This window comes from Schistocerca serialis, unplaced genomic scaffold, assembly GCF_023864345.2.
Source record: "Schistocerca serialis cubense isolate TAMUIC-IGC-003099 unplaced genomic scaffold, iqSchSeri2.2 HiC_scaffold_849, whole genome shotgun sequence".
Taxonomy (NCBI): domain Eukaryota; kingdom Metazoa; phylum Arthropoda; class Insecta; order Orthoptera; family Acrididae; genus Schistocerca; species Schistocerca serialis.
This window is the reverse complement of record NW_026048462.1, coordinates 3,338,369-3,482,547: the sequence shown is the minus strand read 5'-3', so window position 1 is coordinate 3,482,547 and position 144,179 is coordinate 3,338,369.

Below are 144,179 nucleotides of genomic sequence, written 5' to 3'. Positions count from 1 at the left end.
ACAATGCCGACTTATGTACAAGAGGACTGACACTCTCACTTTCTATGATTTGAACCTCTCCTGTGAATCCAGTTTTAGATTCCGATCCTTCACTTCTGGTTTACTGTATCCTTTGGACCTTCTCATTGACAATGAAACACAGAAATTGCATCTGTATTTAATACAAAAGGCACAATGCCGACGTAAGTTCAAGACGATTGACACTCTCACTTTCTGTGATTTGAACCTCTCCTGTGAGTCCAGTTTTCGATTCCGATGCTACACTTCAGGTTTATTGTATCCCTTGGACCTTCTTATTGACGATGAAACACAGAAATTGCATCCGAATTTAATACAAAAGGCGCAATGCCGACTTAAGTACAAGAGGACTGACTATCTAACTTTCTATGATTTGAACCTCTCTTGTGAGTCCAGTTTTAGATTCCGATGCTTCACTTCAGGTTTACTGTTTACCTCGGACCATCTTGTTGACGATGAAACACAGATATTGCATCCGACTCTAATGCAAATGGCACACTGCCGGCTTAAGTACAAGAGGGGCTGACACTCTAATTACCTATGATTTCAACCTCTCCTGTGAGTCCAGTTTTAGATTCCGATGCTTCACTTCAGGTTTACTGTATACCTTGGACCTTCTTATTGACGATGAAACACAGAGTTTGCATCCGAATATAATACAAATCGCGCAATGCCGACTTAAGTACAAGAGGACTGACACTCTAACTTTCTATGATTTCAACCTCTCCTGTAAGTCCAGTTCTAGATTCCGAAGCTTCACTTCAGGGTTACGGTATACCTTGGACCTTCTTATTGACGATGAAACACAGAGATTGCATCCGAATTTAATACAAAAGGCACAATGCCGACTTAAGTAAAACAGGACGGACACTCTCATTTTCTATGATTTGAACCTCTCCTGTGAGTCCATTTTTAGATTCCGATGCTTCACTTCAGGTTTACTGTATCCTTTGGACCATCTTATTGACGATGAAACACAGAAATTGCATCCGAATTTAATACAAAAGGCACAATGCCCACTTAAGTACATGAGGACTGACACTCTCATTTTTCTATGATTTGAACCTATCCTGTGAGTCCAGTTTAAAATTCCGATGCTTCACTTCAGGTGTACTGTATTCCTTGGACCTTCTTATTGACGTTGAAACACAGAAATTGCATCCGAATTTGATACAAAAGGCACAATGCCGACTTAAGTACAAGACGACTGACACTTTACCTTTCTATGATTTCAACCTCTCCTGTGAGTCAAGTTTTAGATTCCGATGCTTCACTTCAGGTTTACAGTATACCTTGGACCTTCTTATTGACGATGAAACACAGAGTTTGCATCCGAATATAATACAAATCGCGCAATGCCGACTTAAGTACAAGAGGACTGACACTCTAACTTTCTATGATTTCAACCTCTCCTGTAAGTCCAGTTCTAGATTCCGATGCTTCACTTCGGGTTTACTGTATACCTTGGACCTTCATATTGACGATGAAACACAGAGATTGCATCCGAATTTAATACAAAAGGCACAATGCCGACTTAAGTAAAAAAGGACGGACACTCTAATTTTCTATGATTTGAACCTCTCCTGTGAGTCCATTTTTAGATTCCGATGCTTCACTTCAGGTTTACTTTATCCTTTGGACCATCTTATTGACGATGAAACACAGAAATTGCATCCGAATTTAATACAAAAGGCACAATGCCCACTTAAGTACAAGAGGACTGACACTCTCACTTTCTATGATTTGAACCTATCCTGTGAGTCCAGTTTTAGATTCCGATGCTTCACCTCAGGTTTACTGTGTACCTTGGACTTCTTATTGACGATGAAACACAGAAATTGCATCCGAATTAAATTCAAAAGGCACAATGCCGAGTTTAGTACAAGAGGACTGACAGTCTAACTTTCTATGATGTGAACCTCTCCTGTGAGTCCAGTTTTAGATTCCGATGCTTCTCTTCAGGTTTACTGTATCCCTTGGACCCTCTAATTGGCGATGAAACACAATAATTACATCCAAAATTCATACAAAATTCACAATGCCGATTTATGTACAAAAAGACTGACACTCTAACTTTCTATGATTTGAACCTCTCCTGTGAGTCCAGTTTTAGATTCCGACACTTCACTTCAGGTTTACTGTATAATTCGGACCTTCTTATTGAGGTTGAAACACAGAGTTTGCATCCGAATTTAATACAAATCCCACAATGCCGACTTAAGTACATGAGGACAGACACTCTAACTTTCTATGATTTGAACCTCTCTTGTGAGTCCAATTTTAGATTCCGATGCTTCACTTCAGGTTTACTGTATCCTTTGGACCTTCTCATTGACAATGAAACACAGAAATTGCATCTGTATTTAATACAAAAGGCACAATGCCGACGTAAGTTCAAGACGATTGACACTCTCACTTTCTATGATTTGAACCTCTCCTGTGAGTCCATTTTTAGATTCCGATGCTTCACCTCAGGTTTACTGTATCCTTTGGACCATCTTATTGACGATGAAACACAGAAATTGCATCCGAATTTAATACAAAAGGCACAATGCCCACTTAAGTACATGAGGACTGACACTCTCATTTTTCTATGATTTGAACCTTTCCTGTGAGTCCAGTTTAAACTTCCGATGCTTCACTTCAGGTGTACTGTATTCCTTGGACCTTCTTATTGACGTTGAAACACAGAAATTGCATCCGAATTTGATACAAAAGGCACAATGCCGACTTAAGTACAAGACGACTGACACTTTACCTTTCTATGCTTTCAACCTCTCCTGTGAGTCTAGTTTTAGATTCCGATGCTTCACTTCAGGTTTACAGTATACCTTGGACCTTCTTATTGACGATGAAACACAGAGTTTGCATCCGAATATAATACAAATCGCGCAATGCCGACTTAAGTACAAGAGGACTGACACTCTAACTTTCTATGATTTGAACCTATCCTGTGAGTCCAGTTTTAGATTCCGATGCTTCACTTCAGGTTTACTGTGTACCTTGGACTTCTTATTGACGATGAAACACAGAAATTGCATCCGAATTAAATTCAAAAGGCACAATGCCGAGTTTAGTACAAGAGGACTGACAGTCTAACTTTCTATGATGTGAACCTCTCCTGTGAGTCCAGTTTTAGATTCCAATGCTTCTCTTCAGGCTTACTGTATCCCTTGGACCCTCTAATTGGCGATGAAACACAATAATTACATCCAAAATTCATACAAAATTCACAATGCCGATTTAAGTACAAAAAGACTGACACTCTAACTTTCTATGATTTGAACCTCTCCTGTGAGTCCAGTTTTAGATTCCGACACTTCACTTCAGGTTTACTGTATACCTCGGACCTTCTTATTGAGGTTGAAACACAGAAATTGCATCCGAATTTAATACAAAAGGCACAATGCCGACTTAAGTAAAAAAGGACGGACACTCTAATTTTCTATGATTTGAACCTCCCCTGTGAGTCCATTTTTAGATTCCGATGCTTCACTTCAGGTTTACTGTATCCTTTGGACCTTCTCATTGACAATGAAACACAGAAATTGCATCTGTATTTAATACAAAAGGCACAATGCCGACGTAAGTTCAAGACGATTGACACTCTCACTTTCTATGATTTGAACCTCTCCTGTGGGTCCAGTTTTCGATTCCGATGCTACACTTCAGGTTTATTGTATCCCTTGGACCTTCTTATTGACGATGAAACACAGAAATTGCATCCGAATTTAATACAAAAGGCGCAATGCCGACTTAAGTACAAGAGGACTGACTATCTAACTTTCTATGATTTGAACCACTCTTGTGAGTCTAGTTTTAGATTCCGATGCTTCACTTCAGGTTTACTGTTTACCTCGGACCATCTTATTGACGATGAAACACAGATATTGCATCCGACTCTAATACAAATGGCACAATGCCGGCTTAAGTACAAGAGGGGCTGATACTCTAATTACCTATGATTTCAACCTCTCCTGTGAGTCCAGTTTTAGATTCCGATGCTTCACTTCAGGTTTACTGTATACCTTGGACCTTCTTATTGACGATGAAACACAGAGTTTGCATCCGAATATAATACAAATCGCGCAATGCCGACTTAAGTACAAGAGGACTGACACTCTAACTTTCTATGATTTCAACCTCTCCTGTAAGTCCAGTTCTAGATTCCGATGCTTCACTTCAGGTTTACTGTATCCTTTGGACCATCTTTTTGACGATGAAACACAGAAATTGCATCCGAATTTAATACAAAAGGCACAATGCCCACTTAAGTACATGAGGACTGACACTCTCACTTTCTATGATTTGAACCTATCCTGTGAGTCCAGTTTAAAATTCCGATGCTTCACTTCAGGTGTACTGTATTCCTTGGACCTTCTTATTGACGTTGAAACACAGAAATTGCATCCGAATTTGATACAAAAGGCACAATGCCGACTTAAGTACAAGACGACTGACACTTTACCTTTCTATGATTTCAATCTCTCCTGTGAGTCAAGTTTTAGATTCCGATGCTTCACTTCAGGTTTACTGTATACCTTGGACCTTCTTATTGACGATGAAACACAGAGTTTGCATCCGAGTATAATACAAATCGCGCAATGCCGACTTAAGTACAAGAGGACTGACACTCTAACTTTCTATGATTTCAACCTCTCCTGTAAGTCCAGTTCTAGATTCCGATGCTTCACTTCGGGTTTACTGTATACCTTGGACCTTCATATTGACGATGAAACACAGAGATTGCATCCGAATTTAATACAAAAGGCACAATGCCGACTTAAGTAAAAAAGGACGGACACTCTAATTTTCTATGATTTGAACCTCTCCTGTGAGTCCATTTTTAGATTCCGATGCTTCACTTCAGGTTTACTGTATCCTTTGGACCATCTTATTGACGATGAAACACAGAAATTGCATCCGAATTTAATACAAAAGGCGCAATGCCGACTTAAGTACAAGAGGACTGACTATCTAACTTTCTATGATTTGAACCTCTCTTGTGAGTCCAGTTTTAGATTCCGATAATTCACTTCAGGTTTACTGTTTACCTCGGACCATCTTATTGACGATGAAACACAGATATTGCATCCGACTCTAATACAAATGGCACAATGCCGGCTTAAGTACAAGAGGGGCTGATACTCTAATTACCTATGATTTCAACCTCTCCTGTGAGTCCAGTTTTAGATTCCGATGCTTCACTTCAGGTTTACTGTATACCTTGGACCTTCTTATTGACGATGAAACACAGAGTTTGCATCCGAATATAATACAAATCGCGCAATGCCGACTTAAGTACAAGAGGACTGACACTCTAACTTTCTATGATTTCAACCTCTCCTGTAAGTCCAGTTCTAGATTCCGATGCTTCACCTCAGGGTTACTGTATACCTTGGACCTTCTTATAGACGATGAAACACAGAGATTGCATCCGAATTTAATACAAAAGGCACAATGCCGACTTAAGTAAAACAGGACGGACACTCTCATTTTCTATGATTTGAACCTCTCCTGTGAGTCCATTTTTAGATTCCGATGCTTCACTTCAGGTTTACTGTATCCTTTGGACCATCTTATTGACGATGAAACACAGAAATTGCATCCGAATTTAATACAAAAGGCACAATGCCCACTTAAGTACATGAGGACTGACACTCTCACTTTCTATGATTTGAACCTATCCTGTGAGTCCAGTTTAAAATTCCGATGCTTCCCTTCAGGTGTACTGTATTCCTTGGACCTTCTTATTGACGTTGAAACACAGAAATTGCATCCGAATTTGACACAAAAGGCACAATGCCGACTTAAGTACAAGACGACTGACACTTTACCTTTCTATGATTTCAACCTCTCCTGTGAGTCAAGTTTTAGATTCCGATGCTTCACTTCAGGTTTACTGTATACCTTGGAGCTTCTTATTGACGATGAAACACAGAGTTTGCATCCGAGTATAATACAAATCGCGCAATGCCGACTTAAGTACAAGAGGACTGAAACTCTAACTTTCTATGATTTCAACCTCTCCTGTAAGTCCAGTTCTAGATTCCGATGCTTCACTTCGGGTTTACTGTATACCTTGGACCTTCATATTGACGATGAAACACAGAGATTGCATCCGAATTTAATACAAAAGGCACAATGCCGACTTAAGTAAAAAAGGACGGACACTCTAATTTTCTATGATTTGAACCTCTCCTGTGAGTCCATTTTTAGATTCCGATGCTTCACTTCAGGTTTACTGTATCCTTTGGACCATCTTATTGACGATAAAACACAGAAATTGCATCCGAATTTAATACAAAAGGCGCAATGCCGACTTAAGTACAAGAGGACTGACTAACTAACTTTCTATGATTTGAACCTCTCTTGTGAGTCCAGTTTTAGATTCCGATGCTTCACTTCAGGTTTACTGTTTACCTCGGACCATCTTATTGACGATGAAACACAGATATTGCATCCGACTCTAATACAAATGGCACAGTGCCGGCTTAAGTACAAGAGGGGCTGATACTCTAATTACCTATGATTTCAACCTCTCCTGTGAGTCCAGTTTTAGTTTCCGATGCTTCACTTCAGGTTTACTGTATACCTTGGACCTTCTTATTGACGATGAAACACAGAGTTTGCATCCGAATATAATACAAATCGCGCAATGCCGACGTAAGTACAAGAGGACTGACACTCTAACTTTCTATGATTTCAACCTCTCCTGTAAGTCCAGTTCTAGATTCCGATGCTTCACTTCAGGGTTACTGTATACCTTGGACCTTCTTATTGACGATGAAACACAGAGATTGCATCCGAATTTAATACAAAAGGCACAATGCCGACTTAAGTAAAACAGGACGGACACTCTCATTTTCTATGATTTGAACCTCTCCTGTGAGTCCATTTTTAGATTCCGATGCTTCACTTCAGGTTTACTGTATCCTTTGGACCATCTTATTGACGATGAAACACAGAAATTGCATCCGAATTTAATACAAAAGGCACAATGCCCACTTAAGTACATGAGAACTGACACTCTCACTTTCTATGATTTGAACCTATCCTGTGAGTCCAGTTTAAAATTCCGATGCTTCCCTTCAGGTGTACTGTATTCCTTGGACCTTCTTATTGACGTTGAAACACAGAAATTGCATCCGAATTTGACACAAAAGGCACAATGCCGACTTAAGTACAAGACGACTGACACTTTACCTTTCTATGATTTCAACCTCTCCTGTGAGTCAAGTTTTAGATTCCGATGCTTCACTTCAGGTTTACTGTATACCTTGGACCTTCTTATTGACGATGAAACACAGAGTTTGCATCCGAGTATAATACAAATCGCGCAATGCCGACTTAAGTACAAGAGGACTGACACTCTAACTTTCTATGATTTCAACCTCTCCTGTAAGTCCAGTTCTAGATTCCGATGCTTCACTTTGGGTTTACTGTATACCTTGGACCTTCATATTGACGATGAAACACAGAGATTGCATCCGAATTTTATACAAAAGGCACAATGCCGACTTAAGTAAAAAAGGACGGACACTCTAATTTTCTATGATTTGAACCTCTCCTGTGAGTCCATTTTTAGATTCCGATGCTTCACTTCAGGTTTACTGTATCCTTTGGACCATCTTATTGACGATGAAACACAGAAATTGCATCCGAATTTAATACAAAAGGCGCAATGCCGACTTAAGTACAAGAGGACTGACTAACTAACTTTCTATGATTTGAACCTCTCTTGTGAGTCCAGTTTTAGATTCCGATGCTTCACTTCAGGTTTACTGTTTACCTCGGACCATCTTATTGACGATGAAACACAGATATTGCATCCGACTCTAATACAAATGGCACAGTGCCGGCTTAAGTACAAGAGGGGCTGATACTCTAATTACCTATGATTTCAACCTCTCCTGTGAGTCCAGTGTTAGATTCCGATGCTTCACTTCAGGTTTACTGTATACCTTGGACCTTCTTATTGACGATGAAACACAGAGTTTGCATCCGAATATAATACAAATCGCGCAATGCCGACTTAAGTACAAGAGGACTGACACTCTAACTTTCTATGATTTCAACCTCTCCTGTAAGTCCAGTTCTAGATTCCGATGCTTCTCTTCAGGGTTACTGTATACCTTGGACCTTCTTATTGACGATGAAACACAGAGATTGCATCCGAATTTAATACAAAAGGCACAATGCCGACTTAAGTAAAACAGGACGGACACTCTCATTTTCTATGATTTGAACCTCTCCTGTGAGTCCATTTTTAGATTCCGATGCTTCACTTCAGGTTTACTGTATCCTTTGGACCATCTTATTGACGATGAAACACAGAAATTGCATCCGAATTTAATACAAAAGGCACAATGCCCACTTAAGTACATGAGGACTGACACTCTCACTTTCTATGATTTGAACCTATCCTGTGAGTCCAGTTTAAAATTCCGATGCTTCCCTTCAGGTGTACTGTATTCCTTGGACCTTCTTATTGACGTTGAAACACAGAAATTGCATCCGAATTTGACACAAAAGGCACAATGCCGACTTAAGTACAAGACGACTGACACTTTACCTTTCTATGATTTCAACCTCTCCTGTGAGTCAAGTTTTAGATTCCGATGATTCACTTCAGGTTTACAGTATACCTTGGACCTTCTTATTGACGATGAAACACAGAGTTTGCATCCGAGTATAATACAAATCGCGCAATGCCGACTTAAGTACAAGAGGACTGACACTCTAACTTTCTATGATTTCAACCTCTCCTGTAAGTCCAGTTCTAGATTCCGATGCTTCACTTCGGGTTTACTGTATACCTTGGACCTTCATATTGACGATGAAACACAGAGATTGCATCCGAATTTAATAAAAAATGCACAATGCCGACTTAAGTAAAAAAGGACGGACACTCTAATTTTCTATGATTTGAACCTCTCCTGTGAGTCCATTTTTAGATTCCGATGCTTCACTTCAGGTTTACTGTATCCTTTGGACCATCTTATTGACGATGAAACACAGAAATTGCATCCGAATTTAATGCAAAAGGCACAATGCCCACTTAAGTACAAGAGGACTGACACTCTCACTTTCTATGATTTGAACCTATCCTGTGAGTCCAGTTTTAGATTCCGATGCTTCACTTCAGGTTTACTGTGTACCTTGGACTTCTTATTGACGATGAAACACAGAAATTGCATCCGAATTAAATTCAAAAGGCACAATGCCGAGTTTAGTACAAGAGGACTGACAGTCTAACTTTCTATGATGTGAACCTCTCCTGTGAGTCCAGTTTTAGATTCCGATGCTTCTCTTCAGGTTTACTGTATCCCTTGGACCCTCTAATTGGCGATGAAACACAATAATTACATCCAAAATTCATACAAAATTCACAATGCCGATTTAAGTACAAAAGGACTGACACTCTAACTTTCTATGATTTGAACCTCTCCTGTGAGTCCAGTTTTAGATTCCGATACTTCACTTCAGGTTTACTGTATACCTTGCACCTTCTTATTGACGATGAGGCACAGAAATTGCATCCGAATTTAATTCAAATGGCACAATGCCGACTTAAGTACAAGAGGGGCTGACACTCTAATTTCCTATGATTTGAACCTCTCCTGTGAGTCCAGTTTTAGATTCCGATGCTGCACTTCAGGTTTACTGTATACCATGGACCTTCTTATTGTCGATGAAACACAGAGATTGCATCCGAATTTAATACAAATCCCACAATGCCGACTTAAGTACATGAGGACAGACACTCTAACTTTCTATGATTTGAACCTCTCCTGTGAGACCAGTTTTAGATTCCGATGCTTCACTTCAGGTTTACTGTATACCTTGGACCTTCTTGTTGTCGATGAAACACAGAAATTGCATCCGAATTTAATACAAAAGGCATAATGCTGACTTAAGTAAAACATGACTGACACTCTCACTTTCTATGATTTGAACCTCTCCTGTGAGTCCAGTTTTAGATTCCGATGCTACACTTCAGGTTTACTGTATACCTTGCACCTTCTTATTGACGATGAAACATAGAAATTGCATCCGAATTTAATACACAAGGCACAATGCCGACGTAAGTACAAAGGGACTGACAATCTAACTTTCTATGATTTGAACCTCTCCTGTGAGTCCAGTTTTAGATTCCGATGCTTCACTTCACGCATACTGTATTCCTTGGAACTTCTTATTGACGATGATACACAGAAATTGCATCCGAATTTAATACAAAATGCACAAGGCCGACTTAAGTACAAGAGGACTGACACTATACCTTTCTATGATTTGAACCTCTCCTGTGAGTCCAGTTTTAGATTCTGATGCTTCACTTCAGATTTACTGTATACCTCGGACCTTCTAATTGACGATGAAACACAGAAATTGCATCCGAATGTAATACAAATGGCACAATGCCGACTTAAGTACAAGAGGGGCTGACACTCTAATTTCCTATGATTTGAACCTCTCCTGTGGGTCCAGTTTTAGATTCCGATGCTTCACTTCAGGTTTACTGTATACCTTGCACCTTCTTATTGACGATGAAACACAGAAATTGCATCTGAATTTAATACAAAAGGCACAATGCCGACTTAAGTAAAACAGGACGGACACTCTCATTTTCTATGATTTGAACCTCTCCTGTGAGTCCAGTTTTAGATTCCGATGCTTCACTTCAGATTTGCTGTATCCTTTGGACCATTTTATTGACGATGAAACACAGAAATTGCATCCGAATTTAATACAAAAGGCACAAAGCCCACTTAAGTACAAGAGGACTGACACTCTCACTTTCTATGATTTGAACCTATCCTGTGAGTCCAGTTTTAGATTCCGATGTTTCACTTCAGGTTTACTGTGTACCTTGGACTTCTTATTGACGATGAAACACAGAAATTGCATCCGAATTAAATTCAAAAGGCACAATGCCGAGTTTAGTACAAGAGGACTGACAGCCTAACTTTCTATGATGTGAACCTCTCCTGTGAGTCCAGTTTTAGATTCCGATGCTTCTCTTCAGGTTTACTGTACCCCTTGGACCCTCTAATTGGCGATGAAACACAATAATTGCATCCAAAATTCATACAAAATTCACAATGCCGATTTAAGTACAAAAGGACTGACACTCTCACTTTCTTTGATTTGTACCTCTCCTGTGAGTCCAGTTTTAGATTCCGATACTTCACTTCAGGTTTACTGTATACCTCGGACCTTCTTATTGACGATGAAGCACAGAAATTGCATCCGAATTTAATACAAATGGCACAATGCCGACTTAAGTACAAGAGGGGCTGACACTCTAATTTCCTATGATTTGAACCTCTCCTGTGAGTCCAGTTTTAGATTCCGATGCTTCACTTCAGGTTTACTGTATACCTTGGACCTTCTTATTGACGATGAAACACAGAGTTTGCATCCGAATTTAATACAAATCCCACAATGCCGACTTAAGTACATGAGGACAGACACTCTAACTTTCTATGACTTGAACCTCTCCTGTGAGTCCAGTTTTAGATTCCGATGCTTCACTTCAGGTTTACTGTATACCTTGGCCCTTCATGTTGTCGATGATACACAGAAATTGCATCCGAATTTAATACAAAATGCATAATGTCGACTTAAGTAAAACAGGACTGACACTCTCACTTTCTATGATTTGAACCTCTCCTGTGAGTCCAGTTTTAGATTCCGATGCTACACTTCAGGTTTACTGTATACCTTGCACCTTCTTATTGACGATGAAACACAGAAATTGCATCCGAATTTAATACACAAGGCACAATGCCGACGTAAGTACAAGGAGACTGACAATTTAACTTTCTATGATTTGAATCTCTCCTGTGAGTCCAGTCTTAGATTCCGATGCTTCACTTCAGGCTTACTGTATCCCTTGGAACTTCTTATTGACGATGATACACAGAAATTGCATCCGAATTTAATACAAAATGAACAATGCCGACTTAAGTACAAGAGGACTGACTCTATATCTTTCTATGATTTGAACCTCACCTGTGAGTCCAGTTTTAGTTTCTGATGCTTCACTTAAGGTTTACTGTATACCTCGGACCTTCTTCTTGACGATGAAACACAGAAATTGCATCCGAATGTAATACAAATGGCACAATGCCGACTTAAGTACAAGAGGGGCTGACACTCTAATTTCCTATGATTTGAACCTCTCCTGTGAGTCCAGTTTTAGATTCCGATGCTTCACTTGAGGTTTATTGTATACCTTGGACCTTCTTATTGACGATGAACACAGAGTTTGCATCCGAATTTAATACAAATCCCACAATGCCGACTTAAGTACATGAGGACAGACTCTCTAACTTTCTATGATTTGAACCTCTCCTGTGGGTCCAGTATTAGATTCCGATGCTTCACTTCAGGTTTACTCTATCCCTTGGACCTTCTTATTGACGATGAAACACAGAGTTTGCATTCGAGTTTAATTCAAAAGGCACAATGCCGACTTAAGTACAAGAAAACTGACACTCTAACTTTCTATGATTTGAACCTCTCCTGTGGGTCCAGTTTTAGATTCCGATGCTTCACTTCAGGTTTACAGTATTCCTTGGACCTTGTTATTGACGTTGAAACACAGAAATTGCATCCGAATTTAATACAAAAGGCACAATGCCGACTTAAGTACAAGAGGACTGACACTTTACCTTTCTATGATTTTAACCTCTCCTTTGAGTCCAGTTTTAGATTCCGATGCTACACTTCAGGTTTACTGTATCCCGTGGACCTTCTTATTGACGATGAAACACAGAAATTGCATCCGAATGTAATACAAAAGGCACAATGCCGACTTAAGTACAAGAGGACTGACTATCTAACTTTCTATGATTTGAACCTCTCCTGTGGGTCCAGTTTTAGATTCCGATGCTTCACTTCTGGCTTACTTTATCCCTTAGACCTTCTTATTGACGATGAGACACAGAAATTGCATCCGAATTTAATACAAATGGCACAATGCCGACTTAAGTACAAGAGGACTGACACTCTAACTTTCTATGATTTCAACCTCTCCTGTGAGTCCAGTTTTATATTCCGATGCTTCACTTCAGGTTTACTGTGTACCTTGGACTTCTTATTGACGATTAAACACAGAAATTGCATCCAAATTAAATTCAAAAGGCACAATGCCGAGTTAAGTACAAGAGGACTGACAGTCTAACTTTCTATGATGTGAACCTCTCCTGTGAGTCCAGTTTTAGATTCCGATGCTTCTCTTCAGGTTTACTGTACCCCTTGGACCCTCTAATTGGCGATGAAACACAATAATTGCATCCAAAATTCATACAAAATTCACAATGCCGATTTAAGTACAAAAGGACTGACACTCTCACTTTCTTTGATTTGTACCTCTCCTGTGAGTCCAGTTTTAGATTCCGATACTTCACTTCAGGTTTACTGTATACCTCGGACCTTCTTATTGACGATGATACACAGAAATTGCATCCGAATTTAATACAAAAGGCATAATGCCGACTTAAGTAAAACAGGACTGACACTCATACTTTCTATGATTTGAACCTCTCCTGTGAGTCCAGTTTTCGATTCCGATGCTACACTTCAGGTTTACTGTATACCTTGCTCCTTCTTTTTGACGATGAAACACAGAAATTGCATCCGAATTTAATACACAAGGCACAATGCCGACTTAAGTACAAAGGGACTGACAATCTAACTTTCTATGATTTGAACCTCTCCTGTGAGTCCAGTTTTAGATTCCGATGCTTCACTTCAGGCTTACTGTATCCCTAGGAACTTCTTATTGACGATGATACACAGAAATTGCATCCGAATTTAATACAAAAGGCACAATGCCGACTTAAGTACAAGAGGACTGACACTATATCTTTCTATGATTTGAACCTCTCCTGTGAGTCCAGTTTTAGATTCCGATGCTTCACTTCAGGTTTACTGTATACCTCGGACCTTCTTATTGACGATGAAACACAGAAATTGCATCCGAATGTAATACAAATGGCACAATGCCGACTTAAGTACAAGAGGGGCTGACACTCTAATTTCCTATGATTTGAACCTCTCCTGTGAGTCCAGTTTTAGATTCCGATGCTTCACTTCAGGTTTACTGTAACCCTAGGACCTTCTTATTGACGATGAAACACAGAAACTGCATCCGAATTTAATACAAAAGGCACAATGCCGACTTAAGTACAAGAGAACTGACACTCTCACGTTCTATGATTTGAACATCTCCTGTGAGTCCAGTTTTAGATTCCGATGCTTCACTTCAGGTTTACTGTATAGTTTGCACCTTCTTATTGACGATGAAACACCGAAATTGCATCGGAATTTAATACAAATGGCACAATGCCGACTTATGTACAAGAGGGGCTGACATTCTAACTTTCTATGATTTGAACCTCTCCTGTGAGTCCAATTTTAGATTCCGATGCTTCACTTCACGTTTACTGAATCCTTTGGACCTTCTTATTAACGATGAAACACAGAAATTGCATCCGAATTTAATACAAAGGGCACAATGCCGACTTAAGTACAGGAGGACTGAGACTTTACCTTTCTATGATTTGAACCTCTCCAGTAAGTCCAGTTTTGGATTCCGATGCATCACTTCAGGTTTACTGTATACCTTGGACCTTCTTATTGACGATGGAACGCAGAAATTGCCTCGGAATTAAATCCAAAAGGCATGATGCCGACTTAAGTACAAGAATACTGACACTCTCACTTTCTATGATTTGAAACTCTCCTGAGAATCCAGTTTTAGATCCCGATGCTTCACTTCAGGTTTACTGTATCCCTTGGACCATCTTATTAACGACGAAACACAGAAATTGCATCCGAATGTAATACAAAAGGCACAATGCCGACTTAAGTACAAGAGTACTGACCCTCTAACTTTCTATGATTTGAACCTCTCCTGTGAGTCCAGTTTTAGATTCCGATACTTCACTTCAGGTTTACTGTATCCCTTGGACCTTCTTATTGACGATGAAACGCAGAAATTGCATCCTAATTTAATACAAAAGGCACAATGTCGACTTAATTACAAGAGGACTGAGACTCTACCTTTCTATGTTTTGACCCTCTTCTGTGAGTCCAGTCTTAGATTCCGATGCTTCTCTTCAGGTTTACTGTGTACCTTGGACCTTCTTATTGACGATGAAACACAGAAATTGCATCCGAATTAAATTCAAAAGGCACAATGCCGAGTTAAGTACAAGAGGACTGACAGTCGAACTTTCTACGATTTGAACCACTCCTGAGAGTCCAGTTTTAGAATCCAATGCTTCTCTTCAGGTTTACTGTATCCCATGGACCTTCTTATTGGCGATGGAACACAGAAATTGCGTCCAAATATCATACAAAATTCACAATGCCGACTTAAGTTCAAAAGGACTGACACTCTAACTTTCTATGATTTGAACCTCTCCTGTGAGTCCAGTTTTAGATTCCGATGCTTTACTTCAGGTTTAGTGTATACCTCGGACCTTCTTATTGACGATGAAACGCAGAAACTGCATCCGAATTTAATACAAAAGGCACAATGCCGACTTAAGTACAAGAGGACTCACACTCTCACTTTCTATGATTTGAACCTCTCCTGTGAATCCAGTTTTAGATTCCGATGCTTCACTTCTGGTTTGCTGTATCCTTTGGACCTTCTCATTGACAATGAAACACAGAAATTGCATCTGTATTTAATACAAAAGGCACAATGCCGACGTAAATTCAAGACGATTGACACTCTCACTTTCTATGATTTGAACCTCTCCTGTGAGTCCAGTTTTAGATTCCGATGCTACACTTCAGATTTACTGTATACCTTGGACTTTCTTATAGACGATGAAACACAAAAAATTGCATCCGAATTTAATACAAAAGGCGCAATGCCGTCTTAAGTACAAGAGGACTGACTATCTAACTTTCTATGATTTGAACCTCTCCTGTGAGTCCAGTTTTAGATTCCGATGCTTCACTTCAGGTTTACTGTTTACCTCGGACCATCTTATTGACGATGAAACACAGATATTGCATCCGAATTTAATACAAAAGGCACAATGCCGACTTAAGTACAAGAGGACTGACACTCTCACTTTCTATGATTTGAACCTATCCTGTGAGTCCAGTTTAAAATTCCGATGCTTCACTTCAGGTTTACTGTATACCTTGGACCTTCTTATTCACGTTGAAACACAGAAATTGCATCCGAATTTAATACTAAAGGCACAATGCCGACTTAAGTACAAGAGGACTGACACTTTACCTTTCTATGATTTCAACCTCTCCTGTGAGTCAAGTTTTACATTCCGATGCTACACTTCAGGTTTACTGTATCCCTTAGACCTTCTTATTGACGATGAGACACAGAAATTGCATCCAAATTTAATACAAAAGGCACAATGCCGACTTAAGTACAAGAGGGGCTGCCACTCTAATTTCCTATGATTTGAACCTCTCTTGTGAGTCCAGTTTTAGATTCCAATGCTTCACTTCAGGTTTACTGTATACCTTGGACCTTCTTATTGACGATGAAACACAGAGTTTGCATCCGAATTTAATACAATTCGCACAATGCCGACTTAAGTACAAGAGGACTGACACTCTAACTTTCTATGATTTCAACCTCTCCTGTGAGTCCAGTTTTAGATTCCGATACTTCACTTGAGGTTTACTGTATCCCTTGGACCTTCTTATTGACGATGAAACACAGAAATTTCATCCAAATTTAATACAAAAGGCACAATGCCGACTTAAGTACAAGAGAACTGACACTCTCACGTTCTATGATTTGAACATCTCCTGTGAGCCCAGTTTTAGATTCCGATGCTTCACTTCAGGTTTACTGTATACTTTGCACCATCTTATTGACGATGAAACACCGAAATTGCATCGGAATTTAATACAAAAGGAACAATCCCGACTTTAGTACAGGAGAACTGACACTCTCACTTTCTATGATTTGAACCTCTCCTGTGACTCCAGTTTTAAATTCCGATGCTTCACTTTAGGTTTACAGTATACCTCGGACCTTCTTATTGGCGATGAAAGACAGAAATAGCATCCGAATTTAATACAAATGGCACAATGCCGACTTATGTACAAGAGGGGCTGACACTCTAACTTTCTATGATTTGAACCTCTCCTGTGAGTCCAATTTTAGATTCCGATGCTTCACTTCAGGTTTACTGTATCCTTTGGACCTTCTTATTAACGATGAAACACAGAAATTGCATCCGAATTTAATACAAAGGGCACAATGCCGACTTAAGTACAGGAGGACTGAGACTTTACCTTTCTATGATTTGAACCTCTCCAGTAAGTCCAGTTTTGGATTCCGATGCATCACTTCAGGTTTACTGTATACCTTGGACCTTCTTATTGACGATGGAACGCAGAAATTGCCTCGGAATTAAATCCAAAAGGCATGATGCCGACTTAAGTACAAGAATACTGACACTCTCACTTTCTATGATTTGAAACTCTCCTGAGAATCCAGTTTTAGATTCCGATGCTTCACTTCAGGTTTACGGTATCCCTTGGACCTTCTTATTAACGACGAAACACAGAAATTGCATCCGAATGTAATACAAAAGGCACAATGGCGACTTAAGTACAAGAGTACTGACACTCTAAGTTTCTATGATTTGAACCTCTCCTGTGAGTCCGGTTTTAGATTCCCATACTTCACTTAAGGTTTACTGTATCCCTTGGACCTTCTTATTGACGATGAAACGCAGAAATTGCATCCTAATTTAATACAAAAGGCACAATGTCGACTTAATTACAAGAGGACTGAGACTCTACCTTTCCATGTTTTGACCCTCTTCTGTGAGTCCAGTCTTAGATTCCGATGCTTCTCTTCAGGTTACTGTGTACCTTGGACCTTCTTATTGACGATGAAACACAGAAATTGCATCCGAATTAAATTCAAAAGGCACAATGCCGAGTTAAGTACAAGAGGACTGACAGTCGAACTTTCTACGATTTGAACCACTCCTGTGAGTCCAGTTTTAGAATCCAATGCTTCTCTTCAGGTTTACTGTATCCCATGGACCTTCTTATTGGCGATGGAACACAGAAATTGCGTCCAAATATCATACAAAATTCACAATGCCGACTTAAGTACAAAAGGACTGACACTCTAACTTTCTATGATTTGAACCTCTCCTGTGAGTCCAGTTTTAGATTCCGATGCTTTACTTCAGGTTTACTGTATACCTCGGACCTTCTTATTGACGATGAAACGCAGAAACTGCATCCGAATTTAATACAAAAGGCACAATGCCGACTTAAGTACAAGAGGACTCACACTCTCACTTTCTATGATTTGAACCTCTCCTGTGAATCCAGTTTTAGATTCCGATGCTTCACTTCTGGTTTGCTGTATCCTTTGGACCTTCTCATTGACAATGAAACACAGAAATTGCATCTGTATTTAATACAAAAGGCACAATGCCGACGTAAGTTCAAGACGATTGACACTCTCACTTTCTATGATTTGAACCTCTCCTGTGAGTCCAGTTTTAGATTCCGATGCTACACTTCAGATTTACTGTAAAACTTGGACTTTCTTATTGACGATGAAACACAGAAATTGCATCCGAATTTAATACAAAAGGCGCAATGCCGTCTTAAGTACAAGAGGACTGACTATCTAACTTTCTATGATTTGAACCTCTCCTGTGAGTCCAGTTTTAGATTCCGATGCTTCACTTCAGGTTTACTGTTTACCTCGGACCATCTTATTGACGATGAAACACAGATATTGCATCCGACTCTAATACAAATGGCACAATGCCGGCTTAAGTACAAGAGGGGCTGACACTCTAATTACCTATGATTTCAACCTCTCCTGTGAGTCCAGTTTTAGATTCCGATGCTTCACTTCAGGTTTACTGTATGCCTTGGACCTTCTTATTGACGATGAAACACAGAGTTTGCATCCGAATATAATACAAATCGCGCAATGCCGACTTTAGTACAAGAGGACTGACACTCTAACTTTCTATGATTTCAACCTCTCCTGTAAGTCCAGTTCTAGATTCCGATGCTTCACTTCAGGTTTACTGTATACCTTGGACCTTCTTATTGACGATGAAACACAGAGATTGCATCCGAATTTAATACAATTCGCACAATGCCGACTTAAGTACAAGAGGACTGACACTCTAACTTTCTATGATATCAACCTCTCCTGTGAGTCCAGTTTTAGATTCCGATACTTCACTTGAGGTTTACTGTATCCCTTGGACCTTCTTATTGACGATGAAACACAGAAATTGCATCCAAATGTAATACAAAAGGCACAATGCCGACTTAAGTACAAGAGAACTGACACTCTCACGTTCTATGATTTGAACATCTCCTGTGAGTCCAGTTTTAGATTCCGATGCTTCACTTCAGGTTTACTGTATACTTTGCACCTTCTTATTGACGATGAAACACCGAAATTGCATCGGAATTTAATACAAAAGGCACAATCCCGACTTTAGTACAGGAGAACTGACACTCTCACTTTCTATGATTTGAACCTCTCCTGTGCCTCCAGTTTTAGATTCCGATGCTTCACTTTAGGTTTACAGTATACCTCAGACCTTCTTATTGACGATGAAAGACAGATATAGCATCCGAATTTAATACAAATGGCACAATGCCGACTTAAGTACAAGAGGGGCTGACACTCTAACTTTCTATGATTTGAACCTCTCCTCTGAGTCCAATTTTAGATTCCGATGCTTCACTTCAGGTTTACTGTATCCTTTGGACCTTCTTATTAACGATGAAACACAGAAGTTGCATCCGAATTTAATACAAAAGGCACAATGCCGACTTAAGTACAGGAGGACTGAGACTTTACCTTTCTATGATTTGAACCTCTCCAGTAAGTCCAGTTTTGGATTCCGATGCATCACTTCAGGTTTACTGTATACCTTGGACCTTCTTATTGACGATGGAACGCAGAAATTGCCTCGGAATTAAATCCAAAAGGCATGATGCCGACTTAAGTACAAGAGTACTGACACTCTCACTTTCTATGATTTGAAACTCTCCTGAGAATCCAGTTTTCGATTCCGATGCTTCACTTCAGGTTTACTGTATCCCTTGGACCTTCTTATTAACGACGAAACACAGAAATTGCATCCGAATGTAATACAAAAGGCACAATGCCGACTTAAGTACAAGAGTACTGACACTCTAACTTTCTATGATTTGAACCTCTCCTGTGAGTCCAGTTTTAGATTCCGATACTTCACTTCAGGTTTACAGTATCCCTTGGACCTTCGTATTGACGATGAAACGCAGAAATTGCATCCTAATTTAATACAAAAGGCACAATGTCGACTTAATTACAAGAGGACTGAGACTCTACCTTTCTATGTTTTGACCCTCTTCTGTGAGTCCAGTCTTAGATTCCGATGCTTCTCTTCAGGTTTACTGTGTACCTTGGACCTTCTTATTGACGACGAAACACAGAATTTGCATCCGAATTAAATTCAAAAGGCACAATGCCGAGTTAAGTACAAGAGGACTGACAGTCGAACTTTCTACGATTTGAACCTCTCCTGTGAGTCCAGTTTTAGAATCCAATGCTTCTCTTCAGGTTTACTGTATCCCATGGACCTTCTTATTGGCGATGGAACACAGAAATTGCGTCCAAATTTCATACAAAATTCACAATGCCGACTTAAGTACAAAAGGACTGACACTCTAACTTTCTATGATTTGAACCTCTCCTGTGAGTCCAGTTTTAGATTCCGATGCTTTTCTTCAGGTTTACTGTATACCTCGGACCTTCTTATTGACGATGAAACGCAGAAACTGCATCCGAGTTTAATACAAAAGGCACAATGCCGACTTAAGTACAAGAGGACTCACACTCTCACTTTCTGTGATTTGAACCTCTCCTGTGAATCCAGTTTTGGATTCCGATGCTTCACTTCTGGTTTACTGTATCCTTTGGACTTTCTCATTGACAATGAAACACAGAAATTGCATCTGTATTTAATACAAAAGGCACAATGCCGACGTAAGTTCAAGACGATTGACACTCTCACTTTCTATGATTTGAACCACTCCTGTGAGTCCAGTTTTAGATTCCGATGCTTCACTTCAGGTTTACTGTTTACTTCGGACCATCTTATTGACGATGAAACACAGATATTGCATCCGACTCTAATACAAATGGCACAATGCCGGCTTAAGTACAAGAGGGGCTGACACTCTAATTACCTATGATTTCAACCTCTCCTGTGAGTCCAGTTTTAGATTCCGATGCTTCACTTCAGGTTTACCGTATACCTTGGACCTTCTTATTGACGATGAAACACAGAGTTTGCATCCGAATATAATACAAATCGCGCAATGCCGACTTTAGTACAAGAGGACTGACACTCTAACTTTCTATGATTTCAACCTCTCCTGTAAGTCCACTTCTAGATTCCGATGCTTCACTTCAGGTTTACTGTATACCTTGGACCTTCTTATTGACGATGAAACACAGAGATTGCATCCGAATATAATACAAAAGGCACAATGCCGACTTAAGTAAAACAGGACGGACACTCTCATTTTCTATGATTTGAACCTCTCCTGTGAGTCCATTTTTAGATTCCCATGCTTCACTTCAGGTTTACTGTATCCTTTGGACCATCTTATTGACGATGAAACACAGAAATTGCATCCGGATTTAATACAAAAGGCACTATGCCGACTTAAGTACAAGAGGACTGACACTCTCACTTTCTATGATATGAACCTATCCTGTGAGCCAGTTTAAAATTCCGATGCTTCACTTCAGGTTTACTGTATTCCTTGGACCTTCTTATTCACGTTGAAACACAGAAATTGCATCCGAATTTAATACAAAAGGCACAATGCCGACTTAAGTACAAGAGGACTGACACTTTACCTTTCTATTATTTCAACCTCTCCTGTGAGTCCAGTTTTAGATTCCGATGCCACACTTCAGGTTTACTGTATCCCGTGGACCTTCTTATTGACGATGAAACACAGAAATTGCATCCGAATGTAATACAAAAGGCACAATGCCGACTTAAGTACAAGAGGACTGACTATCTAACTTCCTATGATTTGAACCTCTCCTGTGGGTCCAGTTTTAGATTCCGATGCTTCACTTCAGGCTTACTGTATCCCTTAGACCTTCTTATTGACGATGAGACACAGAAATTGCATCCGAATTTAATACAAATGGCACAATGCCGACTTAAGTACAAGAGGGGCTGCCACTCTAATTTCCTATGATTTGAACCTCTCTTGTGAGTCCAGTTTTAGATTCCGATGCTTCACTTCAGGTTTACTGTATACCTTGGACCTTCTTATTGACGATGAAACACAGAGTTTGCATCCGAATTTAATACAATTCGCACAATGCCGACTTAAGTACAAGAGGACTGACACTCTAACTTTCTATGATATCAACCTCTCCTGTGAGACCAGTTTTTGATTCCGATACTTCACTTCAGGTTTACTGTGTAACTTGGACTTCTTATTGACGATGAAACACAGAAATTGCATCCGAATTAAATTCAAAAAGCACAAAGCCGAGTTTAGTACAAGAGGACTGACAGTCTAACTTTCTATGATGTGAACCTCTCCTGTGAGTCCAGTTTTAGATTCCGATGCTTCTCTTCAGGTTTACTGTATCCCTTGGACCCTCTAATTGGCGATCAAACACAATAATTGCATCCAAAATTCATACAAAATTCACAATGCCGATTTAAGTACAAAAGGACTGACACTCTAACTTTCTATGATTAGAACCTCTCCTGTGAGTCCAGTTTTAGATACCGATACTTCACTTCAGGTTTACTGTATACCTCGGACCTTCTTATTGACGATGAAGCACAGAAATTGCATCCGAATTTAATACAAATGGCACAATGCCGACTTAAGTACAAGAGGGGCTGACACTCTAATTTCCTATGATTTGAACCTCTCCTGTGAGTCCAGTTTTAGATTCCGAGGCTTCACTTCAGGTTTACTGTATACCTTGGACCTTCTTATTGACGATGAAACACAGAGTTTGCATCCGAATTTAATACAAATCCCACAATGCCGACTTAAGTACATGAGGACAGACACTCTAACTTTCTATGATTTGAACCTCTCCTGTGAGTCCAGTTTTAGATTCCGATGCTTCACTTCAGGTTTACTGTATACCATGGACCTTCTTGTTGTCGATGAAACACAGATATTGCATCCGAATTTAATACAAATCCCACAATAACGACTTAAGTACATGAGGACAGACACTCTAACTTTCTATGATTTGAACCTCTCCTGTGAGTCCAGTTTTAGATTCCGATGCTACACTTCAGGTTTACTGTATACCTTGCACATTCTTATTGACGATGAAACACAGAGTTTGCATCCGAGTTTAATACAAAAGGCACAATGCCGACTTAAGTACAAGAAAACTGACACTCTATCTTTCTATGATTTGAACCTCTCCTGTGGGTCCAGTTTTAGATTCCGATGCTTCACTTCAGGTTTACTGTATACCTTGGACCTTCTTATTGACGATGAAACACAGAGTTTGCATCCAAATTTAATACGATTCGCACAATGCCGACTTAAGTACAAGAGGACTGACACTCTCACATTCTATGATTTGAACCTATCCTGTGAGTCCAGTTTAAAATTCCGATGCTTCACTTCAGGTTTACAGTATTCCTTGGACCTTCTTATTGACGATGAAACACAGAAATTGCATCCGAATGTAATACAAAAGGCACAATGCCGACTTAAGTACAAGAGGACTGACTATCTAACTTTCTATGATTTGAACCTCTCCTGTGGGTCCAGTTTTAGATTCCGATGCTTCACTTCTGGCTTACTGTATGCCTTAGAACGTCTTATTGACGATGAGACACAGAAATTGCATCCGAATTTAATACAAATGGCACAATGCCGACTTAAGTACAAGAGGGGCTTACACTCTAATTTCCTATGATTTGAACCTCTCTTGTGAGTCCAGTTTTAGATTCCGATGCTTCACTTCAGGTTTGCTGTATACCTTGGACCTTCTTATTGACGATGAAACACAGAGTTTGCATCCAAATTTAATACGATTCGCACAATGCCGACTTAAGTACAAGAGGACTGACACTCTAACTTTCTATGATTTCAACCTCTCCTGTGAGTCCACTTTTAGATTCCGATGCTTCACTTCAGGTTTACTGTGTACCTTGGACTTCTTATTGACGATGAAACACAGAAATTGCATCCGAATTTAATACAAAAGGCACAATGCCGACTTAAGTACAGGAGGACTGAGACTTTACCTTTCTATGATTTGAACCTCTCCAGTAAGTCCAGTTTTGGATTCCGATGCATCACTTCAGGTTTACTGTATACCTTGGACCTTCTTATTGACGATGGAACGCAGAAATTGCCTCGGAATTAAATCCAAAAGGCATGATGCCGACTTAAGTACAAGAGTACTGACACTCTCACTTTCTATGATTTGAAACTCTCCTGAGAATCCAGTTTTCGATTCCGATGCTTCACTTCAGGTTTACTGTATCCCTTGGACCTTCTTATTAACGACGAAACACAGAAATTGCATCCGAATGTAATACAAAAGGCACAATGCCGACTTAAGTACAAGAGTACTGACACTCTAACTTTCTATGATTTGAACCTCTCCTGTGAGTCCAGTTTCAGATTCCGATACTTCACTTCAGGTTTACTGTATCCCTTGGACCTTCGTATTGACGATGAAACGCAGAAATTGCATCCTAATTTAATACAAAAGGCACAATGTCGACTTAATTACAAGAGGACTGAGACTCTACCTTTCTATGTTTTGACCCTCTTCTGTGAGTCCAGTCTTAGATTCCGATGCTTCTCTTCAGGTTTACTGTGTACCTTGGACCTTCTCATTGACGACGAAACACAGAAATTGCATCCGAATTAAATTCAAAAGGCACAATGCCGAGTTAAGTACAAGAGGACTGACAGTCGAACTTTCTACGATTTGAACCTCTCCTGTGAGTCCAGTTTTAGAATCCAATGCTTCTCTTCAGGTTTACTGTATCCCATGGACCTTCTTATTGGCGATGGAACACAGAAATTGCGTCCAAATTTCATACAAAATTCACAATGCCGACTTAAGTACAAAAGGACTGACACTCTAACTTTCTATGATTTGAACCTCTCCTGTGAGTTCAGTTTTAGATTCCGATGCTTTTCTTCAGGTTTACTGTATACCTCGGACCTTCTTATTGACGATGAAACGCAGATACTGCATCCGAATTTAATACAAAAGGCACAATGCCGACTTAAGTACAAGAGGACTCACACACTCACTTTCTGTGATTTGAACCTCTCCTGTGAATCCAGTTTTGGATTCCGATGCTTCACTTCTGGTTTACTGTATCCTTTGGACCTTCTCATTGACAATGAAACACAGAAATTGCATCTGTATTTAATACAAAAGGCACAATGCCGACGTAAGTTCAAGACGATTGACACTCTCACTTTCTATGATTTGAACCTCTCCTGTGAGTCCAGTTTTAGATTCCGATGCTTCACTTCAGGTTTACTGTTTACTTCGGACCATCTTATTGACGATGAAACACAGATATTGCATCCGACTCTAATACAAATGGCACAATGCCGGCTTAAGTACAAGAGGGGCTGACACTCTAATTACCTATGATTTCAACCTCTCCTGTGAGTCCAGTTTTAGATTCCGATGCTTCACTTCAGGTTTACTGTATACCTTGGACCTTCTTATTGACGATGAAACACAGAGTTTGCATCCGAATATAATACAAATCGCGCAATGCCGACTTTAGTACAAGAGGACTGACACTCTAACTTTCTATGATTTCAACCTCTCCTGTAAGTCCAGTTCTAGATTCCGATGCTTCACTTCAGGTTTACTGTATACCTTGGACCTTCTTATTGACGATGAAACACAGAGATTGCATCCGAATTTAATACAAAAGGCACAATGCCGACTTAAGTAAAACAGGACGGACACTCTCATTTTCTATGATTTGAACCTCTCCTGTGAGTCCATTTTTAGATTCCCATGCTTCACTTCAGGTTTACTGTATCCTTTGGACCATCTTATTACCGAAGAAACACAGAAATTGCATCCGAATTTAATACAAAAGGCACAATGCCGACTTAAGTACAAGAGGACTGACACTCTCACTTTCTAAGATATGAACCTATCCTGTGAGCCAGATTCAAATTCCGATGCTTCACTTCAGGTTTACTGTATTCCTTGGACCTTCTTATTCACGTTGAAACACAGATATTGCATCCGAATTTAATACAAATGGCACAATGCCGACTTAAGTACAAGAGGGGCTGCCACTCTAATTTCCTATGATTTGAACCTCTCTTGTGAGTCCAGTTTTAGATTCCGATGCTTCACTTCAGGTTTACTGTATACCTTGGACCTTCTTATTGACGATGAAACACAGAGTTTGCATCCGAATTTAATACAATTCGCACAATGCCGACTTAAGTACAAGAGGACTGACACTCTAACTTTCTATGATATCAACCTCTCCTGTGAGTCCAGTTTTTGATTCCGATACTTCACTTCAGGTTTACTGTGTAACTTGGACTTCTTATTGACGATGAAACACAGAAATTGCATCCGAATTAAATTCAAAAAGCACAAAGCCGAGTTTAGTACAAGAGGACTGACAGTCTAACTTTCTATGATGTGAACCTCTCCTGTTAGTCCAGTTTTAGATTCCGATGCTTCTCTTCAGGTTTACTGTATCCCTTGGACACTCTAATTGGCGATCAAACACAATAATTGCATCCAAAATTCATACAAAATTCACAATGCCGATTTAAGTACAAAAGGACTGACACTCTAATTTCCCATGATTTGAACCTCTCCTGTGAGTCCAGTTTTAGATTCCGATGCTTCACTTCAGGTTTACTGTATACCTTGGACCTTCTTATTGACGATGAAACACAGAGTTTGCATCCGAATTTAATACAAATCCCACAATGCCGACTTAAGTACATGAGGACAGACACTCTAACTTTCTATGATTTGAACCTCTCCTGTGAGTCCAGTTTTAGATTCCGATGCTTCACTTCAGGTTTACTGTATACCTTGCACCTTCTTATTGACGATGAAACACAGAGTTTGCATCCGAGTTTAATACAAAAGGCACAATGCCGACTTAAGTACAAGAAAACTGACACTCTATCTTTCTATGATTTGAACCTCTCCTGTGGGTCCAGTTTTAGATTCCGATGCTTCACTTCAGGGTTACTGTATACCTTGGACCTTCTTATTGACGATGAAACACAGAAATTGCATCCGAATTTAATACAAAAGGCACAATGCCGACTTAAGTAAAACAGGACGGACACTCTCATTTTCTATGATTTGAACCTCTCCTGTGAGTCCAGTTTTAGATTCCGATGCTTCACTTCAGGTTTGCTGTATCATTTGGACCATCTTATTGACGATGAAACACAGAAATTGCATCCGAATTTAATACAAAAGGCACAATGCCGACTTTAGTACAAGAGGACTGACACTCTCGCATTCTATGATTTGAACCTATCCTGTGAGTCCAGTTTAAAATTCCGATGCTTCACTTCAGGTTTACAGTATTCCTTGGACCTTCTTATTGACGATGAAACACAGAAATTGCATCCGAATGTAATACAAAAGGCACAATGCGGACTTAAGTACAAGAGGACTGACTATCTAACTTTCTATGATTTGAACCTCTCCTGTGGGTCCAGTTTTAGATTCCGATGCTTCACTTCTGGCTTTCTGTATCCCTTAGACCTTCTTATTGACGATGAGACACAGAAATTGCATCCGAATTTAATACAAATGGCACAATGCCGACTTAAGTACAAGAGGGGTTGACGCTCTAATTTCCTATGATTTGAACCTCTCTTGTGACTCCAGTTTTAGATTCCGATGCTTCACTTCAGGTTAGCTGTATACCTTGGACCTTCTTATTGACGATGAAACACAGAGTTTGCATCCAAATTCAATACGATTCGCACAATGCCGACTTAAGTACAAGAGGACTGACACTCTAACTTTCTATGATTTCAACCTCTCCTGTGAGTCCAGTTTTAGATTCCGATGCTTCACTTCAGGTTTACTGTGTACCTTGGACTTCTTATTGACGATGAAACACAGAAATTGCATCCGAATTTAATACAAAAGGCACAATGCCGACTTAAGTACAAGAGGACTGACACTCTCATTTTCTATGATTTGAACCTATCCTGTGAGTCCAGTTTAAAATTCCGATTCTTCACTTCAGGTTTATAGTATTCCTTGGACCTTCTTATTGACGATGAAACACAGAAATTGCATCCGAATGTAATACAAAAGGCACAATGCCGACTTAAGTACAAAAGGACTGACTATCTAACTTTCTATGATTTGAACCTCTCCTGTGAGTCCAGTTTTAGATTCCGATACTTCACTTCAGGTTTACTGTATACCTCGGACCTTCTTATTGACGATGAAGCACAGAAATTGCATCCGAATTTAATACAAATGGCACAATGCCGACTTAAGTACAAGAGGGGCTGACACTCTAATTTCCTATGATTTGAACCTCTCCTGTGAGTCCAGTTTTAGATTCCGATGCTTCACTTCAGGTTTACTGTATACCTTGGACCTTCATATTGACGATGAAACACAGAGTTTGCATCCGAATTTAATAGAAATCCCACAATGCCGACTTAAGTACATGAGGACAGACACTCTAACTTTCTATGATTTGAACCTCTCCTGTGAGACCAGTTTTAGATTCCGATGCTTCACTTCAGGTTTACTGTATACCTTGGACCTTCTTGTTGTCGATGAAACACAGAAATTGCATCTGAATTTAATACAAATCCCACAATGCCACCTTAAGTACATGAGGACAGATACTCTAACTTTCTATGATTTGAACCTCTCCTGTGGGTCCAGTTATAGATTCCGATGCTACACTTCAGGTTTACTGTATACCTTGCAACTTCTTATTGACGATGAAACACAGAGTTTGCATCCGAGTGTAATACAAAAGGCACATTGCCGACTTAAGTACAAGAAAACTGACACTCTAACTTTCTATGATTTGAACCTCTCCTGTGGTTCCAGTTTTAGATTCCGATGCTTCACTTCAGGTTTACTGTATACCTTGCACCTTCTTATTGACGATGAAACACAGAAATTGCATCCGAATTTAATACAAAAGGCACAATGCCGACTTAAGTAAAACAGGACGGACACTCTCATTTTCTATGATTTGAACCTCTCCTGTGAGTCCAGTTTTAGATTCCGATGCTTCACTTCAGGTTTGCTGTATCCTTTGGACCATCTTATAGACGATGAAACACAGAAATTGCATCCGAATTTAATTCAAAAGGCACAATGCCGACTTAAGTACAAGAGGAGTGACACTCTCACTTTCTATGATTTGAACCTATCCTGTGAGTCCAGTTTAAAATTCCGATGCTTCACTTCAGGTTTACAGTATTCCTTGGACCTTCTTATTGACGATGAAACACAGAAATTGCATCCGAATGTAATACAAAAGGCACAATGCCGACTTAAGTACAAGAGGACTGACTATCTAACTTTCTATGATTTGAACCTCTCCTGTGGGTCCAGTTTTAGATTCCGATGCTTCACTTCTGGCTTACTGTATCCCTTAGACCTTCTTATTGACGATGAGACACAGAAATTGCATCCGAATTTAATACAAATGGCACAATGCCGATTTAAGTACAAGAGGGGCTGTCACTCTAATTTCCTATGATTTGAACCTCTCTTGTGACTCCAGTTTTAGATTCCGATGCTTCACTTTAGGTTTGCTGTATACCTTGGACCTTATTATTGACGATGGAACACAGAGTTTGCATCCGAATTTAATACAATTCGCACAATGCCGACTTAAGTACAAGAGGACTGACACTCTAACTTTCTATAATTTGAACCTATCCTGTGAGTTCAGTTTAAAATTCCGATGCTTCACTTCAGGTTTACAGTATTCCTTGGACCTTCGTATTGACGATGAAACACAGAAATTGCATCCGAATGTAATACAAAAGGCACAATGCTGTCTTAAGTACAAGAGGACTGACTATCTAACTTTCTATGATTTCAACCACTCCTGTGAGTCCAGTTTTAGATTCCGATGCTTCACTTCAGGTTTACTGTGTACCTTGGACTTCTTATTGACGATTAAACACAGAAATTGCATCCAAATTAAATTCAAAAGGCACAATGCCGAGTTAAGTACAACAGGACTGACAGTCTAACTTTCTATGATTTGAACCTCTCCTGTGAGTCCAGTTTTAGATTCCGATGCTTCACTTCAGGTTTACTGTATACCTTGGACCTTCTTATTGACGATGAAACACAGAGTTTGCATCCGAATTTAATACAAATCCCACAATGCCGACTTAAGTACATGAGGACAGACACTCTAACTATCTATGATTTGAACCTCTCCTGTGAGTCCAGTTTTAGATTCCGATGCTTCACTTCAGGTTTACTGTATACCTTGGACCTTCTTGTTGTTGATGAAACACAGAAATTGCATCCGAATTTAATACAAAAGGCATAATGCCGACCTAAGTAAAACAGGACTGACACTCTCACTTTCTATGATTTGAACCTCTCCTGTGAGTCCAGTTTTAGATTCCAATGCTACACTTCAGGTTTACTGTATACCTTGCACCTTCTTATTGACGATGAAACACAAAATTGCATCCGAATTTAATACAAAAGGCACAATGCCGACTTAAGTACAAGGGGACTGACAATCTAACTTTCTATGATTTGAACCTCTCCTGTGAGTCCAGTTTTAGATTCCGATGCTTCACTTCAGGTTTACTGTATACCTTGGACCTTCTTGTTTTCGATGAAACACAGAAATTACATCCGAAAGTAATACAAATGGCACAATGCCGACTTAAGTACAAGAGGGGCTGACACTATATCTTTCTACGATTTGAACCTCTCCTGTGAGTCCAGTTTTAGATTCCGATGCTTCACTTCAGGTTTACTGTATACCTTGCACCTTCCTATTGACGATTAAATACAGATATTGCATCCGAATTTAATACAAAAGGCACAATGCCGAGTTAAGTACAAGAGGACTGACACTCTCACTTTCTATGATTTCAACCGCTCCTGTGAGTCCAGTTTTGGATTCCGATGCTTCACTTCAGGTTTACTGTATCCCTTGGACCTTTTTATTGACGATGAAACACAGAGATTGCATCCGAATTTAATACAAAAGGCACAATGACGACTTAAGTACAAGAGGATTGACACTCTAACTTACTATGATTTGAACCTCTCCTGTGAGTCCAGTTTTAGATTCCGATGCTTCACTTCAGGTTTACTGTATCCCTTGGACCTTCCTATTGACGATGAAACACAGATATTGCATCCGAATTTAATACAAAAGGCGCAATGCCGACTTAAGTACAAGAGGACTGACAGTCTAACTTCCTATGATTTGAACCTCTCCTGTGAGTCCACTTTTAGATTCCGATGCTTCCATTCAGGTTTACTGTTTCCCTTGGACCTTCTCATTGACCATGAAACACAGAAATTGCATCCGAATTTAATACATAAGCCACAATGCCGACTTCAGTACAAGAGGACTGACACTTTAACCTTCAATGATTTGAACCTCTCCTGTGAGTCCAGTTTTAGATTCCGATGCTTTACTTCAGGTTTACTGTATCCCTTGGACCTTCTTATTGACGATGAAACACAGAAATTGCATCCGAATTTAATACAAAATGCACAATGCTGACTTAAGAACAAGAGGACGGACACTCTCACTTTCTATGTTTCAAAACCTCTCCAGTGAGTCCAGATTTAGATTCCGATGCTTCACTTCAGGTTTACTGTATCCCTTGGACCTTCTTATTGACGATGAAAGACAGATATTGCATCCGAATTTAAAACAAAAGGCACATGGCTGACTTAAGTACAAGAGGACTGACACTCTAACTATTATATGATTTGAACCTGTCCTGTGAGTCCAGTTTTAGAATCCCATGCTTTACTTCAGGTTTACTGTATCCCTTGGAACCTCTCATTGACGAGGAAACACAGAGTTTGCGTCCGAATTTAATACAAAAGGCACAATGCCGACTTAAGTACAAGAGGACTGACACTCTCACTTTCTATGATTTGAACCTCTCCTGTCAGTCCAGTTTTAGATTCCGATGCTTCATTTCAGGATTACCGTATCCCTTGGACCTTCTTATTGACGATGAAACACAGAAATTGCATCCGAATTTCATACAAAAGGCACAATGCCGACTTAAGAACAAGAGGACGGACACTCTCACATTCTATGTTTAAAAACCTGTCCTGTCAGTCCAGTTTTAGATTCCGATGCTTCACTTCAGGTTTACGGTATCCCTTGGAACTTCTCATTGACGATGAAACACAGAAATTGCATCCGAATTTAATACAAAAGGCACAATGTTGACTTAAGTACAAGAGGACTGACACTTAAACTTTCTAGGATTTGAACCTCTCCTGTGAGTCCAGTTTTAGATTCTGATGCTTCATTTCAGGTTTACTTTATCCCTTGAACGTTCTTATTGACGATAAAACACAGAAATTGCATCCAAATTTAATACAAAAGGCACCATGCCGTCTTAAGTACAAGAGGACTGACACTCTCACTTTCTATGATTCGAACCTCTCCTGTGAGTCCAGTTTTAGATTCCGATGCTTCACTTCAGGTTTACTGTATACCTTGGACCTTCTTATTGACGATGAAACACAGAAATAGCATCCGAATTTAATACAAAAGGCACAATGCCGACTTAAGTACAAGAGGACTGACACTCTAACTTTCTATGATTTGAACCTCTCCTGTGAGTCCAGATTTAGATTCCGATGCTTCACTTCAGGTATACTGTATCAATTGGACCTTCTTATTGACGATGAAACACAGAAATTGCATCCAAATTTAATACAAAAGGCACAATGCCGTCTTAGGTATAAGAGGACTGACACTCTCACTTTCTATGATTTGAACCTCTCCTGTGAGTCGAGTTTTAGATTCCGATGCTTCACTTCAGGTTTACTGCATACCTTGCACCTTCTTATTGACGATGAAACACAGAAATTACATCGGAATTTAATACAAAAGGCACAATGCCGACTTAACTTCAAGAGAACTGACACTCTCACTTTCTATGATTTGAACCTCTATTGTGAGTCCAGTTTTAGAATCCGATGCTTCACTTCAGGGTTACTGTATACCTTGCACCTTCTTATTGACGACGAGACACAGAAATTGCATCGAAACTAAATACAAATGGCACAATGCCGACTTAAGTAAAAGACGACTGACACTCTAACTTTCCATGATTTGAACCTCTCCTGTAAGTCCAGTATTAGATTCCGATGCTTCACATCAGGTTTAATGTATCCCTTGGACCTTCTTATTAACGATGAAACACAGAAATTGCTTCCGAATTTAATACAAAAGGCACAATACCGACTTAAGTACAAGAGGAGTGAGTCTCTGATTTTCTATGATTTGAACTTATCCTGTGAGTCCAGTTTTATATTCCGATGCTTCACTTCAGGTTTACTGTAACCCTTGGACCTTCTTATTGACGATGAAACACAGAGATTGCATCCGAATTTAATACAAACGCCACAATGCCGACATAAGTACAAGAGAACTGACACTCTAACTTTCTATGATTTGAACCTCTCCTGTGAGTCCAGTATTAGATTCCGATCCTTCACTTCAGGTTTACTGTATCCCTTGGACCTCCATATAGACGATGAAACACAGATATTGCATCCGAATTCAATACTAAAGGCACAATGGCGACTTAAGTACAAGAGGACAGACACTCTCAATTTCTACAATTTTGACCTTCTCCTGTGAGTCCAGTTTTAGATTCTGATGCTTCACTTCAGGTTTACAGTATCCCTTGGACCTTCTTATTGACGATGAAACACAGAAATTGCATCCGAATTTAATACAAATGGCATAATACCGACTTAATTACAAGAGGACTGACACTCACACTTTCTATGATTTGAACTTCTCCTGTGAGTCCAGTTTTAGATTCCGATGCTTCACTTCAGGTTTACTGTATACCTTGCACCTTCTTATTGACGACGAGACACATTAATTGCATCGAAACTTAATACAAATGGCACAATGCCGACTTAAGTAAAAGACGACTGACACTCTAACTTTCTATGATTTGAACCTCTCCCGTGAGTCCAGTATTAGATTCCGATGCTTCACTTCACGTTGACTGTATCCCTTGGACTTTCTTATTGTCGATGAAACACAGAAATTGCTTCCGAATTTAATACAAATGGCACAATACCGACTTAAGTACAAGAGGAGTGAGTCTCTGACTTTCTATGATTTGAACTTCTCCTGTGAGTCCAGTTTTAGATTCCGATGCTTCACTTCAGGTTTACTGTAACCCTTGGACCTCTATATTGACGATGAAACACAGAAATTGCATCCGAATTTAATACGAATGCCACAATGCCGACTTAAGTACAAGAGGACTGCCACTCTCACTTTCTATGATTTGAACCTCTCCTGTGAGTCCACTTTTAGATTTCGATGCGTCACTTCAGGTTTACTGTATACCTTGCACCTTCTTATTGACGATGAATCACAGAAATTGCATACGAATTTAATACAAAAGGCACAATGCCGACTTAACTACAAGAGAACTGACACTCTCACTTTCTATGATTTGAACCTCTATTGTGAGTCCAGTTTTAGATTCCGATGCTTCACTTCAGGTTTACTGTATCCCATGGAACGTCTTATTGACGATGAAACACAGACTTGCCATCCGAATTTAATACAAATGCACAATGCCGACTTCAGTACAAGAGGACTGACACTCTCACTTTCTATGATTTGAACCTCTCCTGTCAGTCCAGTGTTAGATTCCGATGCTTCACTTCAGGTTTACTGTATCCCTTGGAACTTCTCATTGACGATGAAACACAGAAATTGCATCCGAATTTAATACAAAAGGCACAATGCCGACTTAAGTACAAGAGGACTGACACTTTAACTTTCTATGATTTGAACCTCTCCTGTGAGTCCAGTTTTGGAATCCGATGCTTCACTTCAGCTTTACTGTATCCCTTGGACCTTCTTATTGACGATGAAACACAGAAATAGCATCCGAATTTAATACAAAAGCCACAATGCAGACTTATGTACAAGAGGACTCACTTTCTAACTTTCTATGATTTGAACCTCTCCTGTGAGTCCAGTTTTAGATTGCGATGTTTCACTTCAGGTTTACTGTATACCTTGCACCTTCTTATTGACGATGAGACATAGAAATTGCATCGGAATTTAATACAAATGGCACAATGCCGACTTAAGTTAAAGAGGACTGACACTCTACCTTTCTATGATTTGAACCTCTCCTGTGAGTCCAGTATTAGATTCCGATCCTTCACTTCAGGTTTACTGTATCCCTTGGACCTCCTTAATGACGATGAAACACAGAAATTGCATCCGAATTCAATACAAAAGGCACAATGGCGACTTAGGTACAAGAGGACAGACACTCTCAATTTCTACAATTTTAACCTCCCCTGTGAGTCCAGTTTTGGATTACGATGCTTCACTTCAGGTTTAATGTATACCTAGCCCCGTCATATTGACGATGAAACACAGAAATTGCATCCGAATTTAATACAAAAGGCACAATGCCGACTTAAGTAAAATAGGACTGACACTCTCACTCTCTATGATTTGAACCTCTCCGGTGAGTCCAGTTTTAGATTCCGATGCTTCACATCAGCTTTACTGTATCCCTTGGACCTTCTTATTGACGATGAAACACAGAAATTGCATCCAAATTTAATACAAAAGCTACAATGCCGATTTTAGTAATAGAGAACTGACACACTCATTTTCTATGATTTGAACCTCTCCTGTGAGTCGAGTTTTAGATTCCGTTGCTTCATTTCAGGTTTACTGTATACCTTGCACCTTCTTATTGACGATGAATCACAGAAATTGCATCCGAATTTAATACAAAAGGCACAAAGCGACTTAAGTACAAGAGGACTGACACTCTCACTTTCTATGATTTGAACCTCTCCTGTGAGTCCAGTTTTAGATTCCGATGCTCCACTTCAGGTTTACTGTATACCTTGCACCTTCTTATTGACAATTAAACACAGAATTTGCATTCGAATTTAATACAAAATTCACATTGCCGACTTAAGTACAAGAGGACTGACATTCTAACTTTCTCTGATTTGAACTGCTCCTGTGAGTCCAGTTTTAGATTACGATGCTTCACTTCAGGTTTACTGTATCTCTTGGACCTTCTTATTGACGATGAAACACAGAGATTGCATCCGAATTTAATACAAATGGCATAATGCCGACTTAATTACAAGAGGACTGACACTCACACTTTCAATGATTTGAACCTCTCCTGTGAGTCAAGTTTTAGATTCCGAAGCTTCACTTCAGGGTTACTGTATACCTTGCACCTTCTTATTGACGACGAGACACAGAAATTGCATCGAAACTTAATACAAATGGCACAATGCCGACTTAAGTAAAAGACGACTGACACTCTAAATTTCTAGGATTTGTACCTCTCCCGTGAGTCCAGTATTAGACTCCGATGCTTCACTTCAGCTTTACTGTATACCTGGCACCTTCTTATTGACAATTAAACACAGAATTTGCATCCGAATTTAATACAAAAGGCACAATGTCGACTTAAGTACAAGAGGACTGACATTCTAACTTTCTCTGATTTGAACTGCTCCTGTGAGTCCAGTTTTAGATTCCGATGCTTCACTTCAGGTTTACTGTATCCCTTGGACCTTCTTATTGACGATGAAACACAGAAATTGCATCCGAATTTAATACAAATGGCATAATGCCGTCTTAATTACAAGAGGACTGACACTCTCACTTTCTATGATTTGAACCTCTCCTGTGAGTCCAGTTTTAGATTCCGATGCTTCACTTCAGGTTTACTGTATACCTTACACCTTCTTATTGACGACGAGACACAGAAATTGCATCGAAACTTAATACAAATGGCACAATGACGACTTAAGTAAAAGACGACTGACACTCTAAATTTCTATGATTTGAACCTCTCCCGTGAGTCCAGTATTAGACTCCGATGCTTCACTTCAGGTTTACTGTATACCTTGCACCTTCTTATTGACGATGAATAACAGATATTGCATCTGAAATGAATACAAAAGGCACAATGCCGACTTAAGTACTAGAGGACAGACACTCTCACATTCTACGATTTGAACCTCTCCTGTGAGTCCAGTTTTGGAATCCGATGCTTCACTTCAGCTTTACTGTATCCCTTGGACATTCTTATTGTCGCTGAAACACAGAAATTGCATCCGAATTCAATACAAAAGCCCCAATGCCGACTTATGTAAAAGAGGACTGAGTTTCTAACTTTCTATGATTTGTACCTCTCCTGTGAGTCCAGTTTTAGATTCCGATGCTTCACTTCAGGTTTACTGTATACCTTGCACCTTCTTATTGACGATGAGACATAGAAATTGCATCGGAATTTAATACAAATGGCACAATGCCGACTTAAGTAAAAGAGGACTGACACTCTACCTTTCTATGATTTGAACCTCTCCGGTGAGTCCAGTATTAGATTCCGATCCTTCACTTCAGGTTTACTGTATCCCTTGGACCTCCTTAATGACGATGAAACACAGAAATTGCATCCGAATTCAATACAAAAGGCACAATGGCGACTTAAGTACAAGAGGACAGACACTCTCAATTTCTACAATTTTAACCTCCCCTGTGAGTCCAGTTTTGGATTCCGATGCTTCACTTCAGGTTTAATGTATACCTAGCCCCTTCTTATTGACGATGAAATACAGAAATTGCATCTGAATTTAATGCAAAAGGCACAATGACGACTTAAGTACAAGAGGACAGACACTTCCACTCTCTACGATTTGAACCTCTCCGGTGAGTCCAGTTTTAGATTCCGATGCTTCACTTCAGGTTTACTGTATCCCTTGGACCTTCTTATTGACTATGAAACACAGAAATTGCATCCGAATTTAATACAAATGGCATAATGCCGACTTAAGTAAAATAGGACTGACACTCTCACTCTCTATGATTTGAACCTGTTCTGTGAGTCCAGTTTTAAATTCCGATGCTTCACTTCAGGTTTACTGTATACCTTGCACCCTCTTATTGACGATGAAATACAGAAATTGCATCTGAATTTAATGCAAAAGGCACAATGACGACTTAAGTACAAGAGGACAGACACTTTCACTCTCTACGATTTGAACCTCTCCGGTGTGTCCAGTATTAGATTCCGATGCTTCACATCAGCTTTACTGTATCCCTTGGACCTTCTTATTGACGATGAAACACAGAAATTGCATCCGAATATAATACAAAAGCCACAATGCCGATTTAAGTACTAGATATCTGACACTCTCATTTTCTATGATTTGAACCTCTCCTGTGAGTCGAGTTTTAGATTCCGATGCTTCATTTCAGGTTTACTGTATACCTTGCACCTTCTTATTAACGATGAATCACAGAAATTGCATCCGAATTTAATACCAAAGGCACAATGCGACTTAAGTACAAGAGGACTGACACTCTCACTTTCTATGATTCGAACCTCTCCTGTGAGTCCAGTTTTAGATTCCGATGCTTCACTTCAGGTTTACTGTATACCTTGCACCTTCTTATTGACAATTAAACACAGAATTTGCATCCGAATTTAATACAAAAGGCACAATGCCGACTTAAGTACAAGAGGACTGACATTCTAACTATCTCTGATTTAAACTGCTCCTGTTAGTCCAGTATTAGATTCCGATGCTTCACTTCAGGTTTACTGTATCACTTGGACCTTCTTATTGACGATGAAACACAGAAATTGCTTCCGAATTTAATACAAAAGGCACAATACCGACTTAAGTACAAGAGGAGTGAGTCTCTGACTTTCTATGATTTGAACTTCTCCTGTGAGTCCAGTTTTAGATTCCGATGCTTCACTTCAGGTTTACTGTAATCCTTGGACCTCTAAATTGACGATGAAACACAGAAATTGCATCCGAATTTAATACAAATGCCACAATGCCGACTTAAGTACAAGAGGACTGACACTCTCACTTTCTATGATTTGAACCTCTCCTGTGAGTCCAGTTTTAGATTCTGATGCTTCACTTCAGGTTTACAATATACCTTGCCCCTTCATGTTGACGATGAAACACAGAAATTGGATCCGAATTTAATACAAAAGGCACAATGCCGACCTAAGGAAAATAGGACTGACACTCTCACTCTCTATGATTTGAACCTCTCCTGTGAGTCCAGTTTTAGATTCCGATGCTTCACTTCAGGTTTACTGTATACCTGGCACCATCTTATTGACGATGAATAACAGATATTGCATCTGAAATGAATACTAAAGGCACTATGCCGACTTAAGTACAAGAGGACAGACACCCTCACATTCTACGATTTGAACCTCTCCTGTGAGTCCAGTTTTGGAATCCGATGCTTCACTTCAGCTTTACTGTATCCCTTGGACCTTCTTATTGACGCTGAAACACAGAAATTGCATCCGAATTTAATACAAAAGCCACAATGCCGACTTATGTACAAGAGGACTCACTTTCTAACTTTCTATTATTTGAACCTCTCCTGTGAGTCCAGTTTTGGATTCCGATGCTTCACTTCAGGTTTAATGTATACCTAGCCCCTTCTTATTGACGATGAAACGCAGACATTGCATCCGAATTTAATACAAAAGGCACAATGCCGACTTAAGTAAAATAGGACTGACACTCTCACTCTCTATGATTTGAACCTGTCCTGTGAGTCCAGTTTTAAATTCCGATGCTTCACTTCAGGTTTACTGTATACCTTGCACCTTCTTATTGACAATGAAATACAGGAATTGCATCTGAATTTAATGCAAAAGGCACAATGACGACTTAAGTACAAGAGGACAGGCACTTTCACTCTCTACGATTTGAACCTCTCCGGTGAGTCCAGTTTTAGATTCCGATGCTTCACATCAGCTTTACTGTATCCCTTGGACCTTCTTATTGACGATGAAACACAGAAATTGCATCCGAATTTAATACAAAAGCCACAATGCCGATTTAAGTAATAGAGAACTGACACTCTCATTTTCTATGATTTGAACCTCTCCTGTGAGTCGAGTTTTAGATTCCGATGCTTCATTTCAGGTTTACTGTATACCTTGCACCTTCTTATTGACGATGAATCACAGAAATTGCATCGAAACTTAATACAAATGGCACAAGGACGACTTAAGTAAAAGACGACTGACACTCTAAATTTCTATGATTTGAACCTCTCCCGTGAGTCCAGTATTAGACTCCGATGCTTCACTTAAGCTTTACTGTATACCTTGCACCTTGTTATTGACAATTAAACACAGAATTTGCATCCGAATATAATACAAAAGCCACAATGCCGATTTAAGTAATAGATATCTGACACTCTCATTTTCTATGATTTGAACCTCTCCTGTGAGTCGAGTTTCAGATTCCGATGCTTCATTTCAGGTTTACTGTATCCCTAGGACCTTCTTATTGACGATGAAACACAGAAATTGCATCCGAATTTAATACAAATGGCATAATGCCGTCTTAATTACAAGAGGACTGACACACTTTCTATGATTTGACCCTCTCCTGTGAGTCCAGTTTTAGATTCCGATGCTTCACTTCAGGTTTACTATATACCTTGCACCTTCTTATTGACGACGAGACACAGAAATTGCATCGAAACTTAATACAAATGGCACAATGACGACTTAAGTAAAAGACGACTGACACTCTAAATTTCTATGATTTGAACCTCTCCCGTGAGTCCAGTATTACACTCCGATGCTTCACTTCAGGTTTACTGTATACCTTGCACCTTCTTATTGACGATGAATAACAGATATTGCATCTGAAATGAATACAAAAGGCACAATGCCGACTTAAGTACAAGAGGACAGACACCCTCACATTCTACGATTTGAACCTCTCCTGAGAGTCCAGTTTTGGAATCCGATGCTTCACTTCAGCTTTACTGTAACCCTTGGACCTCTATATTGACGATGAAACACAGAAATTGCATCCGAATTTAATACAAATGCCACAATGCCGAATTAAGTACAAGAGGACTGACACTCTCACTTTCTATGATTTGAACCTCTCCTGTGAGTCCAGCTTTAGATTCTGATGCTTCACTTCAGGTTTACAATATACCTTGCCCCTTCTTATTGACGATGTAACACAGAAATTGGATCCGAATTTAATACAAAAGGCACAATGCCGACCTAAGGAAAATAGGACTGACACTCTCACTCTCTATGATTTGAACCTCTCCTGTGAGTCCAGTCTTAGATTCCGATGCTTCACTTCAGGTTTACAGTATACCTTGCACCATCTTATTGACGATGAATAACAGAAATTGCATCTGAAATTAATACAAAAGGCAAGATTCCGACTTAAGTACAAGAGGACAGACACTCTCACTTTCTACGATTTGAACCTCTCCTGTGAGTCCAGTTTTAGATTCCGATGCTTCACTTCAGTTTTACTGTATCCTTTGGATCTTCTTATTGACGATGAAACACAGAAATTGCATCCGAATTTAATACAAATTCCACAATGCCGAATTAAGTACAAGAGGACTGACACTCTCACTATCTATGATTTGAACCTCTCCTGTGAGTCGAGTTTTAGATTCCGATGCTTTACTTCAGGTTTACTGCATACCTTGCACCTTCTTATTGACGATGAATCACAGAAATTGTATCCGAAATTAATACAAAAGGCACAATGCCGACTTAAGTACAAGAGGACTGACATTCTAACTTTCTATGATTTCAACCGCTCCTGTAAGTCCAGTTTTAGATTCCGATGCATCACTTGAGGTTTACTGTATCCCTTGGACGTTCTTATTGGGGATGAAATACAGAAATTGCATCCGAATTTAATACAAATGGCATAATGCCGACTTAATTACAAGAGGACTGACACTCACACTTTCTATGATTTGAACATCTCCTGTGAGTCCAGTTTTAGATTCCGATGCTTCACTTCAGGTTTACTGTATACCTTGCACCTTCTTATTGACGACGAGACACAGAAATTGCATCGAAACTTAATACAAATGGCACAATGCCGACTTAAGTAAATGACGACTGACACTCTAAATTTCTATGATTTGAACCTCTCCCGTGAGTCCAGTATTAGACTCCAATGCTTCACTTCAGGTTTACTGTATACCTTGCACCTTTTTATTGACGATGAATAACAGATATTGCATCTGAAATGAATACAAAAGGCACAATGCCGACTTAAGTACAAGAGGACAGACACCCTCACATTCTACGATTTGAACCTCTCCTGTGAGTCCAGTTTTGGAATCCGATGCTTCACTTCAGCTTTACTGTATCCCTTGGACCTTCTTATTGACGCTGAAACACAGAAATTGCATCCAAATTTAATACAAAAGCCCCAATGCCGACTTATGTACAAGAGGACTGACTATCTAACTTTCTATGATTTGAACCTCTCCTGTGATTCCAGTTTTAGATTCCGATGCTTCACTTCATGTTTACTGTATACCTTGCACCTTCTTATTGACGATGAGACATAGAAATTGAATCGGAATTTAATACAAATGGCACAATGCCGACTTAAGTAAAAGAGGACTGACACTCTACCTTTCTATGATTTGAACCTCTCTGGTGAGTCCAGTATTAGATTGCGATCCTTCACTTCAGGTTTACTGTATCCCTTGGACCTCCTTAATGACGATGAAACACAGAAATTGCATCCGAATTCAATACAAAAGGCACAATGGCGACTTAAGTACAAGAGGACAGACACTCTCAATTTCTACAATTTTAACCTCCCCTGTGAGTCCAGTTTTGGATTCCGATGCTTTACTTCAGGTTTAATGTATACCTAGCCCCTTCTTATTGACGATGAAACACAGAAATTGCATCCGAATTTAATACAAATGGCACAATGCCGACTTAAGTAAAATAGGACTGACACTCTCACTCTCTATGATTTGAACCTGTCTTGTGAGTCCAGTTTTAAATTCCGATGCTTCACTTCAGGTTTACTGTATACCTTGCACCTTCTTATTGACAGTGAAATACAGGAATAGCATCTGAATTTAATGCAAAAGGCACAATGACGACTTAAGTACAAGAGGACAGACACTTTCACTCTCTACGATTTGAACCTCTCCGGTGAGTCCAGTTTTAGATTCCGATGCTTCACATCAGCTTTACTGTATCCCTTGCACCTTCTTATTGACGACGAGACACAGAAATCGCATCGAAACTTAATACAAATGGCACAATGACGACTTAAGTAAAAGACGACTGACACACTAAATTTCTATGATTTGAACCTCTCCCGTGATTCCAGTATTAGACTCCGATGCTTCACTTCAGGTTTACTGTATACCTTGCACCTTCTTATTGACGATGAATAACAGATATTGCATCTGAAATGAATACAAAAGGCACAATGCCGACTTAAGTACAAGAGGACAGACACCCTCACATTCTACGATTTGAACCTCTCCTGAGAGTCCAGTTTTGGAATCCGATGCTTCACTTCAGCTTTACTGTAACCCTTGGACCTCTATATTGACGATGAAACACAGAAATTGCATCCGAATTTAATACAAATGCCACAATGCCGAATTAAGTACAAGAGGACTGACACTCTCACTTTCTATGATTTGAACCTCTCCTGTGAGTCCAGCTTTAGATTCTGATGCTTCACTTCAGGTTTACAATATACCTTGCCCCTTCTTATTGACGATGTAACACAGAAATTGGATCCGAATTTAATACAAAAGGCACAATGCCGACCTAAGGAAAATAGGACTGACACTCTCACTCTCTATGATTTGAACCTCTCCTGTGAGTCCAGTCTTAGATTCCGATGCTTCACTTCAGGTTTACAGTATACCTTGCACCATCTTATTGACGATGAATAACAGAAATTGCATCTGAAATTAATACAAAAGGCAAGATTCCGACTTAAGTACAAGAGGACAGACACTCTCACTTTCTACGATTTGAACCTCTCCTGTGAGTCCAGTTTTAGATTCCGATGCTTCACTTCAGCTTTGCTGTATCCTTTGGATCTTCTTATTGACGATGAAACACAGAAATTGCATCCGAATTTAATACAAATTCCACAATGCCGAATTAAGTACAAGAGGACTGACACTCTCACTTTCTATGATTTGAACCTCTCCTGTGAGTCGAGTTTTAGATTCCGATGCTTTACTTCAGGTTTACTGCATACCTTGCACCTTCTTATTGACGATGAATCACAGAAATTGTATCCGAAATTAATACAAAAGGCACAATGCCGACTTAAGTACAAGAGGACTGACATTCTAATTTTCTATGATTTCAACCGCTCCTGTAAGTCCAGTTTTAGATACCGATGCATCACTTGAGGTTTACTGTATCCCTTGGACGTTCTTATTGGGGATGAAATACAGAAATTGCATCCGAATTTAATACAAATGGCATAATGCCGACTTAATTACAAGAGGACTGACACTCACACTTTCTATGATTTGAACATCTCCTGTGAGTCCAGTTTTAGATTCCGATGCTTCACTTCAGGTTTACTGTATACCTTGCACCTTCTTATTGACGACGAGACACAGAAATTGCATCGAAACTTAATACAAATGGCACAATGCCGACTTAAGTAAATGACGACTGACACTCTAAATTTCTATGATTTGAACCTCTCCCGTGAGTCCAGTATTAGACTCCAATGCTTCACTTCAGGTTTACTGTATACCTTGCACCTTTTTATTGACGATGAATAACAGATATTGCATCTGAAATGAATACAAAAGGCACAATGCCGACTTAAGTACAAGAGGACAGACACCCTCACATTCTACGATTTGAACCTCTCCTGTGAGTCCAGTTTTGGAATCCGATGCTTCACTTCAGCTTTACTGTATCCCTTGGACCTTCTTATTGACGCTGAAACACAGAAATTGCATCCAAATTTAATACAAAAGCCCCAATGCCGACTTATGTACAAGAGGACTGACTATCTAACTTTCTATGATTTGAACCTCTCCTGTGATTCCAGTTTTAGATTCCGATGCTTCACTTCATGTTTACTGTATACCTTGCACCTTCTTATTGACGATGAGACATAGAAATTGAATCGGAATTTAATACAAATGGCACAATGCCGACTTAAGTAAAAGAGGACTGACACTCTACCTTTCTATGATTTGAACCTCTCTGGCGAGTCCAGTATTAGATTGCGATCCTTCACTTCAGGTTTACTGTATCCCTTGGACCTCCTTAATGACGATGAAACACAGAAATTGCATCCGAATTCAATACAAAAGGCACAATGGCGACTTAAGTACAAGAGGACAGACACTCTCAATTTCTACAATTTTAACCTCCCCTGTGAGTCCAGTTTTGGATTCCGATGCTTCACTTCAGGTTTAATGTATACCTAGCCCCTTCTTATTGACGATGAAACACAGAAATTGCATCCGAATTTAAAAAAAATTCCACAATGCCGACTTAAGTAAAATAGGACTGACACTCTCACTCTCTATGATTTGAACCTGTCTTGTGAGTCCAGTTTTAAATTCCGATGCTTCACTTCAGGTTTACTGTATACCTTGCACCTTCTTATTGACAATGAAATACAGGAATTGCATCTGAATTTAATGCAAAAGTCACAATGACGACCTAAGTACAAGAGGACAGACACTTTCACTCTCTACGATTTGAACCTCTCCGGTGAGTCCAGTTTTAGATTCCGATGCTTCACATCAGCTTTACTGTATCCCTTGCACCTTCTTATTGACGACGAGACACAGAAATTGCATCGAAACTTAATACAAATGGCACAATGACGACTTAAGTAAAAGACGACTGACACTCTAAATTTCTATGATTTGAACCTCTCCCGTGAGTCCAGTATTAGACTCCGATGCTTCACTTCAGGTTTACTGTATACCTTGCACCTTCTTATTGACGATGAATAACAGATATTGCATCTGAAATGAATACAAAAGGCACAATGCCGACTTAAGTACAAGAGGACAGACACCCTCACATTCTACGATTTGAACCTCTCCTGAGAGTCCAGTTTTGGAATCCGATGCTTCACTTCAGCTTTACTGTAACCCTTGGACCTCTATATTGACGATGAAACACAGAAATTGCATCCGAATTTAATACAAATGCCACAATGCCGAATTAAGTACAAGGGGACTGACACTCTCACTTTCTATGATTTGAACCTCTCCTGTGAGTCCAGCTTTAGATTCTGATGCTTCACTTCAGGTTTACAATATACTTTGCCCCTTCTTATTGACGATGTAACACAGAAATTGGATCCGAATTTAATACAAAAGGCACAATGCCGACCTAAGGAAAATAGGACTGACACTCTCACTCTCTATGATTTGAACCTCTCCTGTGAGTCCAGTCTTAGATTCCGATGCTTCACTTCAGGTTTACAGTATACCTTGCACCATCTTATTGACGATGAATAACAGAAATTGCATCTGAAATTAATACAAAAGGCAAGATTCCGACTTAAGTACAAGAGGACAGACACTCTCACTTTCTACGATTTGAACCTCTCCTGTGAGTCCAGTTTTAGATTCCGATGCTTCACTTCAGCTTTACTGTATCCTTTGGATCTTCTTATTGACGATGAAACACAGAAATTGCATCCGAATTTAATACAAATTCCACAATGCCGAATTAAGTACAAGAGGACTGACACTCTCACTTTCTATGATTTGAACCTCTCCTGTGAGTCGAGTTTTAGATTCCGATGCTTTACTTCAGGTTTACTGCATACCTTGCACCTTCTTATTGACGATGAATCACAGAAATTGTATCCGAAATTAATACAAAAGGCACAATGCCGACTTAAGTACAAGAGGACTGACATTCTAACTTTCTATGATTTCAACCGCTCCTGTAAGTCCAGTTTTAGATTCCGATGCATCACTTGAGGTTTACTGTATCCCTTGGACGTTCTTATTGGGGATGAAATACAGAAATTGCATCCGAATTTAATACAAATGGCATAATGCCGACTTAATTACAAGAGGACTGACACTCACACTTTCTATGATTTGAACATCTCCTGTGAGTCCAGTTTTAGATTCCGATGCTTCACTTCAGGTTTACTGTATACCTTGCACCTTCTTATTGACGACGAGACACAGAAATTGCATCGAAACTTAATACAAATGGCACAATGCCGACTTAAGTAAATGACGACTGACACTCTAAATTTCTATGATTTGAACGTCTCCTGTGAGTCCAGTATTAGACTCCAATGCTTCACTTCAGGTTTACTGTATACCTTGCACCTTTTTATTGACGATGAATAACAGATATTGCATCTGAAATGAATACAAAAGGCACAATGCCGACTTAAGTACAAGAGGACAGACACCCTCACATTCTACGATTTGAACCTCTCCTGTGAGTCCAGTTTTGGAATCCGATGCTTCACTTCAGCTTTACTGTATCCCTTGGACCTTCTTATTGACGCTGAAACACAGAAATTGCATCCGAATTTAATACAAAAGCCCCAATGCCAACTTATGTACAAGAGGACTGACTTTCTAACTTTCTATGATTTGAACCTCTCCTGTGATTCCAGTTTTAGATTCCGATGCTTCACTTCATGTTTACTGTATACCTTGCACCTTCTTATTGACAATGAGACATAGAAATTGAATCGGAATTTAATACAAATGGCACAATGCCGACTTAAGTAAAAGAGGACTGACACTCTACCTTTCTATGATTTGAACCTCTCTGGTGAGTCCAGTATTAGATTGCGATCCTTCACTTCAGGTTTACTGTATCCCTTGGACCTCCTTAATGACGATGAAACACAGAAATTGCATCCGAATTCAATACAAAAGGCACAATGGCGACTTAAGTACAAGAGGACAGACACTCTCAATTTCTACAATTTTAACCTCCCCTGTGAGTCCAGTTTTGGATTCCGATGCTTCACTTCAGGTTTAATGTATACCTAGCCCCTTCTTATTGACGATGAAACACAGAAATTGCATCCGAATTTAATACAAATGGCACAATGCCGACTTAAGTAAAATAGGACTGACACTCTCACTCTCTATGATTTGAACCTGTCTTGTGAGTCCAGTTTTAAATTCCGATGCTTCACTTCAGGTTTACTGTATACCTTGCACCTTCTTATTGACGATGAAATACAGAAATTGCATCTGAATTTAATGCAAAAGGCACAATGACGACTTAAGTACAAGAGGACAGACACTCTCACTCTCTACGATTTGAACCTCTCCGGTGAGTCCAGTTTTAGATTGCGATGCTTCACATCAGCTTTACTGTATCCCTTGGACCTTCTTATTGACAATTAAACACAGAATTTGCATCCGAATTTAATTCATAAGGCACAATGCCGACATAAGTACAAGAGGACTGACATTCTAACTTTCTCTGATTTGAACTGCTCCTGTGAGTCCAGTTTTAGATTCCGATGCTTCACTACAGATTTACTGTATCCCTTGGACCTTCTTATTGACGATGAAACACTGAAATTGCATCCGAATTTAATACAAATGGCATAATACCGACTTAATTTCAAGAGGACTGACACTCACACTTTCTATGATTTGAACCTCTCGTGTGAGTCCAGTTTTAGATTCCGATGCTTCACTTCAGGTTTACTGTATACCTTGCACCTTCTTATTGACGACGAGACACAGAAATTTCATCGAAAATTAATACAAATGGCACAATGCCGACTTAAGTAAAAGACGACTGACACTCTAAGTTTCTATGATTTGAACCTCTCCCGTGAGTCCAGTATTAGACTCCGATGCTTCACTTCAGGTTTACTGTATCCCTTGGACCTTCTTATTGACGATGAAACACAGAAATTGCTTCCGAATTTAATACAAAAGGCACAATACCGACATAAGTACAAGAGGAAAGAGTCTCTGACTTTCTATGATTTGAACTTCTCCTGTGAGTCCAGTTTTAGATTCCGATGCTTCACTTCAGGTTTACTGTAACCCTTGGACCTCTATATTGACGATGAAACACAGAAATTGCATCCGAATTTAATACAAATGCCACAATGCCGACTTAAGTACAAGAGGACTGACACTCTCACTTTCTATGATTTGAACCTCTCCTGTGAGTCCAGTTTTAGATTCTGATGCTTCACTTCAGGTATACAATATACCTTGTCCCTTCTTATTGACGATGAAACACAGAAATTGGATCCGAATTTAATACAAAAGGCACAATGCCAACCTAAGGAAAATAGGACTGACACTCTCACTCTCTATGATTTGAACCTCTCCTGTGAGTCCAGTTTTAGATTCCGATGCTTCACTTCAGGTTTACAGTATACCTTGCACCATCTTATTGACGATGAATAACAGAAATTGCATCTGAAATTAATACAAAAGGCACAATTCCGACTTAAGTACAAGAGGACAGACACTCTCACTTTCTACGATTTGAACCTCTCCTGTGAGTCCAGTTTTAGATTCCGATGCTTCACTTCATGTTTACTGTATACCTTGCACCTTCTTATTGACGACGAGACACAGAAATTGCATCGAAACTTAATACAAATGGCACAATGCCGACTTAAGTAAATGACGACTGACACTCTAAATTTCTATGATTTGAACCTCTCCCGTGAGTCCAGTATTAGACTCCGATGCTTCACTTCAGGTTTACTGTATACCTTGCACCTTCGTATTGACGATGAATAACAGATATTGCATCTGAAATTAATACAAAAGGCACAATTCCGACTTAAGTACAAGAGGACAGACACCCTCACAATCTACGATTTGAACCTCTCCTGTGAGTCCAGTTTTGGAATCCGATGCTTCACTTCAGCTTTACTGTATCCCTTGGATCTTCTTATTGACGATGAAACACAGAAATTGCATCCGAATTTAATACAAAAGCCACAATACCGACTTAAGTAAAAGAGGACTGACACTCTCCCCTTCTATGATTTGAACCTCTGCTGTGAGTCGAGTTGTAGAATCCGATGCTTTAATTCAGGTTTACTGCATACCTTGCACCTTCTTATTGACGATGAATCACAGAAATTGTATCCAAAACTAATACAAAAGGCACAATGCCGACTTAAGTACAAGAGGACTGACATTCTAACTTTCTATGATTTCAACCGCTCCTGTAAGTCCAGTTTTAGATTCCGATGCTTCACTTGAGGTCTACTGTATCCCTTGGACGTTCTTATTGGGGATGAAACACAGAAATTGCATCCGAATTCAATACAAAAGGCACAATGGCGACTTAAGTACAAGAGGACCGACACTCTCTATTTCTACAATTTATTCTCCCCTGTGATTCCAGTTTTGGATTCCGATGCTTCACTTCAGGTTTAATGTATACCTAGCCCCTTCTTATTGACGATGATACACAGAAATTGCTTCCGAATTTAATACAAAAGGCACAATACTGACTTAAGTACAAGAGGAGTGAGTCTCTGACTTTCTATGAATTGAACTTCTCCTGTGAGTCCAGTTTTAGATTCCGATGCTTCACTTCAGGTTTACTGTAACCGTTGGTCCTCTGTATTGACGATGAAACACAGAAATTGCATCCGAATTTAATACAAATGCCACAATGCCGACTTAAGTACAAGAGGACTGACACTCTCACTTTCTATGATTTGAACCTCTCCTGTGAGTACAGTTTTAGATTCTGATGCTTCACTTCAGGTTTACAATATACCTTGCCCCTTCTTATTGACGATGAATCACAGAAATTGTATCCGAAATTAATACAAAAGGCACAATGCCGACTTAAGTACAAGAGGACTGACATTCTAACTTTCTATGATTTCAACCGCTTCTGTAAGTCCAGTTTTAGATTCCGATGCTTCACTTGAGGTTTACTGTATTCCATGGACTTTCTTATTGGCGATGAAACACAGAAATTGCATCCGAATTTAATACAAATGGCATAATGCCGACTTAATTACAAGAGGACTGACACTCTCACTTTCTATGATTCGAACCTCTCCTGTGAGTCCAGTTGTAGACTCCGATGCTTCTCTTCAGGTTTACTGTATTACTTGGACTTTCTTATTGACGAAATACACAGAAATTGCATCCGAATTTAATACAAATGTCACATTGCCGACTTAAGTACAAGAGGACTGACACTCTCACTTTCTATGATTTGAACGTCTCCTGTGAGTCCAGTTTTAGAATCCGATGCTTCACTTCAGCTTTACTGTATCCCTTGGACCTTGTTATTGACGATGAAACACAGAAAGTGCATCCGAATTTAATACAAATGCCACAATGCCGACTTAAGTACTAGAGGACTGACACTCTCACTTTCTATGTTTTGAACCTCTCCTGTGAGTCCAGTTTTAGATTCCGATGCTTCACTTCAGGTTTACCTTATCCCTTGGACCTTCTTATTGACGATGAAACACAGAGTTTGCATCCGAATTTAATACAAAAGGCACAGTGCAAAATTATTTACAAGAGAACTGACACTCTAGCACTCTATGATTTGAACCTCTCCTGTGAGTCCAGTTTTAGATTCCGATGCTTCACTTCAGGTTTACTGTATCCCTTGGACCTTCTTATTGACGATGAAACACAGAGTTTGCATCCGAATTTAATAAAAAATGCACAATGCCGATTTAAGTACAAGAGGACTGACACTCTAACTTTCTACGATTTGAACCACTCCTGTGAGTCCAGTTTTAGTTTCCGATGCTTCACTTCAGGTTTACTGTATCCCTTGGACCTTCTTATTGACGATGAAACACAGAAAATGCATCCGAATTTAATACAAAAGGCACAATGAAGACTTAAGTACAAGAGGACTGACACTCTATTTTTCTATAATTTGAACCTCTCCTGTGAGCCCAGTTTTAGATTCCGATGCTTCACTTCTGGTTTACTGTATACTTTGAACCTTCTTATTGACGATGAAACACAGAAATTGCATCGGAATTTAATACAAAAGGCACAATCCAAACTTAAGTACAGGAGAACTGACACTCTCACTTTCTATGATTTGAACCTCTCCTGTGAGTCCAGTTTTAGATTCCGATGCTTCACTTCAGGTTTACTGTATACCACGCATCTTCTTATTGACGATTAAACACAGAACTTGCATCCGAATTTAATTCAAAAGGCACAATGCCGACTTAAGTACAAGAGGATTGACACTCTAACTTTCTATGATTTGAACCTCTCCTGAGAGTCCAGTTTTAGATTCCGATGCTTCACTTCAGGTATACTGTATAACTTGGACCTCCTTATTGACGATGAAACACAGAGTTTGCATCCGAATTTAATACACAAGGCACAATGACGACTTAAGTACAAGAGGACTGACACTCTAACTTTCTATGATTTCAACCTCTCCTGTGAGTCCGGTTTTAGATTCCTATGCTTCACTTCATGTTTACTGTATCCCTTGGACCTTCTAACTGACGATGAAACACAGTAATTGCATCCGAAATTAATACAAAAGGCACAATGCCAACTTAAGTGCAAGAGGACTGACAATCTCACTTTCAATGATTTGAGCCTCTCCTGCGAGTCCAGTTTTAGATTCCGATGCTTCACTTCAGGTTTACTGCAAACCTTGCACCTTCTTATTGACATTGAAACACAGAAATTGCATCGGAATTTAATACAAAAGGCACAATGCCGACATAAGTACAAGAGGACTTACACTCTAACTTTCTACGATTTGAACCACTCCTGTGAGTCCACTTTTAGTTTCCGATGCTTCACTTCAGGTTTACTGTATCCCTTGGACATTCTTATTGACGATGAAACACAGAAAATGCATCCGAATTTAATACAAAGGCACAATGCCGACTTAAGTACAAGAGGACTGACACTCTATTTTTCTATGATTTGAACCTCTCCTGTGAGTCCAGTGTTAGATTCCGATGCTTCACTTCTGGTTTGCTGTATACTTTGCACCTTCTTATTGACGATGAAACACCGAAATTGCATCCGAATTTAATACAAAAGGCACATTGCCGACATAAGTACAAGAGGACTTACACTCTAACTTTCAACGATTTGAACCACTCCTATGAGTCCACTTTTAGTTTCCGATGCTTCACTTCGGGTTTACTGTATCCCTTGGACATTCTTATTGACGATGAAACACCGAAATTGCATCGGAATTTAATACAAAAGGCACAATACCGATTTAAGTACAGGAGATCTGACACTCTCACTTTCTATGATTTGAACCTCTCCTGTGAGTCCAGTTTAAGATTCCGATGCTTCACTTCAGGTTTACTGTATCCCTTGGACATTCTAACTGACGATGAAACACAGTAATTGCATCCGAATTTAATACAAAAGCCACAATGCCGACTTAAGCACAAGAGGACTGACACTCTCACTTTCAATGATTTGAGCCTCTCCTGTGAGTCCAGTTTTAGATTGAGATGCTACACTTCAGGTTTACTGTAAACCTTGCACCTTCTTATTGACATTGAAACACAGAAATTGAATCCGAATTAAATACAAAAGGCACAATGCCGACTTAAGTACAAGAGGACTGACACTCTAACTTTCTATGATTTGAACCTCTCCTGTGAGTCCAGTTTCAGATTACGATGCTTCACTTCAGGTTTACTGTATACCTTGCTCCATCTTATTGACGATGAAACACAGAAATTGCATCCGAATTTAATACAAAAGGCACAATGCCGACTTAAGTACAAGAGGACTGACACTCTCACTTTCTTTGATTTGAACCTCTCCTGTGAGTCCAGTTTTAGATTCCGATGCTTCACTTCAGGATTACTGTATACCTTGCACCTTCTTATTGACGATGAAACACAGAAATTGCATCGGAATTTAAAACAAAAGGCACAACGCCGACTTAAGTACAAGAGGACAGACACTCTCACTTTCTATGATTTGAACCACTCCTGTGAGTCCAGTTTTAGATTCCGATGCTTCACTTTAGGTTTACTGTATACCTTGGACCATCTTATTGGCGATGAAACACAGAGTTTGCATCGGAATTTAATACAAAAGGCACAATGCCGACTTAAGTGCAAGAGGACTGACACTCTCACTTTCTATGATTTGAACCTCTCCTGTGAGTCCAGTTCTAGATTCCGATGCTTCACTTCAGGTTTACTCTATCCCTTGGACCTTCTTATTGACGATGAAACACAGAGTTTGCATCCGAATTTTATACATAAGCCACAATGCCGACTTAAGTACAAGAGGACTGACACCCTAACTTTCTATGATTTGAACCTCTCCTGTGAGTCCAGTTTTAGATTCCGATGCTTGACTTCAGGTTTACTGTATACTTTGCACCATCTTATTGACAATGAAACACAGAAATTGCATCCGAATTTAATACAAAAGGCACAATGCCGACTTAAGTACAAGAGGACTGACACCCTCAATTTCTTTGATTTGAACCTCTCCTGTGAGTCCAGTTTTAGATTCCGATGCTTCACTTCTGGTTTACTGTGTACCTTGCCCCTTCCTATTGCCGATGAAACGCAGAAATTGCATCTGAATTTAATACAAAAGGCACAATGCCGACTTAAGTAAAATAAGACTGACACTCACTTTCAATCATTTGAACCACTCCTGTGAGTCCAGTTTTAGATTCCGATGCTTCACTTCAGGTTTACTGTATACCTTGGACCTTCTTTTTGACGATGAAACACAGAAATAGCATCCGAATTTAATACAAAAGGCACAATGCCGACTTAAGTACAAGAGGACTGACACTCTAACTTTCTATGATTTGAACCTCTCCTGTGAGTCCAGATTTAGATTCCGATGCTTCACTTCAGGTTTACTGTATCCCTTGGACTTTCTTATTGACGATGAAACACAGAAATTGCATCCAAATTGGAAAACAAAAGGCACAATGCCGTCTTAAGTACAAGAGGACTGACACTCTCACATTCTATGATTTGAACCTCTCTTGTGAGTCGAGTTTTAGATTCCGATGCTTCACTTCAGGTTTACTGCATACCTTGCACCTTCTTATTGACGATGAAACACAGAAATTACATCGGAATTTAATACAAAATGCACAATGCCGACTTAACTACAAGAGAACTTACACTCTCACTTTCTATGATTTGAACCTCTGTTGTGAGTCCAGTTTTAGATTCCGGTGCTTCACTTCAGGTTTACTGTATCCCATGGAACTTCTTATTGACGATGAAACACAGACTTTCCATCCGAATTTAATACAAAAGGCACAAGGACGACTACAGTACAAGAGGACTGACACTCTCACTTTCTATGATTTGAACCTCTCCTGTCAATCCAGTGTTAGATTCCGATGCTTCACTTCAGGTTTACTCTATCCCTTGGAACTTCTCATTGACGATGAAACACAGAAATTGCATCCGAATTAAATACAAATGGCACAATGCCGACTTAAGTACAAGAGGACTGACACTTTAACTTTCTATGATTTGAACCTCTCCTGTGAGTCCAGTTTTAGATTCCGATGCTTCACTTCCGGTTTACTGTATCCCTTGGACCTTCCTATTGACGATGAAACACAGAGTTTGCATCCGAATTTAATACAAAAGCCACAATGCCGACTTAAGTACAAGAGGACAGCCACTCTAACTTACTATGATTTGAACCTCTCCTGTGAGTCCAGTTTTAGATTCCGATGCTTCACTTCAGGTTTACTGTATCCCTTGGACCTTCTTATTGAAGATGAAACACAGAAATCACATCCGAATTTAATACAAAAGACACAATGCCGACTTAAGTACAAGAGGACTGACACTGTAACTTTCTATGATTTGAACCTTTCCTGTGAGTCCAGTTTTAGATTCCGATGCTTCACTTCAGGTTTACTGTATACCTTGCACCTTCTTATTGACGATGAAACACAGAAATTGTATCCGAATTTAATACAAAAGGCACAATGCCGACTTAAGTACAAGAGGACTGACACTATAACTTTCTATGATTTGAACCTCTCCTGTGAGTCCAGATTTAGATTCCGATGCTTCACTTCAGGTTTACTGTATACCTTGCACCTTCTTATTGACGATGAAACACATAAATTGCATCTGAATTTAATACAAAAGGCACAATGCCGACTTAAGTAAAATAAGACTGACACTCACTTTCAATCATTTGAACCACTCCTGTGAGTCTAGTTTTAGATTCCGATGCTTCACTTCAGGTTTACTGTATCCCTTGGAACCTCTCATTGACGATGAAACACAGAAATTGCATCCGAATTTAATACAAAAGGCACAATGCCGACTTAAGTTCAAGAGGACTGACACTTTAACTTTCTATGATTTGAACCTCTCCTGTGAGTCCAGTTTTAGATTCCGATGCTTCACTTCAGGTTTACTGTATCCCTTGGACCTTCCTATTGACGATGAAACACATAGTTTGCATCCGAATTTAATACAAAAGGCAAAATGCCGACTGAAGTACAAGAGGACTGACACTCTAACTTTATATGATTTGAACCTCTTCTGTGAGTCCAGTTTTAGATTCCGATGCTTCACTTCAGGTTTACTGTATACCTTGCACCTTCCTATTGACGATGAAACACAGATATTGCATCCGAATTTAATACAAAAGGCACAATGCCGAGTTAAGTACAAGAGGACTGATACTCTCTCTTTCTATGATTTCAACCGCTCCTGTGAGTCCAGTTTTGGTTTCCGATGCTTCACTTCAGGTTTACTGTATCCCTTGGACCTTCTTATTGACGATGAAACACAGAGATTGCATCCGAATTTAATACAAAAGGCACAATGACGACTTAAGTACAAGAGGACTGACACTCTAACTTACTATGATTTGAACCTCTCCTGTGACTCCAGTTTTAGATTCCGATGCTTCAATTCAGGTTTACTGTATCCCTTGGACCTTCTTATTGACGATGAAACACAGAAATTGCATCCGAATATATACAAAAGGCACAATGCCGACTTAAGTACAAGAGGACAGACACTCTAACTTACTATGATTTGAACCTCTCCTGTGAGTCCAGTTTTAGATTCCGATGCTTCACTTCAGGTTTACTGTATCCCTTGGACCTTCTTATTGACGAAGAAACACAGAAATTGCATGCGAATTTAATACAAAGGGCACAATGCCGACTTAAGAACAAGAGGACGGACACTCTCACTTTCAATGTTTTAAACCTCTCCTGTGAGTCCAGTTTTAGATTCCGATGCTTCACTTCAGGTTTACTGTATCCCTTGGACCTTCTTATTGACGATGAAGCACAGATATTGCATCCGAATTTAATACAAAAGGCACAATGCTGACTTAAGTTCAAGAGGACTGACACTCTAGCTTTCTATGATTTGAACCTGTCCTGTGAGTCCAGTTTTAGATTCCGATGCTTTACTTCAGGTTTACTGTATCCCTTGGAACTTCTCATTGACGATGAAACACAGAAATTGCATCCGAATTTAATACAAAAAGCACAATGCCGACTTAAGAACAAGAGGACTGACACTCTCACTTTCTATGCTTTGAACCTCTCCTGTGAGTCCAGTTTTAGATTCCGATGCTTCACTTCAGGTTTACTGCATACATTGCACCTTCTTATTGACGATGAACCACAGAAATTGCATCGGAATTTAATACAAAAGGCACAATGCCGACTTAACTGCAAGAGAACGGACACCCTCACTGTCTATAATTTGAACCTCTATTGTGAGTCCAGTTTCGGATTCCGATGCTTCACTTCAGGTTTACTGTATCCCATGGAACTGCTTATTGACGATGAAACACAGAATTTGCGTCCGAAATTAATACAAAAGGCACAATGCCGACTTAAGTACAAGAGGACTGACACTCTCACTTTCTATGATTTGAACCTCTCCTGTCAGTCCAGTGTTAGATTCCGATGCCTCACTTCAGGTTTACTGTATCCCTTGGAACTTCTCATTGACGATGAAACACAGAAATTGCATCCGAATTTAATACAAAAGGCACAATGCCGTCTTAAGTACAAGAGGACTGACACTCTCACTTTCTATGATTTGAACCTCTCCTGTGAGTCCAGTTTTAGATTCCGATGCTTCACTTCAGGTTTACTGCATACCTTGGACCTTCTTATTGACGATGAAACACAGAAATAGCATCCGAATTTAATACAAAAGGCACAATGCCGACTTAAGTACAAGAGGACTGACACTCTAACTTTCTATGATTTGAACCTCTCCTGTGAGTCCAGATTTAGATTCCGATGCTTCACTTCAGGTTTACTGTATCCCTTGGACCTTCTTATTGACGATGAAACACAGATATTGCACCCAAATTTAATACAAAAGGCACAATGCCGTCTTAAGTACAAGAGGACTGACACTCTCACTTTCTATGATTTTAACCTCTCCTGTGAGTCGAGTTTCAGATTCCGATGCTTCACTTCAGGTTTACTGCATACCTTGCACCTTCTTATTGACGATGAAACACAGAAATTACATCGGAATTGAATACAAAAGGCACAATGCCGACTTAACTACAAGAGAACTGACACTCTCACTTTCTATGATTTGAACCTCTATTGTGAGTCCAGTTTTAGATTCCGATGCTTCACTACAGGTTTACTGTATCCCATGGAACTTCTTATTGACGATGAAACACAGACTTTCCATCCGAATTTAATACAAAAGGCACAAGGCCGACTTCAGTACAAGAGGACTGACACTCTCACTTTCTATGATTTGAACCACTCCAGTCAATCCAGTGTTAGATTCCGATGCTTCACTTCAGGTTTACTGTATCCCTTGGAACTTCTCATTGACGATGAAACACAGAAATTGCATCCGAATTTAATACAAAAGGCACAATGCCGACTTAAGTACAAGAGGACTGACACTTTAACTTTCTATGATTTGAACCTCTCCTGTGAGTCCAGTTTTAGATTCCGATGCTTCACTTCCGGTTTACTGTATCCCTTGGACCTTCCTATTGACGATGAAACACAGAGTTTGCATCCGAATTTAATACAAAAGGCACAATGCCGACTTAAGTATAAGAGAACAGCCACTCTAACTTACTATTATTTGAACCTCTCCTGTGAGTCCAGTTTTAGATTCCGATGCTTCACTTCAGGTTTACTGTATCCCTTGGACCTTCTTATTGAGGATGAAACACAGAAATTACATCCGAATTTAATACAAAAGACACAATGCCGACTTAAGTACAAGAGGACTGACACTGTAACTTTCTATGATTCGAACATTTCCTGTGAGTCCAGTTTTAGATTCCGATGCTTCACTTCAGGTTTACTGTATACCTTGCACCTTCTTATTGACGATGAAACACAGAAATTGTATCCGAATTTAATACAAAAGGCACAATGCCGACTTAAGTACAAGAGGACTGACACTATAACTTTCTATGATTTGAACCTCTCCTGTGAGTCCAGATATAGATTCCGATGCTTCACTTCAGGTTTACTGTATCCCTTGGACCTTCTTATTGACGATGAAGCACAGAAATTGCATCCAAATTTAATACAAAAGGCACAATGCCATCATAAGTACAAGAGGACTGACACCCTAACTTTGTATTATTTGAACCTGTCCTGTGAGTCCAGTTATAGATTCCGATGCTTCACTTCAGGTTTACAGTATCGCTTGGACCACCTTATTGGCGATGAAACACAGAAATTGCTTCTGAATATAATACAAATGGCATCATGCCTACTGAATTACAAGAGGACTGACACTCTCACTTTCTATGATTTGAACCTCTCCTGTGAGTCCAGTTATAGACTCCGATGCTTCTCTTCAGGTTTACTATATTACTTGGACCTTCTTATTGACGAAAAACACAGAAATTGCATCCGAATTTAATACAAATGGCACAATGCCGACTTAAGTACAAGAGGACTGACACTGTCACTTTCTATGAATTGAACCTCTCCTGTGAGTCCAGTTTTAGATTCCGATGCTTCACTTCTGGTTTACTGTATACCTTGCCCCTTCTTATTGACAATGAAACGCAGAAATTGCATCCGAATTTAATACAAAAGGCACAATGCCGACTTAAGTAAAATAAGACTGACACTCACTTTCTATCATTTGAACCACTCCTGTGAGTCCAGTTTTAGATTCCGATGCTTCACTTCAGGTTTACTGTATACCTTGCACCTTCTTATTGACGATGAGTAACAGAAATTGCATCTGAAATGAATACAAAAGGCACAATGCCGACTTAGGTACAAGAGGACAGACACTCTCACTCTCTACGATTTGAACATCTCCTGTGAGTCCAGTTTTAGAATCGGATGCTTCACTTCAGCTTTACTGTATCCCTTGGACCTTTTTGTTGACGATGAAACACAGAAATTGCATCTGAATTTAATGCAAAAGGCACAATGACGACTTAAGTACAAGAGGACAGAAACTCTCACTCTCTAAGATTTGAACCTCTCCTGTGAGTCCAGTTTTAGATTCCGATGCTTCACTTCAGCTTTACTGTATCCCTTGGACCTTCTTATTGACGATGAAACACAGAAATTGCATCCGAATTTAATACAATAGCCACAATGCAGATTTAAGTAAAAGAGAACTGACACTCTCACTTTCTATGATTTGAACCTCTCCTGTGAGTCCAGTTTTAGATTCCGCTGCTTCACTTCAGGTTTAATGTATACCTTGCCCTTTCTTATTGACGATGAAACACAGAAATTGCATCCGAATTTAATACTAAATGCACAATGCCGACTTAAGTGAAATAGCACTGACACTCTCACTATCTATGATTTGAACCTCTCCTGAGAGTCCAGTTTTAGATTCCGATGCTTCTCTTCAGGTTTACTGTATACCTTGGACCTTCTTATTGACGAAAAACACAGAAATTGCATCCGAATTTAATACAAATGGCTCAATGCCGACTTAAGTACAAGAGGACTGACGCTGTCACTTTCTACGATTTGAACCTCTCCTGTGAGTCCAGTTTTAGATTCCGATGCTTCACTTCAGGTTTACTGTATACCTTGAACCTTCTTATTGACGATGAGACATAGAAATTGCATCGGAATTTAATACAAATGGCACAATGCAGACTTAAGTAAAAGAGGACTGACTCTCTAACTTTCTATGTTTTGAACCCCTCCTGTGAGTCCAGTATTAGATTCCGATCCTTCACTTCAGGTTTACTGTATCCCTTGGACCTCCTTATTGACGATGAAACACAGAAATTGCATCCGAATTCAATACAAAAGGCACAATGGCGACTTAAGTACAAGAGGATAGACACTCTCAATTTCTACAATTTTAACCTCTCCTGTGAGTCCAGTTTTAGATTCCGATGCTTCACTTCTGGTTTACAGTATACCTTGCCCCTTCTTATTGACGATGGAACGCAGAAATTGCATCCGAATTTAATACAAAAGGCAAAATGCCCATTTTAGTAAAATAAGACTGACACTCACTTTCTATCATTTGAAGCACTCCTGTGACTCCAGTTTTAGATTCCGATGCTTCACTTCAGGTTTACCGTATACCTTGCACCTTCTTATTGACGATAAATAACAGAAATTGCATCTGAAATGAATACAAAAGGCACAATGCCGACTTAAGTACAAGAGGACAGACACTCTCACTTTCTACGATTTGAACCTCTCCAGTGAGTCCAGTTTTAGAATCGGATGCTTCACTTCAGCTTTACCGTATCCCATGGACCTTCTTATTGACGATGAAACACAGAAATTGCATCCGAATTTAATACAAAAGGCACAATGCCGGCTTAAATAAAATAGGACTGCCACTCTCACTCCCTATGATTTGAACCTCTCCTGTGAGTGCAGTTTTAGATTTCGATGCTTCACTTCAGGTTTACTGTATACCTTGCACCTTCTTATTGATGATGAAATACAGAAATTGCATCTGAATTTAATGCAAAAGGCACAATGACGACTTAAGGACAAGAGGACAGACACTCTCACTCTCTACGATTTGAACCTCTCCTGTGAATCCAGTTTTAGATTCCGATGCTTCACTTCAGCTTTACTGTATCCCTTGGACCTTCTTATTGACGATGAAAGACAGAAATTGCATCCGAATTCAATACAAAAGGCACAATGGCGACTTAAGTACAAGAGGACAGACACTCTCAATTTCTACAATTTTAACCTCCCCTGTGAGTCCAGTTTTGGATTCCGATGCTTCACTTCAGGTTTGATGTATACCTTGCCCCTTCTTATTGACGATGAAACACATAAATTGCACCCGAATTTAATACTAAAGGCACAATGCCGACTTAAGTAAAATAGGACTGACACTCTCACACTCTATGATTGGAACCTCTCCTGTGAGTCCAGTTTTAGATTCCGATGCTTCACTTCAGGTTTACTGTATACCTTGCCCCTTCTTATTGACGATGAAATACAGAAATTGCATCTGAATTTAATGCAAAAGGCACAATGACGACTTAAGTACAAAAGGACAGACACTCCCACTCTCTACGACTTGAACCTCTCCTGTGAGTCCAGTTTTAGATTCCGATGCTTCACTTCAGCTTTACTGTATCCCTTGGACCCTCTTATTGACGATGAAACACAGAAATTGCATCCGAATTTAATACAAAAGCCACAATGCCGATTTAAGTAGAAGAGAACTGACACTCTCACTTTCTATGATTTGAACCTCTCCTGTGAGTCCAGTTTTAGAATCCGATGCTTCACTTCAGCTTTACTGTATCCCATGGACCTTCTTATTGACGATGAATCACAGAAATTGCATTCGAATTTAATACAAAAGCCACAATGCCGACTTATGTACAAGAGGAATGACTTTCTAACTTTCTATGATTTGAACCTCTCCTGTGAGTCCAGTTTTAGATTCCGATGCTTCACTTCAGGTTTAATGTATACCTTGCCCCTTCTTATTGACGATGAAACACAGAAATTGCATCCGAATTTAATACAAAAGCACAATGCCGGCTTAAGTAAAATAGGACTGACACTCTCACTCCCTATGATTTGAACCTCTCCTGTGAGTGCAGTTTTAGATTCCGATGCTTCACTTAAGGTTACTGTATACCTTGCACCTTCTTATTGATGATGAAATACAGAAATTGCATCTGAATTTAATGCAAAAGGCACAATGACGACTTAAGTACAAGAGGACAGACACTCTCACTCTCTACGATTTGAACCTCTCCTGTGAGTCCAGTTTTAGATTCCGATGCTTCACTTCAGGTTTACTGTATCCCTTGGACCTTCTTATTGACGATGAAACACAGAAATTGCATCCGAATTTAATACAAAAGCCACAAGGCCGATTTAAGTAGTAGAGAACTGACACTCTCACTTTCTATGATTTGAACCTGTCCTGTGAGTCGAGTTTTAGATTCCGATGCTTCATTTCAGGTTTACTGTATACCTTGCACCTTCTTATTGACGATGAATCACAGAAATTGCATCCGAATTTAATACAAAAGGCACAATGCCGACTTAAGTACAAGAGGACTGACACTCTCACTTTCTATGATTTGAACCTCTCCTGCGAGTCCAGTTTTAGATTCCGATGCTTCACTTCAGGTTTACTGTATACCTTGCACCTTCTTATTGACAATTAAACACAGAATTTGCATCCGAATTTAATACAAAAGGCACAATGCCGACTTAAGTACAAGAGGACTGACATTCTAACTTTCTCTGATTTGAACCGCTCCTATAAGTCCAGTTTTAGATTCCGATGCTTCACTTCAGGTTTACTGTATCCCTTGGACCTTCTTATTGACGATGAAACACAGAAAATGCATCCGAATTTAATACAAATGGCATTATGCCGACTTAATTACAAGAGGACTGACACTCACACTTTCTATGATTTGAACATCTCCTGTGAGTCCAGTTTTTGATTCGGATGCTTCACTTCACGTTTACTGTATACCTTGCACCTTCTTATTGACGACGAGACACAGAAATTGCATCGAAACTTAATACAAATGGCACAATGCTGACTAAAGTAAAAGACGGCCGACACCCTAACTTTCTATGATTTGAACCTCTCCCGTGAGTCCAGAATTAGATTCCGACGCTTCACTTCATGTTTACTGTATCCCTTGGACCTTCTTATTGACGATGAAACACAGAAATTGCATCCGAATTTAATCCAAATGGCATAATGCCGACTTAATTACAAGAGGACTGACACTCTCACTTTCTATGATTTGAACCTCTCCTCTGAGTCCAGTTTTAGACTCCGATGCTTCTCTTCAGGTTTACTGTATTCCTTGGACTTTCTTATTGACGAAAAACACAGAAATTGCATCCGAATTTAATACAAATGGCACAATGCCGACTTAAGTACAAGAGGACTGACACTGTCACTTTCTATGATTTGAACCTCTCCTGTGAGTCCAGTTTTAGATTCCGATGCTTCACTTCAGGTTTACTGTATACCTTGAACCTTCTTATTGACGATGAAACACAGAAATCGCATCCGAATTCAATACAAAAAGCACAATGGCGACTTAAGTACAAGAGGATAGACACTCTCCATTTCTACAATTTTAACCTCTCCTGTGAGTCCAGTTTTAGATTCCGATGCTTCGTTTCTGGTTTACTGTATACCTTGCCCCGTCTTATTGACGATGAAACGCAGAAATTGCATCCGAATTTAATACAAAAGGCACAATGCCGACTTAAGTAAAATAAGACTGACACTCACTTTCTAACATTTGAACCACTCCTGTGAGTCCAGTTTTAGATTCCGATGCTTCACTTCAGGTTTACTGTATACCTTGCACCTTCTTATTGACGATGAATAACAGAAATTGCATCTGAAATGAAAACAAAAGGCACAATGCCGACTTAAGTACAAGAGGACTGACTTTCTAACTTTCTATGATTTGAACCTCTCCCGTGAGTCCAGTTTTAGATTCCGATGCTTCACTTCAGGTTTACTGTATACCTTGCACCTTCTTATTGACGATGAGACATAGAAAATGCATCGGAATTTAACACAAATGGCAGAATGCCGACTTAAGTAAAAGAGGACTGACACTCTACCTTTCTATGCTTTGAACCTCTCCTGTGAGTCCAGTATTAGATTCCGATCCTTCACTTCAGGTTTACTGTATCCCTTGCACCTCCTTAATTACGATGAAACACAGAAATTGCATCCGAATTCAATACAAAAGGCACAATGGCGACCTAAGTACAAGAGGACAGACACTCTCAATTTCTACAATTTTAACCTGCCCTGTGAGTGCTGTTTTGGATTCCGATGCTTCACTTCAGGTTTAACGTATACCTTGCCCCTTCTTATTGACGATGAAACACAGAAATTGCATCCAAATTTAATACAAAAGGCACAATGCCGACTTAAGTAAAATAGGACTGACACTCTCACTCCCTATGATTTGAACCTTTCCTGTGAGTGCAGTTATAGATTCCGATGCTTCACTTCAGGTTTACTGTATACCTTGCACCTTCTTATTGGTGATGAAATACAGAAATTGCATCTGAATTTAATGCAAAAGGCACAATGACGACTTAAGTACAAGAGGACAGACACTCTCACTCTCTACGATTTGAACCTCTCCTGTGAGTCCAGTTTTAGATTCCGAAGCTTCACTTCAGGTTTACTGTATCCCTTGGACCTTCTTATTGACGATGAAACACAGATATTGCATCCGAATTTAATACAAAAGCCAAAATGCCGATTTAAGTAGTAGAGAACTGACACTCTCACTTTCTATGATTTGAACCTCTCCTGTGAGACAAGTTTTAGATTCCGATGCTTCAATTTCAGGTTTACTGTATACCTTGCACCTTCTTATTGACAATTAAACACAGAATTTGCATCCGAATTTAATACAAAAGGCACAATGCCGACTTAAGTACAAGAGGACTGACATTCTAACTTTCTCTGATTTGAACCGCTCCTGTGAGTCCAGTTTTAGATTCCGATGCTTCACTTCAGGTTTACTGAATACCTTGCACCCTCTTATTGACGACGAGACACAGAAATTGCATCGAATCTTAATACAAATTGCACAATGCTGACTTAAGTAAAAGACGACTGACACTCTAACTTTCCATGATTTGAACATCTCCCGTGAGTCTAGTATTAGATTCCGATGCTTCACTTCAGGTTTACTGTATCCCTTGGACCTTCTTATTGACGATGAAACACAGAAATTGCTTCCGAATTTAATACAAAAGGCACAATACCGACTTAAGTACAAGAGGAGTGAGTCTCTGACTTTCTATGATTTGAACTTCTCCTGTGAGTCCAGTTTTAGATTCCGATGCTTCACTTCAGGTGTGCTGTAACCCTTGGACCTTCTTATTGAAGATGAAACACAGAAATTGCATCCGAATTTAATACAAATGCCACAATGCCGACTTAAGTACAAGAGAACTGACACTCTCACTTTTTATAATTTGAACCTCTCCTGTGAGTCCAGTTTTAGATTCCGATGCGTCACTTCAGGTTTACTGTATACCTTGCACCTTCTTGTTGACGATGAGACATAGATATTGCATCGGAATTTAATCCAAATGGCACAATGCCGACTTAAGTAAAAGAGAACTGACACTATAACTTTCTATGATTTGAACCTCTCCTGTGAGTCCAGTATTAGATTCCGATCCTTCACTTCAGGTTTACTGTATCCCTTGGACCTCCTTATAGACGATGAAAAACAGAAATTGCATCCGAATTCAATACAAAAGGCACAATGGCGACTTAAGTACAAGAGGACAGACACTCTCAATTTCTACAATTTTGACCTCTCCTGTGAGTCCAGTTTTAGATTCTGATGCTTCACTTCAGGTTTACAGTTTACCTTGCCCCTTCGAATTGACGATGAAACACAGAAATTGCATCCGAATTTAATACAAAAGGCACAATGCCGACCTAAGGAAAATAGGACTGACACTCTCCCTCTCTATGATTTGAACCTCTCCTGTGAGTCCAGTTTTAGATTCCGATGCTTCACTTCAGGTTTACTGTATACCTTGCACCATCTTATTGACGATGAATAACAGAAATTGCATCTGAAATTAATACAAAAGGCACAATGCCGACTCAAGTACAAGAGGACAGACACTCTCACTTTCTACGATTTGAACCTCTCCTGTGAGTCCAGTTTTAGATTCCGATGCTACACTTCAGCTTTACTGTATCCCTTGGACCTTCTTATTGACGATGAAACACAGAAATTGCATCCGAATTTAATACAAAAGCCACAATGCCGACTTAAGTAAAAGAGGACTGACACTCTCACTTTCTATGATTAGAACCTCTCCTGTGAGTCGAGTTTTAGATTCCGATGCTTTACTTCAGGTTTACTACATACCTTTCACCTTCTTATTGACGATGAATCACAGAAAATGCAACCGTAATTAATACAAAAGGCACAATGCCGACTTAAGTACAAGAGGACTAACATTCTAACTTTCTATGATTTGAACCGCTCCTGTAAGTCCAGTTTTAGATTCCGATGCTTCACTTGAGGTTTACTGTATCCCTTGGACTTTCTTATTGGCGATGAAACACAGAAATTGCATCCGAATTTAATACAAATGGCATAATGCCGACTTAATTACAAGAGGACTGAAACTCTCACTTTCTATGATTCGAACCTCCCCTGTGAGTCCAGTTGTAGTCTCCGATGCTTCTCTTCTGGTTTACTGTATTCCTTGGACCTTCTTATTGACGAAAAACACAGAAATTGCATTCGAATTTAATACAAATGGCACAATGCCGACTTAAGTAAAAGACGTCAGACACTCTACCTTTCTATGATTTGAACCTCTCCTGTGGTCCAGTATTAGATTCCGATGCTTCACTTCAGGTTTACTGTATCCCTTGGACCTTCTTATTGACGATGAAACACAGAAATTGCATCCGAATTTAATACAAAAGGCACAATACCGACTTAAGCACAAGAGGAGTGAGTCTTTGACTTTCTATTATTTGAACTACTCCTGTGAGTCCAGTTTTAGATTCCGATGCTTCACTTCAGGTTTACTGTATCCCTTGGTCCATCTTATTGACGATGAAACACAGAAATTGCATCCGAATTTAATACAAATGGCACAATGCCGACTTAAGTACAAGAGGACTGACACTGGCACTTTCTATGATTTGAACCTCTCCTGTGAGTCCAGTTTTAGATTCCGATGCTTCACTTCAGGTTTACTGTATACCTTGCACCTTCTTATTGACGATGAGACATAGAAAATGCATCGGAATTTAACACAAATGGCAGAATGCCGACTTAAGTAAAAGAGGACTGACACTCTACCTTTCTATGCTTTGAACCTCTCCTGTGAGTCCAGTATTAGATTCCGATCCTTCACTTCAGGTTTACTGTATCCCTTGCACCTCCTTAATGACGATGAAACACAGAAATTGCATCCGAATTCAATACAAAAGGCACAATGGCGACCTAAGTACAAGAGGACAGACACTCTCAATTTCTACAATTTTAACCTGCCCTGTGAGTGCTGTTTCGGATTCCGATGCTTCACTTCAGGTTTAATGTATACCTTGCCCCTTCTTATTGACGATGAAACACAGAAATTGCATCCAAATTTAATACAAAAGGCACAATGCCGACTTAAGTAAAATAGGACTGACACTCTCACTCCCTATGATTTGAACCTCTCCTGTGAGTGCAGTTTTAGATTCCGATGCTTCACTTCAGGTTTACTGTATACCTTGCACCTTCTTATTGGTGATGAAATACAGAAATTGCATCTGAATTTAATGCAAAAGGCACAATGACGACTTAAGTACAAGAGGACAGACACTCTCACTCTCTACGATTTGAACCTCTCCTGTGAGTCCAGTTTTAGATTCCGAAACTTCACATCAGGTTTACTGTATCCCTTGGACCTTCTTATTGACGATGAAACACAGATATTGCATCCGAATTTAATACAAAAGCCAAAATGCCGATTTAAGTAGTAGAGAACTGACACTCTCACTTTCTATGATTTGAACCTCTCCTGTGAGTCAAGTTTTAGATTCCGATGCTTCAATTTCAGGTTTACTGTATACCTTGCACCTTCTTATTGACAATTAAACACAGAATTTGCATCCGAATTTAATACAAAAGGCACAATGCCGACTTAAGTACAAGAGGACTGACATTCTAACTTTCTCTGATTTGAACCGCTCCTGTGAGTCCAGTTTTAGAATCCGATGCTTCACTTCAGGTTTACTGAATACCTTGCACCCTCTTATTGACGACGAGACACAGAAATTGCATCGAATCTTAATACAAATGGCACAATGCTGACTTAAGTAAAAGACGACTGACACTCTAACTTTCCATGATTTGAACATCTCACGTGAGTCTAGTATTAGATTCCGATGCTTCACTTCAGGTTTACTGTATCCCTTGGACCTTCTTATTGACGATGAAACACAGAAATTGCTTCCGAATTTAATACAAAAGGCACAATACCGACTTAAGTACAAGAGGAGTGAGTCTCTGACTTTCTATGATTTGAACTTCTCCTGTGAGTCCAGTTTTAGATTCCGATGCTTCACTTCAGGTGTACTGTAACCCTTGGACCTTCTTATTGAAGATGAAACACAGAAATTGCATCCGAATTTAATACAAATGCCACAATGCCGACTTAAGTACAAGAGAACTGACACTCTCACTTTTTATAATTTGAACCTCTCCTGTGAGTCCAGTTTTAGATTCCGATGCGTCACTTCAGGTTTACTGTATACCTTGCACCTTCTTATTGACGATGAGACATAGATATTGCATCGGAATTTAATACAAATGGCACAATGCCGACTTAAGTAAAAGAGAACTGACACTATAACTTTCTATGATTTGAACCTCTCCTGTGAGTCCAGTATTAGATTCCGATCCTTCACTTCAGGTTTACTGTATCCCTTGGACCTCCTTATAGACGATGAAAAACAGAAATTGCATCCGAATTCAATACAAAAGGCACAATGGCGACTTAAGTACAAGAGGACAGACACTCTCAATTTCTACAATTTTGACCTCTCCTGTGAGTCCAGTTTTAGATTCTGATGCTTCACTTCAGGTTAACAGTTTACTTTGCCCCTTCTTATTGACGATGAAACACAGAAATTGCATCCGAATTTAATACAAAAGGCACAATGCCGACCTAAGGAAAATAGGACTGACACTCTCCCTCTCTATGATTTGAACCTCTCCTGTGAGTCGAGTTTTAGATTCCGATGCTTTACTTCAGGTTTACTGCATACGTTTCACCTTCTTATTGACGATGAATCACAGAAAATGCATCCGTAATTAATACAAAAGGCACAATGCCGACTTAAGTACAAGAGGACTAACATTCTAACTTTCTATGATTTGAACCGCTCCTGTAAGTCCAGTTTTAGATTCCGATGCTTCACTTGAGGTTTACTGTATCCCTTGGACTTTCTTATTGGCGATGAAACACAGAAATTGCATCCGAATTTAATACAAATGGCATAATTCCGACTTAATTACAAGAGGACTGAAACTCTCACTTTCTATGATTCGAACCTCCCCTGTGAGTCCAGTTGTAGTCTCCGATGCTTCTCTTCAGGTTTACTGTATTCCTTGGACCTTCTTATTGACGAAAAACACAGAAATTGCATTCGAATTTAATACAAATGGCACAATGCCGACTTAAGTAAAAGACGTCAGACACTCTACCTTTCTATGATTTGAACCTCTCCTGTGAGTCCAGTATTAGATTCCGATGCTTCACTTCAGGTTTACTGGATCCCTTGGACCTTCTTATTGACGATGAAACACAGAAATTGCATCCGAATTTAATACAAAAGGCACAATACCGACTTAAGCACAAGAGGAGTGAGTCTTTGACTTTCTATTATTTGAACTACTCCTGTGAGTCCAGTTTTAGATTCCGATGCTTCACTTCAGGTTTACTGTATCCCTTGGTCCATCTTATTGACGATGAAACACAGAAATTGCATCCGAATTTAATACAAATGGCACAATGCCGACTTAAGTACAAGAGGACTGACACTGGCACTTTCTATGATTTGAACCTCTCCTGTGAGTCCAGTTTTAGATTCCGATGCTTCACTTCAGGTTTACTGTATACCTTGAACCTTCTTATTGACGATGAGACATAGCAATTGCATCGGAATTTAATACAAATGGCACAATGCCGACTTAAGTAAAAGAGGCTTGACACTCTAACATTCTATGTTTTGAACCTCTCCTGTGAGTCCAGTATTAGATTCCGATCCTTCCCTTCAGGTTAACTGTATCCCTTGGACCTCCTTATTGACGATGAAACACAGAAATTGCATCCGAATTCAATACAAAAGGCACAATGGCGACTTAAGTGCAAGAGGATAGACACTCTCACTTTCTACGATTTGAACCTCTCCTGTGAGTCCAGTTTTAGAAACCGATGCTTCATTTTTGCTTTACTGTATCCCTTGGACCTTCTTTTTGACGATGAAACACAGATATTGCATCCGAATTTAATACAAAAGCCACAATGCCGACTTAAGTAAAAGAGGACTGACACTCTCACTTTCTATGATATTATCCTCTCCTGTGAGTCGAGTTTTAGATTCCGATGTATCACTTCAGGTTTACTGTATACCTTGCACCTTCTTATTGACGATGAATCACAGAAATTGCATCCGAAATTAATACAAAAGGCACAATGCCGACTTAAGTAAAAGAGGACTGACACTCTCACTTTCTGTGATTTGAACGTCTCCTGTGAGTCCAGATTTAGATTCCGATGCTTCACTTCAGGTTTACTGTATACCTTGCACCTTCTTATTGGCGGTGAAATACAGAAATTGCATCCGAATTTAATACAATAGGCACAATACCGACTTAAGTAAAAGAGCAGTGAGTCTCTAATTTTATATGGATTGAACTTCTCCTGTAAGTCCATTTTAGATTCCAATGCTTCACATTAGGCTTACTGTAATTCTTGGACCATCTTACTAACAATGAAACACAGAAATTGCATCCGAATTTAATACAAAAGGAACAATACCGACTTAAGTACGAGAGGAGTGACACTCTAACATTCTATGATTTGAACCTCTCCTGTGTGTCCAGTTTTAGATTCCGATGCTTCACTTCAGGATTACTGTATACCTTGCACCATCTTATCGACGATGAAACACAGAAATTGCATCCGAATTTAATAGAAAAGGCACTATGCCGACTTCAGTACAAGAGGACTGACATTCTAACTTTCTATGGTTAGAACCTCTCCTGTGAGTACAGTTTTAGATTCCGATGCTTCACTTCAGGTTTACTGTATCCCTTGGACCTTCTTATTGACGATGAAACACGGAAATTGCATCCGAATTTAATACAAAAGTCACAATACCGACTTAAGTACAAGCGGAGTGAGTCTCAAACTTTCTATGATTTGAACTTCTCCTGTGAGTCCAGTTTTACATTCCGATGCTTCACTTCAGGTTTACTGTATCCCTTGGACCTTCATATTGACGATGAAACACAGAAATTGCATCCGAATTTAATACAAATGGCATAATGCCGACTTAATTACAAGAGGACTGACACTCACACTTTTTATGATTGGAACCTCTCCTGTGAGGCCAGTTTTAGATTCCGATGCTTCACTTCAGGTTTACTGTATACCTTGCACCGTCTTATTGACGATGAGTACAGAAATTGCATCGGAATTTAATACAAATGGCACAACGCCGACTTAAGTAAAATAGAAGTGACACTCTATCTTTCTATGATTTTAACCTCTCCTGTGAGTCCAGTTTTAGATTCCGATGTTTCACTTCAGGTTTACTGTATCCCTTTGACCATCTTATTGACAATTAAACACAGAAATTGCATCCGAATTTAATACAAATAGCACAATACCGACTTAAGTAAAAGAGTACTGGCACTCTAACATTCTATGATTTGAACCTCTCCTGTGAGTCCAGTATTAGATTCCGATGCTTCCCTAAATGTTTACTGTATCCCTTGGACCTTCTTATTGACGATGAAACACAGTAATTGCATCCGAATTTAATACAAAAGGCACAATACCGACTTTAGTACTAGAGGAGTGACACTCTAACTTTCTATGATTTGAATCTCTCCTGTGAGTCCAGTTTTAGATTCCGATGCTTCACTTCAGGTGTACTGTATCCCTTGGACCTTCTTATTGACGATGAAACACAGAAATAGCATCCGAAACTAATACAAAAGGCACAATGCCGACTTAAGTACAAGAGGACTGACAATCTTTCTATGATTTGAACCTCTCCAATGAGTCCAGTTTTAGATTCCGATGTTCACTTCAGGTTTACTGTATCCCTTGGACCTTCTTATTGACGATGAATCACAGAAATTGCATCACAATTTAATACAAATGGCACAATGCCGACTTAAGTACAAGAGGACTGACACTCTCATTTTTTATGATTTGAACCTCTCCTGTGAGTCCAGTTTTAGATTCCAATGCTTCACTTCAAGTTTACTGTATACCTTGCACCTTCTTATTGAAAATGAAACACCGAAATTGCATCCCAATTTATTACAAAAGGCACAATGCCGACCTAAGTACAAGAGGACTAACATTCTAACTTTCTATCATTTGAACTTCTCCTGTGAGTCCAGTTTTAGATTTCGATGCTTGACTTCAGGTTTACTGTATCCCTTAGACCTTCTTGTTGACAATGAAACACAGAAAGTGCTTCGGAATTTAATACAAAAGGCACAATACCGACTTAGGTACAAGAGGACTGACACTCTCACTTTCTATGATTTGAACCTCTCCTGTGAGTCCAGTTTTATAATTCCGATGCTTCTCTTCAGGTTTACTGTATCCCTTGGACCTTCTTATTGACGATGAGACACAGAAATTGCATCGGAATGTAATACAAATGGCACAATGCCAAGTTAGGTGAAAGAGGACTGACACTCTAACTTTCTTTGTTTTGAACCTTTCCAGTGAGTCCAGTATTAGATTACGATGCTTCACTTCAGGTTTACAGTATACCTTGCCCCTTCTTATTGACGGTGAAACACAGAAATGGCAATCCGAATTTAATACAAAAGGCAGAATGCCGACTTAAGTAAAAGAGTACTGACACTCTCACTTTCTATAATTTGAACCTCTCCTGTGAGTCCAGCATTAGATTCCGATGCTTCACTTCAGATTACTGTATACCTTGCACCTTCTTAATGACGATGAATTACTGTAATTGCATCCGGAATCTATACAAAAGGCACAACGCAGACTTAAATACAAGAGGACTGACACTCTCACTTTCTACGATTTTAACCTCTCCTGTGAGTCCAATTTTAGATTTCGATGCTTCACTGCAGGTTTACTGTATTCCTTGTACCTTCTTATTTACGATGAAACACAGATATTGCATCCGAATTTAATACAAAAGGCACAATGCCGACTTAAGTAAAAGAGGACTGACACTCTAACTTGCTATGCTTTGAACCTCTCCTGTGAGTCGAGTTTTATATTCCGATGCATCACTTCAGGTTTACTGTATACCTTATATCTTCTTATTGACGATGAGACACAGAGTTAGCAGCCGAATGTAATACAAAAGGCACAATGCCGACCTAAGTACTAGAGGTCTGACACTCTCACTTACTATGATTTGAACCTCTCCTGTGAGTCCAGTTTTAAATTCCGATGCTTCACTTCAGGTTTACTGTATCCCTTGGACCTTCTTATTGACGATGAACCACAGAGTTTGCATCCGAATTTAATACAAAATTCACAATGCCGACTTAAGTAAAAGAGGACTGACACTCTAAGTTTCTATGATTTGAACCTCTCCTGTGAGTCCAGTTTTAGATTCCGATGCTTCACTTCAGGTTTACTGTATCCCTTGGACCTTCAAATTGATGATGAAACACAGAAATTGCATTCGAATATAATACAAAAGGCACAATGCCGACTTAAGTACAAGAGGACTGGCACTCTCTCTTACTATGATTTGAACCTCTCCTGTGAGTCCAGTTTTAGATTCCAATGCTTCACTTCGGGTTTACTGTATCCCTTGGACCTTCTTATTGACGATGATACACAGAAATTGCATCCGAATTTAATACAAATGGCACAATGCCGACTTAGGTACTATAGGACTGACACTCTCACTTTCTATGATTTGAACCTCTCCTGTGAGTCCAGTTTTAAAATCCGATGCTTCACTTCAGGTTTACTGTATACCTTGCACCTACTTCTTGACGATGAAACACAGATATTGCATCCGAATTTAATAGAAAAGGCACAATGCTGACTTAAGTACAAGAGGACTGACATTCTAACTTTCTATGATTTGAACCTCTCCTGTGAGTCTAGTTTTAGATTCCGATGCTTCACTTCAGGTTTACTGTATCCCTTGGACCATCTGATTGACAATGAAACACAGAAATTGCATCCGAATTTAATACAAAAGGCACAATACCGACTTAAGTACAAGTGGAGTGACACTCTAACTTTCTATGATTTGAACCTCTCCTGTGAGTCCAGTTTTAGATTCCGATGTTTCACTTCAGGTTTACTGTATCCCTTGGACCTTCTTATTGACGATGAAACACAGATATTGCATCCGAATTTAATGCAAATGTCACAATGACGACTTAAGTACAAGAGGATTGGCCCTCGCACTTTCTATGATTTGAACCTCTCCTGTGAGTCCAGTTTTGGATTCCGATGCTTCCCTTCTGATTTACTGTATACCTTGCACCTTCTTATTGACGATGAAACACAGAAATTGCATCGGAATTTAATAGAAAAGGCACAATGCCGACTTAAGTAAAAGAGGACTGACACTCTAACTTTCTATGATTTGAACCTCTCCTGTGAGTCCAGTTTTAGATTCCGATGCTTCGCTTCAGGTTTACTGTATCCCTTAGACCTTCTTATTGACGATGAAACACAGAAATTGGATCGGAATTTAATACAAGATGCACAATGCCAACTTAAGTAAAAGAGGACTGACACTCAATCTATCTATGATTTGAATCTCTCCTGTGAGTCCAGTTTTAGATTCCGATGCTTCACTTCAGGTTTACTGTATCCCTTGATCTTCTTATTGACGATGAAACACAGAAATAGCATCCGAATTTAATACAAAAGGCACAATGCCGACCTAAGTACAAGAGGACTGACATACTAACTTCCTATGATTTGAACATCTCCTGTGAGTCCGGTTTTAGATTCCGATGCTTCACTTCAGGTTTACTGTATCCCTTGGACCTCCTTATTGACGATGAAACACAGAAATTGCATCGGAATATAATACAAAAGGCACAATGTCGACTTAAGTAAAAGAGGACTGACACTCTAACTTTCTATGATTTGAACCTCTCCTGTGAGTCCAGTTTTAGATTCCGATGCTTCGCTTCAGGTTAACTGTATCCCTTAGACCTTCTTATTGACGATGAAACACAGAAATTGGATCGGAATTTAATACAAAATGCACAATGCCAACTTAAGTAAAAGAGGACTGACACTCTCACTTTCTATGATTCGAACCTCTCCTGTGAGTCCAGTTTCAGGTTCCGTTGCTTCTCTTCAGGTTTACTGTATCCCTTGGACCTTCTTATTGACGATGAAACACAAAAATTTCATCGGAATTAAATTCAAAAGGCAGAATGCCGACTTAAGTACAAGAGGACTGACACTCTAACTTTCTGTGATTTGAACCTCTCCTGTGACTCCAGTTTTAGAGTCCGATGCTTCACTTCAGGTTTACTGTATCCCTTGGACCTTCTTATTGACGATGAAACACAGTAATGGCATCCGAATTTAATATAAAAGGCACAATGCCGACTTAAGTACAAGAGGACTGACACTCTCACATTCTATGATTTGAACCTCTCCTGTGAGTCCAGTTTTAGATTCCGATGCTGCACTTCAGGTTTACTGTATCCCTTGGACCTTCTTATTGACGATGAAACACAGAAATTGTCTATGATTTGAACCTCTCCTGTGAGTCCAGTTTTAGATTCCGATGCTACACTTAAGGTTTACTGTATCCCTCGGACCTTCTTATTGACGATGAAACACAGAAATTGCATCGGAAATTAATACAAAAGGCACAATAACGACATAAGTACAAGAGGAGTGACACTCTATGTATCTATGATTTGAATCTCTCCTGTGAGTCCAATTTTTTATTCCGATGCTTCGCTTCAGGTTTACTGTATCCCTTGGACTTTCTTATTGACGATGACACACAAAAATTGCATCGGAATTAAATTCAAAAGGCACAACGCCGACTTAAGTAAAAGAGGACTGACACTCTCACTTTCTATGATTTGAACCTCTACTGTGAGTCCAGTTTTAGATTCCGATGCTTCACTTCAGGTTTACTGTATCCTTTGGACCTTCTTATTGACGATGAAACACAGCGTTTGCATCCGAATTTAAAACAAACGGCACAATGCCGACTTAAGTACAAGAGGACTGACACTCTAACTTTCTATGATTTGAACCTGTCCTGTGAGTCTAGTTTTTGATTCCGATGCTTCGCTTCAGGTTTACAGTATCCCTTGGACCTTCTTATTGACGATGAAACACAGAAATTGCATCCGAATTTAATACAAATGGCACAATGCCGACTGAAGTACAAGAGGACTGACACTCGCACTTTCTATGATTTGAACCTCTCCTATGAGTTGAGTTTTAGATTCCGATGCTTCACTTCAGGTTTACTGCATCCCATGGACCTTCTTATTGACGATGAAACACAGAAATTGCATCCGAATTTAATACAAAAGGCACAATGCCGACTCAAGTACAAGAGGACTGACACTCTCACTTTCTATGATTTGAACTTCTCCTGTGAGTCCAGTTTTAGATTCCGATGCTTCACTTCAGGTTTACTGTATTCCATGCACCTTCTTATTGACGATGAAACACAGATATTGCATTAGAATTTAATACAAAAGGCACAATGCCGACTTTAGTACAAGAGGACTGACACTCTCACTTTCTATGATTTGAACCTCTCCAGTGTGTCCAGTTTTAGATACCGATGCCTCACTTCAGGTTTACTATATCCCTTGGATTTTCGTATTGACGATGAAACACAGAAATTGCATCCAAATTTAATACAAAAGGCACAATGCCGACTTAAGTACAAGAGGATTGACACTTTCACTTTCTATCATTTGAACCTCTCCTGTGAGTCCAGTCTTTAGTTCTCATGCTTCACTTCAGGTTTACTGTATCCCTTGGGCCTTCCAATTGACGATGAAACACAGATATTGCATCCGAATTTAATACAAAAAGCACAATGCCGACTAAAGTATAAGAGGACTGACATTCTAACTTTCTATGATTTGAACCTCTCCTGTGAGTCTAGTTTTAGATTCCGATGCTTCTCTTCAGGTTTACTGTATCCCTTGGACCATCTTATTGACAATGAAACACAGAAATTGCATCCGAATTTAATACAAAAGGCACAATACCGACTTAAGTACAAGTGGAGTGACACTCTAAGTTTCTATGATTTGAACCTCTCCTGTGAGCCCAGTTTTAGATTCCGATGCTTCACTTCAGGTTCACTGTATCCCTTGACATTCTTATTGACGATGAAACACAGAAATAGCATCCGAATTTAATACAAAAGGCACAATGCCGACCTAAGTACAAGAGGACTGACATTCTAACTTCCTATGATTTGAACATCTCCTGTGAGTCCGGTTTTAGATTCCGATGCATCACTTCAGGTTTACTGTATCCCTTGGACCTCCTTATTGACGATGAAACACAGAAATTGCATCCGAATTTAATACAAATGGCACAATGCCGACTGAAGTACAAGAGGACTGACACTCTAACTTTCTATGATTTGAACCTCTCCTGTGAGTCCAGTTTTGGATTCCGATGCTTCACTTCAGGTTTACTGTATCCCTTGACCTTCTCATTGACGATGAAACACAGAAATTGCATCGGAATTTAATACAAAAGGCACAATGCCGACTTAAGTAAAAGAGGACTGACACTCTAACTTTCTATGATTTGAACCTCTCCTGTAAGTCCAGTTTTAGATTCCGATGCTTCGCTTCAGGTTTACTGTATCCCTTAGACCTTCTTATTGACGATGAAACACAGAAATTGGATCGGAATTTAATACAAAATGCAGAATGCCAACTTAAGTAAAAGAGGACTGACACTCTCACTTTCTATGATTCGAACCTCTCCTGTGAGTCCAGTTTCAGGTTCCGTTGCTTCACTTCAGGTTTACTGTATCCCTTGGACCTTCTTATTGACGATGAAACACAAAAATTTCATCGGAATTAAATTCAAAAGGCAGAATGCCGACTTAAGTACAAGAGGACTGACACTCTAACTTTCTGTGATTTGAACCTCTCCTGTGAGTCCAGTTTTAGAGTCCGATGCTTCACTTCAGGTTTACTGTATCCCTTGGACCTTCTTATTGACGATGAAACACATAAATGGCATCCGAATTTAATACCAAAGGCACATTGCCGACTTAAGTACAAGAGGACTTACACTCTCACTTTCTATGATTTGAACCTAACCTGTGAGTCCAGTCATAAATTCCGACGCTTCACTTCAGGTTTACTGTATACCTTGCACCTTCTTATTGACGATGAAACACAGAAATTGCATCCGAATTTAATACAAAAGGCACAATGCCGACTTAAGTACAAGTGGACTGACACTCTCACTTTCTATGATTTGAACATCTCCTGTGAGACCGGTTTTAGATTCCGATGCTTCACTTCAGGTTTACCATACCCCTTGGACCTTCTTATTGGCGATGAAACACTGAAATTGCATCGGAATTTAATACAAATGGCACAATGCCGACTTAAGTACAAGAGGACTGACACTCTAACTTTCTATGATTTGAACCTCTCCTGTGAGTCCAGTTTTAGATTCCGATGCTTCACTTCAGGTTTACTGTATCCCTTGGACCTTCTTATTGACGATGAAACACAGAAATGGCATCCGAATTTAGTATAAAAGGCACAATGCCGACTTAAGTACAAGAACATTAACACTCTCACTTCCTATGATTTGAACCTCTCCTGTGAGTCCAGTCTTAGATTCCGATGCTTCACTTGAGGTTTACTGTATACCTTGCACCATCTTATTGACGATGAATCACAGAAATTGCATCCGAAGTTAATACAAAAGGCACAATGCCGACTTAAGTATAAGTTGACTGACACTCTCACTTTCTATGATTTGAACCTCTACTGTGTGTCCAGTTTTAGATTCCGATGCTTCACTTCAGGTTTACTGTATCCCTTGGACCTTCTTATTGACGATGAAACACAGCGTTTGCATCCGAATTTAAAACAAACGGCACAATGCCGACTTAAATACAAGAGGACTGACACTCTAAATTTCTATGATTTGAACCTCTCCTGTGAGTCTAGTTTTTGATTCCGATGCTTCACTTCAGGTTTACAGTATCCCTTGGACCTTCTTATTGACGATGAAACACAGAAATTGCATCCGAATTTAATACAAATGGCACAATGCCGACTGAAGTACAAGAGGACTGACACTCGCACTTTCTATGATTTGAACCTCTCCTATGAGTTGAGTTTTAGAATCCGATGCTTCACTTCACGTTTACAGCATCCCATGGACCTTCTTATTGACGATGAAACACAGAAATTGCATCCGAATTTAATACAAAAGACACAATGCCGACTCAAGTACAAGAGGTCTAACACTCTCACATTCTATCATTTGAACTTCTCCTGTGAGTCCAGTTTTAGATTCCGATGCTTCACTTCAGGTTTACTGTATACCATGCACCTTCTTATTGACGATGAAACACAGATATTGTATCCGAATTTAATACAAAAGGCACAATGCTGACTTTAGTACAAGAGGACTGACACTCTCACTTTCTATGATTTGAACCTCTCGAGTTTGTTCAGTTTTAGATACCGATGCTTCACTTCAGGTTTACTATATCCCTTGGATTTTCGTATTGACGATGAAACACAGAAATTGCATCCAAATTTAATACAAAATTCACAATGCCGACTTAAGTAAAAGAGGACTGACACTCTAAGTTTCTATGATTTGAACCTCTCCTGTGAGTCCAGTTTTAGATTCCGATGCTTCACTTCAGGTTTACTGTATCCCTTGGACCTTCAAATTGATGATGAAACACAGAAATTGCATTCGAATATAATACAAAAGGCACAATGCCGACTTAAGTACAAGAGGACTGGCACTCTCTCTTACTATGATTTGAACCTCTCCTGTGAGTCCAGTTTTAGATTCCAATGCTTCACTTCGGGTTTACTGTATCCCTTGGACCTTCTTATTGACGATGATACACAGAAATTGCATCCGAATTTAATACAAATGGCACAATGCCGACTTAGGTACTATAGGACTGACACTCTCACTTTCTATGATTTGAACCTCTCCTGTGAGTCCAGTTTTAAAATCCGATGCTTCACTTCAGGTTTACTGTATACCTTGCACCTACTTCTTGACGATGAAACACAGATATTGCATCCGAATTTAATAGAAAAGGCACAATGCTGACTTAAGTACAAGAGGACTGACATTCTAACTTTCTATGATTTGAACCTCTCCTGTGAGTCTAGTTTTAGATTCCGATGCTTCACTTCAGGTTTACTGTATCCCTTGGACCATCTGATTGACAATGAAACACAGAAATTGCATCCGAATTTAATACAAAAGGCACAATACCGACTTAAGTACAAGTGGAGTGACACTCTAACTTTCTATGATTTGAACCTCTCCTGTGAGTCCAGTTTTAGATTCCGATGTTTCACTTCAGGTTTACTGTATCCCTTGGACCTTCTTATTGACGATGAAACACAGATATTGCATCCGAATTTAATGCAAATGTCACAATGACGACTTAAGTACAAGAGGATTGGCCCTCGCACTTTCTATGATTTGAACCTCTCCTGTGAGTCCAGTTTTGGATTCCGATGCTTCCCTTCAGGTTTACTGTATCCCTTGGACCTTCTTATTGACGATGAAACACAAAAATTTCATCGGAATTAAATTCAAAAGGCAGAATGCCGACTTAAGTACAAGAGGACTGACACTCTAACTTTCTGTGATTTGAACCTCTCCTGTGACTCCAGTTTTAGAGTCCGATGCTTCACTTCAGGTTTACTGTATCCCTTGGACCTTCTTATTGACGATGAAACACAGTAATGGCATCCGAATTTAATATAAAAGGCACAATGCCGACTTAAGTACAAGAGGACTGACACTCTCACATTCTATGATTTGAACCTCTCCTGTGAGTCCAGTTTTAGATTCCGATGCTGCACTTCAGGTTTACTGTATCCCTTGGACCTTCTTATTGACGATGAAACACAGAAATTGCATCCGAATGTAATAGAAAAGGCACAATGCCGTCTTAAGTAAAAGAGTACTGACACTCTAACATTCTATGATTTGAACCTCTCCTGTGAGTCCAGTTTTAGATTCCGATGCTACACTTAAGGTTTACTGTATCCCTCGGACCTTCTTATTGACGATGAAACACAGAAATTGCATCGGAAATTAATACAAAAGGCACAATAACGACATAAGTACAAGAGGAGTGACACTCTATGTATCTATGATTTGAATCTCTCCTGTGAGTCCAATTTTTTATTCCGATGCTTCGCTTCAGGTTTACTGTATCCCTTGGACTTTCTTATTGACGATGACACACAAAAATTGCATCGGAATTAAATTCAAAAGGCACAACGCCGACTTAAGTAAAAGAGGACTGACACTCTCACTTTCTATGATTTGAACCTCTACTGTGAGTCCAGTTTTAGATTCCGATGCTTCACTTCAGGTTTACTGTATCCTTTGGACCTTCTTATTGACGATGAAACACAGCGTTTGCATCCGAATTTAAAACAAACGGCACAATGCCGACTTAAGTACAAGAGGACTGACACTCTAACTTTCTATGATTTGAACCTGTCCTGTGAGTCTAGTTTTTGATTCCGATGCTTCACTTCAGGTTTACAGTATCCCTTGGACCTTCTTATTGACGATGAAACACAGAAATTGCATCCGAATTTAATACAAATGGCACAATGCCGACTGAAGTACAAGAGGACTGACACTCGCACTTTCTATGATTTGAACCTCTCCTATGAGTTGAGTTTTAGATTCCGATGCTTCACTTCAGGTTTACTGCATCCCATGGACCTTCTTATTGACGATGAAACACAGAAATTGCATCCGAATTTAATACAAAAGGCACAATGCCGACTCAAGTACAAGAGGACTGACACTCTCACTTTCTATGATTTGAACTTCTCCTGTGAGTCCAGTTTTAGATTCCGATGCTTCACTTCAGGTTTACTGTATTCCATGCACCTTCTTATTGACGATGAAACACAGATATTGCATTAGAATTTAATACAAAAGGCACAATGCCGACTTTAGTACAAGAGGACTGACACTCTCACTTTCTATGATTTGAACCTCTCCAGTGTGTCCAGTTTTAGATACCGATGCCTCACTTCAGGTTTACTATATCCCTTGGATTTTCGTATTGACGATGAAACACAGAAATTGCATCCAAATTTAATACAAAAGGCACAATGCCGACTTAAGTACAAGAGGATTGACACTTTCACTTTCTATCATTTGAACCTCTCCTGTGAGTCCAGTCTTTAGTTCTCATGCTTCACTTCAGGTTTACTGTATCCCTTGGGCCTTCCAATTGACGATGAAACACAGATATTGCATCCGAATTTAATACAAAAAGCACAATGCCGACTAAAGTACAAGAGGACTGACATTCTAACTTTCTATGATTTGAACCTCTCCTGTGAGTCTAGTTTTAGATTCCGATGCTTCTCTTCAGGTTTACTGTATCCCTTGGACCATCTTATTGACAATGAAACACAGAAATTGCATCCGAATTTAATACAAAAGCACAATACCGACTGAAGTACAAGTGGAGTGACACTCTAAGTTTCTATGATTTGAACCTCTCCTGTGAGCCCAGTTTTAGATTCCGATGCTTCACTTCAGGTTCACTGTATCCCTTGACATTCTTATTGACGATGAAAGACAGAAATAGCATCCGAATTTAATACAAAAGGCACAATGCCGACCTAAGTACAAGAGGACTGACATTCTAACTTCCTATGATTTGAACATCTCCTGTGAGTCCGGTTTTAGATTCCGATGCATCACTTCAGGTTTACTGTATCCCTTGGACCTCCTTATTGACGATGAAACACAGAAATTGCATCCGAATTTAATACAAATGGCACAATGCCGACTGAAGTACAAGAGGACTGACACTCTAACTTTCTATGATTTGAACCTCTCCTGTGAGTCCAGTTTTGGATTCCGATGCTTCACTTCAGGTTTACTGTATCCCTTGACCTTCTCATTGACGATGAAACACAGAAATTGCATCGGAATTTAATACAAAAGGCACAATGCCGACTTAAGTAAAAGAGGACTGACACTCTAACTTTCTATGATTTGAACCTCTCCTGTAAGTCCAGTTTTAGATTCCGATGCTTCGCTTCAGGTTTACTGTATCCCTTAGACCTTCTTATTGACGATGAAACACAGAAATTGGATCGGAATTTAATACAAAATGCAGAATGCCAACTTAAGTAAAAGAGGACTGACACTCTCACTTTCTATGATTCGAACCTCTCCTGTGAGTCCAGTTTCAGGTTCCGTTGCTTCACTTCAGGTTTACTGTATCCCTTGGACCTTCTTATTGACGATGAAACACAAAAATTTCATCGGAATTAAATTCAAAAGGCAGAATGCCGACTTAAGTACAAGAGGACTGACACTCTAACTTTCTGTGATTTGAACCTCTCCTGTGAGTCCAGTTTTAGAGTCCGATGCTTCACTTCAGGTTTACTGTATCCCTTGGACCTTCTTATTGACGATGAAACACATAAATGGCATCCGAATTTAATACAAAAGGCACAATGCCGACTTAAGTACAAGAGGACTTACACTCTCACTTTCTATGATTTGAACCTAACCTGTGAGTCCAGTCATAAATTCCGACGCTTCACTTCAGGTTTACTGTATACCTTGCACCTTCTTATTGACGATGAAACACAGAAATTGCATCCGAATTTAATACAAAAGGCACAATGCCGACTTAAGTACAAGTGGACTGACACTCTCACTTTCTATGATTTGAACATCTCCTGTGAGACCGGTTTTAGATTCCGATGCTTCACTTCAGGTTTACCATATCCCTTGGACCTTCTTATTGGCGATGAAACACTGAAATTGCATCGGAATTTAATACAAATGGCACAATGCCGACTTAAGTACAAGAGGACTGACACTCTAACTTTCTATGATTTGAACCTCTCCTGTGAGTCCAGTTTTAGATTCCGATGCTTCACTTCAGGTTTACTGTATCCCTTGGACCTTCTTATTGACGATGAAACACAGAAATGGCATCCGAATTTAGTATAAAAGGCACAATGCCGACTTAAGTACAAGAACATTAACACTCTCACTTCCTATGATTTGAACCTCTCCTGTGAGTCCAGTCTTAGATTCCGATGCTTCACTTGAGGTTTACTGTATACCTTGCACCATCTTATTGACGATGAATCACAGAAATTGCATCCGAAGTTAATACAAAAGGCACAATGCCGACTTAAGTATAAGTTGACTGACACTCTCACTTTCTATGATTTGAACCTCTACTGTGTGTCCAGTTTTAGATTCCGATGCTTCACTTCAGGTTTACTGTATCCCTTGGACCTTCTTATTGACGATGAAACACAGCGTTTGCATCCGAATTTAAAACAAACGGCACAATGCCGACTTAAATACAAGAGGACTGACACTCTAAATTTCTATGATTTGAACCTCTCCTGTGAGTCTAGTTTTTGATTCCGATGCTTCACTTCAGGTTTACAGTATCCCTTGGACCTTCTTATTGACGATGAAACACAGAAATTGCATCCGAATTTAATACAAATGGCACAATGCCGACTGAAGTACAAGAGGACTGACACTCGCACTTTCTATGATTTGAACCTCTCCTATGAGTTGAGTTTTAGAATCCGATGCTTCACTTCACGTTTACAGCATCCCATGGACCTTCTTATTGACGATGAAACACAGAAATTGCATCCGAATTTAATACAAAAGACACAATGCCGACTCAAGTACAAGAGGTCTAACACTCTCACATTCTATGATTTGAACTTCTCCTGTGAGTCCAGTTTTAGATTCCGATGCTTCACTTCAGGTTTACTGTATACCATGCACCTTCTTATTGACGATGAAACACAGATATTGTATCCGAATTTAATACAAAAGGCACAATGCTGACTTTAGTACAAGAGGACTGACACTCTCACTTTCTATGATTTGAACCTCTCGAGTTTGTTCAGTTTTAGATACCGATGCTTCACTTCAGGTTTACTGTATCCCTTGGGCCTTCTTATTGACGATGAAACACAGATATTGCATCCGAATTTAATGCAAATGTCACAATGACGACTTAAGTACAAGAGGATTGGCCCTCGCACTTTCTATGATTTGAACCTCTCCTGTGAGTCCAGTTTTGGATTCCGATGCTTCCCTTCTGATTTACTGTATACCTTGCACCTTCTTATTGACGATGAAACACAGAAATTGCATCGGAATTTAATAGAAAAGGCACAATGCCGACTTAAGTAAAAGAGGACTGACACTCTAACTTTCTATGATTTGAACCTCTCCTGTGAGTCCAGTTTTAGATTCCGATGCTTCGCTTCAGGTTTACTGTATCCCTTAGACCTTCTTATTGACGATGAAACACAGAAATTGGATCGGAATTTAATACAAGATGCACAATGCCAACTTAAGTAAAAGAGGACTGACACTCAATCTATCTATGATTTGAATCTCTCCTGTGAGTCCAGTTTTAGATTCCGATGCTTCACTTCAGGTTTACTGTATCCCTTGATCTTCTTATTGACGATGAAACACAGAAATAGCATCCGAATTTAATACAAAAGGCACAATGCCGACCTAAGTACAAGAGGACTGACATACTAACTTCCTATGATTTGAACATCTCCTGTGAGTCCGGTTTTAGATTCCGATGCTTCACTTCAGGTTTACTGTATCCCTTGGACCTCCTTATTGACGATGAAACACAGAAATTGCATCGGAATATAATACAAAAGGCACAATGTCGACTTAAGTAAAAGAGGACTGACACTCTAACTTTCTATGATTTGAACCTCTCCTGTGAGTCCAGTTTAAGATTCCGATGCTTCGCTTCAGGTTAACTGTATCCCTTAGACCTTCTTATTGACGATGAAACACAGAAATTGGATCGGAATTTAATACAAAATGCACAATGCCAACTTAAGTAAAAGAGGACTGACACTCTCACTTTCTATGATTCGAACCTCTCCTGTGAGTCCAGTTTCAGGTTCCGTTGCTTCACTTCAGGTTTACTGTATCCCTTGGACCTTCTTATTGACGATGAAACACAAAAATTTCATCGGAATTAAATTCAAAAGGCAGAATGCCGACTTAAGTACAAGAGGACTGACACTCTAACTTTCTGTGATTTGAACCTCTCCTGTGACTCCAGTTTTAGAGTCCGATGCTTCACTTCAGGTTAACTGTATCCCTTGGACCTTCTTATTGACGATGAAACACAGTAATGGCATCCGAATTTAATATAAAAGGCACAATGCCGACTTAAGTACAAGAGGACTGACACTCTCACATTCTATGATTTGAACCTCTCCTGTGAGTCCAGTTTTAGATTCCGATGCTGCACTTCAGGTTTACTGTATCCCTTGGACCTTCTTATTGACGATGAAACACAGAAATTGCATCCGAATGTAATAGAAAAGGCACAATGCCGTCTTAAGTAAAAGAGTACTGACACTCTAACATTCTATGATTTGAACCTCTCCTGTGAGTCCAGTTTTAGATTCCGATGCTACACTTAAGGTTTACTGTATCCCTCGGACCTTCTTATTGACGATGAAACACAGAAATTGCATCGGAAATTAATACAAAAGGCACAATAACGACATAAGTACAAGAGGAGTGACACTCTATGTATCTATGATTTGAATCTCTCCTGTGAGTCCAATTTTTTATTCCGATGCTTCGCTTCAGGTTTACTGTATCCCTTGGACTTTCTTATTGACGATGACACACAAAAATTGCATCGGAATTAAATTCAAAAGGCACAACGCCGACTTAAGTAAAAGAGGACTGACACTCTCACTTTCTATGATTTGAACCTCTACTGTGAGTCCAGTTTTAGATTCCGATGCTTCACTTCAGGTTTACTGTATCCTTTGGACCTTCTTATTGACGATGAAACACAGCGTTTGCATCCGAATTTAAAACAAACGGCACAATGCCGACTTAAGTACAAGAGGACTGACACTCTAACTTTCTATGATTTGAACCTGTCCTGTGAGTCTAGTTTTTGATTCCGATGCTTCACTTCAGGTTTACAGTATCCCTTGGACCTTCTTATTGACGATGAAACACAGAAATTGCATCCGAATTTAATACAAATGGCACAATGCCGACTGAAGTACAAGAGGACTGACACTCGCACTTTCTATGATTTGAACCTCTCCTATGAGTTGAGTTTTAGATTCCGATGCTTCACTTCAGGTTTACTGCATCCCATGGACCTTCTTATTGACGATGAAACACAGAAATTGCATCCGAATTTAATACAAAAGGCACAATGCCGACTCAAGTACAAGAGGACTGACACTCTCACTTTCTATGATTTGAACTTCTCCTGTGAGTCCAGTTTTAGATTCCGATGCTTCACTTCAGGTTTACTGTATTCCATGCACCTTCTTATTGACGATGAAACACAGATATTGCATTAGAATTTAATACAAAAGGCACAATGCCGACTTTAGTACAAGAGGACTGACACTCTCACTTTCTATGATTTGAACCTCTCCAGTGTGTCCAGTTTTAGATACCGATGCCTCACTTCAGGTTTACTATATCCCTTGGATTTTCGTATTGACGATGAAACACAGAAATTGCATCCAAATTTAATACAAAAGGCACAATGCCGACTTAAGTACAAGAGGATTGACACTTTCACTTTCTATCATTTGAACCTCTCCTGTGAGTCCAGTCTTTAGTTCTCATGCTTCACTTCAGGTTTACTGTATCCCTTGGGCCTTCCAATTGACGATGAAACACAGATATTGCATCCGAATTTAATACAAAAAGCACAATGCCGACTAAAGTACAAGAGGACTGACATTCTAACTTTCTATGATTTGAACCTCTCCTGTGAGTCTAGTTTTAGATTCCGATGCTTCTCTTCAGGTTTACTGTATCCCTTGGACCATCTTATTGACAATGAAACACAGAAATTGCATCCGAATTTAATACAAAAGGCACAATACCGACTTAAGTACAAGTGGAGTGACACTCTAAGTTTCTATGATTTGAACCTCTCCTGTGAGCCCAGTTTTAGATTCCGATGCTTCACTTCAGGTTCACTGTATCCCTTGACATTCTTATTGACGATGAAACACAGAAATAGCATCCGAATTTAATACAAAAGGCACAATGCCGACCTAAGTACAAGAGGACTGACATTCTAACTTCCTATGATTTGAACATCTCCTGTGATTCCGGTTTTAGATTCCGATGCATCACTTCAGGTTTACTGTATCCCTTGGACCTCCTTATTGACGATGAAACACAGAAATTGCATCCGAATTTAATACAAATGGCACAATGCCGACTGAAGTACAAGAGGACTGACACTCTAACTTTCTATGATTTGAACCTCTCCTGTGAGTCCAGTTTTGGATTCCGATGCTTCACTTCAGGTTTACTGTATCCCTTGACCTTCTCATTGACGATGAAACACAGAAATTGCATCGGAATTTAATACAAAAGGCACAATGCCGACTTAAGTAAAAGAGGACTGACACTCTAACTTTCTATGATTTGAACCTCTCCTGTAAGTCCAGTTTTAGATTCCGATGCTTCGCTTCAGGTTTACTGTATCCCTTAGACCTTCTTATTGACGATGAAACACAGAAATTGGATCGGAATTTAATACAAAATGCAGAATGCCAACTTAAGTAAAAGAGGACTGACACTCTCACTTTCTATGATTCGAACCTCTCCTGTGAGTCCAGTTTCAGGTTCCGTTGCTTCACTTCAGGTTTACTGTATCCCTTGGACCTTCTTATTGACGATGAAACACAAAAATTTCATCGGAATTAAATTCAAAAGGCAGAATGCCGACTTAAGTACAAGAGGACTGACACTCTAACTTTCTGTGATTTGAACCTCTCCTGTGAGTCCAGTTTTAGAGTCCGATGCTTCACTTCAGGTTTACTGTATCCCTTGGACCTTCTTATTGACGATGAAACACATAAATGGCATCCGAATTTAATACAAAAGGCACAATGCCGACTTAAGTACAAGAGGACTTACACTCTCACTTTCTATGATTTGAACCTAACCTGTGAGTCCAGTCATAAATTCCGACGCTTCACTTCAGGTTTACTGTATACCTTGCACCTTCTTATTGACGATGAAACACAGAAATTGCATCCGAATTTAATACAAAAGGCACAATGCCGACTTAAGTACAAGTGGACTGACACTCTCACTTTCTATGATTTGAACATCTCCTGTGAGACCGGTTTTAGATTCCGATGCTTCACTTCAGGTTTACCATATCCCTTGGACCTTCTTATTGGCGATGAAACACTGAAATTGCATCGGAATTTAATACAAATGGCACAATGCCGACTTAAGTACAAGAGGACTGACACTCTAACTTTCTATGATTTGAACCTCTCCTGTGAGTCCAGTTTTAGATTCCGATGCTTCACTTCAGGTTTACTGTATCCCTTGGACCTTCTTATTGACGATGAAACACAGAAATGGCATCCGAATTTAGTATAAAAGGCACAATGCCGACTTAAGTACAAGAACATTAACACTCTCACTTCCTATGATTTGAACCTCTCCTGTGAGTCCAGTCTTAGATTCCGATGCTTCACTTGAGGTTTACTGTATACCTTGCACCATCTTATTGACGATGAATCACAGAAATTGCATCCGAAGTTAATACAAAAGGCACAATGCCGACTTAAGTATAAGTTGACTGACACTCTCACTTTCTATGATTTGAACCTCTACTGTGTGTCCAGTTTTAGATTCCGATGCTTCACTTCAGGTTTACTGTATCCCTTGGACCTTCTTATTGACGATGAAACACAGCGTTTGCATCCGAATTTAAAACAAACGGCACAATGCCGACTTAAATACAAGAGGACTGACACTCTAAATTTCTATGATTTGAACCTCTCCTGTGAGTCTAGTTTTTGATTCCGATGCTTCACTTCAGGTTTACAGTATCCCTTGGACCTTCTTATTGACGATGAAACACAGAAATTGCATCCGAATTTAATACAAATGGCACAATGCCGACTGAAGTACAAGAGGACTGACACTCGCACTTTCTATGATTTGAACCTCTCCTATGAGTTGAGTTTTAGAATCCGATGCTTCACTTCACGTTTACAGCATCCCATGGACCTTCTTATTGACGATGAAACACAGAAATTGCATCCGAATTTAATACAAAAGACACAATGCCGACTCAAGTACAAGAGGTCTAACACTCTCACATTCTATGATTTGAACTTCTCCTGTGAGTCCAGTTTTAGATTCCGATGCTTCACTTCAGGTTTACTGTATACCATGCACCTTCTTATTGACGATGAAACACAGATATTGTATCCGAATTTAATACAAAAGGCACAATGCTGACTTTAGTACAAGAGGACTGACACTCTCACTTTCTATGATTTGAACCTCTCGAGTTTGTTCAGTTTTAGATACCGATGCTTCACTTCAGGTTTACTATATCCCTTGGATTTTCGTATTGACGATGAAACACAGAAATTGCATCCAAATTTAATACAAAAGGCACAATGCCGACTTAAGTACAAGAGGACTGACACTTTCACTTTCTATTATTTGAACCTCTACTGTGAGTCCAGTTTTTAGTTCTCATGCTTCAATTCCGGTTTACTGTATCCCTTGCTCCTTCTTATTGAGGATGAAACACAGAAATTGCATCCGAACTTAATACAAAAGGCCCAATGCCGACTTAAGTACAAGAGGACTGACACTCTCACTTTCTACGATTTGAACCATTCCTGTGAGTCCAGTTTTAGATTCCGATGCTCACTTCAAGATTACTGAATACCTTGCACCTTCTCATTGACGATGAAACACAGAAATTGCATCCGAATTTAATACAACAGGCACAATGCCGACGTATGTACAAGAGGACTGACACTCTCACTTTCTATGACTTGAACCTCTCCTGTGAGTCCAGTTTTAGATTCCGATGCTTCACTTCAGGTTTACTGTATCCCTTGCACCTCCTTATTGACGATGAAATACAGAAATTGCATCCGTATTTAATACAAAAGGCACAATGCCGACCTTAGTACAAAGGTCTAACACTCTAACTTTCTATGGTTTGAACCTCTCCTGTGAGTCCAGTTTTAGATTCCGATGCTTCACTTCAGGTTTACTGTATCCCTTGGACATTCTTATTGACGATGAAACGCAGAAATTGCATCCGAATTTAATTCAAAATGCACAAAGCCGACTTAAATACAAGAGGACTGACACTCTCACTTATTATTATTTGAACCACCCCTGTGAGTCCAGTTTTTAGTTCCGATGCTTCACTTCCGGATTACTGTATACCTTGGACCTTCTTATTGACGATGAAACACAGAAAATGCATCCGAATTTAAAACAAAAGGCACAATGCCGACATAAGTACAAGAGGACTGACACTCTCACTATCAACGATTTGGACCTCTCCTGTGAGTCCAGTTTTAGATTCCGATGCTTCACTTCAAGATTACTGTATACCTTGCACCTTCTTATTGACGATGAAACACAGAAATTGCATCCGAATTTAATACAACAGGCACAATGCCGACTTACGTACAAGAGGACTGACACCCTCTCTTTCTATGATATGAACCTATCCTGTGAGTCCAGTTTTAGAATCCGGTGCTTCTCTTCAGGTTTACTGTATCCCTTGGACCGTCTTATTGTCGAAGAAACACAGAGTTTGCACCCGAAAATAATATAAAAGACACAATGTCGACTTAAGTACAAGAGGACTGACACTCCAACATTGTATGAATTGAACCTCTACTGTGAGTCCAGTTTTAGATTCCGATGCTTCACTTCAGGTTAACTGTATCTCTTGGACCTTCTTATTGACGATGAAACACAGAGTTTGCATCCGAATTTAAAACAAAAGGCACAATGCCGACTTAAGTACAAGAGGACTGACACTCTAACTTTCTATGATTTGAACCTCTCCTGTGAGTCTAGATTTTGATTCCGATGCTTCTCTTCAGGTTTAGAGTGCCCCTTGGACCTTCTTATTGACGATGAAACACAGATATTGCATCCGAATTTAATACAAATGGCACAATGCCGACCTAAGTACAAGAGGACTGACACTCTCACTTTTTATGATTTGAACGTCTCCTATGAGTTGAGTTTTAGATTCCGATGCTTCACTTCAGGTTTACTGCATCCCATGGACATTCTTATTGACGTTGAAACACAGAAATTGCATCCGAATTTAATACAAAAGCCACAATGCCGACTCAAGTACAAGGGGACCGACACTCTCACTTTCTATGATTTGAACCTCTCCTGTGAGTCCAGTTTTAGATACCGATGCTTCACTTCAGGTTTACTATATCCCTTGGATCCTCGTATTGACGATGAAACACAGAAATTGCATCCAAATTTAATACAAAAGGCACAATGCCGACTTAAGTACAAGAGGACTGACACTTTCACTTTCTATTATTTGAACCTCTCCTGTGAGTCCAATTTTTAGTTCCGATGCTTCACTTCAGGTTTACTGTATAGTTTGGACCTTCTTATTGACGATGAAACACAGAAATTGCTTCCGAATTTAATACAAAAAGCACAATGCCGGCTTAAGTACAAGAGGATTGACACTCTCTATTTCTATGATTTGTACCTCACCTCTGAGTCCAGTTTTCGTTTCCGATGCTTCACTTCAGGTTTACTGTATACCTTGCACCTTCTTATTGACGATGAAAGACAGAAAATGCATCCGAATTTAATACAAAAGGCACAATGCCGACTTAGGTACAAGAGGTCTGACATTCTCACTTTCTACGATTTGAACCTCTCCTGTGAGTCCAGTTTTAGATTCCGATGCTTCACTTCAAGATTACTGTATACCTTGCACCTTCTTATTGACGATGAAACACAGATATTGCATGCGAATTTAATACAACAGGCACAATGCCGACTTAAGTACAAGAGGACTGACACTCCCTAACTTTCTATTGTTAGAACCTCTCCTGTGAGTCCAGTTTTAGATTCTGATGTTTCACTTCAGGTTTACTGTTTCCCTTGGACCTTCTTATTGACGATGAAACACAGAGTTTGGATCCGAATTTAATACAAAAGGCACAATGCCGACTTAAGTACAAGAGGACTGACACTCTAACTTTCAATGAATTGAACCTCTCCTGTGAGTCCAGTTTTAGATTCCGATGCTGCACTTCAGGTTTACTGTATCCCTTGGATCTTCTTATTGACGATGAAACACAGAAATTGCATCGGAATTTAATACAAAAGGCACAATGCCGACCTTAGTACAAATGAATGACACTCTAACTTTCTATGATTTGAACCTCTCCTGTGAGTCCAGTTTTAGATTCCGATGCTTCACTTCAGATTCACTGTATCCCTTGGACCTTCTTATTGACGATGAAACACAGAAATTGCATCGGAATTAAATTCCAAAGGCACAATGCCTACTTAAGTAAAAGAGGACTGACAATCACACTTTCTATGATATGAACCTCTCCTGTGAGTCCAGTTTTCGATTCCGATGCTTCACTTCAGATTTACTGTATCCCTTGGATCTTCTTATTGACGATAAAACACAGAAATTGCATCGGAATTAAATTCAAAAGGCACAATGCCGACTTAAGAACAAGAGGACTGACACTCTAACTTTCTATGATTTGAACCTCTCCTGTGAGTCCAGTTTTACATTCCGATTCTTCACTTGAGGTTTACTGTATACCTTGCACCATCTTATTGACGATGAAACACAGATATTGCTTCCGAATTTAATACAAAAGGCACAATGCCATCTTAAGTACAAGTGGACTGACACTCTCACTTTCTATGATTTGAACCTCTACTGTGAGTCCAGTTTTGGATTCCGATGCTTCACTTCAGGTTTACTGTATCCCTTGGACCTTCTTGTTGTCGATGAAACACAGAGTCTGCATCCGAATTTAAAACAAAAGGCACACTGCCGACTTAAGTACAAGAGGACTGGCACTCTAACTTTCTATGATTTGAACCTCTCCTATGAGTCTAGTTTTTGATTCCGATGCTTCACTTCAGGTTTACAGTTGCCCTTGGACCTTCTTATTGACGATGAAACACCGAAATTGCATCCGAATTTAATACAAATGGGACAATGCCGACTGAAGTACAAGAGGACTGACACTCTCACTTTCTATGATTTGAACTTCTCCTGTGAGTCTAGTTTTAGATTCCGATGCTTCACTTCAGGTTTACTGTATACCTTGCACCTTCTTATTGACGATGAAACACAGAAATTGAATCCGAATTTAATAAAAAAGGCACAATGCCGACTTTAGTACAAGTGGCCTGACACTCTCACTTTCTATGATTTGAACCTCTCCTGTGAGTCCACTTTTAGATTCCGATGCTTCACTTCAGGTTTACTGTATCCCCTGGACATTCTTATTGACGATGAAACACAGAAATTGCATCGGAATTAAATTCAAAAGGCACAATGCCGACTTAAGTACAAGAGGACTGTCACTCTAACTTTCTATGATTTGAACCTCTCCTGTGAGTCCAGTTTTAGATTCCGATGCTTCACTTCAGGTTTGCTGTATCCCTTGGACATTCTTATTGACGATGAAACACAGTAATTGCATTCGAATTTAATACAAAAGGCACAATGGCGACTTAAGTACAAGAGGACTGACACTCTCCCTTTCTATGATTTGAACCTCTCCTGTGAGTCCTGTTTTAGATTCCGTAGATTAACTTCAGGTTTACTGTATACCTTGCTCTTTCTTATTGACGATGCAACACAAAAATTGCTTCGGAATTAAATTCAAAAATCACAATGCCGACTTAAGTACAAGAGGACAGACACTCTAACTGTCTATGCTTTGAACCTCTCCTGTGAGTCCAGTTTTAGATTCCGATGCTTCACTTCAGGTTTACTGTATCCCTTGGATCTTCTTATTGACGATGAAACACAGAAATTGCATCCAAATTTAACACAAAAGGCAAAATAGCGACTTAAGTACAAGAGGAGTGATACTCTAAATCTCTATGATTTGAACCACTCCTGTGAGTCCAGTTTTAGATTCTGATGCTTCACTTCAGGTTTACTGTATCCCTTGGACCTTCCTATTGACGATGAAACACAGAAATGGCATCGGAATATAATACAAAAGGCACAATGCCGACTGAAGTACAAGAGGACTGACACTCTCAGTTTCTACGATTTGAACCTCTCCTGTGAGTCCAGTTTTAGATTCCGAAGCTTCACTTCAAGATTATTGTATACCTTACACCTTCTTATTGACGATGATACAGAGAAATTGCATCCGATTTTAATACAAAAGGCACAATGCCGACTTAAGTACAAGAGGACTGACAATCTCACTTTCTATGAATTGTACCTCTCCTGTGAGTCCAGTTTTAGATTCCGATGCTTCACTTCAGGTTTTCTGTATCCCTTGGACCTTCTTATTGACGATGAAATACAGAAATTGCATCCGAATTTGGTACAAAAGTCACAATGCCGACTTAAGTACTAGAGGACTGACACTCTAACTTTCTATGATTTGAACCTTTCCTGTTAGTCCAGTTTTAGATTCCGAGGCTTCATTTCAGATTTACTGTATACCTTGCACCTTCTTATTGACGATGAAACACAGAAATTGCATCCGAATTTAATACAAAAGGCACAATGCCGACTTAAGTACAAGAGGAATGACACTCTCACTTTCTATGATTTGAAACTCTCCTGTGAGTCCAGTTTCAGATTCCGATGCTTCACTTCAGGTATACTGTATCCCTTGGACCTTCTTATTGACTATGAAACACAGAGTTTGCATCCGAATTTAATACAAAGTGCACAATGCCGACTTAAGTACAGGAGGACTGACACTCTAACTTTCTATGATTTGAACCTCTCCTGTGAGTCTAGTTTTAGATTGCGATGCTTCACTTCAGGTTTACAGTATCCCTTGGACCTTCAAATTGACGATGAAACACAGAAATTTCATCCGAATTTAATAAAAATGGCACAATGCCGACTTAAGTACAGGAGGACTGACACTACCACCTTCTATGATTTGAACCTCTCCTGTTTATTCAGTTTTAGATTCCAATGCTTCACTTCAGGTTTACTGTATCCCTTGGACCTTCATATTGACGATGAAACACAGAAATTGCATCTGAATTTAATACAAAAGGCACAATGCCGACTCAAGTACAAGAGGACTGACACTCTCACTTTATATGATTTGAACCTCTCCTGAGAGTCCAGTTTTCGATTCCGATGCTACACTTCAGGTTAACTGTATACCTTGCACCTTCTTGTTGACGATGAATAACAGAAATTTATTCCGAATATAATACAAAAGGCACAATGCCGACTTAAGAGCAAGAGGACTGACACTCTCAGTATCAACGATTTGAACCTCTCCTGTGAGTCCAGTTTTAGATTCCGATGCTTCACTTCAAGATTACTGTAGACCTTGCACCTTCTTATTGACGATGAAACACAGAAATTGCATCCGAATTTAATACAACAGGCACAATGACGACTTAAGTACGAGAGGACTGACACTCTCACTTTCTATGATATGAACCTATCCTGTGAATCCAGTTTTAGATTCCGATGCTTCGCTTCAGGTTTACTGTATCCCTTGGACCTTCTTATTAACGAAGAAACACAGAGTTTGCATCCGAATGTAATACAAAAGACACAATGCCGACTTAAGTACAAGAGGACTGACACTCTAACTTTATGTGAATTGAACCTCTCCTGTGAGTCCAGTTTTAGATTAACATGCTTCACTTCAGGTTTACTGTATCCCTTGGACCTTTTTATTGACGTTGAAATATAGAAATTGCATCCGAATTTGATACAAAAGTCACAATGCTGAGTTAAGTACTAGAGGACTGACACTCAAACTTTCTGTGATTTGAACCTCTCCTGTGAGTCCAGTATCAGATTCCGATGCTTCACTTCAGATTTACTGTGTACCTTGCACCTTCTTATTGACGATGAAACACAGAAATTGCATCCGAGTTTAATACAAAAGGCACAATACCGACTTAAGTACAAGAGGACTGACACTCTCACTTTCTATGATTTGAACCTCTCCTGTGTGTCCAGTTTCAGATTCCGATGCTTCACTACAGGTTTACTGTATGCCATGGACCTTCTTATTGACGATGAAACACAGATATTGAATCCGAATTTAATATAAAAGGCACAATGTCGTCATAAGTACAAGAGGACTGACACTCCAACTGTCTATCCTTTGTACCTCTCCTGTGAATCCAATTTTGTATTCCGATGTTTCACTTCAGATTTACTGTATATCTTGCACCTTCTTATTGACGATGATACACAGAAATTACATCCGAACGTAATACAAAAGGCACAATGCCGACTTAAGTACAAGAGGACTGACACTCTAACTTTCTATGATTTCAACCTCTCCTGTGTGTCCAGTTTTAGATTCCGATGCTTCACTTCAGGTATACTGTATCCCTTGGACCTTCTTATCGACGATGAATCACAGATATTGCATCCGAATTTATTACAAAAGTTACAATGCCGACATAAGTACAAGAGGACTGACACTCTCACTTTCTACGATTTGAACCTCTCCTGTGAGTCCAGTTTTAGATTTCGATGCTTCACTTCAGGTTTACTGTATACCTTGGACCTTCTTATTGACGATGAAACACAGCGTTTGCATCCGAATTTAAAACAAACGGCACAATGCCGACTTAAATACAAGAGGACTGACACTCTAAATTTCTATGATTTGAACCTCTCCTGTGAGTCTAGTTTTTGATTCCGATGCTTCACTTCAGGTTTACAGTATCCCTTGGACCTTCTTATTGACGATGAAACACAGAAATTGCATCCGAATTTAATACAAATGGCACAATGCCGACTGAAGTACAAGAGGACTGACACTCGCACTTTCTATGATTTGAACCTCTCCTATGAGTTGAGTTTTAGAATCCGATGCTTCACTTCACGTTTACAGCATCCCATGGACCTTCTTATTGACGATGAAACACAGAAATTGCATCCGAATTTAATACAAAAGACACAATGCCGACTCAAGTACAAGAGGTCTAACACTCTCACATTCTATGATTTGAACTTCTCCTGTGAGTCCAGTTTTAGATTCCGATGCTTCACTTCAGGTTTACTGTATACCATGCACCTTCTTATTGACGATGAAACACAGATATTGTATCCGAATTTAATACAAAAGGCACAATGCTGACTTTAGTACAAGAGGACTGACACTCTCACTTTCTATGATTTGAACCTCTCGAGTTTGTTCAGTTTTAGATACCGATGCTTCACTTCAGGTTTACTATATCCCTTGGATTTTCGTATTGACGATGAAACACAGAAATTGCATCCAAATTTAATACAAAAGGCACAATGCCGACTTAAGTACAAGAGGACTGACACTTTCACTTTCTATTATTTGAACCTCTACTGTGAGTCCAGTTTTTAGTTCTCATGCTTCAATTCCGGTTTACTGTATCCCTTGCTCCTTCTTATTGAGGATGAAACACAGAAATTGCATCCGAACTTAATACAAAAGGCCCAATGCCGACTTAAGTACAAGAGGACTGACACTCTCACTTTCTACGATTTGAACCATTCCTGTGAGTCCAGTTTTAGATTCCGATGCTCACTTCAAGATTACTGAATACCTTGCACCTTCTCATTGACGATGAAACACAGAAATTGCATCCGAATTTAATACAACAGGCACAATGCCGACGTATGTACAAGAGGACTGACACTCTCACTTTCTATGACTTGAACCTCTCCTGTGAGTCCAGTTTTAGATTCCGATGCTTCACTTCAGGTTTACTGTATCCCTTGCACCTCCTTATTGACGATGAAATACAGAAATTGCATCCGTATTTAATACAAAAGGCACAATGCCGACCTTAGTACAAAGGTCTAACACTCTAACTTTCTATGGTTTGAACCTCTCCTGTGAGTCCAGTTTTAGATTCCGATGCTTCACTTCAGGTTTACTGTATCCCTTGGACATTCTTATTGACGATGAAACGCAGAAATTGCATCCGAATTTAATTCAAAATGCACAAAGCCGACTTAAATACAAGAGGACTGACACTCTCACTTATTATTATTTGAACCACCCCTGTGAGTCCAGTTTTTAGTTCCGATGCTTCACTTCCGGATTACTGTATACCTTGGACCTTCTTATTGACGATGAAACACAGAAAATGCATCCGAATTTAAAACAAAAGGCACAATGCCGACATAAGTACAAGAGGACTGACACTCTCACTATCAACGATTTGGACCTCTCCTGTGAGTCCAGTTTTAGATTCCGATGCTTCACTTCAAGATTACTGTATACCTTGCACCTTCTTATTGACGATGAAACACAGAAATTGCATCCGAATTTAATACAACAGGCACAATGCCGACTTACGTACAAGAGGACTGACACCCTCTCTTTCTATGATATGAACCTATCCTGTGAGTCCAGTTTTAGAATCCGGTGCTTCTCTTCAGGTTTACTGTATCCCTTGGACCGTCTTATTGTCGAAGAAACACAGAGTTTGCACCCGAAAATAATATAAAAGACACAATGTCGACTTAAGTACAAGAGGACTGACACTCCAACATTGTATGAATTGAACCTCTACTGTGAGTCCAGTTTTAGATTCCGATGCTTCACTTCAGGTTAACTGTATCTCTTGGACCTTCTTATTGACGATGAAACACAGAGTTTGCATCCGAATTTAAAACAAAAGGCACAATGCCGACTTAAGTACAAGAGGACTGACACTCTAACTTTCTATGATTTGAACCTCTCCTGTGAGTCTAGATTTTGATTCCGATGCTTCTCTTCAGGTTTAGAGTGCCCCTTGGACCTTCTTATTGACGATGAAACACAGATATTGCATCCGAATTTAATACAAATGGCACAATGCCGACCTAAGTACAAGAGGACTGACACTCTCACTTTTTATGATTTGAACGTCTCCTATGAGTTGAGTTTTAGATTCCGATGCTTCACTTCAGGTTTACTGCATCCCATGGACATTCTTATTGACGTTGAAACACAGAAATTGCATCCGAATTTAATACAAAAGCCACAATGCCGACTCAAGTACAAGGGGACCGACACTCTCACTTTCTATGATTTGAACCTCTCCTGTGAGTCCAGTTTTAGATACCGATGCTTCACTTCAGGTTTACTATATCCCTTGGATCCTCGTATTGACGATGAAACACAGAAATTGCATCCAAATTTAATACAAAAGGCACAATGCCGACTTAAGTACAAGAGGACTGACACTTTCACTTTCTATTATTTGAACCTCTCCTGTGAGTCCAATTTTTAGTTCCGATGCTTCACTTCAGGTTTACTGTATAGTTTGGACCTTCTTATTGACGATGAAAGACAGAAAATGCATCCGAATTTAATACAAAAGGCACAATGCCGACTTAGGTACAAGAGGTCTGACATTCTCACTTTCTACGATTTGAACCTCTCCTGTGAGTCCAGTTTTAGATTCCGATGCTTCACTTCAAAATTACTGTATACCTTGCACCTTCTTATTGACGATGAAACACAGATATTGCATGCGAATTTAATACAACAGGCACAATGCCGACTTAAGTACAAGAGGACTGACACTCCCTAACTTTCTATTGTTAGAACCTCTCCTGTGAGTCCAGTTTTAGATTCTGATGTTTCACTTCAGGTTTACTGTTTCCCTTGGACCTTCTTATTGACGATGAAACACAGAGTTTGGATCCGAATTTAATACAAAAGGCACAATGCCGACTTAAGTACAAGAGGACTGACACTCTAACTTTCAATGAATTGAACCTCTCCTGTGAGTCCAGTTTTAGATTCCGATGCTGCACTTCAGGTTTACTGTATCCCTTGGATCTTCTTATTGACGATGAAACACAGAAATTGCATCGGAATTTAATACAAAAGGCACAATGCCGACCTTAGTACAAATGAATGACACTCTAACTTTCTATGATTTGAACCTCTCCTGTGAGTCCAGTTTTAGATTCCGATGCTTCACTTCAGATTCACTGTATCCCTTGGACCTTCTTATTGACGATGAAACACAGAAATTGCATCGGAATTAAATTCCAAAGGCACAATGCCTACTTAAGTAAAAGAGGACTGACAATCACACTTTCTATGATATGAACCTCTCCTGTGAGTCCAGTTTTCGATTCCGATGCTTCACTTCAGATTTACTGTATCCCTTGGATCTTCTTATTGACGATAAAACACAGAAATTGCATCGGAATTAAATTCAAAAGGCACAATGCCGACTTAAGAACAAGAGGACTGACACTCTAACTTTCTATGATTTGAACCTCTCCTGTGAGTCCAGTTTTACATTCCGATTCTTCACTTGAGGTTTACTGTATACCTTGCACCATCTTATTGACGATGAAACACAGATATTGCTTCCGAATTTAATACAAAAGGCACAATGCCATCTTAAGTACAAGTGGACTGACACTCTCACTTTCTATGATTTGAACCTCTACTGTGAGTCCAGTTTTGGATTCCGATGCTTCACTTCAGGTTTACTGTATCCCTTGGACCTTCTTGTTGTCGATGAAACACAGAGTCTGCATCCGAATTTAAAACAAAAGGCACACTGCCGACTTAAGTACAAGAGGACTGGCACTCTAACTTTCTATGATTTGAACCTCTCCTATGAGTCTAGTTTTTGATTCCGATGCTTCACTTCAGGTTTACAGTTGCCCTTGGACCTTCTTATTGACGATGAAACACCGAAATTGCATCCGAATTTAATACAAATGGGACAATGCCGACTGAAGTACAAGAGGACTGACACTCTCACTTTCTATGATTTGAACTTCTCCTGTGAGTCTAGTTTTAGATTCCGATGCTTCACTTCAGGTTTACTGTATACCTTGCACCTTCTTATTGACGATGAAACACAGAAATTGAATCCGAATTTAATAAGAAAGGCACAATGCCGACTTTAGTACAAGTGGCCTGACACTCTCACTTTCTATGATTTGAACCTCTCCTGTGAGTCCACTTTTAGATTCCGATGCTTCACTTCAGGTTTACTGTATCCCCTGGACATTCTTATTGACGATGAAACACAGAAATTGCATCGGAATTAAATTCAAAAGGCACAATGCCGACTTAAGTACAAGAGGACTGTCACTCTAACTTTCTATGATTTGAACCTCTCCTGTGAGTCCAGTTTTAGATTCCGATGCTTCACTTCAGGTTTGCTGTATCCCTTGGACATTCTTATTGACGATGAAACACAGTAATTGCATTCGAATTTAATACAAAAGGCACAATGGCGACTTAAGTACAAGAGGACTGACACTCTCCCTTTCTATGATTTGAACCTCTCCTGTGAGTCCTGTTTTAGATTCCGTAGATTAACTTCAGGTTTACTGTATACCTTGCTCTTTCTTATTGACGATGCAACACAAAAATTGCTTCGGAATTAAATTAAAAATCACAATGCCGACTTAAGTACAAGAGGACAGACACTCTAACTGTCTATGCTTTGAACCTCTCCTGTGAGTCCAGTTTTAGATTCCGATGCTTCACTTCAGGTTTACTGTATCCCTTGGATCTTCTTATTGACGATGAAACACAGAAATTGCATCCAAATTTAACACAAAAGGCAAAATAGCGACTTAAGTACAAGAGGAGTGATACTCTAAATCTCTATGATTTGAACCACTCCTGTGAGTCCAGTTTTAGATTCTGATGCTTCACTTCAGGTTTACTGTATCCCTTGGACCTTCCTATTGACGATGAAACACAGAAATGGCATCGGAATATAATACAAAAGGCACAATGCCGACTGAAGTACAAGAGGACTGACACTCTCAGTTTCTACGATTTGAACCTCTCCTGTGAGTCCAGTTTTAGATTCCGAAGCTTCACTTCAAGATTATTGTATACCTTACACCTTCTTATTGACGATGATACAGAGAAATTGCATCCGATTTTAATACAAAAGGCACAATGCCGACTTAAGTACAAGAGGACTGACAATCTCACTTTCTATGAATTGTACCTCTCCTGTGAGTCCAGTTTTAGATTCCGATGCTTCACTTCAGGTTTTCTGTATCCCTTGGACCTTCTTATTGACGATGAAATACAGAAATTGCATCCGAATTTGGTACAAAAGTCACAATGCCGACTTAAGTACTAGAGGACTGACACTCTAACTTTCTATGATTTGAACCTTTCCTGTTAGTCCAGTTTTAGATTCCGAGGCTTCATTTCAGATTTACTGTATACCTTGCACCTTCTTATTGACGATGAAACACAGAAATTGCATCCGAATTTAATACAAAAGGCACAATGCCGACTTAAGTACAAGAGGAATGACACTCTCACTTTCTATGATTTGAAACTCTCCTGTGAGTCCAGTTTCAGATTCCGATGCTTCACTTCAGGTATACTGTATCCCTTGGACCTTCTTATTGACTATGAAACACAGAGTTTGCATCCGAATTTAATACAAAGTGCACAATGCCGACTTAAGTACAGGAGGACTGACACTCTAACTTTCTATGATTTGAACCTCTCCTGTGAGTCTAGTTTTAGATTGCGATGCTTCACTTCAGGTTTACAGTATCCCTTGGACCTTCAAATTGACGATGAAACACAGAAATTTCATCCGAATTTAATAAAAATGGCACAATGCCGACTTAAGTACAGGAGGACTGACACTACCACCTTCTATGATTTGAACCTCTCCTGTTTATTCAGTTTTAGATTCCAATGCTTCACTTCAGGTTTACTGTATCCCTTGGACCTTCATATTGACGATGAAACACAGAAATTGCATTTGAATTTAATACAAAAGGCACAATGCCGACTCAAGTACAAGAGGACTGACACTCTCACTTTTTATGATTTGAACGTCTCCTATGAGTTGAGTTTTAGATTCCGATGCTTCACTTCAGGTTTACTGCATCCCATGGACATTCTTATTGACGTTGAAACACAGAAATTGCATCCGAATTTAATACAAAAGCCACAATGCCGACTCAAGTACAAGGGGACCGACACTCTCACTTTCTATGATTTGAACCTCTCCTGTGAGTCCAGTTTTAGATACCGATGCTTCACTTCAGGTTTACTATATCCCTTGGATCCTCGTATTGACGATGAAACACAGAAATTGCATCCAAATTTAATACAAAAGGCACAATGCCGACTTAAGTACAAGAGGACTGACACTTTCACTTTCTATTATTTGAACCTCTCCTGTGAGTCCAATTTTTAGTTCCGATGCTTCACTTCAGGTTTACTGTATAGTTTGGACCTTCTTATTGACGATGAAACACAGAAATTGCTTCCGAATTTAATACAAAAAGCACAATGCCGGCTTAAGTACAAGAGGATTGACACTCTCTATTTCTATGATTTGTACCTCACCTCTGAGTCCAGTTTTCGTTTCCGATGCTTCACTTCAGGTTTACTGTATACCTTGCACCTTCTTATTGACGATGAAAGACAGAAAATGCATCCGAATTTAATACAAAAGGCACAATGCCGACTTAGGTACAAGAGGTCTGACATTCTCACTTTCTACGATTTGAACCTCTCCTGTGAGTCCAGTTTTAGATTCCGATGCTTCACTTCAAGATTACTGTATACCTTGCACCTTCTTATTGACGATGAAACACAGATATTGCATGCGAATTTAATACAACAGGCACAATGCCGACTTAAGTACAAGAGGACTGACACTCCCTAACTTTCTATTGTTAGAACCTCTCCTGTGAGTCCAGTTTTAGATTCTGATGTTTCACTTCAGGTTTACTGTTTCCCTTGGACCTTCTTATTGACGATGAAACACAGAGTTTGGATCCGAATTTAATACAAAAGGCACAATGCCGACTTAAGTACAAGAGGACTGACACTCTAACTTTCAATGAATTGAACCTCTCCTGTGAGTCCAGTTTTAGATTCCGATGCTGCACTTCAGGTTTACTGTATCCCTTGGATCTTCTTATTGACGATGAAACACAGAAATTGCATCGGAATTTAATACAAAAGGCACAATGCCGACCTTAGTACAAATGAATGACACTCTAACTTTCTATGATTTGAACCTCTCCTGTGAGTCCAGTTTTAGATTCCGATGCTTCACTTCAGATTCACTGTATCCCTTGGACCTTCTTATTGACGATGAAACACAGAAATTGCATCGGAATTAAATTCCAAAGGCACAATGCCTACTTAAGTAAAAGAGGACTGACAATCACACTTTCTATGATATGAACCTCTCCTGTGAGTCCAGTTTTCGATTCCGATGCTTCACTTCAGATTTACTGTATCCCTTGGATCTTCTTATTGACGATAAAACACAGAAATTGCATCGGAATTAAATTCAAAAGGCACAATGCCGACTTAAGAACAAGAGGACTGACACTCTAACTTTCTATGATTTGAACCTCTCCTGTGAGTCCAGTTTTACATTCCGATTCTTCACTTGAGGTTTACTGTATACCTTGCACCATCTTATTGACGATGAAACACAGATATTGCTTCCGAATTTAATACAAAAGGCACAATGCCATCTTAAGTACAAGTGGACTGACACTCTCACTTTCTATGATTTGAACCTCTACTGTGAGTCCAGTTTTGGATTCCGATGCTTCACTTCAGGTTTACTGTATCCCTTGGACCTTCTTGTTGTCGATGAAACACAGAGTCTGCATCCGAATTTAAAACAAAAGGCACACTGCCGACTTAAGTACAAGAGGACTGGCACTCTAACTTTCTATGATTTGAACCTCTCCTATGAGTCTAGTTTTTGATTCCGATGCTTCACTTCAGGTTTACAGTTGCCCTTGGACCTTCTTATTGACGATGAAACACCGAAATTGCATCCGAATTTAATACAAATGGGACAATGCCGACTGAAGTACAAGAGGACTGACACTCTCACTTTCTATGATTTGAACTTCTCCTGTGAGTCTAGTTTTAGATTCCGATGCTTCACTTCAGGTTTACTGTATACCTTGCACCTTCTTATTGACGATGAAACACAGAAATTGAATCCGAATTTAATAAAAAAGGCACAATGCCGACTTTAGTACAAGTGGCCTGACACTCTCACTTTCTATGATTTGAACCTCTCCTGTGAGTCCACTTTTAGATTCCGATGCTTCACTTCAGGTTTACTGTATCCCCTGGACATTCTTATTGACGATGAAACACAGAAATTGCATCGGAATTAAATTCAAAAGGCACAATGCCGACTTAAGTACAAGAGGACTGTCACTCTAACTTTCTATGATTTGAACCTCTCCTGTGAGTCCAGTTTTAGATTCCGATGCTTCACTTCAGGTTTGCTGTATCCCTTGGACATTCTTATTGACGATGAAACACAGTAATTGCATTCGAATTTAATACAAAAGGCACAATGGCGACTTAAGTACAAGAGGACTGACACTCTCCCTTTCTATGATTTGAACCTCTCCTGTGAGTCCTGTTTTAGATTCCGTAGATTAACTTCAGGTTTACTGTATACCTTGCTCTTTCTTATTGACGATGCAACACAAAAATTGCTTCGGAATTAAATTAAAAATCACAATGCCGACTTAAGTACAAGAGGACAGACACTCTAACTGTCTATGCTTTGAACCTCTCCTGTGAGTCCAGTTTTAGATTCCGATGCTTCACTTCAGGTTTACTGTATCCCTTGGATCTTCTTATTGACGATGAAACACAGAAATTGCATCCAAATTTAACACAAAAGGCAAAATAGCGACTTAAGTACAAGAGGAGTGATACTCTAAATCTCTATGATTTGAACCACTCCTGTGAGTCCAGTTTTAGATTCTGATGCTTCACTTCAGGTTTACTGTATCCCTTGGACCTTCCTATTGACGATGAAACACAGAAATGGCATCGGAATATAATACAAAAGGCACGATGCCGACTGAAGTACAAGAGGACTGACACTCTCAGTTTCTACGATTTGAACCTCTCCTGTGAGTCCAGTTTTAGATTCCGAAGCTTCACTTCAAGATTATTGTATACCTTACACCTTCTTATTGACGATGATACAGAGAAATTGCATCCGATTTTAATACAAAAGGCACAATGCCGACTTAAGTACAAGAGGACTGACAATCTCACTTTCTATGAATTGTACCTCTCCTGTGAGTCCAGTTTTAGATTCCGATGCTTCACTTCAGGTTTTCTGTATCCCTTGGACCTTCTTATTGACGATGAAATACAGAAATTGCATCCGAATTTGGTACAAAAGTCACAATGCCGACTTAAGTACTAGAGGACTGACACTCTAACTTTCTATGATTTGAACCTTTCCTGTTAGTCCAGTTTTAGATTCCGAGGCTTCATTTCAGATTTACTGTATACCTTGCACCTTCTTATTGACGATGAAACACAGAAATTGCATCCGAATTTAATACAAAAGGCACAATGCCGACTTAAGTACAAGAGGAATGACACTCTCACTTTCTATGATTTGAAACTCTCCTGTGAGTCCAGTTTCAGATTCCGATGCTTCACTTCAGGTATACTGTATCCCTTGGACCTTCTTATTGACTATGAAACACAGAGTTTGCATCCGAATTTAATACAAAGTGCACAATGCCGACTTAAGTACAGGAGGACTGACACTCTAACTTTCTATGATTTGAACCTCTCCTGTGAGTCTAGTTTTAGATTGCGATGCTTCACTTCAGGTTTACAGTATCCCTTGGACCTTCAAATTGACGATGAAACACAGAAATTTCATCCGAATTTAATAAAAATGGCACAATGCCGACTTAAGTACAGGAGGACTGACACTACCACCTTCTATGATTTGAACCTCTCCTGTTAATTCAGTTTTAGATTCCAATGCTTCACTTCAGGTTTACTGTATCCCTTGGACCTTCATATTGACGATGAAACACAGAAATTGCATTTGAATTTAATACAAAAGGCACAATGCCGACTCAAGTACAAGAGGACTGACACTCTCACTTTATATGATTTGAACCTCTCCTGAGAGTCCAGTTTTTGATTCCGATGCTACACTTCAGGTTAACTGTATACCTTGCACCTTCTTGTTGACGATGAATAACAGAAATTTATTCCGAATATAATACAAAAGGCACAATGCCGACTTAAGAGCAAGAGGACTGACACTCTCAGTATCAACGATTTGAACCTCTCCTGTGAGTCCAGTTTTAGATTCCGATGCTTCACTTCAAGATTACTGTAGACCTTGCACCTTCTTATTGACGATGAAACACAGAAATTGCATCCGAATTTAATACAACAGGCACAATGACGACTTAAGTACGAGAGGACTGACACTCTCACTTTCTATGATATGAACCTATCCTGTGAATCCAGTTTTAGATTCCGATGCTTCGCTTCAGGTTTACTGTATCCCTTGGACCTTCTTATTAACGAAGAAACACAGAGTTTGCATCCGAATGTAATACAAAAGACACAATGCCGACTTAAGTACAAGAGGGCTGACACTCTAACTTTATGTGAATTGAACCTCTCCTGTGAGTCCAGTTTTAGATTAACATGCTTCACTTCAGGTTTACTGTATCCCTTGGACCTTTTTATTGACGTTGAAATATAGAAATTGCATCCGAATTTGATACAAAAGTCACAATGCTGAGTTAAGTACTAGAGGACTGACACTCAAACTTTCTGTGATTTGAACCTCTCGTGTGAGTCCAGTATCAGATTCCGATGCTTCACTTCAGATTTACTGTGTACCTTGCACCTTCTTATTGACGATGAAACACAGAAATTGCATCCGAGTTTAATACAAAAGGCACAATGCCGACTTAAGTACAAGAGGACTGACACTCTCACTTTCTATGATTTGAACCTCTCCTGTGTGTCCAGTTTCAGATTCCGATGCTTCACTACAGGTTTACTGTATGCCATGGACCTTCTTATTGACGATGAAACACAGATATTGAATCCGAATTTAATATAAAAGGCACAATGTCGTCATAAGTACAAGAGGACTGACACTCCAACTGTCTATCCTTTGTACCTCTCCTGTGAATCCAATTTTGTATTCCGATGTTTCACTTCAGATTTACTGTATATCTTGCACCTTCTTATTGACGATGATACACAGAAATTACATCCGAACGTAATACAAAAGGCACAATGCCGACTTAAGTACAAGAGGACTGACACTCTAACTTTCTATGATTTCAACCTCTCCTGTGTGTCCAGTTTTAGATTCCGATGCTTCACTTCAGGTATACTGTATCCCTTGGACCTTCTTATCGACGATGAATCACAGATATTGCATCCGAATTTATTACAAAAGTTACAATGCCGACATAAGTACAAGAGGACTGACACTCTAACTTTCTACGATTTGAACTTCTCTTTTGAGTCCAGTTTTAGATTCCGATGCTTCACTTCAGGTATACTGTATACCTTGCATCTTCTTATTGACGATGAAACACAGAAATTGCATCCGAATTTAATACAAAAGGCACAATGCCGACTTAAGTACAGGAGGACTGACACTCTCACTTTCTATGATTTGAACCTCTCCTGTGAGTCCAGTTTTAGATTCCGAGGCTTCACTTTCAAGATTACTTTAAGCATTGCACCTTCTTATTGACGATGAAAAACAGAAATAGCATCCGAATTTAATACGAAAGGCACAAAGCCGACTTAAATACAAGAGGACTGACTTTCACACTTTCTACGATTTGAACCTCTCCTGTGAGTGAAGTTATAGATTCCGATGCTTCACTTCAGGTTTACTGTATACTTTGCACCTTCTTGTTGACGATGAATAACAGAAATTGCATCTGAAATTAATACAAAAAGCATAATGCCGACCTTAGTACAAGAGGACTGACACTCTCACTTTCTACGATTTGAACCTCTCCTGTGAGTCCAGTTTTAGATTTCGATGCTTCACTTCAGGTTTACTGTATACCTTGGACCTTCTTATTGACGATGAATCACAGTAATTGCATCCGAATTTAATACAAAAGGCACAATACCGACTTAAGTAAAAGAGGACTGACACTCTCACTTTCTATGTTTTGAACCTCTTCAGTGAGTCCAGTTTTAGATTCCGATGCTTCACTTCAGGTTTACTGTATACCTTGCACCTTCTTATTGACGATGAATCACAGAAATTGCATCCGAAATTAATACAAAGGGCACAATGCCGACTTAAGGACAAGAGGGCTCACACTCTCACTTTCTACGATTTGAACCTCTCCTGAGAGTCCAGTTTTAGATTCCGATGCATGACTTCAGGTTTACTGTATCCCTTGGACCATCTTATTGACTATGAAACACTGAAATTGCATCCGAATTTAATACAAAAGCCACAATGCCGACTTAAGTACAAGAGGACTGACACTCCAACTGTCTATCCTTTGTACCTCTCCTGTGAGTCCAATTTTGTATTCCGATGTTTCACTTCAGATTTACTGTATATCTTGCACCTTCTTATTGACGATGATACACAGAAATTTCATCCGAACGTAATACAAAAGGCACAATGCCGACTTAAGTACAAGGGGACTGACACTCTCACTTTCTATGACTTGACCCTCTCCTGTGAGTCCAGTTTTAGATTCCGATGCTTCACTTCAGGTTTACTATATAACTTGCACCTTCTTATTGACGATGAAACACAGAGTTTGCATCCGAATTTAATACAAAAGGCACAATGCCGACTTCAGTACAAGAGGACTGACACTCTCACTTTCTATGATTTGAACCTCTGCAGTGAGTCCAGTTTTAGATTCCGATGCTTCACTTCAGGTTTACTATATCCCTTAGATCTTCGTTTTGCGATGAAACACAGAAATTGCATCCGAATTTAATACAAAAGGCACAATGCCGACTTAAGTACAAGATGACTGACACTCTCACTTTCTATGATTTGAACCTCTCCTGTGAGTCCAGGTTTCGATTCCGATGCTTCACTTCAGGTATACCGAATCCCATGGACCTTCTTATTGACGATCAAACACAGAAATTGCATCAGAATTTATTACAAAAGTCACAATGCAGACTTAAGTAAAAGAGAACTGACACTCTCACTTTCTATGAATGTGAAGCTCTCCTGTTAGTCCAGTTTTAGATTCCGATGCTTCACTTCAGGTTTACTGTATACCTTGGACCTTCTTATTGACGACGAAACACAGAAATTGCATCCAAATTTAATACAAAATGCACAATGCCGACTTAAGTCCAAGAGGACTCACACTCTCAGGTTCTACGATTTGAACCTCTCCTGTGAGTCCAGTTTTAGATTCCGATGCTTCATTTCAGGTTTACTGTGTTCCTTGGACCTTCTTATCGACGATGAAACACAGAAATTGCATCCGAATTTAATACAAAAGGCACAATGCCGACTTAAGTACAAGAGGACTGACATTCTAACTGTCTAAGCATTGAACGTCTCCTGTGAGTCCAGTTTTAGATTCCGATGCTTCACTTCAGGTTTACTGTATACCTTGCACCTTCTTATTGACGATGATAAACAGAAGTTGCATCCGAACGTAATAAAAAAGGCACAATGCCGACTTAGGTACATGGGGACTGACACTCTCACTTTCTATGATTTGAACCTCTCCTGTAGTGCAGTTTTTAGATCCAATGCTTCACTTCAGGTTTACTATATCCCTTGGACCTTCTTATTGACGATAAAACACAGAGCTGGCATCCGAATTTAATACAAAAGGCACAATGCCGACTTCATTAAAAGTGGACTGACACTCTCACTTTCTATGATTTGTACCTCTCCTGTAGTCCAGTTTCAGATTCCGATGCTTCACTTCAGGTTTACTGTATACCTTGCACCTTCTTATTGACGATGAAACACAGAGTTTGCAACCGAATTTAATAGAAAAATCACAATGCCGACTTTAGTACAAGAGGCCTGACACTCTAACTTTCTATGATTTGAACCTCTCCAGTGAGTCCATTTTTAGATTCCGATGCTTCACTTCAGGTTTACTATATCCCTTGGATCTTCGTATTGACGATGAAACACAGAAATTGAATCCGAATTTAATACAAAAGGCACAATGCCGACTTAAGTACAAGATGACTGACACTCTCACTTTCCATGATTTGAACCTCTACTGTGAGTCCAGTTTTAGATTCCGATGATTCACTTCAGGTATACTGTATCCCTTGGACTTTCTTATTGACGATGAAACACAGAAATTGCATCAGAATATATTACAAAAGTCACAATGCCGACTTAAGTAAAAGAGGAGTGACACTCTCACTTTCTACGATTTGAACCTCTCCTGTGAGTCTAGTTTTAGATTCCGATGCTTCACTTCAGGTTTACTGTAAACCTTGGGCCTTCTTAATGACGACGAAATACAGAAATTGCATCCAAATTTAATACAAAAGGCACAATGCTGACTTAAGTACAAGAGGACTGACACTCTCACTATCTACGATTTGAACCTCTCCTGAGAGTCCAGTTTTAGATTCCGATGCTTCTCTTCAGGTTTACTGTATACCTTGCACCTTCTTATGGACGATGAAACACAGAAATTGCATCCGAATTTAATACAAAAGCACAATGCCGTCTTAAGTACAAGAGGACTGACACTCTCACTTTCTATGATTTGAACCTCTCCTGCGAGTCCAGTTTTAGATTCCGATGCTTCACTTTCAAGATTACTTTATACATTGCACCTTATTATTGATGATGAAACACAGAAATTGCATCCGAATTTAATACAAAAGGCGCAATGCCGACTTAAGTCGAAGAGGACTGACTCCCTCAGTTTCTACGATTTGAACCTCTCCTGTGAGTCCAGTTTTAGATTCCGATGCTTCACTTCAAGATTACTGTATACCTTGCACCTTCTTATTGACGATGAAGAACAGAAATTGCATCCGATTTTAATAGAAAAGGCACAATGCCGACTTAAGTACAAGAGGCCTGACACTCTCACTTTCTACGAACTGTACCTCTCCTGTGAGTCCAGTTTTAGATTCCGATGCTTCACTTCAGGTTTACTGTATCCCTTGGACCTTCTTATTGACGGTGAAACACAGAAATTGCATCCGAATTTAATACAAAAGGCACAATGGCGACTTAAGTACAAGTGGACTGACACTCTAACTGTCTATGCATTGAACCTCTCCTGTGAGTCCAGTTTTACATTCCGATGCTTCACTTCAGGTTTACTGTATACCTTGCACCTTCTTATTGACGATGATAAACAGAAGTTGCATCCGAACGTAATAAAAAAGGCACAATGCCGACTTAGGTACATGGGGACTGACACTCTCACTTTCTATGATTTGAACCTCTCCTGTAGTCCAGTTTTTAGATCCAATGCTTCACTTCAGGTTTACTGTATCCTATGGACCTTCTTATTGACGATAAAACACAGAGCTGGCATACGAATTTAATACAAAAGGCACAATGCCGACTTCATTAAAAGTGGACTGAGACTCTCACTTTCTATGATTTGTACCTCTCCTGTAGTCCAGTTTCAGATTCCGATGCTTCACTTCAGGTTTACTGTATACCTTGCACCTTCGTAATGACGATGAAACACAGAAATTGCATCCGAATTTAATACAAAAGTCACAATGCCGACTTAAGTACAAGAGGACTGACACTCTCACTTTCTACGATTTGAACTTCTCCTGTGAGTCCAGTTTTAGATTCCGATGCTTCACTTAAAGTTTACTGTATACCTTGCACCTTCTTATTGACGATGCATCACAGAAATTGCATCCGAATTTAATACAACAGGCAAAATGGCGACTTAAGTACAAGAGGACTGACACTCTTACTATCTATGATTTTAACCTCTAGTGTGAGTCCAGTTTTAGATTCCGATGCTTCACTTCAGGTTTACTGTATACCTTGCACCTTCTTATTGTCGAAGAAACACAGAAATTGCTCCGGAATTAAATTCAAAAAGCACAATGCCGACTTGAGTACAAGAGGACTGACAATCTAACTTTCTATGATTTGAACCGCTCCTGTGAGTTTAGTTTTAGATTCCGATGCCTTACTTCAGCTTTACTGTATCCCTTGGACCTTTTTATTTACGATGAAACACAGAAATTGCATCCGAATTAAATACAAAAGGCACAATTTCGACTTAAGTGTAAGAGGACTGACACTCTCACTTTCTACGAACTGTACCTCTCCTGTGAGTCCAGTTTTAGATTCCGATGCTTCACTTCAAGATTACTGTATACCTTGCACCTTCATATTGACGATGAAACACAGAGATTGCATCCGAATTTAATACAAAAGGTACAATGCCGACTTAAGTAGAAGAGGACTGACACTCTCACTTTCTATGATTAAAACCTCTCCTGTGTGTCCAGTTTTACATACCGATGCATGCTTCACTTCAGGTTTACTGTATACCTTGCACCTTCTTATTGACTATGAAACACAGATATTGCATCCGAATTTAATACGAAAGGCACAATGCCGACTTAAGTACAAGAGGACTGACACTCTCACTTTCTCTGATTTGAACCTCTACTGTGAGTCCAGTTTTAGATTCCGATGATTCACTTCAGGTTTACTGTATACCTTGCACCTTCTTGTTGACAATGAAACACAGAGTTTGCATCCGAATAAAATACAAAAGGCACAATGCCGACTTAAGTACAAGAGGACTGACACTCTAACTTTCTATGATTTGAACCTCTCCTGTGAGTCTAGTTTAAGATTCCGATGCTTCACTTCAGGTTTACAATATCCCTTGGACCTTCTTATTGACGATGAAACACAGAAATTGCATCCAAATTTAATACAAATGGCACAATGCCGACTTAAGTTCTAGAAAACTGACGCTCTCACTTTCTGTGATTTGAACCTCTCCTGTGAGATCAGTTTTTGATTCCGATGCTTCACTTCAGGTTTACTGTATCCCTGGGACCTTCCTATTGACGATGAAACACAGAAATTGCATCCGAATTTAATACAAAAGGCACAATGCCGACATAAGTACAAGAGGACTGACACTCTCAGTTTCTATGATTTGAACCTCTCCTGTGTGTCCAGTTTTAGATCCCGATGCTTCTCTTCAGGTTTACTGTATACCTTGCACCTTCTTATTGACGATGAATCACAGAAATTACATCTGGATTTGATACAAAAGGCACAATGCCGGACTTTAGTAGAAAAGGACTGACACTCTCACTTTCTATGATTTGAACCTCTCCAGTGAGTGGAGTTTTAGGTTCTGATGCTTCACTTCAGGTTTACTATATACCTTGGACCTTCGTATTGACGATGAATCACAGAAATTGCATCCGAATTTAATACAAAAGGCACAATGCCGACTTAAGTAGAAGACGACTGACACTCTCACTTTCTATTATTTGAACCTCTCCTGTGAGTTCAGTTTTTAGTTCCGATGCTTCACTTCAGGTTTACTGTATCCCTTGGACTTTCTCATTGTCGATGAAACACAGAAATTGCACCCGAATTAAATACAAAAGGCACAATGCCGACCTAACTACAAGAGGACTGCCACTCTCACTTTCTATGATTTGAGACTCTCCTGTGAGTCCAGTTTTAGATTCCGATGCCTCACTTCAGGTTTACTGTAACCCTTGGACCTTCTTATTGACGATGAAACACAGAGCTTGCATCCGAATTTAAAACAAAAGGCACAATGCCGACTTAAGTACAAGAGGACTGACACTCTCACTTCCTACGATTTAAACCTCTCCTGTGAGTCAGGTTTAGATTCCGATGCTTCACATCAGGTTTACTGTATCCCTTGGACCTTCTTATTGACGATGAAACAAGGAAATTGCATCCAAATTTAATACAAAGGGCACAATGCCAACTCAAGTACAAGAGGACTGACACTCTCACTTTCTACGATTTTAACCTCTCCTGTGAGTCCAGTTTTAGGTTCCGATGCTTCACTACAGGTTTACTGTATACCTTGCACCTTCTTTTTGACGATGAAACACAGAAATTGCATCCGAATTTAATACAAAAGGCACAATGCCGGCTTAAGTAAAAGAGGACTGACACTCTCACTATCTATGATTTGAACCTCTCCTGTGAGTCCATTTTAGATGCCGATGCTTCACTTCAGGTTTACTGTATACCTTGCACCATCTTATTGACGATGAATCACAGAAATTACATCTGGATTTGATACAAAAGGCACAATGCCTGACTTTAGTAGAAAAGGACTGACACTCTCACTTTCTATAATTTGAACCTCCCTTGTGGGTCTAGTTTTAGATTCCGATGCTTCACTTCAGGTTTATTGTATTTCTTGGACCTTCAAATTGACGATGAAACACAGAAATTGCACCCGAATTTAACACAAAGGCACAATACCGACTTAAGTACAAGAGGAGTAACTCTCTAACTCTCTATGATTTTTACCTCTCCTGTGGGTCCAGTTTTAGATTCTGATGCTTCACTTCAGGTTTACTGTATACCTTGCACCTTCTTATTGACGATGAAACACAGAAATGGCATCCGAATAAAATACAAAAGGCACAATGCCAACTTAAGTACAAGTGGACTGACACTCTCACTTTCTATGATTAAAACCTCTCCTGTGTGACCAGTTTTACATTCTAATGCTTCACTTCTGGTTTACTGTATAACTTGCACCTTCTTATTGACGATGAAACACAGAAATTGCATCCGAATTTAATACAAAAGGCACAATGGCGACTTAAGTACAAGAGGACTGACACTCTCACTTTCTCTGATTTGAACCTCTCCTGTGAGTCCAGTTTTAGATTCCAATGCTTCACTTCAGGTTTACTGTATCCCTTGGACCTTCTTATTGACGAAATAACACAGAAATTGCATCCGAATTTAATACAAAAGGCACAATGCCATCTTAAGTACAAGTGGACTGACACTCTCACTTTCTATGATTTGAACCTCTACTGTGAGTCCAGTTTTAGATTCCGATGCTTCACTTCAGGTTTACTGTATCCCTTGGACCTCCTTGTTGTCGATGAAACACAGAGTCTGCATCCGAATTTAAAACAAAAGGCACAATGCCGACTTAAGTTCAAGAGGACTGACACTCTCATTTTCTATGATTTGAACCACTCCTGTGAGTTCAGTTTTAGATTCCGATGTTTCACTTCAGGTTTACTGTATCCCTTGGACCTTCTTATTGACGATGAAACACAGAAATTGCATCCGAATTTAATACAAAAGGCACAATGCCGACATAAGTACAAGAGGACTGACACTCTCACTTTCTATTATTTGAACCTCTCCTGTGTGTCCAGTTTTAGATCCCGATGCTTCTCTTCAGGTTTACTGTATACCTTGCACCTTCTTATTGACGATGAATCACAGAAATTTCATCCGAATTTGATACAAAAGCCACAATGCCGTATTAAGTTGAAGACGACTGACACTCTCACTGTCTACGATTTGAACCTCTCCTGTGAGTCCAGTTTTAGATTCCGATGCTTCACTTGAAGCCTACTGTATACCTTGCACCTTCTTATTGACGATGAAACACAGAAATTGCATCCTAATTTAATACAACTGGGTTAATGCCGTCTTAAGTACAAGAGGACTGCCACTCTCACTTTCTACGATTTGAGCCTCTCCTGTGGGTTTAGTTTTAGATTCCGATGCTTCACTTCAGGTTTACTGTATCCTGTGGACCTTCTTATTGACGATGAAACACAGATATTACATCTGAATTTAATACAAAAGTCACAATACCGACATATGTACAAGAGGACTTACACTCTAACTTTCTATGATTTGAACATGTCCTGCGAGTCCAATTTTAGATTCCGATGCTTTACTTCAGGTTTACTGTATACCTTGCACCTTCTTATTGACGATGAAACACAGAAATTGCATCCGAATTCAATACAAAAGGCAAAATGCCTACTTGAGTACAAGAGGACTGACACTCTCACTTTCTACGATTTGAACCTCTCCTGTGAGTCAGGTTTAGATTTCGATGCTTCACTTCAGGTTTACTGTATCCCTAGGACCTTCTTATGGACGATGAAACAAGGAAATTGCATCCGAATTTATACAAAGGGCACAATGCCAACTCTAGTACAAGAGGACTGACACTCTCACTTTCTACGATTTTAACCTCTCCTGTGAGTCCAATTTTAGATTCCGATGCTTCACTACAGGTTTACTGTATACCTTGCACCTTCTTATTGACGATGAAACACAGAAATTGCATCCGAATTTAATACAAAAGGCACAATGCCGACTTAAGTAAAAGAGGACTGACACTCTCACTATCTATGATTTGAACCTCTCCTCTGAGTCCAGTTTTAGATTCCGATGCTTCACTTCAGGTTTACTGTATCCCTTGGACCTTGAAATTCACGATGAAACACAGAAATTGCATCCGAATGTAATACAAAAGGCACAATACCGACTTAAGTACAAGAGGAGTAACACTCTAACTCTCTATGATTTTTACCTCTCCTGTGGGTCCAGTTTTAGATTCTGATGCTTCACTTCAGGTATACTGTATAACTTGCACCTTCTTATTGACGATGAAACACAGAAATGGCATCCGAATAAAATACAAAAGGCACAATGCCGACTTAAGTACAAGAGGACTGACACTCTCACTTTCTATGATTAAAACCTCTCCTGTGTGACCAGTTTTACATTCCAATGCTTCACTTCAGTTTTACTGTATACCTTGAACCTTCTTATTGACGATGAAACACAGAAATTGCATCCGAATTTAATACAAAAGGCACAATGCCGACTTAAGTACAAGAGGACTGACACTATCAATTTCTCTGATTTGAACCTCTACTGTGAGTCCAGTTTTAGATTCCGATGCTTCACTTCAGGTTTATTGTATCCCTTGGACCTTCTTATTGACGATGACACACAGAAATTGCATCCGAATTTAATACAAAAGGCACAATGCCGACTTAAGGTCAAGAGGACTGACACTCTCACTTTCTATGATTTGAACCTCTCCTGTGAGTTCAGTTTTAGATTCCGATGCTTCACTTCAGGTTTACTGAGTCCCTTGGACCTTGTTATTGACGTTGAAACACAGAAATTGCATCCGAATTTAATACAAAAGGCACAATGCCGACATAAGTACAAGAGGACAGACACTCTCACTTTCTATGATTTGAACCTCTCCTGTGTGTCCAGTTTTAGATCCCGATGCTTCTCTTCAGGTTTACTGTATACCTTGCACCTTCTTATTGACGATGAATCACAGAAATTTCATCCGAATTTGATACAAAAGCCACAATGCCGTATTAAGTTGAAGACGACTGACACTCTCACTGTCTACGATTTGAACCTCTCCTGTGAGTCCAGTTTTAGATTCCGATGCTTCACTTGAAGCCTACTGTATACCTTGCACCTTCTTATTGACGATGAAAGACAGAAATTGCATCCTAATTTAATACAACAGGGTTAATGCCGTCTTAAGTACAAGAGGACTGCCACTCTCACTTTCTACGATTTGAGCCTCTCCTGTGGGTTTAGTTTTAGATTCCGATGCTTCACTTCAGGTTTACTGTATCCTGTGGACCTTCTTATTGACGATGAAACACAGATATTACATCTGAATTTAATACAAAAGTCACAATACCGACATAAGTACAAGAGGACTTACACTCTAACTTTCTATGATTTGAACATGTCCTGCAAGTCCAGTTTTAGATTCCGATGCTTTACTTCAGGTTTACTGTATACCTTGCACCTTCTTATTGACGATGAAACACAGAAATTGCATCCGAATTTAATACAAAAGGCAAAATGCCCACTTGAGTACAAGAGGACTGACACTCTCACTTTCTACGATTTGAACCTCTCCTGTGAGTCAGGTTTAGATTTCGATGCTTCACTTCAGGTTTACTGTATCCCTTGGACCTTCTTATGGACGATGAAACAAGGAAATTGCATCCGAATTTATACAAAGGGCACAATGCCAACTCTAGTACAAGAGGACTGACACTCTCACTTTCTACGATTTTAACCTCTCCTGTGAGTCCAATTTTAGATTCCGATGCTTCACTACAGGTTTACTGTATACCTTGCACCTTCTTATTGACGATGAAACACAGAAATTGCATCCGAATTTAATACAAAAGGCACAATGCCGACTTAAGTAAAAGAGGACTGACACTCTCACTATCTATGATTTGAACCTCTCCTGTGAGTCCAGTTTTAGATTCCGATGCTTCACTTCAGGTTTACTGTATCCCTTGGACCTTGAAATTCACGATGAAACACAGAAATTGCATCCGAATCTAATACAAAAGGCACAATACCGACTTAAGTACAAGAGGAGTAACACTCTAACTCTCTATGATTTTTACCTCTCCGGTGGGTCCAGTTTTAGATTCTGATGCTTCACTTCAGGTTTACTGTATAACTTGCACCTTCTTATTGACGATGAAACACAGAAATGGCATCCGAATAAAATACAAAAGTCACAATGCCGACTTAAGTACAAGAGGACTGACACTCTCACTTTCTATGATTAAAACCTCTCCTGTGTGACCAGTTTTACATTCCAACGCTTCACTTCAGTTTTACTGTATACCTTGAACCTTCTTATTGACGATGAAACACAGAAATTGCATCCGAATTTAATACAACAGGCACAATGCCGACTTAAGTACAAGAGGACTGACACTATCAATTTCTCTGATTTGAACCTCTACTGTGAGTCCAGTTTTAGATTCCGATGCTTCACTTCAGGTTTACTGTATCCCTTGGACCTTCTTATTGACGATGACACACAGAAATTGCATCCGAATTTAATACAAAAGGCACAATGCCGACTTAAGGTCAAGAGGACTGACACTCTCACTTTCTATGATTTGAACCTCTCCTGTGAGTTCAGTTTTAGATTCCGATGCTTCACTTCAGGTTTACTGAGTCCCTTGGACCTTCTTATTGACGTTGAAACACAGAAATTGCATCCGAATTTAATACAAAAGGCACAATGCCGACATAAGTACAAGAGGACAGACACTCTCACTTTCTATGATTTGAACCTCTCCTGTGTGTCCAGTTTTAGATCCCGATGCTTCTCTTCAGGTTTACTGTATACCTTGCACCTTCTTATTGACGATGAATCACAGAAATTTCATCCGAATTTGATACAAAAGGCACAATGCCGGACTTTAGTAGATGGCGACTGACACTCTCACTTTCTATGATTTGAACCTCACCAGTGAGTCCAGTTTTAGGTTCCGATGCTTCACTTCAGGTTTACTATATACCTTGGACCTTCGTATTGACGATGAATCACAGAGCTTGCATCCGAATTTAATACAAAAGGCACAATGCCGACTTAAGTACAAGACGTCTGACACTCTAACTTTCTTTGAATTGAACCTCTCCTGTGAGTCCAGTTTTAGATTCCGATGCTTCACTTCAGGTTTACTGTATACCTTGCACCTTCTTATTGTCGATGAAGCACAGAAATCGCATTCGAATTTATTACAAAAGGCATAATGCCGACTTAAGTACAAGAGGACTGACGCTCTCACTTTCTACGATTTGAACTTCTCCTCTGAGTCCAGTTATAGATTCCGATGCTTCACTTCAGGTTTACTGTATCCCTTGGACCTTTTTATTGACGATGAAACACAGAGATTGCATATGAAATAAATACAAATGGCACAATGCCGACTTAAGTACAAGAGGACCGACGCACTCAATTTCTACGATTTGAACCTCTCCTGTGAGTCCAGTTTTAGATTCCGATGCTTCACTTCAGGTTTACTGTATCCCGTGGACCTTCTTATTGACGATGAAACACAGAAATTACTTCTGAATTTAATACAAAAGTCACAATACCGACATAAGTACAAGAGGTCTGACACTCTAATTTTCTATGATTTGAACATGTCCTGCGAGTCCAGTTTTAGATTCCGATGCTTCACTTCAGGTTTACAGTATACCTTGCACCTTCTTATTGACGATGAAACACAGAAATGGAATCCGAATAAAACACAAAAGGCACAATGCCGACTTAAATAAAAGAGGACTGACACTCTCACTATCTATGGTTTGAACCTCCCCTGTGAGTCCAGTTTTAGATTCCGATGCTTCACTTCAGGTTTACTGTGTACCTTGCACCTTCTTATTGACGATGAAACACAGAAATTGCATCCGAATTTCATACAAAAGGCACAATGCCGACTTATGTACAAGACGTGTAACACTCTAACACTCTATGATTTTTACCTCTCCTGTGGGTCCAGTTTTGATCCTGATGCTTCACTTCAGGTTTACTGTATACCTTGCACCTTTTTATTGACGATGAAACACAGAAATGGCATCCGAATAAAACACAAAAGGCACAATGCTGACTTAAGTACAAGAGGACTGACACTCTCACTTTCTCTCATTTGAACCTCTATTGTGAGTCCAGTTTTAGATTCCGATGCTTCACTTCAGGTTTACTGTATCCCTTGGACCTTCTTATTGACGATGAAACACAGAGTTTGCATCCGAATAATACACAAAAGGCACAATGCCGACTTAAGTACAAGAGGAATGACACACTTACTCTCTATGATTTGAACCTCTCCTGTGAGTCCACTTTTAGATTGTGATGCTTCACATCAGGTTTACTGTATACCTTCCACCTTCTTATTGACGATGAAACAAAGAAATGGCATCCAAATTTAATTCAAAAGGTACAATGCCGACTTAAGTACAAGAGGACTGACACTCTCACTTTCTATGATTTGAACCTCTCCTGTGTGCCCAGTTTTAGAACCCGATGCTTCACTTCAGGTTTACTGTATACCTTGCACCTTCTTATTGACGATGAAACAAAGAAATGGCATCCAAATTTAATACAAAAGGTACAATGCCGACTTAAGTACAAGAGGACTGACACTCTCACTTTCTATGATATGAACCTCTCCTGTGTGCCCAGTTTTAGAACCCGATGCTTCACTTCAGGTTTACTGTATACCTTGCACCTTCTTATTGACGTTGAATCACAGAAATTCCATCCGAATTTGATACAAAATGCACAGCGCCGGACTTTAGTACAAGAGGATTGACACTCTAATTTTCTATGATTTGAACCTCTCCTATGAGTCCAGTTTTAGATTCCAATGCTTCACTTCAGGTTTACTGTATACCTTGCACCATCTTATTAACGATGAAACACAGAAATTGCATCCAAATTTAATACAAAAGGCACAATGCCGACATCAGTACAAGAGGACTGGCACTCTCACTTTCTTCGATTTGAACCTCTCCTGTGAGTCCAGTTTTAGAATCCGATGCTTCACTGGAAGACTACTGTATACCTTGCAACTTCTTATTGACGATGAAACACAGAAATTGCCTCCGAATTTAATACAACAGGCAGAATGCCGATTTAAGTACAAGAGGACTGCCACTCTCACTTTCTATTATTTGAGCCTATCCTGTGAGTCCAGTTTTAGATTCCGATGCTTCACTTCAGGTTTACTGTATCCCTTGGACCTTCAAATTGACGATGAAACACAGAAATTGCATCCGAATTTAATACAAAAGGCACAATACCGACATATGTACAAGAGGAGTGACACTCTAACTCTCTATGATTTTTACCTCTCCTGTGGGTCCAGTTTTAGATTCTGATGCTTCACTTCAGGTTTACTGTATACCTTGCACCATCTTATTGACGATGAAACACAGAAATGGCATCCGACTTTAATACAAAAGGCACAATGCCGACTTAAGTACAAGTGGACTGACACTCTCACTTTCTCTGATTTGAACCTCTACTGTGAGTCCAGTTTTAGATTCCGATGCTTCACTTCAGGTTTACTGAATCCCTTGGACCTTCTTATTGACGATGAAACACAGAGTTTGCATCCGAATAAAATACAAAAGGCACAATGCCGACTTAAGTACAAGAGGAAAGACACACTAACTCTCTATGATTTGAACCTCTCCTGTGAGTCCACTTTTAGATTCTGATGCTTCACTTCAGGTTTACTGTATATCTTGCCCCTTCTTATTGACGATGAAACACAGAAATGGGATCCGAATTTAATACAAAAGGTACAATGGCGACTTAAGTACAAGAGGACTGACACTCTAACTTTCTATGATTTGAACCTCTCCTGTGAGTCTAGTTTAAGATTCCGATGCTTCACTTCAGATTTACAGTATCCCTCGGACCTTCTTATTGACGATGAAACACAGAAATATCATCCGAATTTAATACGAAAGGCACAATGCCGACATAAGTACAAGATGACTGACACTCTCACTTGCTATGATTTGAACCTCTCCTGTGTGTCCAGTTTTAGATCCCGATACTTCACTTCAGGTTTACTGTATACCTTGGACCTTCGTATTGAAGATGAATCACTGAAATTGCATCCGAATTTAATACAAAAGGCAGAATGCCGACATAAGTACAAGACGACTGACACTCTCACTTTCTATTATTTGAACCACTCCTGTGAGTCCAGTTTTTAGTTCCGATGCTTCACTTCATATTTACTGTATCCCTTGGACTTTCTTATTGACGATGAAACACAGAAATTGCATCCGAATTTAATACAAAAGGCACAATGCCGACTTAACTAAAAGAGGACTGACACTCTCACTTTCTATGATTTGTACCTCTCCTGTGAGTCCAGTTTTAGATTCCGATGCTTCACTTTAGGTTTACTGTATACCTTGCACCATCTTATTGACGATGAAACACAGAAATTGCATCCGAAATTAATACAAAAGGCACCCATGCCGACTTAAGTACAAGAGGACTGGCACTCCCACTTTCTACGATTTGAACCTCTCCTGTGTATCCAGTTTTAGATTCCGATGCTTCACTTGAAGACTACTGTATACCTTGCACCGTCTTATTGACGATGAAACACAGAAATTTCATCCGAATTTAATACGACAGGCACAATGCCGACTTAAGTACAAGAGGACTGCCACTCTGACTTTCTATGATTTGAGCCTCTCCTGTGAGTCCAGTTTTAGATTCCGATGCTTCACTTCAGGTTTAGTGTAACCCTGGGACCATCTTATTGACGATGAAACACAGAGCTTGCATCCGAATTTAATACAAAATGCACAATGCCTACTTGAGTACAAAAGGACTGACACTCTCACTTTCTACGATTTGAACCTCTCCTGTGAGTCCAGTTTTAGATTCCGATGCTTCACTTCAGATTTACTGTATCCCTTGGACCTTCTTATTGACGATGAAACACAGAAATTGCATCGCAATTAAATTCAAAAGGCGCAATGCCGACTTATGTACAAGAGGACTGACACTCTCAGTTTCTATGATTTGAACCTCTCCTGTGAGTCCAGTTTTAGATTTCGATGCTTCACTTCAGGTTTACTGTATACCTTCCTCCTTCTTATTGACGATGAAACACAGAAATTGCATCGTAATTAAATTCAAAAGCACAATGCCGACTTAAGTAAAGGAGGACTGACACTCTCACTTTCTATGATTTGAACCTCTCCTGTGAGCCCAGTTTTAGATTCCGATGCTTCACTTCAGGTTTACTGTATCACTTGGACCTTCGTATTGACGATGAAACACAGAAATTGCATCCGAATTTAATACAAACGGCACAATGCCGACATAAGTACAAGAGGACTGACACTCTCGCTTTCTATGATTTGAACCTCTCCTGTGAGTCCAGCTTTAAATTCCGATGTTTCACTTCAGGTTGACTATATACCATGCACCTTCTTGTTGACGATGAAACACAGAAATTGCATCCGAATTTAATACAAAATGGACAATGCCGACTTAAATACAAGTGGACTGACACTCTCACTTTCTATGATTTGAACCTCTCCTGTGAGTCCAGTTTTAGATTACGATCCTTCACTACAGGTATACTGTATCCCTTGGACCTTCTTATTGACGATGAAACACAGAAATTGCATCGGAATTTAATAAAAAAGGCACAATGCCGACTTAAGTACAAGTGGACTGACACCCTCACTTTCTATGATTTGATCCTCTCCTGTGTGTCCAGTTTTAAAATCCGATGCTTCACTTCAGGTTTACTGTATACCTTGCACCTTCTTACTGACGATGAAACACAGAAATTGCATCGGAATTCAATTCAAAAGGCACAATGCCGACTTAAGTACAAGAGAACTTACACTCTAAGTCCCTATGATTTGAACCTCTCCTGTGAGTCCAGTTTTAGATTCCGATGCTTCACCTCAGGTTTACAGAATACCTTGCACCTTCTTATTGACGATGAAACTCAGAAATTGGATCCAAATTTAATACAAAAGGCACATTGCCGACTTAAGTACAAGAGGACAGACACTCTTTCTTTCTATGATTTGAACCTCTCCTGTGAGTCCAGTTTTAGATTTCGATGCTTCACTTCAGGTTTACTGTATCCCTTGGACCTTCTTATTGACGACGAAACACAGAAATTGCATCCGAATTTAATACAAAATTCACAATGCTGACTTAGGTAAAAGAGGACTGACACTCTCACTTTCTATGATTTGAACCACTCCTGTGAGTCCAGTTTTAGATTCCGATGCTTTAGTTCAGGTTTACTGTATACCTTGCTCCTTCTTATTGACGATGAAACACAGAAATAGCATCCAAATTTAATACAAAAGGCCCAATGGCGACTTAAGTACAAGACGATTGACACTCTTACTTTCTATGATTTGAGCCTCTTCTGTGAGTCCAGTTTTAGATTCCGATGCTTCACTTCAGGTTTACTGTATACCTTGCACCTTCTTATTGACGATGAAACACAGAAATTGCATCGGAATTAAATTAAAAAGGCACAATGCCGACTTAAGTACAAGAGGACTGACAATCTAACTTTCTATGATTTGAACCTCTCCTGTGAGTCCAGTTTTAGATTCCGATGCTTCACTTCAGGTTTACTGTATCACTTGGACCTTCGTATTGACGATGAAACACAGAAATTGCAACCGAATTTAATACAAACGGCACAATGCCGACATAAGTACAAGAGGACTGACACTCTCGCTTTCTATGATTTGAACCTCTCCTGTGAGTCCAGTTTTAAATTCCGATCTTTTACTTCAGGTTTACTGTATACCATGCACCTTCTTGTTGATGATGAAACACAGAAATTGCTACCGAATTTAATACAAAAGGCACAATGCCGTTTTAAGTACAAGAGGACTGACACTCTCACTTTCTATGATTAGAACCTCTCCTGTGAGTCCAGTTTTAGATTCCGATGCTTTACTCCAGGTCTACTGTATCCCTTGGACTTTCTTATTGACGATGAAACACAGAAATTGCATCCGAATTTAATACAAAGGGGACAATGCCGACTTAAATACAAGTGGACTGACACTCTCACATTCTATGATTTGAACCTCTCCTGTGAGCCCAGTTTTAGATTACGATCCTTCACTACAGGTATACTGTATCCCTTGGACCTTCTTATTGGCGATGAAACACAGAAATTGCATCGGAATTTAATAAAAAAGGCACAATGCCGACTTAAGTACAAGTGGCCTGACACTCTCACTTTCTATGATTTGATCCGCTCCTGTGTGTCCAGTTTTAAAATCCGATGCTTCACTTCAGGTTTACTGTATACCTTGCACCTTCTTACTGACGATGGAACACAGAAATTGCATCGGAATTAAATTCAAAAGGCACAATGCCGACTTAAGTACAAGAGAACTTACACTCTAAGTCCCTATGATTTGAACCTCTCCTGTGAGTCCAGTTTTAGATTCCGATGCTTCATTTCAGGTTTACTGTATACCTTGCACATTCTTATTGACGATGAAACACAGAAATTGCATCGGCATTAAATTCAAAAGGCACAATGCCGACTTAAGTACAAGAGGACTGACAATCTAACTTTCTATGATTTGAACCTCTCCTGTGAGTCCAGTTTTAGATTCAGATGCTTCACTTCATGTTTACTGTATCCCTTGGACCTTCTTATTGACGATGAAACACAGAAATTACATCCGAATTTAATACAAAATGCACAATGCCGACTTAAGTACTAGAGGACTGACACTCTAACTTTCTATGATATGAACCTCTCCTGAGAGTCCAGTTTTAGTTTCCAACGCTTCACTTCAGGTTTACTGTATACCTTGCACCTTCTTATTGACGATGAAACACAGAAATTGCATCGGAATTAAATTCAAAAGGCATAATGCCGACTTAAGTACAAGACGACTGACACTCTAAATTTCTATGATTCGAACGTCTCCTGTGAGTCCAGTTTTAGCTTCCGATGCTTCACTTCAGGTTTACTGTATCCCTTGGACCTTCTTATTGACGATGAAACACAGAAATTGAATCCGAATTTAATACAAAAGGCACAATGCTTACTTAAGTACAAGAGGACTGACACTCTCACTTTCTATGATTTGAACCTCTCCTGTGAGTCCAGCTTTAAATTCCGATGTTTCACTTCAGGTTGACTATATACCATGCACCTTCTTGTTGACGATGAAACACAGAAATTGCAACCGAATTTAATATAAAAGGCACAATGCCGACTTAAGTACAAGAGGACTGACACTCTCATTTTGTATTATTCGAACCTCTCCTGTGAGTCCAGTTTTAGATTCCGATGCTTTACTCCAGGTTTACTGTATCCCTTGGACCTTCTTATTGACGATGAAACACTGAAATTGCATCCGAATTTAATACAAAAGGCACAAAGCCGACTTAAATACAAGTGGACTGACACTCTCACTTTCTATGATTTGAACCTCTCCTGTGAGTCCAATTTTGGATTATGATCCTTCACTACAGGTATACTGTATCCCTTGGACCTTCTTATTGACGATGAAACACAGAAATTGAATCCGAATTTAATACAAAAGGCACAATGCCAACTTAAGTAAAAGAGGACTGACACTCTCACTTTCTATGATTTGAACCTCTCCTGTGAAGCCAGTTATAGATTGTGATGCTTTACTGCAAGGTTACTTTATACCTTGCACTATCTTATTGACGATGAAACACAGAAATTGCATCGGAATTTAATAAAAAATGCACAATGCCGACTTAAGTACAAGTGGACTGACACTCTCACTTTCTATGATTTGAACCTCTCCTGTGTGTCCAGTTTTAAAATCAGATGCTTCACTTCAGGTTTACTGTATACCTTGCACCTTCTTACTGACGATGGAAAACCGAAATTGCATCGGAATTAAATTCAAAAGGCACAATGCCGACTTAAGTACGAGAGAACTTACACTCTAAGTCCCTATGATTTGAACCTCTCCTGTGAGTCCAGTGTTAGATTCCGATGCTTCACTTCAAGTTTACTGTATTCCTTGCACCTTCTTATTGACGATGAAACACAGAAATTGCATCGGCATTAAATTCAATAGGTACAATGCCGACTTAATTACAAGAGGACAGACACTCTAACTCTCTATGAATTGAACCTCATCTGTGAGTCCAGTTTTAGTTTCCGATGCTTCACTTCAGGTTTACTGTATTCCTTGGACCATCTTATTGACGATAAAACACAGAAATTGCATTGGAATTAAATTCCAACGGCACAATGCCGACATAACTACAAGAGGACTGACACTCTCTAACTTTCTATGATTAGAACCTCTCCTGTAAGTCCAGTTCTAGATTCCGATGCTTCACTACAGGTTTACTGTATCCCTTGGACCTTCTTATGGACGACGAAACACAAAATTGCATCCGAATTTAATACAAAAGGGAGAATGCCGACTTAAATACAAGTGGACTGACACTCTCACATTCTATGATTTGAACCTCTCCTGTGAGTCCAGTTTTAGATTCCAAAGCTTCACTTCAGGTTTACTGTATACCTTGCACCTTCTTATTGACGATGAAACACAGAAATTGCATCGGAATTAAATTCAAAAGGCATAATGCCGACTTAAGTACAAGACGAATGACACTCTAAATTTCTATGATTTGAACCTCTCCTGTGAGTCCAGTTTTAGATTCCGATGCTTCACTTCAGGTTTACTGTATCACTTGGACCTTCCAATTGACAATGAAACACAGAAATTGAATCCGAATTTAATACAAACGGCACAATGCCGACATAAGTACAAGAGGACTGACACTCTCGCTTTCTATGATTTGAACCTCTCCTGTGAGTCCAGTTTTAAATTCCGATGTTTCACTTCAGGTTTACTGTATACCATGCACCTTCTTGTTGACGATGAAACACAGAAATATCTACCGAATTTAATACAAATGGCACAATGCCGTTTTAAGTAGAAGAGGACTGACACTCTCACTTTCTATGATTTGAACCTCTCCTGTGAGTCCAGTTTTAGATTCCGATGCTTTACTCCAGTTTTACTGTATCCCTTGGACTTTCTTATTGACGATGAAACACAGAAATTGCATCCGAATTTAATACAAAAGGGAGAATGCCGACTTAAATACAAGTGGACTGACACTCTCACATTCTATGATTTGAACCTCTCCTGTGAGTCCAGTTTTAAATTACGATCCTTCACTACAGATATACTGTATCCCTTGGACCTTCTTATTGGCGATGAAACACAGAAATTGAATCCGAATTTAATACAAAAGGCACAATGCCGACTTAAGTAAAAGAGGACTGACACTCTCACTTTCTATGATTTGAACCTCTCCTGTGATTCCAGTTCTAGATTTTGATGCTTCACTTCAAGGTTACTGTATACCTTGCACCTTCTTATTGACGATGAAACACAGAAATTGCATCGGAATTTAATAAAAAAGGCACAATGCCGACTTAAGTATAAGTGGACTGACACTATCACTTTCTATGATATGATCCTCTCCTGTGTGTCCAGTTTTAAAATCCGATGCTTCACTTCAGGTTTACTGTATACCTTGCACCTTCTTACTGACGATGAAACACAGAAATTGTATCGGAATTCAATTCAAAAGGCACAATGCCGACTTAAGTACAAGAGAACTTACACTATAAGTCCCTATGATTTGAACCTCTCCTGTGAGTCCAGTTTTAGATTCCGATGCTTCACTTCGGGTTTATTGTATACCTTGCACCTACTTATTGACGATGAAACACAGAAATTGCATCGGCATTAAATTCAGATGGCACAATGCCGACTTAAGTACAAGAGGACTGACAATCTAACTTTCTATGATTTGAACCTCTGCTGTGAGTCCAGTTTTAGATTCCGATGCTTCACTTCAGGTTTACTGTGTCCCTTGGACCTTCTTATTGACGATGAAACACAGAAATTACATCCGAAATTAATACAAAAGGCACAATGCCGACTTAAATACAAGAGGACTGACACTCTCATTTTCTATGATTTGAACCTCTCCTGTGAGTCCAGTTTTAGATTCCGATGCTTCACCTCAGGTTTACAGTATACCTTGCACCTTCTTATTGACGATGAAACTCAGAAATTGCATCCGAATTTAATACAAAATGCACAATGCCGACTTAAGTACTAGAGGACTGACACTCTAACTTTCTATGATTTGAACCTCTCCTGAGAGTCCAGTTTTAGTTTCCAACGCTTCACTTCAGGTTTACTGTATACCTTGCACCTTCTTATTGACGATGAAACACAGAAATTGCATCGGAATTAAATTCAAAAGGCATAATGCCGACTTAAGTACAAGACGACTGACACTCTAAATTTCTATGATTCGAACCTCTCCTGTGAGTACAGTTTTAGATTCCGATGCTTCACTTCAGGTTTACTGTATCCCTTGGACCTTCTTATTGACGATGAAACACAGAAATTGAATCCGAATTTAATACAAAAGGCACAATGCCGACTTAAGTACAAGAGGACTGACACTCTCACTTTCTATGATTTGAACCTCTCCTGTGAGTCAGGCTTTAAATTCCGATGTTTCACTTCAGGTTAACTATATACCATGCACCTTCTTGTTGACGATGAAACACAGAAATTGCATCGGAATTAAATTCGAAAGGCACAATGCCGACTTGAGTACAAGAGGACTGACAATCTAACTTTCTAAGATTTGAACCTCTCCTGTGAGTCCAGTTTTAGATTCCGATGCTACACTTCAGGTTTACTGTATCACTTGGACCTTCGTATTGACGATGAAACACAGAAATTGCATCCGAATTTAATACAAACGGCACAATGCCGACATAAGTACAAGAGGACTGACACTCTCGCTTTCTTAGATTTGAACCTCTCCTGTGAGTCCAGTTTTAAATTCCGATGTTTCACTTCAGGTTTACTGTATACCATGCACCTTCTTGTTGATGATGAAACACAGAAATTGCTACCGAATTTAATACAAAAGGCACAATGCCGTTTTAAGTACAAGAGGACTGACACTCTCACTTTCTATGATTTGAACCTCTCCTGTGAGTCCAGTTTTAGATTCCGATGCTTTACTCCAGGTTTACTGTATCCCTTGGACTTTCTTATTGACGATGAAACACAGAAATTGCATCCGAATATAATACAAAAGGGACAATGCCGACTTAAATACAAGTGGACTGACACTCTCACATTCTATGATTTGAACCTCTCCTGTGAGTCCAGTTTTAGATTACGATCCTTCACTACAGGTATACTGTATCCCTTGGACCTTCTTATTGGCGATGAAACACAGAAATTGAATCCCAATTTAATACAAAAGGCACAATGCCGACTTAAGTAAAAGAGGACTGACACTCTCACTTTTTATGATTTGAACCTCTCCTGTGAGTCCAGTTTTAGATTTAGATGCTTCACTTCAAGGTTACTGTATACCTTGCACCTTCTTATTGACGATGAAACACAGAAATTGCATCGGAATTTAATAAAAAAGCACAATGCCGACTTAAGTACAAGTGGACTGACACTCTCACTTTCTATGATTTGATCCTCTCCTGTGTGTCCAGTTTTAAAATCCGATGCTTCACTTCAGGTTTACTGTATAACTTGCACCTTCTTACTGACGATGAAACACAGAAATTGCATCGGAATTTAATTCAAAAGGCACAATGCCGAATTAAGTACAAGAGAACTTACGCTCTAAGTCCCTATGATTTGAACCTCTTCTGCTTGTCCAGTTTTTGATTCCGATGCTTCACTTCAGGTATAATGTATCCCTTGGACCTTCTTATTGACGATGAAACACAGAAATTGGATCCGAATTTAATACAAAAGGCCCAATGGCGACATAAGTACAAGACGCCTGACACTCTTACTTTCTATGATTTGATCCTCTTCTGTGAGTCCAGTTTTAGATTCCGATGCTTCACTTCACGTTTACTGTATACCTTGCACCTTCTTATTGACGATGAAACACAGAAATTGCATCGGAATTAAATTCAAAAGGCACAATGCCAACTTAATAACAAGAGGACTGGCACTCTAACTCTCTAAGATTTGAACCTGTCCTGTGTGTCCAGTTTTAGATTCCGATGATTCACTTCAGGTTTACTGTATACTTTGCACCTTGTTATTGACGATGAAACACAGAAATTGCATCGGAATTAAATTCAAAAGGCACAATGCCGACTTAATTACAAGAGGATTGACACTCTAACCCTCTATGATTTGAACCTCTCCTGTGAGTCCAGTTTTAGATTCCGATGCTTCATTTCAGGTTTACTGTATCCCTTGGACCTCCTTATTGACGATGAAACACAGAAATTGCATCCGGATTTAATACAAAAGGCACAATACCGACATAAGTACAAGAGGACTGACACTCTAACTTTCAATGATTTGATCCTCTCCTGTGGGTCCAGTTTAAGATTCCGATGCTTCACTTCAGGTATAATGTATCCCTTGGACCTTCTTATTGACGATGAAACACAGAAATTGAATCCGAATTTAATAGAAAAGGCACAATGCCGACTTTAGTACAAGAGGAGTGACACTCTCAATTTCTATGATTTGAATCTCTCCTGTGAGTCCAGTTTTAGATTCCGATATTTCACTTCATGTTTACTGTATACCTTTTAACTTCATATTGACGATGAAACACAGGAACTCCGTCAGAATTAAATTCAAAAGGCACAATGCCGACTTAAGTACAAGAGGACTGACACTCTAACTTTCTCTGATTTAAATCTCTCCTGCGAGTCCACTTTTAGATTCCGATACTTCACTTGAGGTTTACTGTATCCCTTGGACCTTCTTATTGACGATGAAACACGGAAATTGTATCCAAATTTAATACAAAAGGCACAATGCCGACTTGAGTACAAGAGGACTGACACTCCCACTTTCTATCATTTGAACCTCTCCTGTGAGTCCAGTTTTAGATTCCGATGCTTCACTTGAGGTTTACTGTACACCTTGCACCTTCTTGTTGAAGATGAAACACAGAAATTGCATCGGAATTAAATTCAAAAGGCACAATGCCGACTTAATTACAAGCGGAGTGACACTCTAACTCTCTATGATTTGAACCTCACCTGTGAGTCCAGTTTTAGAATCCGATGCTACACTTCAGGTTTACTGTATACCTTGCACCTTCTTATTGTCGATGAAACACAGAAATTGCATCGGAATTAAATTCAAACGGCACAATGCCGACTTAAGTACAAGAGGACCGACAGTCTGTAACTTTCTATCATTGGAACCTCTCCTGTGAGTCCAGTTTTAGAACTCGATGCTTCACTTCAGGTTTACTGTATCCCTTGGTCCTACTTATTGACGATGAAACACAGAAATTGCATCCGAATTTAATACAAGATGCACAATGGAGACTTAAGTACAAGAGGACTGACACTAACTTTCTAGGATTTGAATCTCTCCTGTGAGTCCGCTTTTAGATTCCAATGCTTCACTTCAGGTTTACTGTATACCTTGCACCTTCTTATTGACGATGAATCACAGAAATAGCATCGGAATTAAATTCAAAAGGCACACTGCCGTCTTAAGTACAAGAGGACTGACACTCTAATTTTCCATGATTTGAACCTCTCCTGCGAGTCCAGTTTTGGATTCCGATGCTTCACTTTAGGTTTACTGTATCCCCTGGACCTTCTTATTTACGATGAAACACAGAAATTGTATACGAAATTAATACAAAAGGCACAATGCTGACTTAAGTACAAGAGGACTGACACTCTAACTTTCTTTGATTTGAACCTCTCCTGTGAGACCAGTTTTAGATACCGAAGCTTCACTTCAGGTTTACTGTATCCCTAGGACCTTCTTATTGACGATGAAACACAGAAATTGCATCCGAATTTAACACAAAACGCACAATGCCGACTTAAGTACAAGAGGACTGACACTCTCATTTTCTATTATTTGACCCTCTCCTGTGAGTCCAGTTTTAGATTCCGATGCTTCACTTCAGGTTTACTGTATACCTTGGACCTTCTTATTGACGATGAAACACAGAAATTGCATCCGAATTTAATACAAAATTCACAATGCCGACTTAGGTAAAAGAGGACTGACACTCTCACTTTCAATGATTTGAACCGCTCCTGTGAGTCCAGTTTTAGATTCCGATGCTTCAGTTCAGGTTTACTGTATACCGTGCTCCTTCTTATTGTTGATGAAACACAGAAATTGCATCCAAATTTAATACAAAAGGCCGAATGCCGACTTAAGTACAAGATGACTGACACTCTTACTTTCTATGATTTGAACCTCTTCTGTGAGTCCAGTTTTAGATTCCGATGCTTCATTTCAGGTTTACTGTATACTTTGCACCTTGTTATTGACGATGAAACACAGAAATTGCATCGGAATTATATTCATAAGGCACAATGCCGACTTAATTACAAGAGGACTGACACTCTAACTCTCTATGATTTGAACCTCTCCTGTGAGTCCAGTTTTAGATTCCGATGCTTCACTTCAGGTTTACTGTATCCCTTGGAACTTCTTATTCACGATGAAACACAGAAATTACATCCGAATTTAATACAAAATGCACAATGCCGACTTAAGTACTAGAAGACTGACACTCTAACTTTCTGTGATCTGAACCTCCCTGTGAGTCCAGCTTAAGATTCCGATGCTTCACTTCAGGTTTACTGTATCCCTTGGACTTTCTTGTTGACGATGAAACTGAGAAATTGCATCCGAATTTAATACAAAACTCACAATGCCGACTTAAGTAGAAGAGGACTGACACTTTAACTTTCAATGATTTGAACCTCTCCTGTGAGTCCAGTTTTAGATTCCGATATTTCATTTGAGGTTTACTGTATACCTTTTACCTTCTTATTGACGATGAAACACATAAACTGCATCGGAATTAAATTCAAAAATCGCAATGCCGACTTAAGTACAAGAGGACTGACACTCTAACTCTCTATTATTTGAACCTCACCTGTGAGTGCAGTTTTAGAATCCGATGCTTCACTTGAGGTTTACTGTATACCTTGCACCTTCTTATTGACGATGAAACACAGAAATTGCATCGGAATTAAATTCAAATGGCACAATGCCGACTTAAGTACAAGAGGACTGACACTCTGTAACTTTCTATGAGTAGAACCTCTCCTGTGAGTCCAGTTTTAGAACTCGATGCTTCACGTCAGGTTTACTGTTTCCCTTGGGCCTTCTTATTGACGATGAAACACAGAAATTGCATCCGAATTTAATACAAAATGCACAATGCCGACTTAAGTACAAGAGGACTGACACTCTAACTTTCTAGGATTTGAACCTCTCTTGTGAGTCCAGTTTTAGATTCCAATGCTTCACTTCAGGTTTACTGTATACCTTGCACCTTCTTATTGACGATGAAACACAGAAATAGCATCGGAATTAAATTCAAAAAGCATACTGCCGACTTAAGTACAAGAGGACTGACACTTTTCTATGATTTGAACCTCTCCTGTGAGTCCAATTTTAGATTCCGATGTTTCACTTCAGGTTTACTGTATACCATGCACCTTCTTGTTGACGATGAAACATAGAAATTGCAACCGAATTTAATACAAAAGGCACAATGCCGACATAAGTACAAGAGGACTGACATTCTCACTTTCTATGAATTGAACCGCTCCTGTAAGTCCAGTTTTCGATTCCGATGCTTCACTTCAGGTTTACTGTATCCCTTGGACCTTCGTATTGACGACGAAACACAGAAATTGCATCCGAATTTAATACAAAAGGCACAATGCCGACATAAGTACTAGAGGACTGACACTCTCACTTTCCAAGATTTGAACCTCTCCTGTGAGTCCAGTTTTAGATTCCGATGCTTCACTTCAGGTTTACTGTAACCCTTGGACTTTCTTATTGACGATGAAACACAGAAATTGCATCGGAATTAAATTCAAAAGGCACAATGCCGACTTAATTACAAGAGGATTGACACTCTAACCCTCTATGATTTGAACCTCTCCTGTGAGTCCAGTTTTAGATTCCGATGCTTCATTTCAGGTTTACTGTATCCCTTGGACCTCCTTATTGACGATGAAACACAGAAATTGCATCCGGATTTAATACAAAAGGCACAATACCGACATAAGTACAAGAGGACTGACACTCTAACTTTCAATGATTTGATCCTCTCCTGTGGGTCCAGTTCAAGATTCCGATGCTTCACTTCAGGTATAATGTATCCCTTGGACCTTCTTATTGACGATGAAACACAGAAATTGAATCCGAATTTAATAGAAAAGGCACAATGCCGACTTTAGTACAAGAGGACTGACACTCTCAATTTCTATGATTTGAATCTCTCCTGTGAGTCCAGTTTTAGATTCCGATGTTTCACTTCATGTTTACTGTATACCTTTTAACTTCTTATTGACGATGAAACACAGAAACTGTATCAGAATTAAATTCAAAAGGCACAATATCGACTTAAGTACAAGAGGACTGACACTCAAACTTTCTCTGATTTGAACCTCTCCTGCGAGTCCACTTTTAGATTCCGATACTTAACTTCAGGTTTACTGTATCCCTTGGACCTTCTTATTGACGATGAAACACGGAAATGGTATCCAAATTTAATACAAAAGGCACAATGCCGACTTGAGTACAAGAGGACTGACACTCCCACTTTCTATGATTTGAACCTCTCCTGTGAGTCCAGTTTTAGATTCCGATGCTTCACTTGAGGTTTACTGTACACCTTGCACCTTCTTGTTGACGATGAAACACAGAAATTGCATCGGAATTAAATTCAAAAGGCACAATGCCGACTTAATTACAAGCGGACTGACACTCTAACTCTCTATGATTTGAACCTCACCTGTGAGTCCAGTTTTAGAATCCGATGCTTCACTTCAGGTTTACTGTATACCTTGCACCTTCTTATTGTCGATGAAACACAGAAATTGCATCGGAATTAAATTCAAACGGCACAATGCCGACTTAAGTACAAGAGGACCGACAGTCTCTAACTTTCTATGATTGGTACCTCTCCTGTGAGTCCAGTTTTAGAACTCGATGGTTCACTTCAGGTTTACTGTATCCCTTGGTCCTTCTTATTGACGATGAAACACAGAAATTGCATCCGAATTTAATACAAGATGCACAATGGAGACTTAAGTACAAGAGGACTGACACTCTAACTTTCTAGGATTTGAATCTCTCCTGTGAGTCCAGTTTTAGATTCCAATGCCTCACTTCAGGTTTACTGTATACCTTGCACCTTCTTATTGACGATGCATCACAGAAATAGCATCGGAATTAAATTCAAAAGGCACAATGCCGTCTTAAGTACAAGAGGACTGACACTCTAATTTTCCATGATTTGAACCTCTCCTGCGAGTCCAGTTTTAGATTCCGATGCTTCACTTCAGGTTTACTGTATACCCTGGACCTTCTTATTTACGATGAAACACAGAAATTGTATACGAAATTAATACAAAAGGCACAATGCCGACTTAAGTACAAGAGGACTGACACTCTAACTTTCTTTGATTTGAACCTCTCCTGTGAGACCAGTTTTAGATACCGAAGCTTCACTTCAGGTTTACTGTATCCCTAGGACCTTCTTATTGACGATGAAACACAGAAATTGCATCCGAATTTAATACAAAAGGCACAATGCCGACTTAAGTACAAGAGGACTGACACTTTCATTTTCTATTATTTGACCCTCTCCTGTGAGTCCAGTTTTAGATTCCGATGCTTCACTTCAGGTTTACTGTATGCCTTGGACCTTCTTATTGACGATGAAACACAGAAATTGCATCCGAATTTAATACAAAATTCACAATGCCGACTTAGGTAAAAGAGGACTGACACTCTCACTTTTTATGATTTGAACCGCTCCTGTGAGTCCAGTTTTAGATTCCGATGCTTCAGTTCAGGTTTACTGTATACCGTGCTCCGTCTTATTGACGATGAAACACAGAAATTGCATCCAAATTTAATACAAAAGGCCCAATTCCGACTTAAGTACAAGACGACTGACACTCTTACTTTCTATGATTTGACCCTCTTCTGTGAGTCCAGTTTTAGATTCCGATGCTTCATTTCAGGTTTACTGTTTACTTTGCACCTTGTTATTGACGATGAAACACAGAAATTGCATCGGAATTAAATTCATAAGGCACAATGCCGACTTAATTACAAGAGGACTGACACTTTAACTTTCAATGATTTGAACCTCTCCTGTGAGTCCAGTTTTAGATTCCGATGCTTCACTTCAGGTTTACTGTATCCCCTGGACTTTCTTGTTGACGATGAAACTGAGAAATTGCATCCGAATTTAATACAAAACTCACAATGCCGACTTAAGTAGAAGAGGACTGACACTTTAACTTTCAATGATTTGAACCTCTCCTGTGAGTCCAGTTTTAGATTCCGATGCTTCACTTCAGGTTTACTGTATCCCTTGGACCTTCTTATTGACGATGAAACACAGATATTGCATCCGAAGTTAATACAAAAGGCACAATGCCGACTTAAGTACCAGAGGACTGACACCGATTTTTCAATGATTTGAACCTATCCTGTGAGAACAATTTTAGATTCCGATGCTTCACTTCAGGTTTACTGTATCCCTTGGACCTTCTAATTGACGATGAAACACAGAAATTGCATCCGAATTTAATACAAAAGGCACAATGGCGACTTAGGTACAAGAGGACTGACACTCTCACTTTCTATGATTTGAATCTCTCCTGTGAGTCCAGTTTTAGATTCCGATATTTCATTTGAGGTTTACTGTATACCTTTTACCTTCTTATTGACGATGAAACACATAAACTGCATCGGAATTTAATTCAAATATCGCAATGCCGACTTAAGTACAAGAGGACTGACACTCTAACTCTCTATTATTTGAACCTCACCTGTGAGTCCAGTTTTAGAATCCGATGCTTCACTTTAGGTTTACTGTATCCCTTGGACCTTCGTATTGACGATGAAACACAGAAATTGCATACGAATTTAATACAAAAGCCACAATGCCGACTTAAGTACAAGAGGACTGACACTCTAATTTTCTATGATTTGAACCTCTCCTGTGAGTCCAGTTTTAGAGGCCGATGCTTCACTTCAGGTTTACTGTATCCCTTGGACCTCCTTATTGATGACGAAACACAGAAATTGCATCCGAATTTAATACTAAAGGCACAATGCCGATTTAAGTACAAGAGGACTGACACTCTCACTTTCTATGATTTGAACCTCTCGTGTGAGTCCAGTTTTAGATTCCGATAGTTCACTTCAGGTTTACTGTATACCTTGGACTTTCTTATTGACGATGAAACACAGAAATTGCATCGGAATTAAATTCAAAAGGCACAATGCCGTCTTAAGTACAAGAGGACTGACACTGTAATTTTCCATGTTTTGAACCTCTCCTGCGAGTCCAGTTTTAAATTCCGATGCTTCACTTCAGGTTTACTGTATCCCCTGGACCTTCTTATTTACGATGAAACACAGAAACTGTATCCGAAATTTATACAAAAGGCACAATGCCGACTTAAGTACAAGAGGACTGACACTCTAACTTTCTGTGATTTGAACCTCTCGTGTGAGACCAGTTTTAGATTCCGAAGCTTCACTTTAGGTTTACAGTATCCCTTGGACCTTCTTATTGACGATGAAACACAGATATTGCATCTGAATTTAATACAAAAGGCGCAATGCCGACTTAAGTACAAGAGGACTGACACTCTCACTTTCTATGATTTGACCCTCTCCTGTGAGTCCAGTTTTAGATTCCGATGCTTCACTTCAGGTTTACAGTATACCTTGCACCTTCTTCTTAACGATGAAACACAGAAATTGCATCCGAATTTAATACAAAAGGCACATTGCCGACTGAAGTACAAGAGGACTGACACTCTACCTTTCTATGATTTGAACCTCTCCTGTGAGTCCAGTTTTAGATTCCGATGCTTCACTTCAGGTTTACTGTAACCATTGGACCTTCTTATTAACGATTAAACACAGAAATTGCATCCGAATTTAATACAAAAGGCACAATGCCGACTTAAGTAAAAGAGGACTGACACTCTCACTTCCTATGATTTGAACCGCTCCTGTGAGTCCAGTTTTAGATTCCGATGCATCACTTCAGGTTTACTGTTTACCTTGCACCTTCTTATTGACGATGAAACACAGAGTTTTGCATCGAAATTAAGTTCAAACGGCACAATGCCGACTTAAGTACTAGTGGACTGACACTCTCTAACTTTCTATGATTAGAATCTCTCCTGTGACTCCAGTTTTAGATTCCGATGCTTCACTTCAGGTTTACTGTATCCCTTGGATCATATTATTGACGATGAAACACAGAAATTGCATCCGAATTTAATACAAAATGCACAATGCTGACTTAAGTACAAGAGGACTGACATTCTAACTACCTATGATTTGAACCTCTCCTGTGAGTCCAGTTTTAGATTCCAATGCTTCACTTCAGGTTTACTGTATACCTTGCACCTTCTTATTGATGATGAAACACAGATATAACATCGGAATTAAATTCAAAAGGCATAATGCCGACTTAAGTACAAGAGGACTGACTCTCTCACTTTCTATGATTTGAACCTCTCCTGTGAGTCCAGTTTTAGATTCCGATGTTTAACTTCAGGTTTACTGTATACCATGCACCTTCCTGTTGACGATGAAACACAGAAATTGCAACCAAATTTAATACAAAAGGCACAATGCCGACTTAAGTACAAGAGGACTGACACTCTCACTTTCTATGATTTGAACCTCTCCTGCGAGTCCAGTTTTGGAATCCAATGCCTCACTTCAGGTTAACTGTATCCCTTGGACCTTCTTATTGACGATGAAACACAGAAATTGCATCCGAATTTAATACAAATTGCACAATGCCGACTTAAGTACAAGACGACTGACACTCTAACTTTCTATGATTTGAACCTCTCCTTTGAGTCCAGTTTTAGATTCCGATGGCTCACTTCAGGTTTACTGTTTACCTTGGACCTTCTTATTGACGATGAAACACAGAAATTGCATCGGAATTAAATTCAAAAATCACAATGCCGACTTAAGTACAAGAGGACTGACACTCTAACTTTCTATGATTTTAACCTCTCCTGCGAGTCCAGTTTTAGATTCCGATGCTTCGTTTCAGGTTTACTGTATCTCCTGGACCTTCTTATTGACGATGAAACACAGAAATTGTATCCGAATTTAATACAAAACGCACAATGCCGACTTAAGTACAAGAGGACTGCCATTCTAACCTTCTATGATTTGAACCTCTCCTGTGAGCCCAGTTTTAGATTCCGAACCTTCACATCAGCTTTACTGTATCCCTTGGACCT